The sequence below is a fragment of the Durio zibethinus genome, chromosome 28 (assembly GCF_047325235.1).
Source record: "Durio zibethinus cultivar Kanyao isolate XHJ-2024 chromosome 28, ASM4732523v1, whole genome shotgun sequence".
Lineage (NCBI taxonomy): Eukaryota > Viridiplantae > Streptophyta > Magnoliopsida > Malvales > Malvaceae > Durio > Durio zibethinus.
In genome coordinates this window covers 9,543,216-9,678,717 of record NC_143189.1, presented here as the reverse complement: position 1 = coordinate 9,678,717, position 135,502 = coordinate 9,543,216, and the positions used below count along the sequence as shown (strand labels likewise).

The window sequence follows — 135,502 nt, the reverse complement described above, 5'->3', positions numbered from 1 at the left end:
AAAAGAATAAATTTCACATTTACCGATAATGACACCCAATTTATCTTTGTTTTCTTATCAAATGTATATATTACCCTAAATTGAAAAGAAAAAATTAATTAATACAAAAATAAAAGTAATTATGAATAAACATAAGATAGTAAATAACTTGTAATACCTCTTTATAAAATTTTTAATATCGGGGTTAGGCATCGTCGTTGATTGAGTGGAATTAAATAAGTATAGGTTAAAAGAATTGGTATCAATAACAATAAGTCGCCAATGATGACTGTAAAATAATAAAAATGATATATTCAAATTAGGCATCATCTCAGATTCGGGTAAGATTGGAATAATTATTTGTATGAATATAACTAACGTAGTATTATTTGGGAGCAAATAATAATCAACTCGTTTTTTCATGCATTCAATCACATGAGGAGCATAAAAAATGACTGTGCTACTCTACTCACTAATAAAATTCGAGTCAATGAATCTAAATCTATGGGTCATTTGTCTCACATTGACCTCTCTATATAGGAAGCTACACGTTAATAATCAACAATACTAGTTAGTAATACACTGTAATATAGATTAATACTTATTAACTTTGCATATTTATATTTATAAGCTAACCTCATATAAGCAATAATATCAGCAACTGATATTTTATCCATGTTACAAAATTTTTGAACCCCATCCTCAACAATGTAAAAAAATAATGGTTGATCAAATAACCGATCTTCAGACTCAACATTAATACAGTTTTCTCCAAATAAATGATCAAGTGAATAATTAGATAGCTCATTAATGACAGCTTGAGCAAGAGTCATACTTTGAGTCTCAACATCCTGCTACAATAGATAATGAAATATAAGTATTAAAATCAAATCAATAAATATAATAAACAAATAATTACTAAGTGAATAAACAAAATAATACTTCATGCTAGTAATGGAGGTTGGGTTTTCTGCCTGACTTGCAACGGAAGCTTGTCCTAGGTGGATGATGCTATTCGACTAGCTTACAGGCATGCTAGGTTGTATTGCTACCAATATTGCCTCCAAAGCTGTGAGTTGCTGCTGTTGCTCATTTAGACGTTGCTCTTGGTCATCAAGTCTTTGTTGTTGTTGCTCAATGATTGCTTCATATTGTGCATTCATCATTTGAGAGGTTTTAGGTTGATTACTGAAAAATTTTGATGGCAACACAAATTTACCAACCCCACAAACTTGACCATATCTTTTTTTGCTCATAATGCTAAAGACAAGGGATCTTTGCTATAGTGGGTTACCAATTTATCGAATTTAAATTTAGTAGCATAATCATCTTGAAAGACAATAATAAAATAAGTCGTAACAACAAATCTATACAAGTATAGAGTCATGAATACAAGCACAAAGCCAATCATACGTGATATAATGAGTAGTTATACATACAATCCTTTTAGCCATTTCTTGTGTTGCTTCATTTGCAAATGATCCATCCTTTCGCAGATGTGCTTTTTTTCACACATCCAATCTAGAAACTTCAGTGCCAGAGTTAGTTGATTCCTAATAAATTACTATAATATAAGAATTAGAATCTACTAAATGAATGTTCATAAATATTCATTTATGAGTATAAAATAAGTGTGTCAATACTTACAAACTCATACTTGACAGTTGCATAACCCTTTCTCGATGTCCGATGGTGATATACTTGTTTGGCCCAAATGTTTTTTTTTTATTTTCTAGAAAAAAAAATTACATCAATCACATATGTAGACACCCATTTTTGTTCGGGCCTAATTGGGCCCATTTTGGTTAAGCCCAATTAGGCCCATTATAGCCCATTCTGGTCCAATTAGATTTTTTTTTAATTGTTATTATTATTATTATTGTTATTTTCATTTTTATTTTTTTGTTTTGTTTTCTGCTCAATCTGTACATGAATGAAGATTAGGATCAAAATATTTTTGGGTCAACACAGAATCAAATTAATATTGCTTAAATTTTACACTTAAAATCTCATATGGACAGAATGCAATCCCAAAAATCAAGCCTGGGATTGATTCTGTCCGTTTCCTAAATTTATCCTAGGTTGCCTACAAATTAGACCTATTCTACAGAGCAAGAACCCAGAAGATAGACAAAAAAACAGAGAGAAAATCATTTTAAAAAGTTTGGAAAAATTTCGGGCAGAAAGGGTTCTAGAATTTGGTCTTAGGATTTTCGAGTTAATTTGTGATTTTGGGAGTGAATTCAGGTTTCTGGGGTGAGTTCAGGGTTGTAGAAGGTTTGTGGAAGGTTTAGAATCATTTGGGAATCTTTCTAGATTTTTTTAAAATTTTTTTGAAGTTTTTTGAATTTTTTTAGGTTTGGTTGAATTTTCTGGCGAAGTATAAATTTTTCGTTGAAGTTTCCGGTGATCGATTGAATTTTTCGATCACATTCTGGCCAACTTCCTAAAAACCGATGATTTTTCAATTTTCAGTTAAATTTTTTGGTAACTTTTCCAGAAATCGATGGGTTTTTCGGTCCCAATTGAAGTTTCCAATAGAGATTTCTAGAGAGAAAACAGAGCTTCTGACCTAGAGAGAGAGAGAGCAGAAGGAATTTATGAAGCAAATGCGTTAGAATTGGCTTATATAACTATCTGGAACGACACGATTTTGGTAAGCTAGGATCCGTATGTCGACCCAAAGACCCATGAGTTGACTTGCATCCTTACCCAACCCAATCGCAGGTTTTTCTTTTTTATTTTTATTTTATTTTTTGATTTGATTTGATTTTATTTTATTTCTAACCCATTTTCTTTATTTTATTATTAAAAAAAACAAATGAACCAAAAAATAAAAAAAAAATTATTTCTGCCACTGATATCTTTTTTGAAAAAATATATTTAAAAAAATCGAAAAAAAAAGGAAAATTTTTTCTTGAAAATAATGTTTTCAAAATAATAAATACATGAATAAAATTTTTGAAAGGGTTTACTATTCTAATAAAATTCATAAATTATCTGGTAAATTATAAAAATGAGCAAGGCTTGGATAATTCAAAATCAAACTGGTACCATCCCTTGGATGGGTGCTTTGGGGGTGTTACAACCTTCCCCATCCGCATCCGAGTTCTGAACCTAACCTTTGTTTTGCAGATCAGCTTTAATCAAATGACCAATCACACCTAATCAAAAAAGATTGGTGGCGACTTCTTTTCATTCCAAGCCTGGCGGTAGGTCCACGGATCTATATATTATGACAGCTTGACAACTTCATTAGGGACATATTATAGAGTCAAGCCAGTAAAAGATTTTTTATTATCAGGTCTTGTCTAAGAAATTTGAAATTACCTCTTTTCATTGCTTATATCTATTTTATTATTGTTTATTTGTTTGCCTTATTATTCATTATTTATATTTGCCTAAATATCTGCTTATTATATCTGTCATTCATTTGCATGTACATAATATAAGCCCCCCCACCCAAGCTCTACCTTTAGGAGGGAGTGAATTACCTATGCCCTTATGAGATTTCATGTCTCCGCAAAGGCCTGCAAAACACTCCCACTCAGATTGAACCATTTTCACTTGAAGTCTATGATAGGTGAGGATTGGGGTGCCTTATTATTCTGTAATGGACCATGATGTAGGAAATAATTTAGGAATCTTTTAAAAATTACCCAAACCACATATAGTTGACTCTAGAAGCCCAACCATAGATAAAGCCTTATTTCCCACCCTTTATAGATAATCCAAAGTTCTAGGTCATGTTGTTAATTTAACTGTTATGTTTTCCCTATATTGAAATGACTAACTAATATCTTTCTTTTCTTTTATTTCTTTTTGCACACATTCATGAACATGTTCACAGATAGTATAGTATTCTTGCCCCAAAACTATTTCAATAAAAGTCCTCATGGATTCCACAGAATGTTAGGTTTGCACCCCATTTATGTTGTTCAAATGTGATTCTCCCATATAGGTGAAGATTGAATAAAAAAAAAAAAAACAGCTAGAAGAAGGAGATTATTTACCACCTGGTCATGTCCCTACATTATCAGGAAAAGCCCACCTACTCCTCAAGCATAACAACTTGAAAAGCCTATCAGACACATGAAATGGTATGACCCCTTCAAGGCATGAGGTTTTTTGTGATAAGTTTGGACATATAACATATTTCTTGTTAGTAGAGGTTGACTACTCACTTATCAGGGTGATGATACAGTTTTAGGATCCCTCCTACTAGTGTTTCATCTTTAATGAGGTTGATCTAGTACCAACAATTGAGGAGTACTCAACTTTGATGGGTATGCATCTATTGTACCCAAACAGAATATACATAAAGAAACACAAATCAGGGAGTCACAAGAAGCTAAATCAAATGCTAAAGGTGGAAAATGAGACTATAGATTCATACATTCGAGAGAAAGGTGATCACAAAGGTATTCTATAGAGAGTCCTCCGAGATTTCATTATTAAGCATCTAGATGATAACCATGGAATGAATACATTTGCTCTAGCCATATATGGGTTAGTCATTTTCCCCAAAGTCTTAGGATACATTGAGATAGAAGTGGTGGATCTATTTAAGCAAATTGACAGAAGTTGTAACCCTTCACTAGTTATCTTGGTAGAAACTATCAGATCTTTGAGTTTTTATAGGCAGATAGACAAAGCACGTTTCATAGGTTGCATACCCTTATTATATGTATGGATAAAGAGCTATTTTGAATGCAAGAAAAGTGTTTTTACCAAACTTTATCTCTATAATTGGAGTTTGATTAGAGAGTTCTGTCAAAGTACTTGGCTAAAGGCAAGAACTCAAAAGGAATGGAAATGTTTACTACAAAGACTCACAGTTGGTCAAGTAAGATGGTTAGCTCCATGGATGGGTAGAGAACCTATGCTATACTAATGTGAAGATGAGACAGGGGTCCCACAGACTCACAGTTGGTCAAGTAAGATGGTTAGCTCCATGGATGGGCAGAGAACCTATGCTATACCAATGTGGAAATGAGACAGGGGTCTCACTTCTAGGCCTATAAGGGTTAACAAGTTATGCCCCATTAATGGTAAAGAGGCAACATAGAGCTGAACAGTTAATTCCTATAACCTGCAAGCTTGGCCAGTTTGACTGCTCATATGGGAAACCCGAAACCTTTCAAAAGATTGATAACATAATTAAAGCCTGGAAGAAGCCCAAAAGAGCAAGCCCAGGGCCATTCACTGATTGAGTTACTCAAGGGTTTTTGGTTTGAAAAAATAAGAGAGGTCAAGAGATTGCATTTAGGCCTCAAGATCATCACTTACCAATAGGTCAAGAGTCTGATAAATAGGTTTCAAAATTAGAGCATGAGATGGAAAAGGAGAACTGAGACGAGAGGTCTTAAAGCAGCAGGAAGAAAATGACCAATGGCAAAACAAAGTAAAAAAACTAGAGGTCTAAGCTCACAAAATTTCTAAAGAATACAGCAAGGCCTAAAAAGTTATTAGAGAACGGGACGATGCCCTAAAAGAGCTAAAAGAGTTACAATAGGAACATAAAAGGTTGCACATATAGGTACAAGCCAAAGAAATAAACAATACTAAGTTGGCTTGTGAAAATGAAGAGTTGAAAGAAAAGTGAGACTATATAGAAAGTGCTTTCATAGAGGTTGAGTAAGAAAACCAATGGCTTTCAGATCACATTTTGACCTTGACATCAAAGTTGAGTGAACAAAAAAATCGTGTCAAGTTCCTTACAAAAAGGCAAAGAAAATTATCCCATCAGGTGTGGTGCAACAAAAGAGAAATGTTAGAAAGACAAAGATACATAAAACACCTCACTGCTCAGATAGGCAATGCCATGATCCAAGTAGGCAAGATGGCGAAAAAGGTTAAGACCCTAAGAGCTTTGATCACACCAGTAGAATAGTATGGACAAAAATTATTGAACTTCATTGAGGAAGCTAAAGACCAGTATGAGCAAGTTAGATGTTTCTATAGAGGAACAATATTAGGTTTGATGTAAAATAGACTTTTATGAAATAAATGAAAGTTTCTTTTTATTGGATCTTCTTCAAGGGGTAAATATTTTCCTTTTACTTTCTATTTTCTTTCATTTGCATCACATTCATTCATGCATTCATTATCATAACATTATCATTGAATCTTTAATTATGGTACTAAGGTGCAAGAATAGCTTTTCATCAATACAATACTTGGGCTCGAGCTAAAAAGATGGAACAGGATAATACAAGTCACTTTGAAAGGATAAAAAAAACCAAAAAGCATTAGAAGAAAAGCTGAACCAAATTCTAGAGGCCCTAAAAAAGATAAATAAAGGGAAATCAGTGGAAGAAGATACTTCACAGTAAGCTACTAATTCGACATATCCTTCAGGCTTTGGCCCACTATAAAATCAAACCGTATCATTCTTCTAACCTTAACAGGTAGTTCTTCCGAAGTACAACTACCCAAGAATGACCTATGCACCAGGTCATAAGAATGTCCAAAACTATGATAATCTTATCTTTACTGAAAAAATAGCTGAGCCCATTCAACTCTCTACTACAGATGAGGTAAAGGAGAAGGAAAACCACAAGCAGCTATGCCCTTAAAAAATTCTAAAACTGATTAGGCTATGAATAGGCTTAAAGAAAGACTAAAGACTGTAGAGGGAATAGATTTTTATGGATCCATGGATGCAATGGGACTTTACCTAGTACCAGATGTAGTGATACCACCAAAATTTAAAGATCAGAGTTTGAGAAGTATGACAGTACCAAGTGTCTTATCATGCATATCACTATGTACTATCGTAAAATGACTGTACATGCCAATAATGAAAAACTATTTATACATGTGTTTTAAGACCATTTGACTGGATCTATGATAAGATGGTACGTCTAATTAGATGAGACTCATATCAAGACATGAAAAGATCTAACCAAATTTTTTATTAACCAGTACTGACATATTATTAATAAGGCTCCCGATTGTCTCTTCCTACAAGCAATGAAAAAGAAAGCATCTGAATCTTTTAAGCAATATGCTCAAAGGTGACGGGATATGACTGTCCAAGTATACCCCTTAATAGAAAAAGAAACCACTGTGCTATTTGTGAGCACTTTAAAGTCACCTTACTATGAGAAGAGGATCAAAAATACGACTAAAAATTTTACAAACATGGTGATTTCGAGAGAGATCATCAAAAATACCATCAAGAATGGTAAAATTAAAAGAGGTGAATCTTTCAAAAGAGCACTTAAGAAGAAAGAAAGTGAGACTCAAGCTGTGACTCTTGAAAGATAGCAATTCAGAAGCTACACTTAGCTTACTTACCCTATATAGCATCACACAATGAATCCTACTTCTGCATTTCCTCACCAATTAACTACTTAACTTTCTTATCCATCTTTTCCAAGATCTCTTACTCATCCCGTAACACCATAAGTAATACCAGAACCAGAGAAAGACCAACCTTTGACCCCTTACCTATAAGTTATACGAAGCTGTATCAAGAGCTCTATAAAAACCATTTGGTAACCCCTATCCTTACGAAATAGCTTGAACCTCCTTACCCTAAATGGTATGATTCCAATGCTTATTACGACTACCATTTTAGAGTAACGAACATTCTACTAAAAATTACATTCTTTTCAAACATAGGGTATAAAGTTTGATTAAGGAAGGACTAATTAGCTTTGATACCAGTGGAAGCTCTACACCTAATGTCAATATGAATCTTTTGCCTAATCATACAATTAATGCTTTAGACATGGGTGAAAAACATGTGGAAATAAGGGTAGAAGAGCTTAAGATGACACTTTACTAGCTAAATAAAGCCTTATGTAAAGTCGAAAAGATACTACCAGTGGCTCCATGCACTCATGTGGAAAAACATAACCCAAGTCAAACATGTAAATATCATGACAGAGCACTAGGTCATTCAATTAATGTCTGCAAACAATTTCATGGTGAAGTTCAGAGATTGATGGACTCCTACCAAATAGAGTTGTATGAAAAGTTAAGAGCTTTAAAAAACGTCAAAGTGGCTATGATAGATAAATAGGTGCCAAAATCCATCATTATATGCTACAAGGAGTAGCCACAATCGGTTGAGAATAAGTTTGTTCCCAAACCAATAGTCCACAAAGTTCCACACCCATTTTCTTATAAAGATAACAAAGCAGTTCCCTGAAATTATGAATGTGGGGTAACAATTCAAGGGCAACAAAAAGATATGCTAAAAGTTGAAACTGCACATATAACAGGAGTAAGGGACATAACTAGAAGTGAGAGATGTCACACTCAGGAGACTTTGAATAAATAAAAAAAATAAACTGAACCAGAGATCTCAAAAAATGATACATCAAAATCTGTACCTAAAAAAAGGGCTTGTGAGTTTTTAAAACTAGTTAAACATAGTGAGTACTTTGTGGTAGAAAAATTGAATAAATACCAACTAGAATTTCTTTATTATCACCTCTCTTAAACTCTGAATCGCATCATAATACCTTGTAAAAGGTACTAAATCAAGCTTATAATGGCTCATAATGTCTCCGTGAGTATATAAATCATCTGACAGGTAATCTAGTAGTACCACACCATATTTCTTTTAGTGATGATAAGATTCCACCAGAAGGTAGAAGAAGCACCAAGGCATTGCGTATCACTATTAAATGCAAAGGCTATATAGTAACCAAGGTTCTTATTGATAATAAATCAATCATTAATGTAATACCTATGTCCACTTTGACGAAATTACCTTTTGATATGTCTCATATCCAAGATAGTCAAATAGTAGTCTAAGCATTTGATGGGCTAGACAAGAAATATTGAGAGATGTTAAGCTACCCATACAGATTGGTCTATGTGTTTTCAATATAAAATTTTAAGTTATAGATATCTCTCCATCATGCAACTACTTATTAGGAAAACCATGGATCCATAAGGTAAGCGTTATTCCTTTTTCATTACACCAAAACATCAAATTCAATGTAGAAGGGCAATTGATGATTATGGTCAGAAAGAAAGATTTGTTGGTAACCCAACCTATAAATGCCTCATATGTAAAAGTAGCAGAAGAATCATTGGAGTACTCATACAGATCTTTAAACCTATTAATGCAATGGGTGAAGGGCTTAAATTCAATCGGATTATGATTAATCAGATGGTTAACAAGGGTTAGAGTATTGGGTTCGATTTAGGTAAGAAACTTTAAGGGTTGAGAGAATTCCCAAAGCTTGAGGACAATAACGGTAGAACAGGATTAGGTTATAAGATGAAAAAAATACTAAGCCTTAGCAAAAAGATAAAGAATGAGTCGACGATTGTTCTTCACTTAAATAAGACTTTCACTTTTTGAGGATACATACTCCTAAAAGCTGAAGAAGACATAAAAAAGGAACCAAAATGGAAGGAAGCTTTTGCCAAGTTATCCATTCACATGGTGGATGATGAAAGCCAAAATGAGGAAGCCATGGTTTACCCTTGCCCGTCGGGATATGAATTACAAAATTGAAGGGTCATCCAAATGCCTGCTGTTTTTTATTTTCTTTCAATGTAATCACATCTCCTAATCACTTATGCCCAAAAGCATTACGATGAAATCTTATGTTTAGGCCTTTTATTTGTCATTATTTCAATAAAAGTAGGAGCATACATTTTGTTCATTTCTTTTATTCCATTCATTCCACCATCAAAATTTTTTACCAATATTTCTTATTCTATTAACTTTCAGGTCCCCAAATGAATGCGAAGATAATCATAACAATAATATGGGGTTTAACTTTGAAAATTTAATTAATACCGATGAACTCAATACTGAAGAAAATTTTGAAGAATATACTTTATTTTTGGATTTAATGAGGCTAATTGAATAGGAAGATAAATCCATTGAGCTTTATCAAGAAATGGTCGAATTGGTCAATTTGGGTGATCCCAAAAATAAGAAAGAAGTTAAAGTTGGTACTTCACTTTTAGTTGTTAATTGACAACGGTTAGAGGATTTGCTCTGGGAATTTATGAATGTCTTCGCTTGGTTCTACCAAGATATGACTAGACTCAACACTGAAATAGTAGAGCATAAGTTACCACTGAAGCCAGAATATAAACTGGTGCAGCAAAAGCTAAGAAGAATGAAACTGAAAATGCTATTGAAAATCAAAAAGAAAGTTAAAAAGTAATTTGATGTAGGTTTCTTGCAAGTGGCCAAATATCCTGAATGGGTGGCTAATATAATACCTATCCCCAAAAAAGATGGCAAGGTGCGGATGTGTGTAGACTATAGAGATCTGAACAAAGCTAGCCCTAAGGATAATTTTTCTCTGCCTCACATTGATAACTTAGTGGATAATATAACTCGACACTCGGTATTCTCTTTCATGGATGGATTCTCTAGCTATAATCAGATAAAAATGGCCTCAGATGACATAGAAAAAACTATTTTTATCATCATATGGGGAACCTTTTGTGACAAAGTTATACCTTTTGGATTAAAAAATGCTAGGGCAATTTATCAAAGGGCTATGGTGACACTATTCCAGGATATGATGCATAAAGAGATTGAAGTGTATGTGGATGACATAATTACCAAGTCTTAAAAAGAAGAAGATCATGTAGTCAACCTCAAAAAGTTATTTAAAAGGTTGAGAAAGTTCTAACTCAAGCTGAATCCAACTAAATGTACATTCAAAGCCAGGTCAAAAAGGTTGCTAGGATTTATAATCAGTGAAAGAGGGATAGAAGTAGATCCAGACAAAATCTGGGCTATTCAGAATTTATCTTTACCAAGTATATAAAAAGTGGTTCACGATTTCTTGGATAGATTGAATTATATTTCATGGTTCATTTCTCAGCTCACTCTCAAATGTGACCCCATTTTTAAACTTTTTCAGAAGAATAATCCCAGGGAGTAGAATGAACAATGCCAAGAAACCTTTAATAAAATTAAATAGTACTTATTGAACCCTCCAATAGTAGCACCATATGTCATAAAAAAAACCATTGATTCTATACTTAATAGTATATGAAGGCACGATGAGATGTGTACTGGGCCAATAAGATGAATCCAGTAAAAAAGAAAAAGCTATTTATTATCTGAGCAAAAAATTCACAGAGTATGAGTCCAAGTATTCATCACTAGAGAAAATGTGCTGTACTTTGGCTTGGATAGCTAAACGGCTTAGGCAGTACATGTTATACCATACAACTTTGCTCATAGCTAAACTGGATCCTATTAAATATATCTTTAAGAAGCCTTCATTATCAAGAAGAATAGCAAGATGGCAAGTGATGCTTTCCAAATATGACATAGCATATGTGAGTCAAAAAGCAATCAAAGGAAGTATCATTGCTGAATTCTTGGTAGATAGAGTCATTGATGATTATGAGCCCATAAAGCTTGACTTCTCAAATGAGGAATTAATGGCCATCTCAAAACTAGAAGAAGATGACAATGAAGAAGAAAACATGGTAGATGTATTTCAATGGGGCTGCTAATCCTATAGGGCATGAGATTGGAGCAATTTTGATATCATCAACAAAGCACTACTATCATGTTATAGCAAGATTGAATTTCAATTACACCAATAATGTCGCTGAATATGAAACTTGTGTCATAGGGCTGCACGTGGCTTTAGATAGAAAAATTGAAATACTAAAGGTGTTTGAGGATTTAGCTCTAGTCATTTATCAATTAAAAGGTGAATAGGAGACAAGAAATTCTAAACTCATCCATTATCATAAATACATTTTAAAGCTGAGCAAACAGTTTAAAATAATTTAGTTTGGACATTTGCCTTAGGAAGAAAACCAAATTGCATATGCCTTAGCTACCTTGGCCGTAATGGTACAGATTGGTGACACTGCAGAGATTCAACCTATCAAATTGGATATCAAAGACATAACAGTACATTGTGCCAACTAGAAGGAAGAAGAAGAAGATGGCAATCCCTGGTATCATGATATTATGCGATATCTAAAGAACCAACAGTACCCAGACCTAGCCATAAAAAATGATAAAAGAATCTTGAGAAAATTGACCATGAGATTTTTTTTAGATAGGAAAGTTTTGTACAAAGGAGGAAAGGACCAAGTGTTAGTTGTGTAAATGCATCTAAAGCTAAAAGAATTGTTGAAGAGATGCACAGTGGTGTATGTGGAGCATATGCAAATGGACACATGATGGCAAGATAGGTTATGCAAGCTGGATATTACTGATTGACAATGAAAAAAATTGCATCGATTATGCTCAAAAATTCTATAAATGCCAGATTTATACTGACAAGATTCATGCTCCACCCAATGTTTTACATGTCATAGCACTACCTTAGCCATTTTCTATGTGGGGCATGGATGTCATTGGCCTTATCACACCAAAGGCTTTAAATGGGAATAGATTTATTTTTGTGATGATTAACTACTTGACCAAATGGGTCGAGGCTACCTCTTTCATAACGGTGATTAGATCAATGGTCTGTAAATTTATCAAAAGAGAAATAATTTATAGATATAAGCTTTCAGAAATAATCATATCTGACAATGCAAAGAATTTAAATAATAAGATGATGCAAGAAGTATGTGCTCAATTCAAGATCAAGCACATAATTCAACCCTATATCGCCCAAAAATGAATAGGGCAGTGCAAGTTGTAAACAAGAACACCAAACGAATTTTAGAGAAGATGACTAAAATGTATAGAGATTGGCAAAAAAAATTACCTTTTGCTCTACATGCGTATCAAATTTTTGTACACACCTTTACTAGGGCAACTCCCTTTTTTTTAGTTTACGGGATGAAAGCTGTACTGCCACTAAAAATAGAAATCCCATCTCTAAGGGTCCTAAGAGAAGTGGGATTAAAAGAAGCTGAATAGATTTAGAAGCGCTATGAGCAATTGAACTTTATTGATAAGAAGAGATTGACTACGCTGTGCCATAACCAATTGTACCATAAAAGAATGATGATAGCTCATGACAAAAAAGTCAATCCCGTAGTTTTGAAAAGAAAAGTTGGTGTTGGAAAGAATTCTTTCAAGTCAGCATGATGATAAAAAGAAATGGACTCCGAATTGAGAGGGGCCTTATATGGTAAAAAGAGCTTTTCAGATGAAGCTTTGATCCTATCAGAAATGGATGGAGATGAAATTCCTGGTCCTGTCAATTCTGACACAGTAAAGAAGTACTTCGCTTGATTTAAAAAAAAAAACAAAATAAAATAAAAGATAAAGTAAAAAAAAAAAAGAGAAAGATCAAATTGAAAACTCGAAATGGCAGTTTGAATAAATAAAAAAAACAAAAAAAAGGAAAAGTTCAAGTTAAAAACTCGAAAGGATGACTTAAAACTAAAAAAAGAATCGAAACTCTGAAAGGCAACTAAAATTGGCATATCAATGACAGTAAATTTTGAAGAGCTTTGAAGTGTTGGGACATCAAGTTCTAATTGAGCTTTTGAAAGAGATCCGAGATTTGTTGTCATGGTTATCTAATCATTTATCTTGGGGCACTGCTACCCCAAAATAGCTATTCTTGTGTATTCTTTTCTTTCACACCATCATTTGTAATTGATTATCCAAATAAATGAAAGTCATATTATCATTCTCTAAATCTTGTAGATTACTCTTCTTCTTTATGTCTTGCTATGAATGGAAAAAATACATAACTTGCATCTTCATGCTTTAAAATTAGGATAATGATTAATAATTGAACAAAATCTTAAAAAGTGTGTCATTTTGAAGGATTGAAAGAGATAGAGGCAAAAGATAAACCATAAAAAAAAAAAAGAAGAAATTGATTTCCATGGCTCTCTTTAGGATAAACAAATAGGCAAATGTAAAAGTTCCTTTACCAAGAAAATACCTTCAGGATGATGAAAAATGGTTTTGTTACATGCTTCTAGGTTGATGAAAGATGGTTTCTTTGTCAAAAATACACCTTCAGATTGATGAAAAATAACTTTTTTGCCAAATGTGAAAGGGAATTTCTTTGCTAAAGTACACAGTGAAGGTGAACGTGCAGGATAATATCCGATGGTTTCTCTGTTAAAACATGTATAGAAACAAGGATACAAAAGCCTTAGTACCATAATCAATGATTTATTTGCATCTTAGATAAGGCATACATTTGCATTATATCACTCATTTGATCTTGGCTCAGTCAAAGTCGTTCCTTATGATTCGTGGTTTTGTCTTGATTATTTACTCTCAACCTTGACTCGGTCCTGCTTGCTTTATTTTGATTTATGGTTTCATCTCGGTCACTTGATCTTGACTCAATCTAGATCATTCTTATGATTCGTGGTTTCATCTCGATCATTTATTCTCGATCTTGACTCGATCTTGGTTGTTTTATTTTTACTTATGGTTTTATCCCGATCACTTATCTTGGCTCAATCCAGATCATTTCTTATGATTCGTGATTCCATTCTGATCATTCATTTTCAACCTCGACTCGGTTGGTCATTTTATTTGACTCGTGATTTATTCTTGGTCATCCGACCTTAGCTCAGTTCAGGTCATTTTTCAAACCCGTGATCAGAGTGGGTGTCTAGGTCTTTGCAACATCCTTGTCTAGCAAAGATGTGCAAAGAAGGGCAGCTATAAACACTCATTTTTGTCTGGATCCAATTGGGCCCATTTTGGTCAAGCCCAACTAGGCCCATTATAGCCCATTCTCATCCAATTAGATTTTTTTTATCGTTATTATTATTATTATTATTATTATTGCAGTTCTTGTTGTTATTTTTTTTATTATTTTTTTTGCTCAATCTAGACGTGAATGAAGATCAAGATCACAATATTTTTAGGTCAACGCAGAATCAAATTAATACTGCTAAAACTTTTCACCTAAAATCCCGTATGGACATAATGCAATCCTAAGAATCAAGTCTATGATTGATTCTATCCTTTTCTCGAATTGATCCTAGGTTGCCTATAAATTGGACCTATTCTGTAGAGCAAGAACACAAAAGACAGATAGAAAAATAGAGAGAAAATCATTGAAAGAAGTTTGGGAAATTTTTAAGTAAAAAGGGTTCTAGAATTTGGTTTTAGGATTTTGAGGTTAATTTGTGATTCTGGGAGTGAATTCGGGTTTCTAGGGCGAGTTCAAGGTTGTAGAAGGTTTGAGGAAGGTTTAGAATCATCTGGGAATCTTTTTAAATTTTTTTGGATTTTTTTTCAAATTTTTTTGAATTTTTTTAGGTTTGGTTGAATTTTTCGACGAAGTATGAATTTTTCGATGAAGTTTCCAGCGATCGGTTGAGTTTTTTTATCACATTTCGGCTAACTTCTTTGAAACCGGTGGTTTTCCAAATTTTGGTTGAAATTGTTGGTAATCTTTTTATAAATCGATGGGTTTTTCAATCCCGATTGAAGTTTCTGTCGGAGATTTCTAGAGAAAATGTAGAGCTTATCGGCCTAGAGAGAGAGAGCAAAAGGAATTCTGAAGCAAAAGTGTTAGAATTGGCTTATATAGCTGTTTAGAATGACACCATTTTGGTAAGCCAGGATCCGCGAGTCGACCCGAAGACCCACGCGCTGACCCACATCTTGACCCAACCCGATCGCAAGTTTTCCTTTTTCCATTTTTATTTTATTTTTCAATTTGATTTGATTTTATTTTATTTCTAACCCGTTTTCTTTATTTTATTATTTAAAAAAACAAATGAACCAAAAAACAAAAAAAAATTATTTCTGTCATTAATATCTTTTTTGAAAAAATATATTTTAAAAAAATAAAAAAAAAGAAAATTTTTTCTTGAAAATAATGTTTTCAAAATAATAAATAAATGAACAAAATTTTTGAAAGGGTTTACTGTTCTAATAAAATTCAAAAATTGTCTAGTAAATTATAAAATTGAGCAAGGCTTGGATAATTCGAAATCAAATTGGTACCATCCCTAAGATAGGTGCTTTGGGGGTGCTACAACCTTCCCCATACACAACCAACTTTCGAACCTAACCCTATTTTACATATCAGCTTCAATCAGGTGGCCAATTATACCTATTCAAAAAAGATTGGTGGTGACTCCTTTTCACTCCAAGTCTAGCAGTAGGTCCACGGATCTATACATTATGATAACATATTAAGATATTGAATATATTACATAAAATCTTATAAATAATATTTTGTAATAGGTATGCATATCGAGAAATCTTTTGATAGTCGATCTCAAACAAAAATCATCCAATCGTTATAACTTATAACATCTGCATATGGCGTAGGTGAAACAGCCAATACATCACCTTGATCAGCTAGCGGTAAAATATATTGGGTTGTTAATATGCTTTTAAAGTCTCTGAAATATATTAGGTTGTCAATATGCTTTTAAAGTCTCTGAATGCTTTCTCAGTCAATTGCAACACAAGTTTTTTACACTCAATTAGAACATCAAACCGTTCCTAAAAAATTATACACAATTAGTATGAACACATTGAATTTCAATTAAATGATCATTTAACAAATTTTATGAAATAGTTAAATAAACATTTCACAACCGATTCCCATATACAATCTTTTAGATCATCATAAACTCATCACCAATTATGGTACATAATTGAAATGCTACTACGAATGATCGCTCTAATATGAGTAGCCAACTTGGCAACTCCATCAGACACATGCTACCCACTGTGATTGAAGTTGACATGAACTTTTGTGTTAGTCACTTGAATTTGTTTATTTCATCCCCTTTCTTTTCATTTTTGACCTACAGATGTGTCTTCTTCATATTTAGTAGCAGAAAAGGTATGCTGTTCAGATTTCATAATACATGCAATTTTGATCATAATTATATGAAATACATCAAATTGTCTCTCTAAATTTCACATAGCATATAATAAAATACAACCAATATCATACTACAGAAACACTATTTAGCAATGTGTTCAAAAACACCATTCAGCAATCCATTCAGAAACATTATTTAGTAAACTATTGAAAAATACCTTTTAGCAAACCATTTAGAAACACTATTCAGCAAACTAATATCATATAATACCATTAGCAAACCACAATATTTAAACCAAAGTACACAGAAAGACCATACATATAATGAAAGGTGCTTGGATGACTAAGGTTATGGTGGAATGAATAGAAATATATATGCAGATGTAAATCGTAAGAAATGGAAAAAAAATACCTATATCGAAAAATATAAATAATACAAAAAAATATAAAATAAAGACATATCGGTAAAGAGAGAAGTGTGTGGCATTAAGTTGTTGAAGGTTGACGACAATGAGAGATATAAAGAAACCAAAAGGCAAACTAAAAGGGTTTAGGGGCATTGGTTTGGTTATAATGCAACTTTTAATCGTTCTCTATAATATTAGTTTAGGATTCTTAGGTTCAAGACAGAGGAATGAATATAAAAAATATTAGTGAAGGCATTTTTCTGCCAAAAATGCCTTCAATAATCTCGTCTAATTTTTTAGAGAGAATTATTTAAGGCATTTTTTGTAAAAAAAAATGCCTTCAATAAACCGTAATTTTTTTTAATTGGGATTAGTCAAGGCATTTTTGCCTAGAAATGCCTTAAATTATTACAAAAAATTGAAGGCATTTTATGTCAAAAATGCTTTCAATAGTCCCGTCCAATTTTTTAGAAAGGATTATTCAAGTAGAAAACACCTTCAACAAACCACAATTTTTTTTTTTTAGGATTACTGAAGGCATTTTCGCCTAAAAATGCCTTCAATGTTCCATTATAGAAAATTGAAGGCATTTTTTTATAAAATGCTACTAATCATTTTTTATGTTCATTCCTCTATCTTGACTAAAAAAGACTTGAATAATCACCTCTAGTAATCTTTTGATAAAAATGAAAGGGATTATTAAACGCGTTTTTTGTAAAAAAATATCTTTAATAATTTTTTTAAAAAAAAATTTAAGGGGATTATTAAAAGTGTTTTTAGTCAAAAATGCCTTCAATAATCTCCTCATCAAAATTTAACGAAATTATTGAAGACATTTTTGGTAAAAAAATTCCTTGAATAATCCCCTGATAACAATAGAGGTGATTATTGAATGCATTTTTTACCAAAAAAAAATACCTTCAATTATTCCTTTTAAAAAATTTATGGGGATTATTGAAGGTATTTTTAGTCAAAAATACCTTCAATAATCTCTTCGTCAATATTTAAGGGAATTATTAAAGGTATTTTTGTAAAAAAAATACCTTGAATAATCCTTTGATAAAAATAGAAGGGATTATTGAAGGCGTTTTTTGCAAAAAAATACCTTTAATAATTTTTTTAAAAAAATTAAAGGAGATTATTGAAGACGTTTTGGTCAAAAACGTCTTGAATAATACCCTAAAAGAAATTGGAATCAAACCCCCTCTAAATAATTTTGTAATTTTTAATAATGCTAAATGTAATTTTTTAAAACTCCCTCCAACTCATAACATTAAAATTTAGTGGCAATTGTTTTGTTGAAAACGACTTTATTTGTTAGATTTATGGGCATTTGTCTTATAAATTCCACTAAAATTGTCCCTAAACTTAGCGTATCGAATCTCCAACTTCAAGTTTCAACTTCATTAATATATCTACTATTTCTCTTTTCAGACCAACTACAATTTACTTTCCCTTTCTTTCAGCTTTTACTATTCGAGCTTTGTCTTTTGGAACCCTATTTCTATTATTCCTTTATTATTTACTTTAGCTTTTACTTCAGTCTATTATTCTTTAAGCTTTTGCAATTTTCGTTATTATTTTTGGTTTAAAATTTTTCTTCAAAATTCATCTTCCTCAAATACCTATTTGGAACCCATTATCCCATTCCCTTTCCCTTTCTTTTTTTCTTTTATGGGTTTTCTCTGAATCAGATTTACTTTATTTCAACCCTAAATAAAAATACTCTAGTCTAATTCTGGGTTAGCAGTAGAGTTATAAATGCTTTATATTAGGTAGCTAAGAAAATACTTTACAAGGAGTTAAAATTTTATAAATAAGATGGTGACCTTTCCCATCTGTTACAAATTGTCAGGGATAAGCTGAATAAATTTATCGAGGTAACTTCTTATGGTGCTTCATACCTGTGTTTGAACAAACTGAGAAATTGTTCAAGTTTTATAGAGAGATCATTCGACTGATATTGTCATAATGTGCATAACTACTTTGTTATTCTGGTCTCTTATAAGTACTGATCTTGTTATTATTTTTTGTTTAATACATAGTATAATTAAGTATTTTATATGTTTGTTTTCATATAATTTATTTATATACTTTTGGTTTGATAATGTAGCAAGTATTAAATGGATAAGAGTTGGATGCAAAGTCAAGATTAAGTCAAGAGTACCGTGATGGAGTGAAAATTTTTCTTAATTTTACATTTAAGAATACAAGTGAAGATAATATGCTATTATGCTCATGTTTAAAATGTGCTAATATCGATTGGCAAATACTTAAAGTTATTTTGAAACATTTAATTTGTACTGAATTTGTCTCGAAATATGTTAATTAGCATTTTTATTGAGAGTCTACCATCAAGGTCTTCAACTAAAGTCCTTTTAACTTCAAGGGCTCCCCAACACCAACATGATCTTATTAGACCAAATGACATTGAAAGCATGTTACGAGATGCTTTTAACATTTAGAACCAATATTTCCATAATTCGTCTCCCCAAAATGATGGATTTAATGAGTCAAATGTTGAAATGAATGAATTTGGTGAACATGGAATAGGTGTAGGTGACTAATAACGTAGTGAAAAGCATCCAAGTTTTATAGGTTGCTTGAAAATATGAATGAAGAACTTTATAAGAGATCTAAGCATTTAAGGTTATCTTTTTATATACGTCTTTTTCATTTGAAATGCTTATGTGGATGGACAGGAAACTCTTTGACTTTATTAATGGAGTTTATAAAAGAAATGTTTCTTTTTACAAAAATCCCTGAATCTTGTAAGGATTCAAAAAAGATGATCAAGGATTTGGGTCTTAGATATGAAAAAAATTCATAGTTGTCTCAATGATTGCATGTTGTATTGGGGTGATAGAAAAAATCAAGAATCTTGTCATTTGTGTGGTATTTCTTCTTGGGTGGACAAAAATCTTGATGAAATGTTGAATGAGGATGATGATGAGGCCTATGTAAAAAAGAAGCCTGTAAAAGTTTTACACTATTTTTCATTAATACCAAGACTTCAACAACTAAAGACTTTATGTCTTTCAAAACTGTAGATTCTATGAGGTGGCATCATGACAAACAAATAAATGATGGATCATTAAGGCATCCTACAAATTCTTTGGCATGAAAATCATTTTATTCTAGGTTTCTAGACTTTACTTTCGATCCTCAAAATATTATGCTTGGACTAGCATCTGATGGATTCAACCCATTTAAAATGATGAGTACTTTTTATAGTACCTGGCTAGTTGTATTCATTTCATACAATTTACCACCATGAATTACCATGAAGCAACAGTTATTTATCTTGCCTATGATAATTCTCAGAGAAAAAGGTCTAGATAATGATATAGACATCTACTTATAATCTTTTATTAAAAAATTAAAGCAATTATGAAAAGGAGTTAAGACCTATGATGCATTAAAAAAAGAAAACTTCAATATACATGCCGTTTTATTATGGATTTTCAATGATTTTTTTGCTTATATGAATTTATCTGGTTAGAGCCCAAAAGATTTATGCTTGTCCATGTTGAGCTACATAGACATGTTTGAAGTAGTTATATAATGGTAAAAAGTTTAGCTATATGGCACATCGTCGATGGTTAGATGATAATCATTTATTTAGATTCTAAAAATATCTCTTTGATGAAACTGAAGAGTTAAGGAGATCACCTTTACAAATTAGTGGGTCTAATATCTTGTCAAAGTTAAAAGATATTAATTTCACTTATGAAAAAATGACTCAATTAAGGAAAAGAGTAAGGGAGATCTTTGAAGGTGTCTGGCCTCCTATTACTCAAGTTGATGATATTGATACTTAAGTTGGTGATCTTGATGTTCAAAGTGATGAGGAGGAAAATGAAGACGATGACCCTAATGAGTCTGAGTTATTAAAAAAAATAAATATCTTTTTTGAATTACTTTATTGAGAATATAATTTATTACGTCATAACCTTGATTTGATGCATATAGAGAAGAATATTTGCGAAAATTTTATTGAGACAATTCTCAATGTGAATAAAAGATCAAATGATGACTTAAAAAGTCAACTTGACTTAGTTGATATGGGGATTCATCTTGACCTTCATCTAAAATTACTTTCTAATGGGAAATATCGATTACCTCCTTCTTGTTTTGGGATCTCTAATGCTGAAAAAGATGTGTTTTGCTAGGTTTTGAAAAATGTAAAAGTTTCAGATGACTATGTGTCAAATATATCAAGATGTGTGAATCTAAATGAGCAATAACTTTCTTCATTGAAGTCATATGATTATCACATTTTGATGCAAGACTTACTTTCCCTTGCTTTATGTTCATCAATGTCAAAGCAAGTCACTTCAGTAGTAATTGAATTGAGTAACATATTTAAAGCTCTATGTGAGAAAGTTCTAAATATGGAAAAACTTGACAAACTTAAAGATCGAGCTGTGATTACTTTATGCCATTTAGAGAAGATTTTCCCTCAAAACTTCTTCACTATTATGATGCATTTGGTTATCCACATTCCATATGAAGTAAAAGATGGTAGATCGATGAATGTATCCTATCAAAAGGTATTATTTGTTAATAGCTTGATTAGGTTGTTAGTGTTGATCATATCACTCTAGTTAAAAAAGTATATGACAAATGTTTTATGCCTTAGGTTTTTGGGGAGATTAAAGTCTTATTGTCGCAACAAACACTATCCAAAATGTTCTATTACTAAAAGATATTTAGCAAAAGAGTGTATGACTATTTGTTTTCATTATTTGAAAGATGTTAAAATGAGATTTAATAGACCATCAATAAATATTGGTATGCAGCATACTAACTTTGCCTATAGCTATCTTTTTGAAAGTTTTGGACAACCAATAGGCAAACCTGAAATGGTGGAGTTAGATAATAAATCTTAGGCACAAGCACATTGATATGTTTTTTTCATCATAACTTAATTAAATTGTTTCGCACCATAAGTTTTCTTATAAGAATATAATTCATTTCATTAAGCATAATTTATTGTATTTATCTTATTGTTAATACTTTATCATGATACTTTGTAGTGAGTATAAAAATAATTTGAGAGCTTGTGCACATTAATGACGATCAAACCCTCGAGAGCTTGATAAGTTATTCACAAAAAACTTTCATGAATGGTTAAAAGCAACTGTAAGTAATGCATACTTCCCATTATGAGAAATCTATATAGAATGCTTAAGGTATAAATAAAATTAATAACATATATATATATATATATATTTATTCCACCTTTATAGGTTTGGAGTGAAAGGCTTGTTAGTGAAGAGGTATAAGCATCTTTCACAAGGTCCAAATAGGATTGTGAAACAATACAAAGGTTTCATTATCAATGGATTTAGATTTCACACTAAATCCCATTAAAGATTTAAAAGTACACAAAATTCAGGAGTTGTTACTTCATCAACTACTAGCTATGCTAGTGCTAGGGATACAAACCCTTTAGAGGAAAATATTGACTACTATGGCATGATTAATGACATCATTGAGTTGGATTATTATGGCAAGTGAAAATTTGTCTTATTTCGATGTGATTAGGCTAATGTGAATGGTGTAAAGGGTATTAAGAAATATCAATTTGGATTTACAATTGTGAATTTTTCTCGATTAATTCACATCGAACAACAATTCATCGATGAACCTTATGTTTTTTTTTCTCAAGTCAAATAAGTTTTTCATTCCAAAGACCCCAAAGAATTGGGTTAGTTTGTTGTTCTTCAAAACACACCTAGAAACTTATTTGATATGGAGTCAGATACCAGAGATAGTGTTGAACATGGAACTGAATATTATCATTTTGCTGAACAAAACTTAGATGAATATATCTCCAGTAACTTTACTCAATGGGTCTACAAATATGTTAATGAAGACATTTATGAACCATGATGGATCATCCATATTTTGTAATTTGAGTGTTTAAAACATAATGTAATAAATACTTATGTGTAATTTATTATCGCATTTACTTTTGTATATTTATTGTATTGTAAATCATACATTATCTTTTAATTTAATTAAATTGATATGTTCTTTATATATCGTCAACTATGATTTTTTAACTTCTCAATGTCTTTATATATATTATTTACATATGTTTTTTTATATATTTGCTTTTATGATGCAATTAAGCTACAATATGGAGGAGTAGATTGAAAAGAATACATATCAGAGATATTAGTTTAGAATCGTTTACGGCACCTATTGATCTTGTCTATGGACTAAATCCTTTTAGAGGGGAATGTACATACTATCGGTCTAACTCAATCACTTCTAACCCTTCAACTGATATTGGATCTGGCAATATAAGAGGTTCAAGTTTAGATAGTATCTCGTCAATTAATTTTATTTTTAATTTGAATGCAGGTATCATAAACTCCATATTTATATTTTGATTATAATGATTAAAGTATTGGTAATTTACAAATTGATTTTTTATTTTTTGCAGTTGATAACAATGGTTAACGGAGGACCAAAGGCCAGACAACTTTGAAGGAATTGTTTGCACTACCTCCGAATGAGCGAATTGTAGTGTCTACAAACTCTGATAGGCAACAAATTAGTAAAGAGTCTTAACTGTTAGCTAGATTTCTAGGCATGATTGCTCGTAATGGAATGAAATTGCCTATTCATTATGAAACATGACATAAGTTCCAGCAGAAGTTAAGGTCGATGCTTTAAACTTCATTGAGGTATTAGTATAATTAATTATATATAAAAAAAATTAATTATTTTAAATTTGGTTTCTTAATAAAAACTTTTCTTTTTGCATTATTACAGTCAAGATTTGTACTTGAAATACCAACTTCATTTGTGCTTAAGTCATTGGGAAAGAAATGGAAAGACTATAAGCATAATTTGAAGAAAAATTATTTCGATCGAAATACTACTGTAGAGGCTACAATGACAAATCTATCCCGTAATGTGATTAGGTGGCAATATGAACAATTAGTTAGATTTTGATTCTAAGAAAAGAGAGGTACTAATTTATAACTTTTAATATTAGTTTTAATAATAAAAGTGTTTTATGATTGAAGTTGGTAATATTTGTATTTCTACCATATACACAATTATTTTTTATGATAGGAAATAGAATAGATTGGGATTGGTAGCAAAAGCAATAAAAATATAGCCACACAAGTGGATCAAAAAGTTTTGCAAGAAAGTAAAAAGAAATAGTAAGTTTATGATATTAAACTTATCCGAATGAATGAACTTGGTTTCCATTGTTGATATATGTGTCGTAATTTGCAATTTATGTCTGTTTACAACTTTTTGTGCCGTTAAAAGGTAAAAATACAAATTAACAATTATTGTTATATTTTAATAGTTTTGATAGTTTCAATACATGATATTTAACTTATTCAAATTATTGAACTTAGTTTCCATGGTTGATATGTATGAAAAAGTTATTGTTTATGTCTGTTTAGGACTTTTTGTGCCATTAATAGGTAAAAATACAAATTTGTTGTTATTGTTCTATTTTAACAGTTTCATAGCTTCAATACATGATATTAAACTTGTTAGAATAACTGAACTTGGTATCTATAGTTGAATGTGTGAAAAAGCAAACGTTTACATTTGTTTAAGACTTTTTATGCTGTTAAAAGGAAAAATGCAAATTTGATATTATTGTTCTCTTTTAACAGTTTGGATAGCTTCAATACATGATATTAAATTTATCCAAATGATTGAACTTGGTTTCTACAGTTGGTATGTGAGGAAAAAGTTATCGTTTATGTCTAACAGTTTGCATAGCTTCAATACATGATATTAAACTTGTCAGAATAATTGAACTTGGTATCTATAGTTGAATGTGTGAAAAAGCAAACGTTTACATTTGTTTAAGACTTTTTATGCTGTTAAAAGGAAAAATGCAAATTTGATATTATTGTTCTCTTTTAACAGTTTGGATAGCTTCAATACATGATATTAAATTTATCCAAATGATTGAACTTGGTTTCTACAGTTGGTATGTGAGGAAAAAGTTATTGTTTATGTCTATTTAGGACTATTTTTGTCATTTAAAGGCAAAAATACAAATTTGTTGTTATTATTCTATTTTAATAGTTTGGATGGCTTCAATACATGATATTAAACTTTTTCAAATGATTGAACTTGCTTTCTACATTTTATATATGTGAAAAAGTTGCTATTTACCTCTGTTTAGGATTTTTCGTGCTGTTAAAAGGTAAAAATATAATTTTGCTATTATTATTCTATTTTAACAATTTGGATAACTTCAAAACATGATATTAAACTTTTTCAAATGATTAAACTTGGTTTTCATAGTTGATATATGTGAAAAAGTTGTTGTTTACCTCTATTTAGGGCTTTTTTTACCATTAAAAGGCAAAAATACAAAGTTGTTGTTATTATTCTGTTTTAACAATTTGGATGGCTTTAATACATGATATTAAACTTGTCCAAATAATTGAATTTGGTTTCCATGATTGATATGTGTGAAAGGCCAAAATGTTTTTTATTATTTACGTTTGTTTAAGACTTTTGTGTTGTTAAAAGATAAAATATAATTTACAGTTATATTTCTATTTTAACAATTTAGATAGATTAAATATATGATATTAAACTTATTCAAACTTTTAAACTTGATTGACAGGCTTGATATGCATGAATAAGTTATGATTGATATGTATTTAACAATAACATATGTTTTTATATAAGAGATTGAAATGGGTGAAAAAATTGAACATGTGAAACTTTTTCGATTAACCCACACAAAAAAAGATGGATTTTGCCTAAATGTCTAAACACAAGAAATTGTGGTAATTTGTTACATTTGTTTTATATATAAAGTAAATATTTACTATTTTAAATGTATTATGAATTAATCATTAAACTTGATAGTTTTATTTGATTAATTTACATGAGAAAGCAAAAGAAAAAATGGCTATTGAGATTGAAGTAGCATCTAATAGTTCTGTCAACATGCAAGAATTGGAAAATTGGATTTTCACAAAAGTTGTTGGAAAAGAAAAACATGAATGGGTCACCATCTAGTTCCTATGGACGTAGCTCTCACCAATTTACATTCTCAATAAGTCAGTCTTCGCGAGACATTTTCATATTGAGAAAGGAGTTACAAATTATGCAACAACATTTTCAGCAAATGAAAGCAGAAAGAGAACATGAGCATGCTAAAATTAAATAAGAACGTACTAGAATGGATCAAGAGCATGCAAAATTTCAGTAATTGTATGATTGATTCAATGCTCTTATGAATCTTGTGCAACAACAATTTCCAAGAAGTAATCTAAGTAATCCACTAACTCATATATTATATTTAGTAACTATTTATATTTTTTAATATAAAATAGCTTATTCTTAAGTGTTAAAACTTGTATGATATTATTCAATAGGTTCTTGAGCATACTAGTAACCAAGATGAAAAAATCCTTTTATCAAATGATAGTATTTCAAATCTATACAGTCATCAATTTCATACATTTTAAATTTTTTGGTGAATGTACTAAAATAATTTGAATGTTATTATACTAATTATTAAAGTTTGTGTTACATATTTGAACAAATTATGTATTTATTAAATTCAGTTTTTGAATTTAAGTTCGTTTTTATTTCTTTTAATATTTGTATTTAATGATAATAATAAATATTAAAAGAAATTTTAAAAAAAGTAAATTTTTTAATTTCGCGATGTTTGTGTTCAAAAAGGACGTTAAATTCTAAATTTAGCCACGTTTGTAGCATAAAAGCCACTAAATTTAGTGGCATTTTTGTAGAAAAATGTCGCTAAATTAGGGACATTTTTCTAATACAAATGCTGTTAATTTAGCAGCGATTGTCCTAACAAATGCTGCTAAATAGAGTGATATTTTATGGTACAAATAACACTAAATTAGAGGTATTTTTCTGATACAAATGCCACTAAATTAATGACATTTTTTTTTACACAAACGCCACTAAACTAGCAGCATTTCTTATAGAATGTCACTATTTTTTTTTACGTATGTATAGCTGATGCTCTTAATAGCATTTTTGGCAAACACCGTAAATCTTTTAGTGGCATTTATAAACGCAGCTAAACATTAAAAAAAAACATCACTAAAGACCTAAACCCCTACAATGAATGTATAGTTCAAACATATAAAAATGGTTACCTAGCTACAGGAATTAAAAGTGGATATCAGTAGTATAGAAGGATGATGACTATAAATTTTATAGATTTTTTTAGGCCATATTTGTTTCAAATTTTGAAAATTTTTATGAAATTTGTGTCTTAATATATTAAAATTTTGATTCTCAAATTTATATGAAGAAATTAGTAAACATAGATGTAAATGGTAAAATCAATGCAAATGTGGTAAAAATGAAGCTATGCATAAACCATACACTCATGCAAAGTTGGTAGATAACATTTGACCAAGGCACAAGAAGTCCATACACAAGCCCATTCTACTATGCATGCAAGAAGCCTTAATCCATGCAAAAGGTGACAACTTTGGTAGCCCATGTAGCCGAACCAACAAGCCTAATAATACAAGATGACATGTTCAGCCAAAAGAGGAAAATTAGTACGTGAGGACTCTTTCAATTTTCAAAAGTTTTAAACCAAATGAAACAAATTAAGAGATCATGCATTTCAAATTTAAACTAGCCCATTCCCCCATAATCTTCACTTGAATTTTGATTGACTTGGCTAGGACACCTAACTATAGGCAGCATAAATCAACTAATCAAAAGAGGATATTCATATCATCCAAGAAGCATCCATTCAGCTATACAAGATCCATATCATCCAAGAAGCATCCATTCAGCTAAGCCTCGTTCAAATCCAAGAAGATTGCATTTTTTAATTTAAAAGAGTTTGAGCCATAATGGAAGTTTCCAAATTAATCCCCCTTAGACCGACCTTTATACTATAAATTGGCTATGTTATTCACTTGTAAATCATCTCTTGATCCTTTTTTTTGTTGTTGAAATTGAAGCCTTTCATGGCTGATCTAGGTATTTTGGCTAGTTATTTAAAAAAAACTTATTAGAAAAGTGGAAAAAAGAAGAGAAAAGGAATTGTTTGGTATTTTGGGGATTTTTCCAGCATCAATGACTGGCAATTGATGACGAAAGACGACAATCAACAAGGCAATGATGGTGGTTGGTCTATCAGATTCTAGGTTCACGTTTGAAAAAGGAAGGCTATTTTTTTTTTTAGAGAGTTGAAATTTTTTTAGAAATAGAATAGGAAATGATTTTTAAAAAAAGTTTTGCTTTTGTAAAATAAGAGAGCTAACCTGCGCATGGACCTAAATCTGACTTGAAATCTTTGTGCCCAGCTTGCACCCAACTTCTATTAATCTTTCCTGAACAAGTTCAATCAAATTGTCAGCAGAATCACTCTAAACAAACCACTCCAAACCACCAGCTAACTGGATTGAACCACTAGTGAACCATTCTGAATAGCCAATGAACCACTCTGAACCATCAATGAACTGCTTTGAACTATTGACTAACATTGACCAACCTTTTTTGGGTAAATTTTTTTTTATATTTTTGTTAAGTTATTTATTTGTTTATCTATGCATATTTAAAATTTAAATTATAAAATTTTAAAATAAATATATATGTTTAAAAAATGTTAAAAAAATTTTTTAAATGAAATCCTTTGATGATAGAATATTAAGGAAATTCGAGTAATAATTTTTTAAAAATCTTTAGATGATAATATTTTTTAAAATGTTACATACGTATTGAAGTATTTAGGAAGATATTCAATACAAAAAAGTTTTCATTTAATTATTTTTTTAATTAAAAAATAAAAGAAAATAGTTCTTTTATGAATAAAGTTACATATAACAATGCATGAGTATTATTTGTATTAATTAATTTAAAAAAAAACAAATAGGTGTTTCTGAAGATGATATTCTAAGAAAATTTAAGTAGTGATTCCTTAAAAATCTCTAAGTAAAAAAAGTTCCTTTAATAATAATAACATACTAAAACTTTTTAAGAATTTTTTAATAATAATGTTCTAATTTATTTTTCCCAAATAAAATGACATTGATGCTTCTTTAGAAAAAGAAAAAAAGAAAAAAAAATTTGTGAAAAATGTGGATGAAATAAAATTATCACAATAAAAGGTAGTTAAGGAAATTATTTTTAAATATCAAAATTAAAACATTTTTATTAAAATTAAAGGATGACACATGATTAATTCGTATAAACACCTAAATTTATTCGAACATGTTCTAGTCAATCTTGATGCATTAAAAGTCAAAACCTAAGTCTTAACCAAGTTTTTTGAATTTTTCAAATATTTCAAGATTTTTGAATAAATTAATTTTTAGGATGATGTAAAAAAAATAGCAAAAATTTAATAAAAAAGTCAATGGTTGATCTAAAGTTATCTTAGCCAAATTTATTCTAAATTAGTCTATTTTGATCGAAATTGATCAAATTTGGGACATTTTGGTAGAATCAAACCAAGGCATTGAGTTCCTAAAAACTTTAAAACCAATTTGGAGTTTTGAGCAAAAATAGCTGAAATGACCAAAATATCTCTAATGAGGCATTAAGGCAAAGTTGGCCAAGATCGATCAAGATTACTTGAAATCAGATAAGTTTTATCAAAGCATAATGTTTAGAAAAAAAAAAAGCTTCAAAAAATAGAATTTTGAATAAAAATAACCAAAATACCTCTTAATCAAATTTGGTCAAAACTGATCAAATCTAGGTCAACCATTAGAATTTATGATTAACTACTATTATAGAAATTCAATAAGAATAAATTTATGATTTGGACTCTTAAAAGTCTTTATTGCACCTCAAAATGGATGAAATTACAAAAATGCATTTTGGGAGCTAACCCTAAATTTTATGTCTTGTAATCCAATTCCTAAACCTATATATTATGACAATTGATACTTTTTTTTAAAATAAGTGTTATGAAAGTATTAACTCTTATAGGTGTTATGAAAGTACTAACTCTTATTTACACATAGCTATACTATTAAATTCAAACTGTTTTCACAAATCAAATATTATTTTTTAATAAATTTTAATTAATTTTAAAATTTTATAAAAATATAAATTTTTTTAAATGACTAATTATACTTAATAAAAAATTTTGATAACGACTTATGCCTTAAAAACTTGTCACACGATCCTAAAATTATTATGACACTATTTATAATATATATTATCTTATTATATTTATAATCTTATACATCAAATACATTTTTAATTTCAAAATTTCTTTATCACCAACATCGGTTGAAAGTTACTCGATCTCTCTCTTAATAGGTTGAACGGAAAGTTCCCCATCTGGTTGCTTGAAAAAAAAAAATTCTAACTATTCTTATGGTACTTTTTTTCTGCCTCTATGTTGTACGAGGAATATTACTATGTTTGTGGTTATTATGTTTGTGGTTAGATGACTAAAAAAACCATTTTGGCATGCAGTTTCTGAAGATATAGGAAAGATATTACTAAATTTAAATATATTGGACAAAGTTCAAGAACTCTATGCAGTTTAAAAAAAAAAATGAGTATGGTATCTACTGGTAGAATGCAATTTTTGTAGATAATGTATTTGTTTTTTAGGCTCTGTTGATACAATTTTGTGAAGCAAATGAGTTATAGATAACAATTACTCCAGTGGAAGCCAAACGTATGTAAAATTAGACGTGCTTGAGACTCCCAACTACTATGAGGAAGTTCCAATCTGAATTCTCATACATGATCGCACATTTTTTAAAAATTATATTTATAATTAAATATTATATTTGATTAAATAATTAATTATTATATTAATAAATTACAATTATTAATTAATTAATTAATTAATTATAATATATTTAAATAATTAAATAATTTAAAATGGGTTTAGTATATAATATATAATATAATAAAATTATATTATATTATATTATAAATAAAATTATATTATATAATATTATTCTATTTTATATTTTTTTAATTAAAATAGAATAACTCAGATCAAAATTATTTTTTAAAAATTATTAATTTAAATTATTAATATAATTTTTAAAAATACAATAAAATATTTAAATTTAATCTCATAAAATAAAAATAATTTTTATTTTTTAAAAATTAAATTATCTTATATAAAAAATAATTGATTTTTTATAATATTTTTTTAAATATAAAATAAATATAATATAAAATAATTATCATTTTATTTTATTTATCATTTTATATAATAAACATTACCTTAAAAGTTTAATTATAGCACAACCCACACGCAATCGCACATTTAAGTCAAGGTCCATATCAAATCTCCAAGTCAAGTCAAGTCAAGTCATCTTCATCCTATCAACCGACAATCAAGTTCCAGATTGAACAAGTCTTCCATCAATTTTACAGTTTTTACTTTCCAACTTTAATAAGGTTTTAGGTAATTGGTTTTAATAGGAAATTTGATGAATTAATTATCTGTAAAATGTTTAGGATATTAAGGTAAAATTTGCCACTATTATGACTCAATATTAATTGTGGTATTATATTTTAATTTTATTATATTTTATTATTAAATTTTTAATCTAATTAATTTTTGGACAAACAATTAATTGAATATTGAAATTTTTCACAAAATATTTTTGGATATAAATGAAAAATTTTTGTAATTATATTTTTATTTTTAATTAATTTTAGATAAAATATAACAAAATTAAAATATTTTATGAAATAATCTATTAATACAATTTTATCAATTTCGTTACTTAATAGAAAACTCGATAAAATTAAAAATATAATAAAAAAACTCAACTTTCTAAGTCAATCACTTTGAAATTATCTTGAAAATGAAAAGCATCCGTTCCCTTGAAAATGGGGCGAATTGGTAATCACGCAAAAGACTGGTTATACAAGATCCCCCAATGATTAAGCAGGTCGGTTTGAATTTATTGCATGTGTTGACTGCAAAAGTCCTATTCGCTAGTCTCGTTTATGGCAGTTCCTGATTTGATGAGTGGCATGAGATTATATTCCAACCAAGTTTAGACTTGGGATTAACGTCATTTATGTTTATTCAAGCTCGGTTCCATCTCATAATTTAGACCTTAAATTTTATCTAAGTTTATCTAATTTGTAAATCTATACCTTTTGTCGTACTTTTTCTAAAAAAATAAAAAAAATAAAAACATAATATTTTTTTATTTAATCTTTAGTACTTTTGCTTCTTTCTTTTATTAAGTTTTAAAATATTAATAACTTAAAATAGTTTTTAACGTTTACATTACAACATTATATACCTTACTTATCCTTTATATGTATAAATTGCATAATATGTATAACTATAAAAATAATATTTATTACATAATTAAAAAATAAGTTGAACCATATTAGTGCCTTGAATATCAGATTCAAGGCTCGATTCATTTTTTAAAATCAGATCTTATTTTTATTATAAATTTGTTTTTTTTTAGCTTAATATTTTTGTCAAAATCCTTTCAAATATAGTAAGCTTTGATTTTGGATGAATAATTTAACTCTTGAATAATTGTTATATCATTATATTTGCTTTTATTTGATTTTTATGGAATTAGTAAAATAGACTTTAATTTTTTTTATATTGACATTTTAAAACATTTTATAAATTTGAAACATTTTATAAATTTGATGTATTATGATTTTTAGTATAAAAAAGAAATGAAAATATGAAAAATAATTTTGAACTATAAAAATAAAAGAATTAAGTGTGAAAAAAGGACTAATTTTTAAAATATCCACAAAAAAATGAAAAAAAAAGGAGTTGAACGACAAATTAAACTTGTTTAAGGATCAAATTACCGTCTAAATCTAAAAATCTATTTAAATTTTGAGAAGATTAGATAAAAAATTAAAACATGTTAAAATAGTTCGGATATAATTTTTAAACTCGTTTAAATTTCAAATTAAACCTTAGATAAAAATTTTAAAATCCGAGTTTAGCCTGAACCAACCCTATTTCACATATATATATATATATAAATTTTTTATTTGTATATATGTGAATTACATATAAATTAATTCACATATATAAAAATTAAAATAAAAATTGTATATATTTTTTGTTAAACTTAATTTTTATTTTTAATTTATATATATATATATGTGAATTGAATATTATATCATTAAACTTAATTTAATCATTTTTTAAAATTTTTTATTATATAAATTAAATTTAATAGATAAGTTTAAAATTTATTTTTTAATTAAGATTAAATTTAAAAGAATTTTGAGATTATAAAGTTTGAATAAGATCAAATTTAAATAAATATATAAATTATTAATATTAGATATGAATTCATTCTAAATTCAATTTGATCCGATCACGAACACTTTAAAATGTCAATGTACTTACGATTAACAATTAGGACTAAGTCAAAAAGTCTCGTGCAAATATTTTCCAGTTGCATACAATTGAATCATGTATTGAAAAATATGTCCGTGTAGGATCAATCTCTTGTAACAAATTTCAAAATATCAATTTTTAGGTCCCATTTGCATCCCGGTATGCTGCAATTGGCTAACCTTTTTGTCCAATCACACCATGCCAACATGTTCAGCAAGTGTGGTACAACGGAGTAGTTGTTTGACAATTGCAGTACTTCCATGGCAGTGTTCCGGCCTCATAGTTAACTAAACTTAAGGATATAGTAATCTGTATTATCATATAATGACAATATATAAAAATAAAATAATTTAAAATTTTAATAAAATTATATATAAATTTAATAAATATATATTTATAATTTTATATCGATATAAATTATTATTTATAATTTTTATATAAAATATAATATAAATACATAAATTATTAATATTTTATACGATATACATATATGAATTATTATTAATTTTAGAATAAGAGAGGACATTGCACAGGACTATGATCATATATTCCTTTTTTTAAGTTTTTAGGGCATTCTTCAACATAATTTTTTTTTATTATTTTAAAATTTTTCCTTAAAAATTTAAATTTAAATTAGTTTATTTTATTATATATTTTATATTTCATATATTTCATATTATTTTTAATTATTATAAATATTATTTATTTAAATTTTAAATAAATTTTAGCTTTTTATTTATTTATTTTACTGCACTTTATCTTATTCCGCGGTTCTTTTTATCAAATACATATTTTATTATTAGTTTTAATCTTATCAATCTAACATCTAAAATTGTTCTTAAATTCATCTCGGTCAGTCTCATTGCGAAATCAAACAGAGCCCTAGTAAAAGAGGCTCAGCCACTATTATTCCTGTTTGTTGAGCAACTCCATAATTTCGTGTGATTCGTTGATTACACGATGATGCCTAATCATAATTAATTTGTTTGTAGTATATGAAGAGACTTTGATTCTTTTTATCTATTAATTGGTTTTGGATTGAACTTTCACTTTTTAACATGGAATTTGAGCGTTTATAGACAAATTTTGAAGTCTTGCCCCCCCAATTGGGAGAATAGGAAACTTGAAGTCTTTATATAAAAAAAAGAAGTTAACTCACACATGCGGAAACTTAATCTTATAATCTCCTTTTTGCCATTAAAATAAAGTCTTACTAGCTTTCATCTTTTTTTTTTCCTCCACCTAAACGTTTAAATACAACGTTTGCTAAAACAAAATTACTTTTAAAAACAATACTATTACTTAAAGGTGTACGTGAAAAAAAACAAAAAATAAAAAATTTTGCAAAAGAAGTAACAAGAAATAAGTGTGTTATATATAAATATATTAAGAATCTACTTATATTAATGTAATTTTTATAATAATTTTTTTAAAATTTTGAATCAGAATTATTAAATTTAAAAATATTTTTTGATTTAAATGTTTTATAAATTTAATTTTAATTTAAAAAAAATATATAAAAATTACATTAATATAAGTAGATCTATATAAAGAGAGAGAGAGACACACACACGTACACGCGCGCATGAGGGACTTAGCCATTTTTCTTTGCTTGTTTTGACCTCACCTGGCCAAGGTAGACTTCCAGGGACGGTCTGTAAGCCAATCCAGAGGGGCCAAATATCCCTCCTGAATATCACCATATATATATATATATATATATATATATGTATGTATCATAAAAGCAAGTATGAGCTATAAACTCTCAGTAGATTTCCCAATGAAATACAAAATGAGTCCCAAGATGAAGTTGGTCCTACTGGGTTTGATCATTCTGTTACAATTCCAAGGCCTGAAAAGTTGTTTGGAAGAGGAGAGGATGGGTCTGTTGCAATTCAAGTCATTCATTGAATCCGATGGGTATGATGCTGATAATCTTTTCCCTTCATGGGTTAATGACCCAAAGAGCGATTGCTGTGGTTGGGAGAGAGTCACCTGCAACTCTACTACCGCTCGTGTCATCCAACTTTCCCTCAACAATACAGGGCCATATTATTTTGGGCATTTAAACCTTGCTTTATTTCAGCCTTTTGCAGAGCTCACAACTCTCGATTTGTCCTCCAATGCCATAGTTGGTTGGATAGGGAACCAAGGTACTTACGTATTTATTTATATCTTAGAATCTTATCTTCCTCATAACTTTTCCCGTAAAATATTGTTAGAATCTTATCTGCCTCATAATTTTTCCCGTAAAATATTGTGGGAAATATTAGCTATAAATTTTTAAACTCCCTTTTTTTTTGTCTAATATTTGATCAATTTATTATTTTATTATCATGATTTACAATCTATAAACTATAAATTTCTAAATTCTCTTTGTTGTTATCTTTTTCTTTTGGTATAATAGTTGATGAACCCATTATTGTATTATCATAATTTGCAGTGACATAAATAATACATTTTACAATTGTCACAATAATGAATCTTTTGCATAAAAAAAAACTTATGAAATTATTAAATAAATCATTGATCCAAAAAAATTACTGTAAATATCACCTCAGTGTTATTATATATTAGTTAATATCTTTTAAAAGTTATCTACACTCATACTTTATGTCTATTTAATTTTTAGGGTTGGATGAAAGGATAGTTATTGAACCTATTTATGGTCAAGTCAGATCAAACATAATTAATCATTCAAAAGTTTTACTCACGATCTGATTTTATTTTTTAAGTTCAAAAGATTTAAATTTTTTAAAAATAAATATTTGATATTAAAAAATATAAAAATATGTTAATATTATTATATTTAAATATACAATCCATTAATTATTTATTTCTTAAATCTCATGTTAACTTGTGCCTATAAGGTTCTTTTTTCCTCTCCCATTTATCAGCAAGTTTTTTTTTTTTTTGAAAGAAAAGCTAATGTGTCTTACTGTTTAACAATTTACTACTTCCAGAAAATAAATATTCATGATTACCTGTATTTAGTACCGTCATGTAATTTGTCGACAATTCAACTGCACCCTCTCTCTCTCTCTCTCTCTCTCTCTCTCTCTGTGTGTGTGTGTGTGTGTTGATTAACATGAATTTTCTTTTCTCTTGATATTTTACAATATTGAATTACTGGTAGGGTCAGAAAGCTCCTTACGACTTAAACAGTTGGAGATTTTGGATCTTTCTGGGAACAATCTCAACAAGAGCAGCCTAAAACAATTGAGTTCACTTAAATCCCTTAAGAGTCTGAATCTCAGTGCCAATAACATGGGAGGATTTTCATATAACTGGCGAGGACAATTTTATCCTATTCTTGCAGACCAACGAGAAACGATTCCCGTCCAAGGCATGCTTACTTACTTTTTCATGCTTATTTTCCTTTTTTTTTTTTAAATTTAAAAGTAAGTTTGATGTTTTCTAAAACCTAACATTAATGAAAAAATTGTTAAATTTTTTTATTGATAGTTAATTTAAAATCAATTAACAATAATTAAAATACTATTTATTATATTTATGTACTCAAAACACTTTTAAAAAACGTTTGATTTAGAGAATTTAAGATTTTATTTTGAAATATTATTGTTGGGTATTTAAATTTTTACATTTGGTTGGAAGTATTAAATTTTTGAAAATAATTTTTAATTTTCAATTGTATCTAAAGTTTTGGAATCAAAAATTTATTTTTTTTATGTGATTTATATAAGATTTCGAGCAAAATATCCCATATTTAACCTAAATAAATTTTTTTATTTAATCGCATTAAAAATCAACGTATGGTAATAAATTTAATTTTTTTACAAATGTTGTATTGAAAACAAATATTATGCATTTATTGGAAGTTTTAACGCAATATTTAATTTTTTTAATTGAGTATTATTTTTTTATTTTTTCATTCTAATACTATATTTGTAGGCTTTAAAATACAATAATTGTGATTATTTATTGTTTTTTTTCATAAATGTAATATTTGACAATTCATTTATTTTTTTTAACTCAAATACTGTGTTTGTATGATTTAAAATGCAGTAATTATGATTATTTATTGTATTTTTTGAATAAAAACACAATATTTGATTATTTATTTTTTTTCTCATCTCGATTTACTTGTCTTTGAATAGTAAGTAAAGATGACTATTTGTTTGATCATTAAGTGAATATGACTATTCAAAGATATTTACTTGTCTTTGAATATTAAGTGAAGATGACTATTTTCTACTCAAAGACATTTACGCAATATTTTACTGTTTTCTATTAAAAGATGATTATTTGTTTGACTATTACGTTTGTTTGACTATTTACACAGTATTTGGTTTTTCCTCATCTCCACTTATTATTTGCGTTTGTATTTGTTTTTTTCTGTTCAAAGATGACTATTCACTTGTTTACTATAGAAACGCAGAATTTGGGTTTTTTTTTTCCCCAATAAAAATAAATATTTTGAAGCAGTAATGAAGTAATTTTAGATTATTTACTGTTTTTCTTAAAAGATAAATGCAATAATTGATTATTATAATATTTTAAAAATATTTACAAAACTTAATTATTATGTTTTTTAAAAATACATACAATAATTGATTATTATAATTTATTTAAAATAATCAAAGTTTTTTAAAAAATTAAATATAATAATAATTTATTATAAATTTTTAAAAATAATTAATTACTGTAATTTTAAAAGTTAAACACAATAATTATTCATTATAATATTTTAAAAACAAATGTATAATCAATTACTGTTGCGCTTGAAGCAATAATCACAACAACACAGAAGCAATAGACAACAATCAATAATCAAATACGCAGGAAAAATAAAGCACACCAAGATTTACGTGGAAAACCCTCCAGTGTAGAGGGAAAAACCACGGGCCACCAGAAAAATCTTCACTATCAAATAATAGTTATACAAAGTTCTTCTCTAGCTAAAACTAGAGCTAATCAACAACTAGAGAAACAATTAGAGAAATCTCACCAAATAAGTGACTCAACAAATACACCCTGGATTTGTTCCTAGAGAGCTTCAAACCCGATCTTCACGGTTCAGAATGTATAACTCTGAATCATAAACCTCCTGATAAGGTTCCAACTCAATCGGACCACGGATCGACTTCCGTTTAACCAACTCTCCCTTCTCTTTTTTCTCTCTCTGCTTTTCCTGGCTTTTCTTCTTTCTCTGCTTGGTTGTCGACACACACCTTAAACAACCCCAACTCTTTTTTATTAAGTAGCTAGGGCTCTGTGTAAAATAAAAGATCAAGGCCCATGGCCTTTACTTGGTCCAAAACCACTTACATGGGACTGGACCCCATTTTCCTAACAATCTCCCCCTCCAGTCCCATTAGAAGGAGATTCATCACCATAGCAATTTCATTTGGAACTTACCTTAGCCAGGGAACTCATTCCGGCCAAGTTACTGCAAAGCTCAAGCTTTTCCCTGAGAAGTATCTTAGTCAACATATCTGCCACATTTTTATCAGTATGGACTTTCTTCAATAGCATCTGCTATTCTTCAATCACTGAACGTAACCAATGATATCTAACATCAATGTGCTTTGTTCTAGCATGGTACATGATATTTTTACTCAAATCTAAAGCACTCTGGCTATCACAAAATACCACATACTCTTTCTGATTCAACCTTAATTAAAAAAAAAACGTTTCATCCAAAGCATTTCTTTACATGCTTCAGTTGCTGCAATATACTCAGCTTTTATAGTTGACAAAGCAACACACTTCTGTAACTTAGACTGCCAAGATACAGCTCCTCCTGCAAAAGTGAACAAATACCCTGAAGTAGATTTCCTACCATCAAGATCGCCTGCCATGTCAGCGTCAGTAAACCCTTCTAGAATTGGTTGTGAAACTCCATAATTCAAACACATTTTTGAGGTACCCCTCAAATATCTAAAAATCCATTTTACTGCTTCTCAGTGAACCTTCCCTGGATTAGAAAGAAATCTGCTCACTACACCAACTGCATGAGCAATGTCAGGCCTTGTACAAACCATAAGATACATTAAAGAACCGACTGCAGAAGAATAAGGAATACTAGACATAGCTAGTTGCTCTTCCTTAGACACTGGACAAGATTTCTTACTTAGATGAAAATGGTTGGCAAGTGAACTGCTAACTGATTTAGCATGTTGCATGTTGAATCTACCAAGCACTCGTTCAACATACTTTTCCTGTGACAACCACAGCTTTCCAGCTCTCCTATCTCGGATAATATCCATACCAAGAATCTGTTTTGCTGGACCTAAATCCTTCATATCAAAGGACTTAGACAATTGTTCTTTCAACCTGCAAACCATACTAGCATCTTGTCCTACAATCAACATATCATCAACATATAATAATAGGATAATGAAGTTACCATTAGGGAATTGTTTAATATACACATAAGAATCCGCTGCTGTTCACTCACCATAAAAGAATCAAACTTCTTGTACCACTGTCGCAGAGCTTGTTTCAAGCCATACAAGCTTTTCTTCAATTTGCAAACTAAGTACTCTTTCCCTTTCACTTCAAAACCCTCAGGCTGATTCATATAAATGTCCTCCTGCAAATCACCATGCAAAAATGCAGTTTTAACATCAAGTTGCTCAAGCTCAAGATTCAAACTAGCTGCCAATCCCAGTACCACTCGAATAGAACTCATTTTTACAACTGGAGTAAAAATCTCATCAAAATCGATGCCTGGTTTCTGAGAAAAACCTTTTACTACCAATCGAGCTTTGTACCTCACTAGTTTGTCACCATCCTTTTTCAACTTGAACACCCATTTATTCTTTAATGGCCTCTTCCCTGTTGGAAGTTTAACAAGATCATAAGTACCATTCTTTCGCAATGACTCCATCTTTTCTTTCATTGCTTTTAACCAGTGCTCTCTATCCGGAGTAGCCTGCACATCTTGAAAGCTTTCTGGCTCCCCTTCACTGGTAACTAAAATAAAATCTGAACTTGGATACCTGGTAGATGGCCTGCGCTCTCTAGTAAATCTCCTGAGCTGAGACTCTACATCACTTGATGCTGAAGGTAGCTCCCCCTGCTCAACACTCTCAAGTAGAGAGGATTGCTCCCCCTGCTCAAAACTAATAGCATCTGGCTCATCACCAACTATGGCTGGCTCATTCATATCCCCAAGTTCTGTTTCTGGCTCATTTTCACCATCTGTGGCTCTTTCTTGTGAAATCCCTATCGGTGTTGAAACATCACATTCAACAGTAACTCGTGTAGTCTTCTCATTTTTCTCAAGGTCTGCTATGGTTTCTTTTTCATGAAAGACCACATCTCTGCTTCTGACTGTCTTTCTCTTTACTGGATCCCATACCCTGTAGCCAAATTCCTCATCACCATATCCTACAAACACACACTGTGTAGCTTTACTATCAAGCTTTGACCTCTGCTCTTTTGGTACATGCATGAATGCTTTACACCCAAAAACTTTCAAGTGAGAGTATGAAGCATCTTTCCCTGTCCACACTCTTTCTGGAATGTCAAAGCCCAAAGGAACTGATGGTGACCTGTTAAGTAAATAACAAGCTGTGTTGACTGCTTCACCCCAGAATGGCTTTGGTAATTTTGTCATCCTCAACATACATCTGACTTTTTTCACAATGGTGCGATTCATTCTTTCAGCTATACCATTATGCTGCGGTGTTCCAGGTTTTGTCATCTCATGCCTGATCCCATGCTTTGAGCAATACTCTTCAAAGCCTTTAGATGTGTATTCCCCACCATTATCAGTTCGAATACACTTCAAGGGTAACCCTGTCATCCTTTCAACCATAGCATGAAATTTTTGAAAATACTGCAGTACCTGACTTTTGTATTTCAACATATACACCCAAGTCTTACGTGAAGCATCATCAATAAAAGTAACAAAATATCTGCTACCACCTAATGACTCAACCTCAATGGGACCACATACGTCAGAATAAATTAATTCCAATCTATTTTCTTTTCTCTGAGAACTTTTACGAAAAGAAACTCTATGATGCTTACCAAACAAACAATAATCACATGAATCGAGAGACATACCTTTGGTCAAGGGAATGAGAGAGTGCCTTGCCAAAACCTGTAACCCTTTTTCACTCATGTGTGCCAGCCTCCTGTCCCACAAGTTTGCTGAAGCATCATTTTCAACGGTATTTACCTGGTTACCATTCAATTGCATCCATGTCTTATACATTGTGCAGCATAGTTTTCCCCTTGCAACTACCATAGATCCTTTGAGAAGCTTTCACTGTCCATTCTTTTGTCGGCTTTCATATCCCTCCTTATCAAGGACATTAATAGCAAGCAAGTTCATTCTCATATCTGGAATGTGTCTGACATCTCTCAAAGTCAACATGCAGCCTGTACTAGTTTGTACAACAATATCACCAATCCCAACAATCTGCGATACACTTTTGTTTCCCATCTTGGTACAACCAAAGTCTCCTGCTTTGTAAGTTGTAAACAACTCTCTCTTAGGAACATAATGATATGCCGCTCCTGTGTCAACTATCCACTCAATGCCGGGATCACTAACATGATTACAATCACCATGTGTACAAATCAAAGTAACTGAATCACTATCTGAATTCACTGCTGCAACATTGCCATCATCTGAACTCTTACCTTTCTCATCTTTTCGCTCTTGCTTTAAGATTCTACAATTTCGTTTTATATGACCCGCCTTACCACAATGGAAACACTTCACTTTACCTCTAGACTTGGATCTATGTTTAGACTTACCACGGCCTTTTGAGTCCTGACCTCTGTCGATGTTTCTACCCCTGTTCTCTGTGATCAGAGCTTGATTCCCAGGGTCTACATCTTTTCGCCTCGCTTCTTCATTAAGCATACTGTCCTTTACCATCTCCAACGTCACCTTATAATCAGGAGCTGAATTAAGAACAGTCACAACTAGAGTATTCCAGCTGTCTGGCAATGAACCCAAAAGAAATAATGCCTTTATTTCATCATCCATCTTAAGTTCCATAGTAGTCATCCGATTAAATATATCTTGAAAATCACTCAAGTGCTCTGTAACAGATCGTCCATCCCTGTACTGTAAAGTTGCAATCTTCTTAACAAGCATAACTTTATTCATACCTGTTTTTTTCTCATACAATGCTGCCAATTTTTCCCAAACAATGTGAGCATCTGACTCCTGCGCTACATGATGAAACACGCTGATATCAACCCATTTTTTGATTGTAGCCAGCGTCTTTCTACCTAGCTTCTTCCAGCTTTCATCTTTCATATCTGCTGGTTTAGCCGAATCACCCAATACTGGCTCATACAAATCTTTGCAATATAGATGATCCTCCATCATAGGCTTCCAAATTGAATAATTTAATGCTGTCAATTTTATCATAAAACCTGTATCACCCTCCATGATCTCAAACAGAATTTACTTCTATCCTGGGTTGCTTCTGTATCGATGTCTCAAAATAACTCTCGCTCTGATACCACTTGTTACGCCTGAAGCAATAATCACAACAATACAGAAGCAATCGACAACAATCAATAATCAAATGCGCAGGAAAAATAAAGCACACCAAGATTTACGTGGAAAACCCTCCAGTGTAGAGGGAAAAACCACGGGCCACCAGAAAAATCTTCACTATCAAATAATAGTTATACAAAGTTCTTCTCTAGCTAAAACTAGAGCTAATCAACAACTAGAGAAACAATTGGAGAAATCTCACCAAATAAGTGACTCAACAAATACACCCTGGATTTTTTCCTAGAGAGCTTCAAACCCGATCTTCACCATTAGAATGTATAACTCTGAATCATAAACCTCCTGACAAGGTTCCAACTCAATCGGACCACGGATCGACTTCCGTTTAACCAACTCTCCCTTCTCTTTTTTCTCTCTCTGCTTTTCCTGGCTTTTCTTCTTTCTCTGCTTGGTTGTCGACACACACCTTAAACAACCCCACCTCTTTTTTATTAAGTAGCTAGGGCTCTGTGTAAAATAAAAGATCAAGGCCCATGACCTTTACTTGGTCTAAAACCACTTACATGAGACTGGACCCCATTTTCCTAACAATTACTACATGAAATTAATTTAATAATTGATGATTAATTCTTTATTTTTATAATTTATCAGTTGAATATTACATTTTTATGATTTGAAACACATTAATTATCATTATTTTTATTTGATAAATTATTGTATTTGCTATGTAATGAAAGACATTACAATAAAAATATATGATTAAGTAATATTAAATCTTCTCTAATCAAATACAAAAATTTAAAATAAGATACCATTAAAAGATACTTTTTTTTTCGAAATCATATTTTCTCTCAAAATTTACGAACTAAATGCTTACTTAATTTAACTGATGTGAATCACCTTTTGAATAAAACACATAAAATTATTTGATACAATTATCTAAAAATATGATATTCTCATTTTAATGCAGAATTATCCGCTTTCGAAAACCTGGAGACGCTGGATTTAAGTTCAAATGGGCTCGTTGGCAGCACACTGACGGCACAAAGTAAGTGTTTGCAACGTACTCCCTCTGGTAACGACCCTTCCTTTTTTTGATTGGGGTTGGAACATTGGAAAAAAACAATTACTAATTTTTACTTCTTAACATCATTTTTTTTCTTAATTCACAAAAAAAAAATCCATTTTTTCTTAAAAAATTTTTTTTATTTTAAACAAGTTAGAAGAAAATATGGAATGAAAATTTACAATGTTGTCCATCTTTTTAAATTACAATCTTTATTACTTACTTGAGCTGCTATACTGACTTTGGACCTGTCAGTGTGCAGGCCAAGCCCACTCTGGCCCATTAAATATTACTCTTTTATTAATAATAATAATATGATTGTATTTTAATTTTAATTTTAAAATATTATTTAAAAATATTAAAATGTATAAAATATTTTGATTAGTTTAAAGATTAAATAAAATTGACGGACTTGGGCTAAACTTCGAAGAACAAGTCATGGATTACTCTACTTGCAAAGGGTGAAGATAAATAAATATATATATATATATAAATTTATTCCTAATTTTTACAAAGAGGTTAAAGCTTGTAAATGTAGAAGACTAAACTTCAATTTTATCATATTCATCTTTTAATAGAGAGGGGTGAATTATTTGAATTAAATTTCAAGTTCATTCATACCAACCAATAAATTGAAACAATAATATTTTTTCTTTCTACAAATTTTTATATTCTTCCTAACAAGCATACTTGAGGGAGTAAAAAAAAAAAAAAAAGTTTTCAATCCTTTCACCTTTCTAATTTTTTTAAATATTTTTTCATCTTTCTATTTTTCTTCTTTCTTCCCAAATAAAATTTAAGGGGTCATTTTTTTTTAGGTTTTAGAATATTACCAGATTTTCAAGGCATTTTATAGTGTAATCAAATACATAAAGGTAATAAATTATTCTGTTAATTGATTTAATCAGCATTTATTAGAAATATTTGATTATTGTGTTTGGTTTGCGATACTATCCATGTTAAGTCCATGATATTTTGAAAATTTTATTAAAGCAACCTTGATAATAATTTATCCTATATTGAACATCTTTTTCTCCAAGATAAACTATTACTAAAATAAATTAAATTTACATTTTGTATGATTTTGACATAATAAAAATGTTAACATTGTTTAAAATAAACATAAAAGGGAGATAACTTTTTACATAATATATACTACTTTTAAATAATTTAGTTTGTAATCTCAAATACTCACATGTCTTAGAAGCAATACGTTTATTGCATTTTACGATAATTTAGATTTCAACAAAGTAAAATCACGACCAATATTATTGAGCTTATAATGTCAAACAGAGAAATATTTTCAGATTAAAGTTAGATTTTTTAAAATATTATCATATATAGATGTGTCTTGTGGATTAGAATGAGGAGTACTCCTGACAAAAATGTGGTTTTATTATGCTTAATTAGATTCTAAAAGTCTGTGTAAGCTTAATAAGCTGAAGTACCTAGACCTGAGCCAGAATTCCATGAACAAGGATAGTATGAGGTTTTTGGGATTACTCTCATCCCTGAAGCACCTTGACCTATCATTCAACGAATTGGAAGGCCCCCTTTCAGATGCAGGTATGTGGATATACCCTTTCTTTCATTTTGTTATATTGATCTCAGTTATGAATAAAATTTTAGTTTTTATAAATAAAACTAAATTTAAGTCCTTGCGATATATAAGCGATGATATCAATTTATAATAATTTTTTTGAATATATAATAAAGTTAAAAATTATAAAAATAAATAAAAAGTTGTGAAACTTTAAAAATATATATAATTACATCAGATATAAATCATTATAATCTAAAAAACAGACCAAAAGTAAAAAATTCATAGACATCGAAAATGATATTATAGTGAATTTCGAAGAAAATCTTCTAATTTAATAATTTTTATACGAATGGAAAGACATCTCAATTAATATCAATGATATTGTAAATAAATTTATTAACTATAATGAACTCAAATTTTAATATAAAAATTAAAGAATTGACTATGACTTATTTTATGAATACTTTAAGGAAGAAAATATTAATGTGTAATTAACTTGTTTGAGAAAAATGAAAAAATTTTAAATTTTGGTCTAATAATGGTATTAAATTATATGAACTTATCAAACTTGGAGTTTTGCTAAACAAATATAGTCATGGATGGAATTTGCCATTTGAGCAAATAAATAGAATATTTTTTCTAAATTTAAAACCAAAATTACGGCAATTAAATAGTCCAACATGAACATTTTAATTTCTTTTGTCAAATTATATTCATATTTAATTTTTGTAATTTTAAATTGAATTGTTAATTAAAAACTGAACACACAGCCTCATTAAAAGAAATAGGTCATCTACATATATCAACATTTTCCATGAAAGGTTGTGTTTTATATATTTATATATTAGTTTCTATCTTTCAATTGGCTACCTAAATAATGTTAACAATATATTGTATTACATAGTATTGTTGAGTAAGAATATGAATTAATTACCATGTTTAAAAAAGGAAGAACAAAATATTTAATTATTATAAACTCATTGAAATCCATTTTAATTTCTATCTTCATATTTCTCTTTTTTCAAATCTTTTTTACTTTATTTTAAAATGTAAATTGATGAAATTAAAGATTTCATGTAATTGTAATTAATTGAATATGATACAATCAATAAACAAATTATGTATATTTTAAATACTATCTATGCAAAAAGTATTCATCAGGTAAATATGAAAACAAACTTTTTTACATTAGAGTTACTTTAATTATGGACAAAATTATAGGACTGAATTGAAAAAATAAATCAAAACTTAATGTCAACAACAAATAAAAAATACTTTTAAAAATAAAAAATTAAATGAGATTAATTTTTTATTTTTAATAAGAAACCTAATTATTTAAACAAATCTAAATGTCAAGAAGATCTATTTATTATTTTTTAAAAAAATTATTAATTACTTGATAAAAGGCAAATTACTAAATTTTTAAGACAGAAAAAAAAAAAAACACATATTGCTATACTGAAATAAAGAAAGGCAGGGAGTTGAGGGGAAGAGAAAATAAAATAACAAAGAACCAAAATATCAAAAGCCTATAAAGAAACATGAAGGAAGACAAATTCAATAAATAGTTTTTTAAGCATGCTAGTTATTCTTTCTAGCTGCAAACTAAAGATAACTTTATACGATTGAACACTAAATCACAATCTTAAAACAAAAAGATTAATTACGACCTCAATTGTATAATAACATGTAAAAATATATGTAAGTGTATTGACTAAAATAACTGTAAAAATTCTTTTAAAAAAATCATCATAAAGAAATATCATGAAGAGATATGAAAAAATGAAAAAAAAAGAAGACATAAACAATAAATTTTGAACCAAATAAGATTGCAATGGTGTAAACCATATAAAACATCACTGTTCATTTTTTGTCAATGAGAATTCTATCTTTACAAAAGTAATAAAACATAAATTCAATATATATATATATATATAATGTTAGAGAATCTACAAACTATATTAAAAATCCTTGAGGCATGAACCATCTATTTATAATAGTGAAATGAGAGACATAATGGTTAAGGTTTTAAATATAGATATTTAATGCATTTGACCATAAAAAAGGAAAATTATATATATTTACAATATGATTTTCCAATAATTTTTGGATAACAATTAATTCAAATTTATATGCCCATAATTATTATAATTATCACGGTTATTCTTTCCTATTTGAATTGGATTCATTTTTCACATTATGATTCTAAATGGCTCCAAAGTGATATTATTCTTCATATTAATCCCACATAAATATAAAAGATAATTCATCTAAAAATATAAATGAAAATAAATATAACTTATTATATGAAATAAAATATTTTAAATTTAAATAAACTCAAATCAAAATAATTAAATGTTTGATTTATGAAGTTTATTTAAGACTGTAAATATGTTAGAAGAATAGATTATCCATATTTGATTTTTTTTTTTTTTAACCAAAGGCTTCGACCTTCATATATTTTTATAAGATTTTTTTTACAACAAGAGCAATGTCTACACCACATCATAATACTAATTGATCATCAACCGGCATCTCTTTAGCCAACATCATCAACTCCCGACTATGTCTATGTTTGGACAATTCTTTCAATAGTCGGAATATGACTCGAGTATGTTTCTCCATACCCTTTTCACCGATGTCATTCACATCATTGGCTGCCTTGCCCATAAAACTATTTCTAAAACCTTATGGGATTTTTTCCGTCCCTTTAATCCAACCCGCCACCATTGGCTCGTACTACTGCAGCATCAGCCCTACTAGCAAACCAACCTAGAACTAGAGCACAACCACAAAACACTGTTACCCCCGTGACATCCCAAGTCCCTTTAGGTTTGCCAGAACATCAAGCAACCCCTAAGGTTTCACCCTCAGTCACATATGGTAGTATTGCAATACCTTTACATGGTACCGGTATTAACCAATTCCTGCCAATGCCACTTCCACATATGCCACAATCGATGCGCTACCTCACAATGTTCTCGCATTCTTTTGGCTATTCTCCCATGCCCCCAACCATGGCCCAATAAAAAGAACTACTCTAGCAAGTCTAATTTTTCACCTTACAAATGGCGAACCAACAGTTTGATATTCAACACATTCTGGTAACTGTAATACCCACCACCAACAAGATCAATAAGCTCAGAGCTTAGCCTTATCTACAAGAGACCAACAAGCCCAAGCTACCCGCCATCCTAAAATAGCCTGCGATGACCATCTAGTACAACAAGAAGCACAAAATTTTGAAGTGAAACTAGGTTAAAGCGGGACAGCAATAACCGACAAGCATTTGAAGAACTTAAGTGGTACCTCTGCTCCATACCGTTGTTAGCAAGCTAGTCCCAAAGGAACCATTGTAACTTGGTGACCTCAAATGAAACAGTGGCCACAATCAGAATAGCAAAACCGTCAGATACCTGTTTACCAAGCTAGTAGGGCACTGCAAAATGGAGAGGTAAATTATGAAGGGAATTATGCATCATTATACAAGTTAAAGCAATGAAATTTTTAAAATTTTAATTCTCTAAAACTAAGACCAATCAACAAAATTTTATAAACATACAATTTCACAAGCATGCATGAGTTTTGGCTTAGGTGGTTACCTTGGATGTCGAAATTCCTTTGATTGAATTTAGTGACCTTTTAAATAGTTTCTTAAGCCAAGAAGCTGCTCAAATGTTCAACCTTTAATAGTGATTCACATGAACTCTTGTGAAAAAACTTTTTCTAAGGTTTGGTAAAACTTAAAGCCACACTCTAACTAATAATTGTTTGCAAGACCTCTTATATTTTCTTGAGTGAAACTTTTTTCTCTTAGGTTGCTACTTTTTGTTTTTGTTACAAGAGGGGGTTGCTTGATGTTCCTTTTATAAGGGATGCATTTGTCACATTAGGTTTAATACATGGAATGCAAATTTTCACAATTAACCATATGCTAGCCAGTGTATCAAACAAAAGAAACTCTTTCTCTTGTTTTTATTTCTTTTATTTTTGGTTATACCAAAATCAAATTAAGCCTAACATAATTTGTCTTATTTTTAATCTTTCACAATTGTCCTATTGTGTGTGACCCACTGGGTTTTTTAGCATGTTAGTAAAAACACAAGCAATGTAAGCCTTAGTATTTAACTATGGATGAAACAAACTTTTTACCTTCATCACTAATTCTCCAATTAGCTAATCTTATATTTATAAATCATAATCAATGCTAGCTTCATTGCCATGACTCCCAATTGCTAAAAAAAAGTCAATATAGCTTGACAACCTATCCATGAATGATTTTAGTATATAATTAATATCCTTTCATCATATAGTATCTCAGTTTGAAAACTGAGTATAGTTTAGTGTCTACTCATTTTTATTCAACCATGTTAAGTTTTGTCCTTGACATTGACTCAAATAAGTTTTAGAATAATTCTAAACTCTTATTTCACTTTGGCCAAAGATTTCATAAATTAATTTCTATCTTCATATTTCTCTTTTTTCAAATCTTTTTTACTTTATTTTAAAATGTAAATTGATGAAATTAAAGATTTCATGTAATTGTAATTAATTGAATATGATACAATCAATAAACAAATTATGTATATTTTAAATACTATCTATGCAAAAAGTATTCATCAGATAAATATAAAAACAAACTTTTTTACATTAGAGTTACTTTAATTATGGACAAAATTATAGGACTGAATTGAAAAAATAAATCAAAACTTAATGTCAACAACAAATAAAAAATACTTTTAAAAATAAAAAATTAAATGAGATTAATTTTTTATTTTTAATAAGAAACCTAATTATTTAAACAAATCTAAATGTCAAGAAGATCTATTTATTATTTTTTAAAAAAATTATTAATTACTTGATAAAAGGCAAATTACTAAATTTTTAAGACAGAAAAAAAAAAAAACACATATTGCTATACTGAAATAAAGAAAGGCAGGGAGTTGAGGGGAAGAGAAAATAAAATAACAAAGAACCAAAATATCAAAAGCCTATAAAGTAACATGAAGGAAGACAAATTCAATAAATAGTTTTTTAAGCATGCTAGTTATTCTTTCTAGCTGCAAACTAAAGATAACTTTATACGATTGAACACTAAATCACAATCTTAAAACAAAAAGATTAATTACGACCTCAATTGTATAATAACATGTAAAAATATATGTAAGTGTATTGACTAAAATAACTGTAAAAATTCTTTTAAAAAAATCATCATAAAGAAATATCATGAAGAGATATGAAAAAATGAAAAAAAAAAAAGACATAAACAATAAATTTTGAACCAAATAAGATTGCAATGGTGTAAACCATATAAAACATCACTGTTCATTTTTTATCAATGAGAATTCTATCTTTACAAAAGTAATAAAACATAAATTCAAAATATATATATATATATATATATATAATGTTAGAGAATCTACAAACTATATTAAAAATCCTTGAGGCATGAACCATCTATTTATAATAGTGAAATGAGAGACATAATGGTTAAGGTTTTAAATATAGATATTTAATGCATTTGACCATAAAAAAGGAAAATTATATATATTTACAATATGATTTTCCAATAATTTTTGGATAACAATTAATTCAAATTTATATGCCCATAATTATTATAATTATCACGGTTATTCTTTCCTATTTGAATTGGATTCATTTTTCACATTATGATTCTAAATGGCTCCAAAGTGATATTATTCTTCATATTAATTCCACATAAATATAAAAGATAATTCATCTAAAAATATAAATGAAAATAAATATAACTTATTATATGAAATAAAATATTTTAAATTTAAATAAACTCAAATCAAAATAATTAAATGTTTGATTGATGAAGTTTATTTAAGACTGTAAATATGTTAGAAGAATAGATTATCCATATTTGATTTTTTTTTTTAACCAAAGGCTTCGACCTTCATATATTTATATAAGATTTTTTTTACAACAAGAGCAATGTCTACACCACATGATAATACTAATTGATCATCAACCGGCATCTCTTTAGCCAACATTATCAACTCCCGACTATGTCTATGTTTGGACAATTCTTTCAGTAGTCGGAATATGACTCGAGGATGTTTCTCCATACCCTTTTTCACCGATGTCATTCACATCATGGCTGCCTTGCCCATAAAACTATTTCTAAAACCTTATGGGATTTTTTCCGTCCCTTTAATCCAACCCGCCACCATTGGTTCGTACTACTGCAGCATCAGCCCTACTAGCAAACCAACCTAGAACTAGAGCACAACCACAAAACAATGTTACCCCCGTGACATCCCAAGTCCCTTTAGATTTGCCAGAACATCAAGCAACCCCTAAGGTTTCATCCTCAGTCACATATGGTAGTATTGCAATACCTTTACATGGTACTGATATTAACCAATTCCTGCCAATGCCACTTCCACATATGCCACAATCGATGCGCTACCTCACAATGTTCTCGCATTCTTTTGGCTATTCTCCCATGCCCCCAACCATGGCCCAATAAAAAGAACTACTCTAGTAAGTCTAATTTTTCACCTTACAAATGGCGAACCAACAGTTTGATATTCAACACATTCTAGTAACTGTAATACCCACCACCAACAAGATCAATAAGCTCAGAGCTTAGCCTTATCTGCAAGAGACCAACAAGCCCAAGCTACCCGCCATCCTAAAATAGCCTGCGATGACCATCTAGTACAACAAGAAGCACAAAATTTTGAAGTGAAACTAGGTTAAAGCGGGACAGCAATAACCGACAAGCATTTGAAGAACTTAAGTGGTACCTCTGCTCCATACCGTTGTTAGCAAGCTAGTCCCAAAGGAACCATTGTAACTTGGTGACCTCAAAAGAAACAGTGGCCACAATCAGAATAGCAAAACCGTCAGATACCTGTTTACCAAGCTAGTAGGGCACTGCAAAATGGAGAGGTAAATTATGAAGGGAATTATGCATCATTATACAAGTTAAAGCAATGAAATTTTTAAAATTTTAATTCTCTAAAACTAAGACCAATCAACAAAATTTTATAAACATACAATTTCACAAGCATGCATGAGTTTTGGCTTAGGTGGTTACCTTGGATGTCGAAATTCCTTTGATTGAATTTAGTGACCTTTTAAATAGTTTCTTAAGCCAAGAAGCTGCTCAAATGTTCAACCTTTAATAGTGATTCACATGAACTCTTGTGAAAAATTTTTTTCTAAGGTTTGGTAAAACTTAAAGCCACACTCTAACTAATAATTGTTTGCAAGACCTCTTATATTTTCTTGAGTGAAACTTTTTTCTCTTGGGTTGCTACTTTTTGTTTTTGTTACAAGAGGGGGTTGCTTGATGTTCCTTTTATAAGGGATGCATTTGTCACATTAGGTTTAATACATGGAATGCAAATTTTCACAATTAACCATATGCTAGCCAGTGTATCAAACAAAAGAAACTCTTTCTCTTGTTTTTATTTCTTTTATTTTTGGTTATACCAAAATCAAATTAAGCCTAACATAATTTGTCTTATTTTTAATCTTTCACAATTGTCCTATTGTGTGTGACCCACTGGGTTTTTTAGCATGTTAGTAAAAACACAAGCAATGTAAGCCTTAGTATTTAACTATGGATGAAACAAACTTTTTACCTTCATCACTAATTCTCCAATTAGCTAATCTTATATTTATAAATCATAATCAATGCTAGCTTCATTGCCATGACTCTCAATTGCTAAAAAGAAGTCAATATAGCTTGACAACCTATCCATGAATGATTTTAGTATATAATTAATATTCTTTCATCATATAGTATCTCAGTTTGAAAACTGAGTATAGTTTAGTGTCTACTCATTTTTATTCAACCATGTTAAGTTTTGTCCTTGACATTGATTCAAATAAGTTTTAGAATAATTCTAAACTCTTATTTCACTTTGGCCAAAGATTTCTCAAGTTAATTCAATTAAAGACAAATCGAGATTAAAGACAAATCGAGATACTTTTTTGATCACATAATGATGAATCCTATCTTGATTACTTCATGTATTTTTATATGCCTGATGTTATACCCAACAATATTCAACTAGAGCATTCTTGGTTAGAACCATAAGTAAAGTCAAAGCATAACATTTATAATATAAGATCATAAATAATTACAAGTTAAATGATCATTTATACAACCATCACATGAAAATATAGCTATAGACGTTTTGTAAACTATCATATGGCATTCTCATATAAGATCATAGCTCCATTGTTATCATAATAAATTGTTATCCAATCAACAATGCTATACAACACTTAGTTCAATTACAAACTTTTTAATCCAAACAGCCTATTTTGTAGCCTCAAATGTATAGATGTTTTTGACTTTGGTTGCAACAATTATACTCCATTTGGAACTTTTTCAACTCATTACCCCATAATTCGGAGTAAAAACATAGTCACTTTAAGACTTGTTATCATCTTTGTTGAAAAAAAAGCATTCATCAAAATAGCCTTCAACAAGGACTTTGGCTCCACTATAAATCAGAAACATATCCTTTGTTTTTCTCAAATACTTAAAGATTGTTTTCACAGCCTTCCATTGACATTCACTTTGATTTGCTTGATATCTTCTTGTTATTCTTAAATCATACGAGATATCAAGCCTTGTGCATAGCATTGCATACATATTGGATATAATTGCCAAAGCATATAGAACCTTATTCATGCAATCTTTCTCAATTTGTGTCTTAGGAAACATGTCTTTGGAAAGATTTATACCATGTGACACTAGTAAGAATTCCTTTTTGGATTCTTTCATGCTAAACCATTTTAGCACTTTATCTATATATCCGAATTATGAAAGACTAAGCAACCTCTTTGATCTATCTCTATAGGTCCTTATGCCCAACACATATGTTGTTTTTTCCAAATCCTTTATATAGAACTTCTTTAGTAACCAAATCTTGCTATATTATAGCATGGGTATATCATTTCCTATAAGCAATATGTCATCCACCGATAGCAATATGTCATTTCCTATAAGTAATATGTCATCCACATATAGCACTATGAAAATAATTGTACTCCCACTTATCTTCTTGTATACACAAGATTCATCTACATTTTTTATGAATCTAAATTATATAATTGCTTCATCAAAATATATATTCCAACTCTTTGATGCTTATTTAAGTCCATAGATAGACTTTTGAAACTTACACAGCATGTCAGCATTTTTTTTTTGGATTCAAAACCTTTGTGTTGTGTCACGTACACATCATTTTGCAAATTCTCATTAAGGAATATCATTTTGACATCTGTTTATCATATCTCATAGTCATGATATGCGACAATAGCAAGCGAAATCCTAATGGATTTTAACATGGCTATTGGTGAAAAAGTTTCATCAAAATCAACTCTTTGCTTTTTATTATAACATTTTGCAACTAGCCTGACATTGTATGTTTATAATTGTCATTCATGTCAATTTTCTTCTTGAAAACCTAATTGTACTTTATTGGTTTTATCTCTTCAGGTGGTTCCACCAAAGTCCATACTTGGTTTGCATATATGGATTCTATTTTGAATTTTATGACCTCATGCCATTTCTCAAAATCAATGTCCAATAGTGCTTCTTTATAGGTAGTAGGATCATTATTTATGATCAACTCATCCTTGTCCATGAGAAACCCATATCTCTCAAGAGCTTGGTGAATCTTACTTGACCTATAAAGCTCTTGCATATTTTGAGCTTTTGGCTACGCATCTGATGCCTTAGCCATTAGCTCAAGTTTCATCCTTATGTCAATTTGTGTTTCTTGAACTTTTTCAAGTTCTACTTTACTCCCACTATTATTTCAAGGATAAACTCTTTTTCCAAGAAGACAAAATGTCTATAAACAAATACCTTTTATTCCTCGAAGTTGTAGAAATAATATCTAATAGTTTCCTTTGGATATCCCATAAATTTACACTTAATCAATTTACCTCAAAGCTCGTCAACTTATGCATGCTTCACATAAGCATCACATCCCCAAATCTTTATGTGTGACCAGTTAGGTCTTTAACATTTTCACATCTCATATGACATATTGTCAATGGATTTAGATGAAATTATATTTATAAGATAAGTGACGGTTTCAAGTGCATAACTCAAAAGGATATAGGAATATTTGAATTACTCATCATGGATCGAACATGTCCAACAAGGTTTTATTTCTCCTCTCGAAAACTCCATTGTGTTGTGTGTTCCAGGTGAAGTTCATTGTAAGAGAATCATATTCTTTTTTAGATAACTTAGAAAATAATGGCTTAAGTATTCACCACCTCTATCAGATCTAAGTGTCATGATACTTTTACAAGTTTTCTTTTCAACTTTCATTCTAAATTTTTTGAACTTTTCAAAGGATTTAGACTTGTTTTTGATTAAATACACATAAACATATCTTGTATGATCATTAGTGAATGTAATGATATAGAAGAATCCTCTTCTAGCATTTGTGTTCATTGGGCCACGTACATCTAAATATATTAGTCCAAGAACCACACTGACTTTTTCTTTTTTTCAGTAAAAGGTGATTTGATCATCTTTTCAAGCAAACATAATTCACAAGTTTTATATGATTAATATTCAAAAGAATTAAAGTATCATTATTTATATAACTTTTTGACTCTTGTTTTATTGATGTGACCGAGCCCACAATGCCACAAGTAAGATTGATTTGATTTATCTAGTTTAGCTTTTTTTTACATTGATTTGGTTTATATTGAGAACATCATTGTTTAATTTAAGAACATTGTAGACACCCAATTGGGTCCGGGCCCAGATCAATTGGGCCTGGCCCAAACGGGTAAGGCCCAATTCAATCCTGTATTTTTTTTTTTCTTCTTTTGTATTTTATGTATTTTATTATTATTATTATTATGTATATATTTTTTTATTTTTTTATTAGATTAGATTTATATGTATATAGTTATATATTTATTATTATTATTATTTTTTTTTTTGTAATATATACTTGGGTTTATCTTATTTTATTATTATTATTATTATTATTATTATTATTTTTAATTATCTGTTCTGATTTTTCCTGATTATCAGATATTTTTTTTTTTTTAAATATCTTTTGATTTATCTGATTATTATCTAGTATTTTTTTATTTTTTATTTTGGAGGGCTAAGATTGAAGCTGAAGAATCCTACCGGGAATGGGAATTCAATCAAGAGAGTCCAATTGGATTCAAAGACTGAATTCCCGTCCAAGGAGGAATTGGGATTGATCAGAAACTCCTGATCAATCCCTATATAAAGCACCTCCTGGAACAGTTCAAGAACACACAGAAAATAGTAAGCAAAGCTACTGATTTGAGAGAAAAGGAGGCGTATAGGAAGCTAGGAAAAGTTTAGGAGTGGTCTGGGAGTGAGAAAAAATTTCTAGAAATTTTTGGCGAAAAAATTTTCTGGAAATTTCTGGAAAATTTCCAGATTCCGGCAAAAATTCCGACGAAGTTTGAATTTTCCGGCGATAGTTCCGGCCAAACTTGAAGTTTCCGGCACCAGCCCAGTTTCCGGCGAAGAATCCCAGAAACCGGCGCTCTTTCGGCAACTTCCGGCGAACTTCCGGCGAAATTTTCCAGATTCCGGCGAGAATTTCCAGAATCCGGCGAAATCCCACCGGTGTTCTTCAGTCTTTAGAGAGAAGGCAGAGGAAAGAAGGAAGAAGAGAGAGAGAGAGGAGGGGCGGTCTACCGAAAAACAGAGGGTAGTGCCTTTTATACCCTCCCAAAACGACGTCGTTTTGGCTTTAAGTTAATCAGAGGATCCGCGCGTTTTGTCGAAAACCCGACCCGACCCGGGCGTCGACCCGCTTTCTGACCCGCGCGTGCAGCCCCTCCGAGCCGAGCCAAGCCACCAAGCCGCTTCCCCCGAGCCGTTTTCTCTTCCTTGAGCCGAGCCGAGCCGAGCCGCGATCCGAGCCGCTCCAGGTTTTTTTTTTTTTTTTTTTTTTTCTTTGAATTTTTTTTTCTTTGTTTATTTGTTTATTTTATTTTTTATTTATTAGATTAGGTTTATGTAATATTCTTTTTATTTATTTTCTTTAAATAAAAATAAAAATTTTCAAAAAAAAATATTTTTAGGGAAAAGTTGAAAGTATCAATTTTCCTTAAAAATAAATTCCAAAAAAACATTTTTGGGGAAAAGTTGAAAGTATCAATTTTCCTTAAAAACAAAATTTTCAAAAAAAAAATATTTTTAGGGAAAAGTTGAAAGTATCAATTTTCCTTGAAAATCAAAATTTCCAAAAAATATTTTTGGGGAAAAGTTGAAAGTATCAATTTTCCTTAAAAATAAATTTCAAAAAAGGGTTTTTGAGGAAAAGTTGAAAGTATCAATTTTCCTTGAAAATCCAAATTTCCAAAAAATATTTTTAGGGAAAAGTTGAAAGTATCCATTTTCCTTGGAAATAAATTTTCAAAAAAAAATATTTTTGGGGAAAAGTTGAAAGTATCAATTTTCCTTAGAAATAAATTTTCAAAAAAAAGGTTTTTGAGGAAAAGTTGAAAGTATCAATTTTCCTTGAAAATCGAAATTTCCAAAAAATATTTTTAGGGAAAAGTTGAAAGTATCAATTTTCCCTACAAAAAAAAATCATTCTTTCCTTCCTTTCTATCTTAATTTTGATTTTGTTTTTTTCTTTAAATAATCCGACGACGGAGCCTCTGTAAGTAAAACAGTAGTTTTCTTGCATACTCCTGAGGTGAGGGAATTTTTTCAATTTTCTGCTAAAAGTATTAGAGTCAATTGAGAATAATTTCCAATAACTAATTACTTGGTAAAATTTTAAAGCTTTTGGATAACACAAATTCAAGCTGGTACCATCTTTTGATGGGCGTTGTGAGGGTGCTATAACCTTCCTCACACGTAACCGAACTCTCGAACCCTGTTCTGGTTAGTAGACCTGAATCTATTCTTTTAGGGACCCTTAAACTTAGGTGTTCCCTGAAAGGACAGATTCCTTAGGTGGCCAATCGCACCTAGATAAAAAAGATTGGTGGCGACTCCCTTAAGTCAATGTCTAGCGATAGATCCCCGGATCTAGACGTTACGACAGCTTGGCGACTCCACTGGGGACTTTGAGAGTCAGGCTAGCAAATAATTTGTGTTATCCAAAAGCCTAATAAAATTGAACCATTTTTGTATATATGTGTTATTATTCATTCCTGTTTATTTACCTTGTTAATTATGTCATTCATGTGCATGTGCATAACATGAGCTCTATACCCGAGCTCCGTCCCTCTAGGAGCGAGTAAAGTACCTATTGCTTTCGTGAGGTCTAATGCCTCCGCAGTGGCTAGCGAAATACTCCCACTCAAATTGAACCTTTTCCGCTTGTAGCCTGTAATGGGTGAGGATTAGGGTGCCTTACTAGTCTGTGATGGACAAGGATGTAAGGAACAATTTGAGGACCTTTAGACTTTAACCCTAAAACCACATATAGTGAACCTTAAGAGTGCCTAACCCATAGATAGAGCCATCACTCTTCCCTATTAGAATTGACCAAAAGCTAAGATCCATCATTTTACTTTTGTGTGATGTTTAAATTTATTTTGTTATTTATTCTTTTTCTGGGTATACTAACCTTTTTTTTTTCTTTTGCATTGGTTCATGTGCATATCATAAAGTTGCATAAAGAACATTTGCCTGAAAAATGATCTTCAACAAATTTTTTTATGGATACCAATGAACGGCTAGTTTGTTCTTCATCAGTATTAGCACCCTGTGGGACACTTAACGAAGTAAGGGCCCTATCAGAAAAGACCCAACTAAAGATGGGAGATTGCTTGCCAATTGGGTATGAGTCTACTTTGTCTCAAGAAACATCTATCCTCCTCAAACAGAATAATTTAGAAGATTTGGTTGATATCTGGAAGAAGATGAGTCCGTCAAGACAAGAGCAATTTTGTCAGAAACATGGGCATATAGCACACCTTTTAGCAGTGGCTGTTGATGATCAACTAATTAGAGCTGCAACACAATTCTGGGATCCTGCATACAGGTGTTTCATCTTTAATGAAGCTGATATGACTCCCACCATAGAAGAATATTCGGTCTTGTTGGGTTTGCATCTCAAGACTCCTGATAAGATATATGTCAAAAAGCATAAGTCAGGATTTCGTAAAAGTCTGGCTCAACTCATGGGGATAGACAAGGAAGTTGTGGATTCTCATACAAAGAAGAAACAAGAACAGGTTTGCTTACCTTGGAAGTTCTTTCATGAGTTTCTGATGCAACACATCAATGAAGAACGAGGGTTAGACATATTTGCCTTGGCTATATACGGACTGGTAATCTTTCCAAAGGTTTTGGGACATATTGAGATAGCAGTGGTTGATTTCTTTGAGAGTGTGATCAATGGCTGTAATCCTTCAACGGTAATATTAGTAGAGACTATCAGATCTTTGAGTTATTGTTGTCGGAATGGAGGGCGCTTCATAGGATGCATACAGTTATTGTACGTATGGATGAAAAGCCATTTTGAACAAGGAAATGGGGCTTTCTCGAAGATTTATATCCGTAATCGCTTTTCGATCAAAGAGTTCTGTGAAAGTGGGTGGTCAAAGCAGAAGTCTAAACAAGAATGGATAACTTTCTTGCAAAAGTTGGAAGGTGCCAGAGTGAGATGGTTAGTCCCATGGATGAATCGAGAGCCTATGTTATACCAATGTGGAGATAGTACAGTGGTTCCACTTCTGGGTTTATGGGGAGTGACGAATTATGCACCGCTCTTAGTGAGGAGACAATTAGGGGGAGAACAGTTTATTCCTATGACTTATGGGCTTCATCAGTTAGATTTCTCTTATAGTGAGCCTAAAGCATTTCAGAGGATGAATGGGATGATCAAAGCATGGAAAAATCCCCAAAGAGTGAGTCCTGGACCATTCACTGAAAAAGTCACTCCAGGTTACTTGGTTTGGAGAACAAAGAGAAGACAGGAAATGGTATTCACTTATGAAGTCTCTCAACCACCGACAGAAGAAAAGCTTGAAGAGATACCATCAGAGTTAGAGCTGGCAACAAAAGAGTTTGAATTTGAAAAGATCAAGTTAAAGAAAGAGATTCAAGAACTTCAAGAAGAAAAAGCCCAGTGGAAAGGTAGAGCTGAAAATTATGAAGTTAAAGTTCATAAATTGCTAGAGAACGTGATGCAGCTACTGAAGATCTAGCAAGGTTACACCAGGAGCATAAGAGGCTATGTGTGAGAGAAAGGGCCAAAGGGATAACCATTGTCGAGCTGACTGAGGAAAACACAAGACTGAAGCAAGAGTATGCCGAATTAGAAGAAGAAAGTACTGAAGCACAGACAGAAATTAACATGCTAAACAGTTATTTGAGCGGGCTAAGTCAAAGGTTGGATGAACAAGGAGACCATATTGCTGCATTGGTTAGAGAACATAGAGAATTATCATACCAAGTCTGGTGTGGTAAAAGAGAGAACCTAGGGAGGCAGAAATACATTGAGCACTTAACAGCCCAAATTCATAAAGGGGTGCGTAAGGCAAGAGAGATGGTGGAAGAGGCAGAGGCATTAAGACAAGTGGTGGCCCCAGTAGGAGAACATGGACAGCGTCTCTTGAACTTCATAGAAGAGGCCAAGGCCCAGTATGAACAGATCAAACAATTTTATGGCTATAATGCTAGGATGATAAACTCAATGTAGACCAAAGTTTTTTGGAATAAATGAAATTTTTTAGTTGAATACCGTTTTGAGGCAAATGTTCTTTGCATACATGCATTTCTCATTCATTACATTCTCATTCATTGCATTCTCATTCATTACACTTACAAAATAACCATGTGATGATCATGCCAATTTACTGATTCTAAGATATGGTACTCAAGGTTCCAGGATAGCTCCGTCTAGCGAAAATCCTACTCATCGATTCAACACCAGATTCAGAGTAAGGCAAATGGAGCAGGAAAATTCTCAAAGATTTGAAAAGATAGAGAAAGCCCAGGAGAAGATTGAGGGCGAGCTAAGCAAGATTCTGGAGGCTCTTAATAACATGAATAAAGGAAAAGGAGTTGAAGAAAGTACAAGCCAGCAAGAAGTGGCTGACCCATTGTACCCTCCAGGTTTTGGCCCACCTCAAGCTCAGTCTGCTCAAGAGGTCCCACCACAACACTTCGCATATCCAACATATCCTGGAATGCCATCGACTTTCAACCCCGGGCAGTATAATAGCTATATAAATCCTGTCTTCACTGAAAAAGCAGTAGAACCAATTCCTGATCTAGATGATTTAAAAGAGAAGGAGAAGGAAAAGATGAGAGTAGAGGCTGAAGAAAGTTCCAAGATTAGCATGCTAGAGCAAAGGCTAAGGGCTGTGGAAGGATTTAGCTTCTATGGGTCAGTAGATGCCGCTGGGCTCTGCTTAGTTCCTGATGTGGTTATCCCCCATAAGTTCAAGGTACCAAAATTTGAAAAATATGATGGTACAAAGTGCCCCAAAACCCACATCACCATGTATTGCAGGAAGATGGCAGCTCATACACAGGATGAGAAACTCTTGATGCATGTTTTCCAAGACAGTCTTACTGGCTCTGCGGCCAGATGGTATGTTCAGCTGGACAGGACTCGCATTCGCTCGTGGAGCGATATGGCACATGACTTTATCAGTCAATACCGACATATCATCGATTTGGCCCCAGATCGTTTGTCTTTGCAGAATCTGGAGAAAAAGGCAAACGAATCTTTTAAAGAGTATGCCCAGAGGTGGAGAGATATTACTTCTCAGGTACAACCTCCTCTGACCGAGAAAGAAACTACAGTGCTATTTGTTAGCACTTTAAAACCTCCCTATTATGAAAAGATGATAGGGAATGCAACAAAGAATTTTGCCGATATGGTAATTTCGGGAGAAATCATTGAGAGTGCCATCAAGAATGGCAAGCTAGAAGGGAATGAAGCATCTAGCAAAAGAATCCCAAAGAAAAAAGAAACTGAAGCTCAGGCTGTGAGCTTTGATAGACAGCAACTTAGGGGTTATTCGCCCTACCCCCCACCAGAATATCTGCCCTATCACCCTACTGTAAATAACACTTCTTTTCACCCATACCAACCACCATACCCCCAAACCTATCAAACCTCTCATAGACCCCAAAACACCATGTACAGTTCTAACATTCAACCTATCCCAAAACCACAAATTCGCCCAACTAACCCTGCTGGTGGCTCGCGGAAGCAACGAACCACTCGCGATAGACCTATTTTTGACCCTATTCCCATGACCTATACGGAATTATACAAGGAGCTCTACAACAATCATTTGATTGCTCCAAGTAAATTGGAACCCCTCAAGCCACCTTACCCTAAGTGGTATGATCCCACTGCCCACTGTGACTACCATTATGGGATTGCTGGTCACTCCACCAAAAATTGCACTACCCTGAAATATAAAGTGCAACGATTGATTAAGGATGGGATGATCTGCTTTGATACTGGAGGGATGACTGCACCAAATGTTAGTGGCAATCCTTTGCCAAATCATAATGTGAATGCTATAGGTGAAGAGCATGAGCGCCATGTGAAGAAAGAAGTGGTAGATATTAAGACACCTCTCGATCAATTGTTTGATGTCTTACGAAAGGCAGACATGATGCAACTGGTAAGTCCACACAGCTATCATGGAGCATATATAGCTGGTACTAGTTGTAAGTATCATAGTGGGGCAAGAGGCCACTCCATTGAGACCTGTAAACAATTTCACCGAGAGGTGCAAAAACTCCTGAATTCACATCAGATAGAGGTCTACGAAGAAAAAGAAAGCTTGAAGAATGCTGAGGTGTGCATGAATGATAGGCCTGAAAAGCTGTTTCCCAAACCAGTGACAATTCGGTGTGGAAACAAACCAAAATCAGTCATAGACAAGCTCCTCCCTAGGCCGGTAACTTTTAAAGTCCCGACTCCTTTCCCATACAAAGATGATAAAGCTGTACCCTGGAGATATGGATGTGACGCTGTAGTGCAGGGGCAAAAAGAAGAGGTCTCCAAAGCCGATGCTTCTAACATTACTGGTGTAGGAGGCATTACTCGAAGTGGGAGATGTTACACCCCAGAAATGCTAGAGAAGGCTAGAAGAGAGAAGGCTAAAGAAGGAGAAAGACGAAATAATCCAGAGATAGAGCCTGAAGAAGATCAGCCAAAGCCAGTATCAGAAAGGGAGGTTTGTGAATTCCTGAAGCTGGTAAAACATAGTGAATATTCAGTTGTGGAACAGTTGAATAAAATGCCAGCTCGAATCTCATTGTTATCACTGTTGCTGAATTCAGAGCCACATCGAAATGCCTTGCTGAAAGTGTTGAATCAGGCATACGTGGCACATAACGTGTCTGTCGAATATGTGAATCACTTGGCTGGAAACTTAGTCATGCCAAATCACATTTCATTCAGTGATGATGAGATTTCTTTGGAGGGAAAGAGAAATGCTAAGGCCTTGCATATCACAGTAAAGTGCCAGAGCCATATCATAGCTAAAGTCCTTATCGATAATGGTTCTGCCATCAATGTCATGCCTATGTCAACTTTGGCAAGGCTACCCATCGATTATTCTCATATGCGAGATAGTCAGATGATTGTGAGAGCCTTTGATGGAACCAGAAAAGAAGTCCTAGGGGATATTGAGATGCCCTTACAAATTGGGCCGTGCACCTTCAATATAAAATTTCAAGTAATGGATATCTCTCCATCCTACAGCTGTCTGTTAGGAAGGCCATGGATTCACATGGCAGGAGCTGTACCCTCTACTTTGCATCAGAAGATCAAATTCAATGTGAAAGGTCAATTAGTAGTGGTAGTTGGGGAGGAAGACATGCTAGTGACCCAACCATTGAACACTCCATATGTAGAGGCTGCCGAAGAAGCATTAGAATGCTCCTATCGATCTTTTGAATTGGTCAATACTGTAGGTGAAGGATTTCAAAGTCAGCCTTTTTCAAAGATAGTGGTGAGCCAAGTCGTCAACAAAGGCTGGTGTCCAGGACTAGGGCTAGGCAAAAATTTACAAGGAATCAAAGAACCTCCAACAATAGCAGACAATAGCGACAGGGTAGGCCTAGGCTATGAGATGGAAGAGTGGGAAGTCAAAAGAAGGCCATCAAGAAAAATAGCTAGACTGATGTTTATCCCACACTTGTATGAAACCTTCAGACCTGAAGGATTCATGTACCCAGTTGCAAAGGAAAGTGTGGAAGACGATTTTGCCCAGTTAGCCATTAATGTTGTTGAAGATGAAATGGGAGCTAATCAAGAGGAGTGGGTTCGCCTTTGTCCACAAGACTATGAGCTGAACAATTGGAGTGCCATTGAAATGCCTCTGACTTTTGATTTTGATTCAATGTAATAGTAACATCTCAATAGCTTTTGCCCAAGGCTATGGGGTGATCTTTTTTGTTTGGGCCATTCATCATTTATTATTTTTAATAAAAATTAGGAAGTATGCATTTTCATTCATTTCTTCTTGTGTCTTCATTTTTTTCATCTCTCCAAGCACATCTTGCCAACATATCCCCATTTCATTCAATTGCAGGTCTTTAAATGAACATGAAGATAATCATGATAACAATCAAGAGGTTAGCTTTGAGAATTCAATCAATACTGATGAACTTGATAATGAAGAGAATTTTGAAGAATATGTTATGCCTCCGGACCTAATGAGGATGGTTGAACAAGAGAATAAGCCAATTGAGCCTCATCAGGAGGTAGTGGACTTAGTGAATCTAGGAGATGAAGAGAATAAGAAAGAGGTCAGAATAGGTACTTCACTTACATCTGAAGATAGGCAACGGTTGGCAGATCTACTTCGTGAATTTGTAGATATATTCGCTTGGTCTTACCAGGATATGCCAGGACTGAGCACAGAGATAGTGGAGCACAGATTGCCCCTAAAGCCAGAATGTAAGCCAGTTCAGCAAAAACTGAGACGGATGAAGCCCGAAATGCTGCTAAAGATTAAAGAGGAGGTGAAGAAACAATTTGATGCAGGTTTTCTACAAGTGGCCAAGTATCCAGAATGGGTAGCCAATATAGTCCCAGTTTCTAAGAAAGATGGAAAAGTACGAATGTGTGTGGACTATCGGGACTTGAATAAGGCTAGCCCAAAGGATAACTTTCCTTTGCCTCATATTGACACACTGGTAGATAACACAGCTAAGCATTCAATTTTCTCCTTTATGGATGGTTTCTCAGGGTATAATCAGATAAAGATGGCTGCAGATGATATGGAAAAGACTACTTTTGTGACCATGTGGGGAACTTTCTGCTACAAAGTCATGCCTTTTGGGTTAAAGAATGCTGGGGCAACATATCAAAGGGCCATGGTAACACTCTTCCATGATATGATGCACAAAGAAATCGAAGTGTATGTAGATGATATGATTGCAAAGTCTTGTGGGGATGAAGATCATGTCACCAGCCTCAGAAAGTTATTTGAGAGGTTGAGAAAATTTCAGTTAAAATTAAACCCAGCCAAGTGCACCTTTGGGGTAAGGTCAGGGAAGTTGCTAGGTTTCGTGGTCAGTGAAAGAGGAATTGAAGTTGATCCCGATAAGATACAGGCCATCCAGAATTTATCGCCTCCCAGCACACCAAGAGAAGTTCGAGGTTTTTTGGGGAGATTGAACTACATTTCTCGGTTTATCTCTCAGCTTACTTACAAATGTGATCCCATATTTAAGCTTCTCCGTAAGAATAATCCTGGGAAATGGAGCGAAGAATGTCAGGAGGCGTTTGATAAAATTAAGCAATATTTATCGAACCCTCCAGTGTTGGTGCCACCTGTTCCAGGGAAACCTTTAATCTTATACTTAACTGTATGTGAAAGTTCAATGGGATGTGTGCTGGGGCAGCAAGACGAAGCTAGCCGAAAGGAGAGAGCTATTTACTACCTGAGTAAAAAGTTCACAGAATATGAATCCAAGTATTCTTCACTGGAGAAAATGTGTTGTGCATTAGCGTGGACTGCCAAAAGACTCAGACAGTATATGCTTTATCACACTACGTGGCTCATAGCAAAACTGGATCCCATTAAGTATATCTTCGAGAAGCCTTCTTTGTCTGGAAGAATTGCTAGATGGCAAGTAATGCTCTCGGAATATGATATTATATATATGAGCCAAAAAGCAATAAAAGGGAGTGCTATAGCAGAATTTCTTGCAGATCGTGCTACTGAAGAGTATGAGCCGATGAAGCTAGAATTTCCTGATGAAGACTTAATGACTATTTCTCAACTGGAGGAAGGGGGGCATGTAGAAAAATGTTGGAGAATGTACTTTGATGGAGCTGCTAATGCCTTGGGACATGGAATTGGGGCAATTCTGATTTCTCCAGAAGAACGATATTATCCTGTAACAGCGAGGTTAAATTTCAATTGCACAAATAACATCGCTGAGTATGAGGCATGTGTTATGGGTTTGCAAGCTGCTATAGAAAGAAGAGTAAAAGTACTGAAAGTGTTCGGAGACTCAGCTCTAGTTATATACCAGTTGAAACGAGAATGGGAGACGAGAGATTCAAAACTCGTTCCGTATCATAAGTATATTCTAGAGTTGACGAAACAATTTGAAGATGTCCAGTTCGATCACTTACCTCGAGAAGAAAATGTGATTGCTTTTGCATTGGCTACTCTGGCTGCAATGATTCGAATTAATGATGACACCGACATTCAGCCCATCAAGTTAGATGTTAAGGATATACCAGCGTATTGTTCTAATGTAGAGGGGGAAGAAGATGGAAAACCCTGGTATTATGACATCTTACAATATGTCAAGGATCAGCAGTATCCAGTTCATGCAACAGAAAATGATAAAAGGGTCATCCGAAGATTGGCTATGAGCTTTTTCCTGGATGGGGATATCCTTTACAAAAGAAGCAAGGATCAAGTACTATTGAGGTGTGTAAATGAGACTGAAGCGAAAAAAATCATTGAAGAGGTGCATGATGGAATATGTGGGGCACATACTAGTGGACATATGATGGCAAGACAGATTATGAGAGCGGGATATTACTGGTTGACGATGGAGAATGATTGCATTGATTATGCTCGTAAATGCCATAAATGCCAGATATATGCTGATAAGATTCATGCTCCGCCGTCTGCTTTACATGTTATGGCACCACCATGGCCATTTTCAATGTGGGGCATGGATGTCATTGGTCCAATCACCCCAAAGGCTTCTAACAGGCACAGATTCATTTTTGTGATGATAGATTACTTCACAAAATGGGTAGAAGCAGCTTCATATGCAAACGTGACACACTCCGTGGTTTGCAAGTTCATAAAAAAGGAGATTATCTGTAGATATGGACTTCCGGAGAAAATCATTTCAGATAATGCCAAGAATCTAAATAGCAAGATGATGCAAGAAATATGTGCTCAATATAAGATCAAGCATCATAACTCGGCACCATACCGTCCAAAAATGAATGGGGCAGTTGAGGCAGCCAATAAGAACATAAAGAGGATTTTGGAAAAAATGACCGAGACTTACAAAGATTGGCATGAGAAGTTACCATTCGCATTGCATGCATACCGAACGTCAGTTCGCACCTCTACTGGGGCAACCCCATTTTCTTTGGTTTATGGGATGGAAGCTGTACTACCAGTGGAAGTAGAGATCCCCTCTTTGAGAGTTTTAAAAGAAGTTGAGTTAGAAGAAGCCGAATGGATTCGTGAACGTTATGAGCAGTTAAATTTCATAGAAGAGAAGAGATTGACTGCACTGTGCCATGGTCAGTTATACCAAAGAAGAATGATGAGGGCTTATGATAAGAAGACTCGGCCTCGTTGCTTTCGAGAAGGAGAGTTGGTTTTGAAAAGAATTCTTCCAATCCAGCACGATAGTAGAGGAAAATGGACTCCGAATTGGGAAGGGCCGTATGTGGTGAAACGGGCTTTTTCGGGTGGAGCATTGATACTGACTGAGATGGATGGAAACGATTTACCCCATCCTGTAAATTCTGATGCTGTGAAGAAATACTATGCTTGAAAAAAATACAAAAAAAAATTAAAAAAATAAAAAAAATGAAAAAATGGAAAAAATGAAAAATGATGAAAAATGAAAAAAAATGGAAAAAATGGAAAAAAAGAAAAAGTGAATGAAAAAGGAGGACTCAAGGCGAAAACCCAAAAAGGGCGGTTTGAGTCATAGGGGGTTGTCTAAGTTGAAAACCTGAAAAGGCAGCTTAGATAAGGAGGATACGGCATCGAATTTAAAAGTCTGCTGATATAGGGGCTAGCAAGTTCGGAAGAGTTCCAAGTTGTTAAATACATCAGAGGGTTGAGTTTTCAGAAAAGACTTTGAGATGTGTTATCATGATTATCTGATTGTTCATTTTGGGCTTTGTCCCCATACCTATCCTTGTAATTCTTTCTTGACCAAAGTTTGCCAACATTTTGCTAATAAGAGACATTCTATTCCATTCTTTGTGTCTTTTTTCTTATGACTGTTTCTCAACATTCAGATTCTTTTCTTCTTAATACCCCACCATTGAAGAAATGTGCAAATGCATTCTTACTTTTTGAATTTGAAATAATGATTGATGAATGAATAACCACAGGAAAGATTTTTACATTACATTGAATGAGTCAAGAGTGAGAAAGGCAGAATCGACATGTTCAGTTCCTAATTAGGAAATTGAATCTAGGAAGAGATTTCTTACAAGAAGAATGTGAGTGGAAGAGACAATTGAGAGCTACACTGGTTCGATCTTAGAAGAGCAGTGCAATTGGATCCTTGAGGAATCAAAGGGCTTGACACCCAAGAAAAAAAAGAGCTTGAGAAACTTGAGTATCATACATTGAACAGGAATTAATTGGCCAACATTTGCATGGCATGCATTGAAATTCATATGCATTGCACAGCATACACTACTTTCAGGAGAATATAGTGTACAAATTCAAGAAGCAAGGGTGTTCCAACATCCCACATGAAAAAGACAGATATGAAAAGACTTTGCAAGTTTGAGAAGAAACTTGTCAGGTAAGTTCCTAATCCTTGAAATAGGATGTCTTTTGGTATCAGGGTTGATTTATAAGACCTTTGGGCATAATCTCCTGAAATCCCTTCAAACACAACTTTCAACTCCTTCGGACATGATTGACTAGGAGTATTTACTTTTCCAAAGTTCCGTTGCCTCTGTTTAGAGGAGCAATTTATTTTTCAAAGTCGTGGTACCTCTGTTTAGAGGAGCAATTTATTTTTCCAAAGTCGTGTTGCCTCTGTTTAGAGGAGCAATTTACTTTTCAAAAGTCGTGGTGCCTCTGTTTAGAGGAGCAATTTACTTTTCAAAAGTCGTGGTGCCTCTGTTGAGAGGAGCAATTTACTTTTTCAAAGTTCGTTGCCTCTGTTTAGAGGAGCAATTTATTTTTCAAAGTTCCGTTGCCTCTGTTTAGAGGAGCAATTTACTTTTCAAAAGTCGTGGTGCCTCTGTTTAGAGGAGCAATTTATTTTTCCAAAGTCGTGGTGCCTCTGTTTAGAGGAGCAATTTACTTTTTCAAAGTCGTGGTGCCTCTGTTTAGAGGAGCAATTTACTTTTCCAAAGTCGTGGTACCTCTGTTTAGAGGAGCAATTTACTTTTCAAAGTTCGTTGCATCTGTTTAGAGGAGCAATTTACTTTCCAAAGTCGTGGTACCTCTGTTTAGAGGAGCAATTTACTTTCCAAAAGTCGTGGTGCCTCTGTTTAGAGGAGCTTCGGCAAAAAAAAAAAAAAAAACAAAACAAAAAAAACAAAAAAAAAACAAAAAAACAAAAAAACAAAAAAAAACAAAAACAAAAAAACAAAAAAAACAAAAATTTAAAAAAAAAAAAATCAAAAAATAAAAATGTTGAGTTGAATTTTGATTGGGTGTCTACGTCTTTGCACAATTTCTGTTTCACAGAAAATGTGCAAAGAGGGGCAGCTGTAGACACCCAATTGGGTCCGGGCCCAGATCAATTGGGCCTGGCCCAAACGGGTAAGGCCCAATTCAATCCTGTATTTTTTTTTTCTTTTTCTTCTTTTGTATTTTATGTATTTTATTATTATTATTATTATGTATATATTTATTTATTTTTTTATTAGATTAGATTTATATGTATATAGTTATATATTTATTATTATTATTATTTTTTTTTTGTAATATATACTTGGGTTTATCTTATTTTATTATTATTATTATTATTATTATTATTATTTTTAATTATCTGTTCTGATTTTTCCTGATTATCAGATTTTTTTTTTTTTTAAATATCTTTTGATTTATCTGATTATTATCTAGTATTTTTTTATTTTTGATTTTGGAGGGCTAAGATTGAAGCTGAAGAATCCTACCGAGAATGGGAATTCAATCAAGAGAGTCCAATTGGATTCAAAGACTGAATTCCCGTCCAAGGAGGAATTGGGATTGATCAGAAACTCCTGATCAATCCCTATATAAAGCACCTCCTGGAACAGTTCAAGAACACACAGAAAACAGTAAGCAAAGCTACTGATTTGAGAGAAAAGGAGGCGTATAGGAAGCTAGGAAAAGTTTAGGAGTGGTCTGGGAGTGAGAAAAAATTTCTAGAAATTTTTGGCGAAAAAATTTTCTGGAAATTTCTGGGAAATTTCCAGATTCCGGCAAAAATTCCGACGAAGTTTGAATTTTCCGGCGATAGTTCCTGCCAAACTTGAAGTTTCCGGCACCAGCCCAGTTTCCGGCGAAGAATCCCAGAAACCGGCGCTCTTTCGGCAACTTCCGGCGAAATTCCGGCGAAATTTTCCAGATTCCGGCGAGAATTTCCAGAATCCGGCGAAATCCCACCGGTGTTCTTCAGTCTTTAGAGAGAAGGCAGAGGAAAGAAGGAAGAAGAGAGAGAGAGAGGAGGGGCGGTCTGCCGAAAAACAGAGGGTAGTGCCTTTTATACCCTCCCAAAACGACGTCGTTTTGGCTTTAAGTTAATCAGAGGATCCGCGCGTTTTACCGAAAACCCGACCCGACCCGGGCGTCGACCCGCTTTCTGACCCGCGCGTGCAGCCCCTCCGAGCCGAGCCGAGCCGAGCCAAGCCACCAAGCCGCTTCCCCCGAGCCGTTTTCTCTTCCTTGAGCCGAGCCGAGCCGAGCCGCGATCCGAGCCGCTCCAGGTTTTTTTTTTTTTTTTTTTTTCTTTTTTTTTCTTTGAATTTTTTTTTCTTTGTTTATTTGTTTATTTTATTTTTTATTTATTAGATTAGGTTTATGTAATATTCTTTTTATTTATTTTCTTTAAATAAAAATAAAAATTTTCAAAAAAAAATATTTTTAGGGAAAAGTTGAAAGTATCAATTTTCCTTAAAAATAAATTCCAAAAAAACATTTTTGGGGAAAAGTTGAAAGTATCAATTTTCCTTAAAAACAAAATTTTCAAAAAAAAAATATTTTTAGGGAAAAGTTGAAAGTATCAATTTTCCTTGAAAATCAAAATTTCCAAAAAATATTTTTGGGGAAAAGTTGAAAGTATCAATTTTCCTTAAAAATAAATTTCAAAAAAGGGTTTTTGAGGAAAAGTTGAAAGTATCAATTTTCCTTGAAAATCCAAATTTCCAAAAAATATTTTTAGGGAAAAGTTGAAAGTATCAATTTTCCTTGAAAATAAATTTTCAAAAAAAAATATTTTTGGGGAAAAGTTGAAAGTATCAATTTTCCTTAGAAATAAATTTTCAAAAAAAAAGTTTTTGAGGAAAAGTTGAAAGTATCAATTTTCCTTGAAAATCGAAATTTCCAAAAAATATTTTTAGGCAAAAGTTGAAAGTATCAATTTTCCCTACAAAAAAAAATCATTCTTTCCTTCCTTTCTATCTTAATTTTGATTTTGTTTTTTTCTTTAAATAATCCGACGACGGAGCCTCTGTAAGTGAAACAGTAGTTTTCTTGCATACTCCTGAGGTGAGGGAATTTTTTCAATTTTCTGCTAAAAGTATTAGAGTCAATTGAGAATAATTTCCAATAACTAATTACTTGGTAAAATTTTAAAGCTTTTGGATAACACAAATTCAAGCTGGTACCATCTTTTGATGGGCGTTGTGAGGGTGCTATAACCTTCCTCACACGTAACCGAACTCCCGAACCCTGTTCTGGTTAGTAGACCTGAATCTATTCTTTTAGGGACCCTTAAACTTAGGTGTTCCCTGAAAGGACAGATTCCTTAGGTGGCCAATCGCACCTAGATAAAAAAGATTGGTGGTGACTCCCTTAAGTCAATGTCTAGCGATAGATCCCCGGATCTAGACGTTACGACAAACATATAAGCCATTATCATACATTCTCATGCCATAAAATACATCATTTAAATAAAAATAATAATTACCTTTAATATTAAATAAGTATCCATCATTCAAACTTACATAAGAAACTGAAATGATATTTCGAGTTATGACAGGAACATAATAACAATCATTTAGTTCTAAAACTAAACCAAAAGCTAAAGATAAATAATAAATCCTCATGGCATAAGTAACAACACTTGCATCATTTCCAACACATAAGGACATATTTCCCTTATTTAGGCATCTACTTTTCTTTAGTCCCTGCATGTCATTACATAAGATAGAACCACATCCGATTTCCAATACCTAAGAATATGTGACAAAAAAAGATAGATTGATCTCAATCATAAATATACTTAAAGTAAAAGTTTCTTTAGACTTTTTCTCCTCTAAGCTTGTCAAATACACGTTGCAATTCCTCTTTCAATGACCTTATTTACAATAATGGTGACACAAACCCTCATTCTTCTTAATGTTTTCAACAAGCTTGATAGTCTTGCTTGCATTCCCTTTATTATCAATTTTTTTACTTTTTTCCTTCTTGGTTGACTTCTTCTTGGCCTTAGATAGAAAAACTAAAAGAGCCTCAGGATTTTTATTCTTAATCAATTTTTTGGCAATGTCTAGCATATTCATCAATTATGGTAATGTTGCTTTCATCTGATGCATATTAAAGTTCATTACAAATTGTGAAAAACTGTTGAAAAAAGATGACAAGATCAAGTTAACATTTAACTCATGATCCATCACAAATCCTAATTGTCCAAGTTTTTCAATTCAAGTAAACAACTTGAGACAATCACTTTCATCGAAGTGCTTTCAAACATATCTATTTGGAACATGTCCTTAAAGGTTTCAAAACTCTCAGTCTGCTCTTATTTGTCAAACAATTCTTTAAGGTGCAGAATGATTGTCGGAGTATCCATATTCTCATGTTACCTTTGCAATTTAGGGATCATGCTAGCTACCACGATACATACAGCTTGATCAGCATGGTTTGTATTGATTTCATAAACTTGCCATACTACATCATCAGTACTAACATTTAGTTCTGATGAAACTAGTTCATCAAGAACATAAAGCATTTTCTCTTACTTATGACAAGTTTCAAATTGCGATACCAATTATTGAAGTTAGGCTCTATGAGCTTGTTAGCATCATGTATTCTATGAAACGATAAGTTATTACTCATTTTTGTAACCTATAAAATATGAACAAGTATTAATCATATTGTTCAATACCTATATAGATAAGGTCCAAATCTATATATTGGTTACTCCCACTATTTTAATCAAATCAATAGCCTTCACTATCAATTCGAAAAAATCATAATGGCTAGAATCCTAATTAGTTTACCATAACCTTGAGGTTTATCTCAACAAGCCATGATAAGTAAATTAAGTAGATAACTTACTTATCAATTGCATCCATGATAAGTAAATTAGGTAGATAACTTGCTTATCAATCGCATCCTTATGTGATTCCTAAATCAATTGGGTGATAACTCCTTATCTAATCATATCTTATGTGATTTGTCCAATCATTGCCTCTATCATTATATGGTTAAGTTTTTCACTTTCGGATAATACAATGATAGTTAAGTAAGTCTCATTAACCACAATACAACCTTATTTTGAATAATGAGTACCTTGAGTTTTGTCTCAACAAGCGCCATTAAAAGAAAATTCAGTTGTTTATGTTAATGAAAGGCATCAACACTAAATATTTTTCATAAAGGATTTTTTATTCATCATAGGTCTCATCAAGCATGCATAAGAATTTATCATATATTCAATAGATGTAATCTTATCATGCATCTCACAATTATACATGGCATTTATCACATATAAATTTTAGCATGTATAATAATAAATTAATATAGCATATATGGTATTTATCTCATAACTAACATGTATACTACAACAATCATCATGTTTGGTTCAAATTCATGATCTTACACATCTATTCTTTGAATCAATATCAATATCATATATTCATCAATTCAACTCAATGTGATGCATGGCATAGACATGTTTAGCTAGCATGGTCGAATATGTCTAACTATTATTTTAGGAATATATAATTTGTAATCATCATTTCTTAAATAATTAAAGAATTATAATTTTACTTGAATTTTAATATAACATGGCCAACATCACTCTAAACCATTTAAGAATGCCAATCAATTAAAATCAAGCCAAATTACATGCATTAGGAATTTTCTAATCCAACTAGGTGTTGTAGTAAAATAGTTTTTTGTTAATTAGAAGTTCTAAAAAATTTAGAAAATTCAATTTAATTTGGATTTTATATGAAATCATATTTCTCAAGCCCAAACTATTTAGGAATCCAAGCTTAATAAGAAATAGCACCAATCTAGGGCTTGGCTGAAAAGCCATCCAAGAAGGAAAAAAAAGTTGCAGCTAGGATAGTTTTTATGGAAACTAGGTAGTTTCGATCATCTTTTGCTATGTTGCCCCAACTAGCCACCATCTAAGAGTTCTAAACTCTTTCCTATGCTTTCTTATACTTTTGGTCATGATTCTTGAATCACAAGTAACAATTACTTTGACTTTTATAAAAATAATCCACTAAACTTGATTATCAAGAAAGCAAATCTTGAAATCTTGGTGAACAAGTTTCGTAAGATTTTCAATATTGATTACCATGTAGATTTTCATTAAAATCTTATTGAGCAAGTTTCTAAAATGTCTTAACTTTTAAAAATACTAGCTGCATCAAGAAAACTAATTACCACAATCATATTAGGATTACCATACATCATATACATATTATACATGCACAGCTATCGCTAGCAGATTTTTGGGTTAAACTTGTCATCAACTTTTAATAAAAAAATTCTGAAATTTTTATACAATGATCATCAACATGTTTATTTTCATGTGTTAAAATTCCATAGCCTGATAGTATCCCTAGTGTGAAAAACAAATTTCGTAATATCACTATAGTAGAATTTTCTTAATATGGATAAATTGCAAACAAAAAAAAATTCATCGAGCATGTAAACATTATCTATAAATCATAAAATTCAAATCCAATCATCCTAAGACATTTGCTTTGATATTCTAAAAGAATGCAAACAAAACAATACAAAAAAATTAATTTTTCAACCTCTACATCATAACAATAGATTGCAATCAAAACAATTTTGATATCATGAATAACCAAACAAACTTCTAATTTGTATAATCTATATTGACAAGGATCTAGTACTACTTAAAGGGGATTATGCATCATTATACAAAGTTAAAACAGTAGAATTTTTAAAATTTTAATTCTTTAAAGCCAAGAGCAATTAACAAGATTATACAAACATATAACTTCACAAGCATGCATGAGTTTCAACTTAGGTGGTTACCTTGGATGCCGAAATTTCTTTGGTTAAATTTAGTAACCTTCCAAATAGTTTCCCAAGCCAAAAAGCTATTCAAGTGTTCAACCTCTAATGGTGATCCACATGAACTTTTGTGAAAGAATCTTCTCTAAGTATTGATAGAACTCAAAGCCACACTTTAGCTAGTAAGTGTTTACAAAATCTCTTATATTTTCTTCAATGAAACTTTTTTTCTCTTAGGTTGTTACTATTTGTTTCTTTTACAAGATGGGGCAACTTGATGTTCCTTTTATAGGGGATGCATTTGGCTGCATTAGATTTAATACATGGAATGCAAATTTGCATAATTAACCCTATGCTAGCCAAATGTACCAAAAAAGGGAAGCTTTTTCTATTGTTTTTATTTCCTCTATTTTTTGTCATACCAAAATCAAGTTAAGTCTAACTTAACTTGTCCCAATTTTAATCTTTCACAATTGTCTTATTGTGTGTGACCCACTAGGTTCTTTAGTATATTGGTAATAAATACAAACATTGTAAGCCTTATCATTCGGCTGTGGATGAAACAAACTTTTTATCTTCATCATTAATTCTTCAATTAACCAATCTTATATTTATAGATCATGATTAATGTTTGCTTTATTGTCATGACCTCCAATTGTTAAAAAAAATCAATATGACTTGAGAACCTATCCGTGAATGATCTTAGTGTATAATTAATATTTTTTTATCACATAGTATCTCGATTTGAATATTGAGTATAGTTTAGTATCTATTTAATCTTGTTCAACTATGTTAAGTATTGTCCTTGACATTAAGTCACAAATAAGTTTTAGAACAATTTTAAATTGTTATTTCATTTTGATCAAAGATTTCTCAAGTTAATTCAATCAAGACTAGTTGAGATGCTCTCTTTATCACACAAAGTGATGAATCTTATCTTGATTACTTCATACATCTTTATATGCCTCATGTTATACCCAATAATACTCGACTAGAGTATTCTTGATTAGAACCATAAGTAAAGTAAAGTCAAAGTATAATATTCATCATATAAGATTATAAGTAATCAAAGTATAACATTCATCATATAAAATCATAAATAATTAAAGTATAACATTCATCATATAAGATCATAAGTAATCTTAATTCAAAGGATCACTTGTACAACAATCACATAATAATGTAACTATAGACACTATGTAAACTACCATATAGCATTCTGATATTAGGTTATGTTTAGTGAACTTATTCTTATAATAAGTACCCACATGTTAGCTCAAGTTTATTCAAACTTTAACATATGAGATCAATTGCTTGCTTCATAAGTAAAGGCATAATTATGTGCTAGTCTCGGTAACTTATGTCAATGTCCTCTTATTGATAAAGTATCGACTAGGAACAATTTTGGAACATATAGCTTTTATGTAAAGCTTTATTTATATTATGAGAAATTTATCATATAAGCATCAATATTGAAATATATGTACATAAGCTTAATAATATATAAATAAGACCTTTATAAGATATCAAATATCAAAACACTACAAATATGACAATGTATTAGCGAAAATATGATTCGGCTTGAAAAGCAAATACTAACAAATTATACTCGCTTGGAAACAATTGCTTTTACTTTAGTGGTAGCTATAAAAAGGCTTTTAAAGTATTTTCAAGGGCATAATATCATAGTCCTCATAGACCAACCTCTCAAAAAGGCACTCTAAAAAATAGGCATATCAAAGAGAATGATGAGATAAAGTGTTGAACTTAGTGAGTTTAGAATTTAGTATAAATCGAAAAAGCTATAAGGTTCAACCCTTTGTAGATTTTATTATCTCGTGCTCTTTTAAAAAGATATAATAGTCTCAGTTCAATACTCCAAAATGACACAACCCACTTTAAAGACAACAAAAGACTTACATGAAAATTTAGTAGTCCAAGTGATTCAACATCAAAGCCTAGTACTTAGTAATTGTATATGGATGGCTTTTAAATAATGGATGGATTTGGTGAAAGAATTTTGAAACATTTCCAAAATAGTAAGTCACATGAATTGTATGTGAAAGATTATGAAGAGTTGTGTCTGGACAGTAGTGGATGCAAATGTAAATTTTGGAAAATAAGAAAATATGAAGGAAAATTTTTCTTTGGACACTTAAAATTTTTTCCTAAACATGTCTTTTTAATTCTCTAATCGCTTCATTCACTACACTACTTAATACCTAGTCAGAGCCCATAGTTAGCCAACACCTAATAGACACCCATTTTTAATAAGTGAACACAACAAGGAAAAAATCTTAGATCCACCACTTTGTTTGGATAATTTTGTCTGTTCAAACAAAAATATATTTGAACAATTATGTCTACACAACCAGACATCTATTTAGACAGTTACATTTGCACAAAGAGATATCTATTTGTTTAGAAATATAACTTCTCTAGTCTTTGGAAGATATAAAAAAATAACTTACATTGAAGAAAGTTCGTACATGGAACAAAAACTAGAAAAACTCACACAAGTTTTCTATAATAAAATCAAATAATTTTCTTATTTAGTCAATAAATGCTTAGTGGATTGATTTCATCAGTGCAAAACATAATCAATCACTGAGCTTAATTGCATCATTGAGGTTTATACATCAATAACCCTTTTGCATATTTAGAGATGTCAATCTTACCCATACCCAATGGTGGACTTTTTATTCGAATGGAGATGAATATGAGTATTATATTATGGGTATAGGGATAATGATGGGTATGATTTTAAATTTTTATTAAATATAAGGATGAGAATGGGTAATATAGTACCCGCCTCATACCCGTACCTTATATATTTATATATATTTTTAGTAAATAGATTTTTTATTAAATAATATAAATTATTATTTTAAATTAATTAAAATTAATATTTTTTATTGAAAAATATATATCAATATATATATAAAATTACCTAAATATACAAGATAAAAAAAAAGTTAAAAATTTAGTTTTTATTTTTTAAAAAAGTTAAGGGTATGTGGATTACCTATACTAATTAAATACCTGCAAGGATAGAGATGGGGATAAATTTAAAATATTCATTAGGTATGGGTACAAGGATAGGTATAATATAAAAATCTAAAGATAGGGATAGGCAATGTTCTACCCTATCCATACCCTACCCATTGACATCCTTATACACACCAATTAATCAAGTGGTGTGGTCAAATAAAATTTTAATAAAAATGGTATAGATACATGCCTTGAAGCCTTTTCTTATACTTTCATATGCCTACATCAAGAATTCTCAATATTTAGCACCAATAGGAATCTTGCTAATTGATCAAAGTAAAAATGAGTGGCAATATGATTTGTTATTTAGATTTAATACTTCAAATAATGCTACTGAGTATGAAGCACTAATAGTCAGTTTGGAACTAGCCATAGCACTTAGAGCAAAAAAACTGCAAGTTTTTAGACTTTCAGTTGGTTGTCAAATAGGTCAATTACAAGTATGAGGTCAAAGAGCTAACCTTGATGAAATACCATAAACTGATCAATTCTCTTCCGACTTCTTTTGAATCCATTTTTGTCACACAAGTCCTTGTAATTACCAATAAGATAGTAGATTGCTTATTTAAGTCAACTGCCTTCATTATTTCTTAAAGCATTGTTATCAAGAACGTTAGCCTTAGATTTCTTGGCTAACATTCTTCTTTCCTTGTGTTTCTTACTTATACAAAAAGCAACACTAAAGAGAAAAAAAAAATGAGACATAACAACTTACCAACATTTAATGAGGTAACAAAACTAAATGAGAAAAAAACTTTTGAAGAAAGGTATTAAAACTAGTACAAAAAAAAAAAAAAATGAATAAGAATATGAGTTTGAAAACTTAAAAATAGTAAAACAAAATGAAGGTGAAGAAGAAAGTAATATATATATATATATAAAAAGAAGATTGAAAAGACACAAGTCCAAAAATCATCTCCAATCAAGCTTGATATCCAAGAAATTCAAAAAAAAAAAATAATGAAATCTTTGGTAATAGGTACAAGCCATCCTTGTTATGCCATGTGCCTTGATAAAGAAGGTAGTACTGTGCAACACAGCTTTATAATTAATGCCTAGCCATATGGCCCAATCACAATATCTATCATAACATGAATTGACAACTTGCAACGCATATTGTTTAAGCATGTAAGTGAAGGGACACATCCATTGAATATGTGCAAGAAAAAAAAAAGAAAAAAATTCAAAAATCAATGTCATTGGTGTGTGTCTCAACATCATGGGATCACAATATAAAACATCATAGTTTCATACACATATGTATCAAGTAACGCAGTAAAATAAACAAAACATAAAAGTCAAGACAACCACAAAATCATACTTAAGTTTATGCATGTAATTCAATACTTTTAAATCACATATCTATTTATAATCATACTTTAACTCAAGATATCATAATTAAGCATTAATACAACCCTTGGTAGTGATTGAAAATCGAAAACATATCAAGACTTAAGCCATCTAAGCATTTGGCCTCTAGTGGTGATCCATATAGCAATTTTTGCCAAAACCTTTACAATGAGGGATTCCAAACCCATTGTTACCAGGAGTTTCACTAGAAACCATTCCTATATTGGCCATTAGCCTCAAGGTATCAACGAGGAGAAAAAACAAAACACTTTTCTTAGTGATATAGTGAAGTTAGCACAATCTCTAAGGAAGTTGGGTTTTTGTCGAATTTACTATAGCTACAAGGGACTTGTATTTTGCAACTTTCAATTACTAGAGACCTTTATCAAGGGTTTTAAGATGTGCAGCTAGGGCTATGAAGAGATGAGTTTATAGTTCTCTTCAATTTTCATTTTTTCAATTAAAAATGTAACGTTTACACCATTTTCAATTTAGTCCTTGAAAATTGTAAGTTTAACTCCTCTTGATTTTAATTTCTATCAATTAAGTTCAATTTAATTGATTAATTCAACCTTAATTTTGTAATGTTATTTCATAGGTCTGCCCATTAGGTTTCTAATATGTTGGCAATAAGCATAAATCAAATGATTATAAATGACCAACGTATATGAGTGGCATCTAGAAATGTATCATGACCACTCAAATATTGGAGAGTCAAGATAATCTCAACTTACCCTTTCAATGTTCAGTTTATCAGTATAACGTTGATCCTTTCACTGTATATCCTGAAAAGGCATGAGCAAGGTACAATATCTACTCATAAACATCTTTCATATTATTTCTTACAGTTATTAGTCAACATGTATGAATTTAGCAAGAAACTGTTTATTCTAATTTCATCAACATGCTTCGGCTAAAAACCTTATAAGTCAACTAGAGCCAAGAACAAACGAAATGTCCCCTCATATCATTTTGGGTGATGGATCCTCTCTTGATCATTCATCTACCTTTGTATGCTTCAGATAGTATCCAAAAGTTTTTTTTTTTAGGCACCATGCATCTTGACCTATAATGATGAAATCAAAGTATGACGATTCACATACAAGATGACATGGTGTCTCAAGTCAAAGAACTAGTTATACAACTAACACATGGAAACATATCTATAAACACTTGAGTGAGACACCAAATGGAGTTCTCATAATAGATCATATTCAGCAAACTTATTCTGTAACAAGTATCCAAATGTTATCTCCAAGTATCTACATCTTTAACCTATGAGACTTATTACTTGCTTTATAACTAAGAAGGCTTAAGGCTTAACATGTACCAATATCTTGTTGATGCCTCAATAATACATTGACAAACAACAATTTTAGGTACATGATTTTAAGGCATAAGGGTCTCATAATTGTAACTCCTAACAATTTTTTGGCAAGACCATTGTGTTCCATTGGATTTATCCAATTAGTACTTCAATAACCCTATATCCTCATGCTAAAGATGAAGGAAAATCTTTTAATCACTAAAATGTAGTGATTTGGTGCAACTTAATTGTACACCCATTGGTCAACCGATTGGCTGTAAGACACATACACTAACAAATGTTAACCACACCGTTAACATAGTACACTTCTAAACGTCTTTCTACACAGCACAAACTAGGCTCGCCTAAAGGTAACCTAAATGGGCGACCATATAGCAATTGTGTGAAATTGGCTACCTATTTTTTTATGCTAATAGATACTTTTAAAAACTTGGAGACGATCACTTTAAAACCATCCTTATCCTTGAGAGAATTTTTATATTATAACAGTCAAGGTCTAAGTTCTAAAATAAGACTAATCCCATGAGATCCATCAATAACAGTCACGTTATTGAATACAGCTCTATCTTCTACCTTTACTTCTCTTCATCTCTAATAAGTAATAGATCGGAGCGTCAAAGCATTCTTCAGAATCCAATCTTCAACGCTTCTTTTGACTCTTTTTTACTCTTTGGCATGTCTTTATCACCATAGCCGGACAATCTTTTCACATCCACATTTACATATCCAAAAAGTCACCAACAGAGTAGAACAAAAAAATAAAAATAAAAAATGTCTCGGTTATATTTCTTTTATTGTTCCATTTTTTCTTTAACCTTTTTTTTTTCTTCATTTCTAATACAAATCAAAACAAATCAGGAGATTTTTCTTAACATTTAATGCGCTCTTAGCTTTTTCATATGCATTTTCTTTACGTTGGTGCAGAACTAGCGAGTCTAAAAAACTTGGAGGTGCTTAATTTGTATTGGAATTACCTCAATGGAACTTTGCCAATCCAAGGTATTTCTTTGACTTAATTCCAAGATACTCCTAGCTTACAGGGCAACCTAATATATTAATTACATTGTTATCAGCCCGATACAATTTTATTTTTCATGTATCTTTTGGCAGAGTTGATGAGGTTTAGTAGTCTGGAGATATTAGATTTGAGCTACAATCATTTTGAAGGGTCCATCACTCCAAATATAGGGAAGCTATCCAATCTCAAGGCATTCTCCGTTGCTCGGAATTTGCTTGCCGGTTATTTGCCATTAGGTAAGACTTCAGAGGTTTCATCGGTTTGTTGCTTTTTTGAAATTTCTTTCAAACGGTATTACAAAAAGATAATAAAAAAAAGTTGAGTATACTATTTTCTCAAATATTTTTAAAAAATTTTTCTATTTTAATTACTTAATTTTCCATTCTTTATTATCCAATCATTAAACACACTTTGATCTATATTTTAACATTTCATGCCATCATTTTTGTATTATATGATAATAGTTCGATATTCTTTTTGTGCTACATCATTATTGACGTGACACAATGCACGAATTTACTGCTAAACATAAAATGATTACGTGAAATGTTAAAATGTAAACTTTTTAGCCTTTAGCAATTTGATGACCAATAATGCACGAATTTACTGCTAAACATAAAATGATTACGTGAAATGTTAAAATGTAAACTTTTTAGCCTTTAGCAATTTGATGACCAATAATGCATAAATTACGTATGGTAATCAAAACCTTACAAATAAAAAAAAAATGCATAAAAATCATGAATATATGGTAGAATTTACTCCAAAATAAGAATATATGAAGATGCATATGTATTTTTGTTTTCAACAGGTATATGCCAATTGAAGAGACTTCAAGAGTTAGATCTTAGCCAAAATTATTTTGGAGGGATCATTCCTCCTTGTCTGACCAATTTAACGTCTATTGGGCTGTTAGATCTCTCAAACAACAATTTTAGTGGAACCTTTTCAGTGTCTTTGATACAGAACCTGACATCTTCTCGATATTTTGATTTTAGTTTTAACGATTTTGAGGGTTCATTATCGTTAAGCTTGTTTCAAAATCACTCCAAGCTTGAAGTGCTCCAAATCATAAGTAACAATGGTAAATTGGAGATTGATTCTGAGAGTCCTCCAGGGTGGTTTCCTTCGTTTCAACTAAAGGTTTTGGCACTATCTAACTGCAGTCTGAACAAGCTGACCAACCGTATTCCTAGTTTTCTCAGTTACCAGTTTGACTTGCAGATAGTTGATCTTTCTCACAACAAGTTGCGTGAAACTTTTCCTGGTTGGTTGTTGGAAAACAATACCAACCTAGCAATTCTGGAACTGAGTAACAACTTTTTCATCGGGGAATTTCAATTACCTTCATACTCTATGATCAACACTGTAATGATGGATGTATCAGGCAATCAAATTCATGGGATTCCGGAGAATATTGGGAAAATCCTTTTACAGTTGGAGTATCTGGATTTATCAAGAAATACTTTTGAACAAGATATTCCATCTTCCATTGGTGACATGAGAAATTTGCAGGTGCTGGATTTGTCTTATAATAATTTCTCTGGAGAAATACCGAAGGAACTGATCGCTGGTTGCTCTGATTTGCACATTTTAATATTATCTGGTAACAAACTTCATGGACAGATTTTTCCTGCGCTCTACAACTTAAGTCAATTAGGAGTGCTGCAGTTAAAGGATAATTACTTCTGTGGAAATCTGTCGAATGTAAAAGCAGACGGAGTTGGCAAACTGTACTTATTGGACATTGGTTATAATTTCCTGACAGGGAATATTGGAAGCTGGATAGGCAATGAGACATACCTCGATATACTTGTAATGCGGAACAATTATTTGGAGGGTCAGTTCCAATGTGAAGGGCTTTCGCGATCTGTGTATTATTTAGACCTTTCTCATAACCTTCTTTCGGGTACTTTGCCTTTTTGCTATCGTCTACAGCATTTACACTTACAAGGAAACAAATTCAGTGGATTAATATCAGAAACATTTCTAAATACGTCACATCTTTCGGTATTGAACCTCAGAGATAACAACCTGTCAGGAATCATTCCTGATATGATTGGTTCGCTTAATGGCTTGAGAGTTCTTCTGTTAAGTGGAAATCTTCTGACCGGTTTGATTCCAAAGCAATTTTGTCAATTGAAACAATTAAGCATGTTGGATCTCTCCAACAACTCCTTTTCTGGGTCGATTCCCCCCTGCTTCCAGGATATCAGCTTTGGAAAGATCGGGCCTCACCAATTAGACATTGCACAAGAAAAAGTTTCTAATGAATGGGATTACATTACATATTTCAGATATGGAACTCTAAAAAAGGAATATAAACTTCATAGCAGTGCTGATCAATCTTTCACACATGTGGAAGTTGACTTTTTAACGAAACACAGGTCTGGTACCTACAAAGGGGACATTCTAAATTTAATGTCGGGACTAGATTTGTCTTGTAATAATCTGTCAGGTGGGATCCCGCATGAGTTTGGGAATCTATCCTGGATTCACGCACTGAACTTATCCCACAATCAGTTGACAGGACCAATCCCGAAATCTTTCTCAAATCTCAGCCAAATTGAAAGTTTAGATCTTTCCCATAATAGTTTGAGTGGAGAAATCCCTTCAACACTGATCAATCTCCATTTCCTGGAAGTATTCAGTGTGGCATACAACAACTTATCAGGCAAAATACCAGATATGAAAGCTCAATTTGGGACATTTGATAGAAGCAGTTACGAAGGGAATCCATATCTTTGTGGACAGCTATTAAGCCAGAACTGCAGCACTAAGTCACCTCATCCTCCAAAAATATTTGTGGATGGAAGTGAGGAGAAGTGGTATGTTATTGATCCTGTGGTGTTTTCCGCAACTTTTAGCACAGCATACTTCATTTTCTTCCTTAGTTCCATAATACTTCTCTATGTCAATCCTTACTGGCGAAGAAGGTGGTTTGATTTCTTTGAAGATCATATATATTATGCTGGGTATGATTTCATTTCCAGTTTTCTCCACAACTCATGTGCTAAATTGTGTCCTTAGCTATCAGCCGAGTATAATTTATTAGTACCTGTCAACTGTCACCATGTAACAATTAAGACTAACTTAAGACTAACTTAACACTTAACACTTATCCTTATATATATAAATATATATATATATATATTTTGGTACTATTGCCTTATCTTTATACTATACTATGAGAATAAATAATGAGTTCCAAATCCATAAAATTGTTCTATTACAGTTTTTCTGTCTTTCTTAATTCCACCCCCCCCCCCCTTTTAATTCTCTCTTTCCTGATCTTCTGCACGGTACAATAACTCAATAAGAGACTCACTTAATTCTCAACTTTCATATGTTTTTGTTATGTTTACATTATTTTGTCTTTTTTCTTTGCTTAAAAATCTTTATAGTACGTAATAGACTTTCAGGATTTGAATCTTAATTTTTAAAAGGGTTAAATATAAAGATGGCTCATGTGCTTTATACTTTTTGTCAATATAATACCTAAAGAGATAAAATTTGTAATCGAGTATCTGAACCTTTAATCCACCGTATATTTTAATACTTCGAACTAATGTGATTTGTTAACTTACTGGTGTGGCATCAATATTTCATAAAGTCATGACATGTGTCGAAAGCATCTAATCATCATGATATCATTACTAATATCACCACGGGGGTTTAGGTTTTAGTGATTTTTTTTTTTAATGTTTAACGGCATTTATAAACGTCACTAAAAGATTTATAGTGTTTGCGAAAAACGTCAATCAAAATACCAGCTATATACGCATCACAAAAAGTAGCATTGTTTAGAAAAAAATGTCATAATATTAGTAGTGTTTAATCTAAAAATGTCGTCATATTAGCGATGTTTTTATCTTTGAGATGCCGCTAATTTAGTGACATTTTATGAGGACAACGTCACTGCTTTAGTGGCGTTTGTGACTGAAAATGTCATTATTTTAAAGGCGTTTGTATATGAAAACGCCTTTATATTAGCGACGTTTGTATCTTTGAGACATCGCTAATTTAATGACATTTTTATGAGAAAAACGTTGTTGCTTTGGTGACGTTTGTATCAAAAAAATACCTTCAATATTAGAGGCATTTGCTGGTAAGAGTGCCACTATTTTTAGTGGCGTTTTATGATACAAATCCCACTAAATTATTCATTTAGTGACATTCTTGAATGCAAACGCCGCTAAATTAAAAAATGTATTTTTTTAAATTTTTGTTAATAATTTTTATTTTCATAAAAGAGCTTAAATTCAAAAACTGAAATTAATATAAACTTAATTCACATTTAAATATGTATTTAATTAACACAAAATTTAATAATTATTATAATAACATTCAAATATTTTTAATACATTAACAAAATAAAAAATAAAATGAATGAAATGAATGACTACATAGATTTTGCTGGCTATCAATTGATGAAGAAATTTTTTCACCTTGGTCACTAGCATGCTCAAGAATCTACTAAATAATATCATATAATTTTTAACACTTCATTGTAAGCTTTTTTATATTTAAAAATTTAAATATTTAGTAAATACAATACCTAAGTTGGTAGAACACCGAGATCAATTTTTGAAAATTATTGTTGCACAAAATTCATAAGATGATCGAATTAATCATGCAACTACTGAAATTTTGCATACTTTTGGTCCATTCTAGCATGTTCTTCCTTAATTTTGGCATGCTCATATTCTCTTTCTGCTTTCATTTGCTGAAAATATTGTTGCATAGTTTGCAACTCCTCTTTTCATATTAAAATGTCTCGCGAATACTGACTTGCTAATAATGTAAATTGTTGAGAGCTATATCCATAGTAGGTAGATGGTGTTGGATCCAATCCAAGGCCTCGGACCCATCCATACCTTTCTTTTCTAGTAACTTTTATGAATATCTGATTTTTCATTTCTTACATGTTGAGAGAACTATCAAATGCTACTTCAATCTCAGTAGCCATTTTCTTTTTCGCTTTCTCCTGTGAATTTATTATATATAACTATCAAGTTTAATGATTAATTGATAATATGTTAAAAAGAGTAAATATTTACTTTCTGTTAAAATAGATGTTACAAATTACCATAATTTTTTATGTTTCGACATTCATACCAGATCCATCTTTTTTTATGTGTGTTATGCGAAAAAGTTTCACACATCCAATTTTATCGCCCATCGTATTCTCCTATACAAAAACATATGTTATTTGATAAGATACATATCAACCGCAAGTTCTTCATGCATATCAAGCTTGTCAATCAAGTATTAAAATTTCAAATAATTTTAATATCATGCATTTATATTTTGGCCCCGTAACAATACAATAGTCTTAAACATACGCAAACAATAAAAGCATTTTGGGCTTTCACACATATCGATCATGGAAATCAAATTCAATTATTTGGGCAAATTTAATATCATGGATTGAAGCCATCCAAATGTTTAATTTGTATATTTGCCTTTTATATGCAAAAATAGTCCTAAATAGACATAAACGACAACTTTTTCTCTCATATCGATCGTAGAAACCAAGTTGAATCAATCGAACGAGTTTAATATCAAGTATTGAAGCTATCCAAACTGTTAAAATACAACAATAACAACAATTTTGTATTTTTACCTAAATATACGTAAACCATAACTTTTTCATACATATCTTCAGTGTCAACTAAGTTTAAAACTTTCGATAAGTTTAATATCATGTATTAAAACTATCAAAACTATTAAAACAAAACAATAACTATTAATTTGCATATTTACCTTTTAATGGCATAAAAAGTTAATTCATCAGAATAAGTTTAAAACCATAAACTTACTATTTCTTTTTGCTTTCTTGCAAAACTTTTTGAACCACTTGTGTGGCTATATTTCTGTTGCTTTCTGCTATCAATCCCAATCTATTCTCTTTCCTATCATAAAAAATAATTGCATATATGATAGAAATACAAATATTACCAACTTAAAACATAAAACATTTTTGTCATTTCATTCTACTATACAAAGTTATAAATTAGTACCTCTCTTTTTCTTGAAAACTAAGTTCTAACTAATTGTTTATATTGTCACCTAATCACATTACATGATAGATTTTCCATCATTGCCTCTACAGTAGTACTTTGATTGAAATACTTATTCTTCAAACTATGCTTATAATCTTTCCATTTTTTCCCAATGACTTAAGCACAAATGAAATTGGTATTTCAAGTACAAATCTTAACTATAATAATACAATAAGAAAAGTTTGAATAAGTAAACAAAATGTAAAATAATAAATTTTTTATATGTAATTAATTATACTAATACCTCAATAAAGTTTAAAGCATCCGCCCTAGCTTTTTCTAGAATTTTATGCCATGTTTTATAATAAATAGGCAATATCATTTTATTACGGGCAAGCATGCCTAGAAATCTAGCCAACAGTTGAGCCTCTTCATCAATTGGTTGCCTATCAGAGTTTTTAGACACTACAATACGCTCGTTAAGAGGTAGTGCAAACAATTCCTTCAAAGTTGTCTGACCTTTTGTCCTCCATTGACCATTGTTATCAACTGCAACAAATAAAAAATAAATTTGTAAAATCGTAATACTTTTATCATTATACTCGAATTCTACAATTAGGGTATATGATATTTGCATTCAAATTTAAAGCATAATTAATTGATGGGATACTATCTAAACCTGGACCTCCAGTATTGCAAGATCCAATATTAGTTTAATAGTTAGAAGTGACGGAGTTAGATCCGATAGTATGTTCATTTCCCTCCAAAGGATTCAGTCCATAGCCAATATCAACACGTGCCGCAGATAATTCTAAACTAATATCTCTGATATGTATTGCTTTCAACCTACTCTTTTGCATTATAGCTTACCTAGATCATAAAAGCAAATATAGAAAAGATATTAGTTTAGAACATATATAAAGACATTGAGAATTTATGAAATCAAAACCTATGATATATAAAGAACATATCAATTTAATTAAATCAAAAAATAATGTATGATTTAGAATACACTAATTATACAATAATGAATGTGACATTAATTACATACAATCATTTACTACATTATGTCTTAAACACTCGAATTACAAATTATAGATGCATCATTTCGTGGTTCATAAATGTCTTTAGTAACATCTTCGTCGACCCACTGATCATAGGTACTGGAGATATTTTCATCCAAGTTTTGTTCAGCAAAAGGATAACATTCAGTTTCATGTTCAACATCATCTCTGGTATCTAACCCTATATCAAATAAGTCTCTAGGTGAGTTTCGGAGAACAACAAACCAACCCAATTCTTTGGGATCTTCAGAGTAAAAAACTTATTTGACTTGAGATAAAAAAACATAAGATTCATCGATGAGTTGTTGTCCAGTGTGAATTAATCAAGAAAAATTCACAAGTGTAAATCTATACTGATTTTTTTAATACTCCTTGCAATATTCACATCAGCCTAATCACACCGAAATAAGATAACTTTTTACTTACCATAATAATCCAACTCAATGATATCATTAATCATGCCATAATAGTTAACATTTTCCTCTAAATGGTTTGTGTTCCTAGCACTAGCATAACTAGTAGTTGATGAAGTCATAACAACTCCTGAATTTTGTGTATTTATAAATCTCTCATACGATTTAGTGTGAAATCTAAATCTATTGATGATGAAACCTTTGTATCATTTCATAATTCGATTTAGACCATGTGAAAGACACTTCATCTCTTCACTAACAAGCCTTCTACTCCAAACATATAAAAGTGGAATAAATATATATATGTTATTAATGTTAGTTATACCATAAACATTCTATGTAGATTTCTTATAATGGGAAGTATGGCATTACTTACAATTGCTCCTAACCATTCATGAAAGTTTTTGATGAGCAACTTAGTAAGCTCTCGAGGGTTTGATTATTGATAATGTGCAGGATCTTTCAAATTATTTTTACACTCACTACAAAGCATCATGATAAAGTATTAACAATAAAAAAAAAGACAATAAATTATGCTTAATGTAATGAATAATTTCCTCGCTAAAAAACTTACATGCAAAATGATTCAATTAAGTCATGATGAAAAAGAACATATCGATGTGCTTGTGCCCAAAATTTATCATCTAACTCTACCATTTCAGTTTTGCCTATTGATTGTCCAAAACTTTGAAAAAGATAACTGTAGACAAAGTCAGTATGCTACATATCAACATTTCTCAATGGTCTATTAAATCTTGTTTCAACATCTTCCAAATAATGATAACAAAATATCATACACTCTTCTGCTAAATATCCTTTAGCAATAGAATCTTTCAAATAGCATTTGTTGCGATAATAAGACTTTAACCTCCCTAAAAACCTATAGCTTAAAACATTAGTCATATGTTCTTTTAAGTAGAGTGGCTTGATCATCAATAAAAATGCTATCAATCTATTAACAAATAATACATTTCGATAGGATACATCCATCGATCATAAACCAGCTCACTGACTTTTGTTTCATATGGAAGAAGGATAACCAAATGGATCATAATAGTGAAGAAGTTTGGAGGGAAAATCTTCTCTAAATGGCATAAAATAATTGCAGCTCGATTTTGAAGTTTGTCAAGCTCTTCCATATTCATATATTTCTCACATAGAGATTTAAATATTTTACTCAATTCAATTACCACAAAAGTAACTTGCTTCGACATTGATGAACGTAAAGCAATTGGAAGTAAGTTTTGCATCAAAATGTGATAATCATGTGACTTCAATGAAGAAAGTTTTTGTTTTTTCATATTCACACATCTCGATATATTTTATGCATAGCCATCTAAAACTTTAACATTTTTTAAAACCTTGCAAAACACATCTTTTTCAACTTTAGAAATCTTAAAGCAAGCAGCAAGCAATCGATATTTGCCATTAGAAAGCAACTTTGGATAAAGGTCTGGGCGAATCCCCATATCAACTAGGTCAAGCTAACTCTTTAAATCATCATTGGATCATCTATTCATATTGAGAATTGTCTTGATAAAATTTTCGCAAACATTTTTCTCTATGTGTATTAAATCAAGGTTATGGCGTAATAAATTATATTTTCAATAAGGTAACTCAAAAAAGATACTTTTTTTTTACAGCTTAGACTCATTGGGGTCATCTTTTTTATTGTCTTCTTCATCACTTTGAATATCAAGATTACCAACTTCAGTATTAGTATCACCAATTTGCATAATATGAGGTCAGACACCTTCAAAGATGTACCTCACTTTTTTCTTTGATGGAGTCATTTTTTCATAAGTGAAATTAATATCTTTTAACTTTGATAAAATATTAGACTTTAATAGGTAAAGGTGATCTCCTCAACTCTTCAGTTCCATCAAAGAGATGTTTTTGGAATTTAAATTGATGATTATCATCTAACTATCGATGATGTCCTATATAACAAAACTTCTTACCATTAGGTAACCACTTCGAACATGTCTGTATAATACAACATGGACAAGCATAATGACCTTTTGTACTCTAATCAGATAAATTCACATAAGCAAGAAAGTCATTGATAGTCCATAATAAAATAGTACATATATTGAAATTTTATTTTTTTTGATACATCATAGGTCTCAACTCTTTCCTATAATTGCTTTAACTTTTTAATAAGAAGTTATAAATAGATGTCTATATCATTATCCGAACCTTTTTCTCCGAGAATTATCATAGACAGTATAAATGACTATTACTTCATAGTAATTCATGGTGGTAAATTGTAAAGAATCAATACAACTGGCCAAGTATTATAAGAAGTACTCATTATTTTGAATGGGTTGAATCTATCAAATGCTAGTCCAAGCATAACATTTTGAGGATCAGATACAAAGTCTAAAAACCTAAAATGAAATGATTTTCATGCCAAAGAATCTACATGATGCCTCAATGATCCATTATCCGTCCACTTCTCATGATGCCACCTTATTGAATTTGTAGTTTTGGAAGACATGAAGAGTCGTTGAAGTTTTGGTATTAATAAAAAATAGCGTAAAACCTTAACATACTTTTTTGACACATACCTCATCACCATCCTTATTCAACCTTTCATCGGGGTTTTTGTCCACCCAATGAGAAATACCACATAAATGACAAGATTTTTAATTTTTTCTATCAACCCAATACAACATGCAATCATTGGGACAACTATGAATTTTTTCATATCCGAGACCTAAATCATTGATCATCTTTTTTTATTCCTTACAAGATTCAGGGATTTTTACAAAAGAAAACATTTCATTCATAAACTCCAATAATAAAATTAGAGAGTTTTTCATTCATCCACATAAGCATTTTAAGTGAAAAAGATGAACACAGAAAGATAACCTTAAATACTTTGATCCCTCATAAAGTTCTTCATTCATATCCTTAAGCAACCTATAAAATATTGATGCTTCTTTTCTGGGTTATTGGTCACGCACACCAATCTTAGGTTCACCAAATTCATTCATTTCAACATTAGACTGATTAAATCCTTCATTTTAGGGAGAAAAATTATGAAAATATTGGTTATAAATGTTAAAAGCATCTCACAACATGCCTTCAATGTCATCTGCTATAAAAAGATCATATTGGTGTTGAAGAGCCCTTAAAGTTGAAGGAACTCTAATGAAAGACATTGATGGTACAGACTCTCTATGAAAATATCAATTAACATATCGTGAAAGAAATCTAATACAAATTAAATATTCAAAAACAACTTGATGTATTTGCCACTCGATATTAGCACACTTTACACATGGGCATAATATCATATTATCTTCACTTGTATTCTTAAATGAAAAAATTAAAAAAATTTTTCACTCCATCTTTGTACTCGTGACTTAATCTTGACTTTTACATTCAACTCTTATCCATTTAGTGCTTGCTACATTATCAAACCGAATGTATATAAATAATTTATATGAAAACAAACATGTACAATACTTAAGTTTACTATGTTTTAAATAAAAGATAATAATAAGACCAATACTTACAGAAAATGAGAACTCCTTGTTATGAAGTAATTTATCAGCTACCAGATATTATGAATGTAAAACTCTGTTGCTAACATAGACAGTACCCAAGAGTATTTATAATTGGAGTTGAAATAAGGTGGGTTTTGGAGAAAATTGTTTAAACCAAAAAGAAAATCACAAATTGCAAAAGCTGAAAGAATAGTCGAATGAAGTAAAAGCTAAAGTAAATAAGTAATGAATAGTCAAAATAGGGTTTTAAAAGACAATGTTCGAATACTAAAAGCTGAAGGAAAGGAAAAGTAAATTGTACTTGGTTTGAAAAGAGAAATAGTAAAATAATGAAGATGAAGCTTGAAGTTGGTGATTGGATGCACTAAGTTTGAAAAAAATTTTATTACAACGAATTATGGAAGATGTTTACTAAGAAAAATGCCTACAATAATTTTCTCGTAAATATTTTTTGAATATATTATAGGCACCTTCAACAGAGTCATAGTAGAATTGTTTGAGATTATTAAAGGGGTTTACACCATAAAAACACCTTCACTAATTTCATCTAATTTTTTGGTATATTTATTAAAGGTATTTTTAGCATAATACATCTTCAATGATTTTCTCATTTTTATCTGTGAATATCAATGAATATGATTTTTTACTAAAAATACTTTCAATAATTTTTTTTTAAAAATTGTTTGAGATTATAAATGCGTCTTCTGTTGAAAATGCCTTTAATATTACACAACTTAAATTTTAAGGGATTATTAAAGGCTTTTATTCTAGAAAAATACCTTCACTAATTCGTTTTATTTTTTAAAGCAATTTATTGAAGGCATCTTCTAGTGAAAATGCCTTTAATATTTCACTGTTCGAATTTTAAAACTATTAGTGAAGGCATTTATTATAGAAAAACGCCTTTACTAAATGCTTTTATTGTATTTTATGTACAAACGCATTCAAAATTATTGGTATTATTAATGGCGTCTTTCAATGAAAAATGCATTCAATATTCCAAAACTTAAAATGTTTTACGGTTAGTGAAGGCATTTATTCTAGAAAAACACCTTCACTGATTACATTTAATTTATGTGCATAATTATTAAAGGTATTTTTTTATAACAACCGCCTTCAATAATTTCCTTCTAAAAATTTTAGGATTATTAAAGACGTCTTCTACTAAAAAATGCATTGAATATACTAGTACTCAAAACGGTTAGTGAAGGTGTTTATTTCAAAAAAATACTTTTAATAATTTCTTTAAATTTTGTACATAATTATTGAAGGTATTTTTTGAAAACAAACGCCTTCATATATTTTTCTTTAAAAACTTTTAAGATTATTAAAGGTATCTTTTACTGAAAAACGTATTCAATATACCAGTACTTAAATTTTAAAATGGTTAGAGAAGGTATTTATTCCAGAAAAATACCTTTAATAATTTCTTTTAAGTTTAGTACATAATTACTGAAGGTGTTTTTTTATAATAAATGCCTTTAATAATTTCCCTTTAAAAAATTTTGGATTATTAAACGTGTCTTCTACTAAGAAACGCCTTCAATAATTCCTTTTAAATTTGTACATAAATATTGAAGGTATTTTTTGATAACAAACGCCTTCAATAATTTTCTTTTAAAAATTGTTAGGATTATTAAAGATGTCTTCTAGTAAAAAATGCCTTCAATATACCGCTACACAAATTTTAAGACAATTATTGAAAACGTATATTCCAGAGAAATACCTTTAATAATTTTTTTTTAAATTTTGTAGATAATTAGTGAAGGCATTTTTTTATAAAAACTACCTTCATATATTTTCTTTTAAAAAATTTTAGAATATTAAAGGCATCTTCTACTGCTAAACGCCTTCAATATACGAGTACTCAAATTTAAAGAAGGTTAGTGAAGGCATTTATTCTAGGAAAATACCTTCACTAATTTGTTTTAATATTTGTATATAATTATTGAAGGTGATTTTTTAGAACAACCACCTTCAATAATTTTCTTTAAAAAAATTTTGGGATTATTAAAAGCGTCTTTTAATATAAAATACCTTCAATAATTTGTTATAATTTTTTAAAGTTATTTATTGAAGGCATTTTCTACATAATGGGCCTTCAACAATTCCTTCCATTCTTATCACAGGGATATTAGTAAAGGTGATTTTTTACTTAAAACGCCTTTAATAATTTTGTTTGAAAATTATTTTTTGGATTACTAAAGGTGTCTTTTTGTAAAAAATACCTTCAATAATCTTTAATAAAATTTTAAGGGGATTATTGAAGGTGTTTTTTCCAGAAAAATACCTTTAATAATAATTTTTATATTCATTTCCCTGTCTTGAACATCGAAATCACAAACTGTTAATACACAGACCGATTAAAAGCTGCATTAATCAACCAAACTAAACCCATAAATACATTTTTATCAGACCATTGGTTTTTTTATCCCTATTGTCGCGACCGACCTTCAACAAATCAATGGTGTACACCTCTCTTTTTTTCAATGTATCTTTTTTTTTTACTTTACTGTATTATTTATAATATTCGATATAGATTTTATTTTTTTCGGTTCCTTAATATTTACATATGCATTTATATATTTTTATTAATTTCACCATAAGCATAGTCATCCAAGCACATTTCATTGCATGTATGTTGTTTCTTTGTAGTACGCCTTAAATATTATGGTTTGCTGAACCTTATTGTCTGATATTGTTTTGCTTAATGGTATTGTATGATATTGAGGGACTGAATCTTATGCTGAATGGTATGTTGAATGGTTTGCTGAATGATATGCTGAATAGTTTGCTGAAGGGTGTATTTAAGCACATTGGTGATTGGTTTGCTGATTGGTGTTTCTGTACGTAGTATGATATTGGTTGTATTTAATTACATACAATGTTAAATTTAGACGGTCATTTTGTGTAATTCGTATAATTATGATCAAGATTGTAGGTATTATGGATTCTGAACAACATTATTCTCTTTCTAATGAACATGCATAAGACACACTTATAGGCCAAAAAAGAAAGGGAAGGGGCCCAAATAAACAAATTAAAGTGAGTGATATAAAAATTCACGTTGACTTCAATCAAAGTAGCCAGTCTGTATCTGAAGAAGTTGCCAAGTTGGCTACTCATGTTGGAGCCATCGCCCATTGTAGGATTTCAATTACGTAAACCAACTAGCGATGAGTTTCTGATGATCTAAATGATGATATATGGTAGTCGATTGTGGTACATTTATTCAACTATTTCATAAAATTTGTTAAATGATAATTTAATTAAAATTCAATATATTCATACTAATTGTGTTAACTTATTTAAGAACGGTTCGACGTCCCAATTGACTACAAAAAAATTTTGTTACAATTTGCTAAGAAAGCATTCAGAGACTTTAAAAGTAGATTGACAACCCAATATATTTCATCGCTAGCTGGTGAAGGTGATGTATTGGTTGTTTCACCTGTGTCATATACAAATGTAATAAGTGTTGAAGATTGGATAAATTTTGTTCAATATCGACTTTCAAAATATTTTTCAGTACGCAAACTCATTACCAAAAAATTGTTTATAAGTCTTTATGCAATATATATTTTGATCTTCATATGTGATTGATGAAATTTCTTTATTATATAGAAAATCAAAGAAAACCAATGGAACATTCAGGCCAAACAACAATATCACCATCGAACAACAAGAAAAAGATATACAAATGTAAAGTATGAGCTTATATGTATTCACACACTTGTTTTATACTCATTAATGAATATTTATGAACATTTATTTCATACATTTTGATTATTATATTACGATAATTTAATAGGAATCAGCTAGCTTTGGCACCAAAGTTTTTAGATAGGATATCTGAAAATAAGGACATCTACATAAAGATGGATCCTTTGCAAATGAAACAATCACAAAAATGGCAAAAAATATTGTATGTATAACTGTATTTTTAATATCATGTATGATTGGCATTGTGGTTGTATGCATGACTGTATACTAGCTTGTATAGATTTGTTATTATAGGTCATCTTATTATTATCTTTCAGGATAATTATGTTGCCAAAGTCAAATTTAGTGAAGTGACAACCTAGTATGGTGAAGATCCATTGTCTTTAGCATTAGGCGCTAAAAAAAGGCCTAGTCGGGTTCATGGGGTTGGTAAATTTGTCTTGCCATTAAAGTTTTTTAGTAATCAACCCAAAACCTCACAAATGAGAAATGCACAATATGAAGCAATTATTGAATAACAACAGCAATGAATTGATGATCAAAAGTAACACCTCAACGAGCAACAACAAAGACTCACTGCTTTGGAGGCCATGTTAGCAGTAATGCAGCATAGCTTGCCAGTAGGCCAATCTGATAGCACCGTCCTCGTAAGACAAGCTTCCGTTGTAAGTGAGGCAGCGAACCTATCTTTCGCTACCACCCACGAAGTATGATTTTGTTTATAAGTTTAATATTAATTTGTTTATTATATTTATTAATTTGGTTTTAATACTTATATTTCATTATATATTGTAGCAAGATGTTAGGAATCAGAGTATGACCTTTGCTCAAGCTACCATAGATGAGTTATCTAATTATTTGCTGGAGCATTTATCCAGAGAAAACTTCATAAACATTGAGTCTGAAGAAAGGTTATTTGATAAACCATTATTTTTTTTCATTGGTGTGGAGGAGATTAAAGAATTTTGTGAACAGGATGAATTATCTGGTGTTGATGTTATTGTTTAAATGAGGTTAGCATATAAATGCAAAAATGCACATTCAATATGTATTAATCTATATTACAGTGTAATGCTAACTAGCATTGTTGATTGTTATTGTGCAGCTTCCTATTTAGAGAGCTCAAGAGAAGATAGTTGACCAACAGTTTTAGATTCGTTGACCCTAACTTCATTAGTGAGCAAAGTGGCACAATCGCTTATCGTGCTAATCATGTGATTGATTACATGAAAAGATCGACTAATTATTATTTGCTCCCGTATAATGCACAATAAGTTATATTCCAACCTTAATTTTTTCAACCTTACCCAAATCTGATATGATATGTAATCTGAGTATATCATTGTTATTATTTTGCAGTCGTCATTGGGTGCTTTTTGTGATTGACACCAAATCCTTAATGCCATACTTACTTAATTCAGTTAATCCAACAGCGATGTCTAACCCCGATATTCAAACTTTTATAAAGAGGTATTACACTTTATTATATTATATATCTTTTGTTTCTTCATAAGTAATTTTATTTATGTATTAAGTAATTTTTTTCTTTTCAATTTAAGGTAATATCTGCATTCGATAAGAAGATAAAAAAACTGAAATATGTGTCATTACTGGTAAATGTGAAATTTATTCTTTTATGTTGAGTTTGTGTAGATAAATGTTTTCTAAACCCACTCAATTTAATTTTCAGGTACCTCGTCAAACCTGTAATATTGAATGTGGATATTATGTCCTTCGTTTTATGTGGGAGATAGTTTTATATGATTTTATGACCACACCATTCAAGGTTAGTATAAATTTCATAAACTCGTTATATCTTCAAAAAAATAAAAAGATAAATTAAGTTCTCATTTATTAACATTTACTTCTAATTTTTTTTTAGTGAAAGGGTAAAGAAAGCTTCATGGTAGAAAATTTGGATGAAGTCCATAAAGAATGGTGTGAGTATGTATTATCATTTACCAATGTTGATAAACCTTGAGGTTAGACATTATTGGTTGAATGCAAATATATAAGAAACAAATTGTTGTAATGTTTTTAACATGCCATGTTGAATGAAAAATTTAAGTTTGTAGATTGGGGTATTGGTTTAATATTATTAGTATACTTAATATGAATACACTATTTGTCCTTAATATATTATTGAGTATGATAATTTCAAAAAAGTATATTAATATAACAACGTTATCAATTTTAAATTCGGATGTATGATCAATTTATTGAAACACAACAATATTCATTGTGTAAATTTCAAAATGTAATTCGTAGTATCATAATATAAATCAAATGTTTTATGGTCATAAATATACAACTAACTTCAAATATTATCTAAGCATAAACCTATAATTGACTTGACATATATAATATGAAAATTGTATTTTTAATGGGATTAACGAAGATGTTTTTAGCAAGAAAATGCCTTCAATCATCACTAACAAAATGTTATTGAAGGCGTTTTTAACCAAAATAGCCTTCAATAATCCCACTAAAAAAATTATTGTTTGGACTATTAAAGGCGTTTTGGGTAAAAAAAACGCCTTCAAGAATTCGTACTAACTTTTTTGTATGGATTATTGAAGATATTTTAAAAAAAATCACCTTCAATAATACCAACTAAAAATTAATTGAATGGATTATTGAAGGTGTTTTTGGCCAAAAACGCTTTCAATAAATTGCCTTTAATAATCCATACTAAAAATTTATTAATTGGATTATTAAAGGCTAGTTTGGCCAAAAACGCCTACTATAATCGGTTTTATATTTTACCTATATATTACTAAGGGCATTTTCTTTACCAAAAATACTTTCAATATTCTCTCCAAAATTTTTTGGAGAAATTGGTAAAAGCATTTTTGTCTAGAAAATGTCTAGAATAATCAATTATAAATAATATTTTCAAAAACCCAAAAAAAGCTAAAGGGAGGGATAAAACTTTCCATACTTTATGATTAACATCCGCACGATCTGAAATTTTTTATATGATATTTATTGAAGGCGTTTTTTACCAAAAAAGCCTTCAATAAGCTAGTGAAATTTTTTATTGGAATTAATAAAGGTATTTTTGTTGAAAACACCTTCAATAATCGTATATATTTTTTTATAAAGGGATTATTAAAGGTGCTTTCGACCAAAAACGCCTTCAATAATCCATTTCATATTTTGGTATAGATTATTAAGGGTATTTTTCTGTTAGAAATGCCTTGAATAATCCCTAACAAAATGTTAGTGATTGCGTTTTTCAAAAAAATTACCTTTAATAATTCGACCATTCAAATTTATCGTGTAGAATATTAAAGGCGTTTTGAGCCAAAAACGCTTTCAAGAATCCGTTTCAACTTTTGTGTATGGATTATTGAATGTGTTTTTAATAAAAATCACCTTTAATAATCCATACTAAAAATTTATTGATTGGATTATTAAAGACAAGTTTGACCAAAAATACTTTCAATGATCAGCTCTATATTATTCTTATGTATTACTAAGGGCATTTTCTCTGTCAAAAACGCCTTCAATATTCTCTCCAAAATTTTGTGAAAAAATCGATGAAGACATTTTTGTCAAAAAAATACCTAGAATAATCAATTATAAATAATCTTTGCAAATACCCAAAAAAAGGCTAAAAGGAGGGTCAAATCTACCACATTATGGTTAACATTTGTATGTATAAAATTTTTTATATGATATTTACTGAAGATGATTTTGACCAAAAACACCTTCAATAAAACTATACAATTTTTTGCTAGAATTAGTAAAGGCGTTTCTTGTAAAAAAATGCTTTCAATAATTATATACATTTTTTTATGAGGTGATTATTGAAGGCATTGCCTGTCAAAAATGCCTTCAGTAATTTGCTATCAATTTTTTTAACAAGATTATTCAAGGCATTTTAGTTGATAAATGCCCGCTAATATCAAGTCTTAGATGGCATTTATAAGTAATAACGTCGCTATTTGAATATTTAGTTGTATTTTGATAATAAACGCCTTAAGTTTTATAAAAACACGAAAGCTAGCGACGTTTGTAAGTGAAACGCGATCATAAAACTATCACTAATCTTCTATTTTCTTATAGTGCATGTCAGTATTAAAAAAATTTCAAAACTTTTAAAAATTAAAAAAATAAAAAAATCTATGAATTTTAAAAAAAGGTTAAATACATATTTGGCTCCTGAATATTGTAATTTTGATCACATTGATACCTAAAAAGTTTTTCTATCACATTAGTATCTGAATTTTTAAATTATTATCACATTAGTATCTTTGACTAATGCTATTAGTCAATTTTGCTGATGTAGCATAAATATCCAATATGATGTTGATACGTGTCAAAAGTTCAATCAACACCACATCATCATTACCACGTTATGCCTACATTATCTTTAAAAGAAAATTTCATAAAAAATTTAAAAGTTTTCTAAAAGATTTTTTAAAAATTTTTTAATTGATATCCTTAATGCATCAGCAAAATTAAAAATTCAAAAGAGTTAAAAAAATTTTTGAAAAATTAAAACAATAAAAAACTCTTGAAAACAAAAAATTCTAAAAATTTTAAAAAATTTGAAAAAGTTTTTAAAAATTTCCCAAAATTTTCAAAAACATAAAAAATTTTAAAATTCCAAAAATAAACTGAAAACAAATATGAAAAATTTTAAAAAAACAAAAGCAAATTCTGAAAAAAAAAAAAAACTAAATATTGAAAAATAGTAAGAATTTCAAAATAAAAATCCCAAAAGTTATATAAAAATAAAAAAATAAATTGAAATTTCTTAAAAAAAATATATGTAAGATTTTTAAAAAAACAAAAAAATCCTAAAATTTTCCAAAAATATAAAAAATTTCATAAAAACTAAAAATTTTATAAAAATTGAAAAATCGAAAAAAATATGAATAGTTAAAATATTGAAAAATTAAAAAAAAACATATTTTGAAAAGAAATCTAAAATATCGAAAAATTAGAAATGTAAAACTTTAAAAAATATATGGAAAAAATCTCCTAAAACTTCAAAAAAAGCAAAAAAATTTTTAAATTCCAAAAGATTTTGAAAAAAGTATAAAAATTCAAAAAATAAAATTAAAAATTACGAAAAGCTGAAATTTTCAAAAAAAGAAAAAAAATCATACAGGGCAAACTTTACTTTTATTTTTATATATTGATTTTTTTATTTTTTGCTTTTAATTTTTTTTCAATTTTAGATTTTTTATTTTTTGGGAATTTTTAAAAATATTTCAATATTTTTTTATTTTTTTTATTTTTTAAAAATATTTTAGATTTTTTAAAATTTTGTTGGGATGAAATTAATTTTTAGTTTTTTAGGATTTTTTAAATATTTCATATTAGTTTTTATTTTTTTCATATTTTTAAATTTTTATTGGATTTTTAAATATTTTCATTTCTTTAATTTTTAATTTTTAATTTTTAATTTTTAATATTTTTTAGTCTTGTTGGTATTTTCTTAAAATTTTACTATTTTTAAATTTTTTAGGTTTTTAGAATTTGTTTTTGAATCTTTTGGATTTTTTAATTTGTCATATTTTTCCTTTTTTAAATTTTTTGGAATTGTTTTTAAAAATTTTTTATTTTTGGGATTTTTTAATTTTCAGATCTTTGAATAATTTTAGGATATTTTAAAATTTTTTTCTGATTTATTTTGAATTTATCATTTTTCATAAAATTGTTTTTGAATTTTTATTTTTTAGATTTTTTCAAAATTTTTAAAATTTTTTTTAAAATTTTTTTCTGATATTATCGTGAAATAACTGGACGTGTTTGACACATATTATAATTTTATTAGATATTATTATTATATCAGTAATTTGATTAAAGTAATTAGTTTGAAATATTAAAATATATGATGGAATAAAAATTCATGTATTTAATTATAATTTTTTTTTTAGATATCAAATTGTTAAAAGACTCTATAGTACAAAGACTATTTTATATTTAACCTTTTCTTATAAGACCTCACCCTACTATCGGCAGAAACATGATCTCAGGCCTATTTATTCGACATGCCAGTTTTTTTCTTTTGCCTTTTCGTCGATGGTAGGCATTGAAGGCTAGGCCCTAAAAGAATTTTTTGTTGTTTTTTATAGAGTAGGGCTACATATAATAAAAGTATTGTTGTCATTCGCTCAACATGTCCATAGCTTATTTTAAGGATTTAAGTTAAAAATGTTAAAATTTTAATGGGTTATAAAAATTTAGTTTTACTAGCATACATAGTTTCTAAACTTAATTTTTATTTTGGTTCTTAAATTTTAAAAAGTTTTACATAGATTCCTTATTGCCAAAGTTGTCATAATTTGATTTTTTTGTTTATAGAACTATCTATATGGACGGTAAATGCCAATAAGTGCCACATGATGATATCAACCGGCATCTCACATGCTACAAAAGTAATCAAAATAAAATTTTCTCAAAATTTAAATATCAAAAATAAAACTATCTTGAAATTTTATATATTTCATAAATATTTTATAAAATATTAATTTTAAAATTATAGTTTTATATTTTTGTTGTAATATAATTTATTAGTTATTTTTTAATAGGAAATAGATTTCAAAAATTAAAATTATGTTAAAATTTTTAAATTTCTTTTTTAAAAATTCAATATCATTTTAAGAATAAAAAAATTTGTATTAAAAATATTCTTAAAAATTTACTTTTTAAAATATTAAACATCTTTTATTTTTCTTTTTTCATATATATTTTATAAAATATGTTTTATAAACAAGAAAAAAGGAAAAAGAAATAAAAATTTCATTTTCATACATTTCAAAAATATTTTATAAAATATTATAATTTAAAATATTTTTATTATGATATGATTTATCAATAAAATAATATTTTTAAAAGAAAATAGAGTTTTAAAAAATTAAAATTAAGTAAAATTTTCAAAATAAATTTTTAAAAGTTCATATCATTTTAAAAAATCGAGTAAGAATTTTTTCATCAGTTTGAAAAAATTAAACAAAAACTCTATATTATTTTTAAAGATTATGTAAGAATTTCCATATCATTTTAGAAATAGACTTCTTAATCTATTCAAAAATTTATTTTCTATCCAAATAATATAATTTGAATTTATTTTTTGTTAGAAACTTTATATTCATATAAAATAAAAATATAATTTAAAATATTTCTATTTTTTATAAAAAAAATTTGAAAAGTGAAAAATAAAAAATATATAATATTTAAAAAATAAAATTTTCAGATAGAAAAAAAAATGTTTTGTTATGATTTATGAGTACAATAATATTTTAATAGAAAAATATTTTTTGCTTTTAAAATGATATTAAATTTTTAAAAAAATTAAAAATTTTAACTTAATTTTAATTTTTGAAAATCTATTTTATATTAAAAACAAGCAGTCTAACTAATAAATTATATTACAACAAAAAATATAAAATATAATTTTAAATTTTAATATTTTATGAAATATAAAAAATATTTGACATAATTTCATCATTGGTCCCTAAACTTTGAAAAAATTTTATATTAATCCCTCTTCTACCACGTGTGATACAACTGACGTTATTACGTGATACTAACTAGCATTTATCATCAATTTAGATGATTTCATAGATGAAAATGTTAAAATAAGATAACTTTCAATAAGTAAATATCTAATTAAAACTTTTTAAAGATTAAGGACCAAAATAGCATTTGAGTCAAACTTTAGGGACTATAGATGTATTAACGCAAAATTTTATGTAGAGTTAAGTATTCATTTGCCCATATCCATACATATTCTATCGATTTTGTATCTAAATAAATAAAATCATCAGCTTAATACTTTAACTTTTATTCTACCATTTACTTTGATACCTTGAACTAACTTCATTAAACACCTTACTGATGTTGCATGAATATCCAATAAGATACTGATATATATTAAAAAGTTCGTCAAAGCCACAACACCAATTGCCATGTCAACACTCAAAGAAAATTTCAAAACAAAATTTTAAAATTTCTTTAAATTTTTAAAAAGTTTTGGAAATATTTTAAAAATTAAAAAAAATAACTATCTTAAAGTGTTTTTAAAATTAAAAATATCACAAAAGTTTAATAAAAATTTAAAAAATTCAAAAACATTTTATGAAATTCAAAAAATAAAAATTTTAGTAAGAATAAAATTTTCTTAAAATTCATAAAAATAAAAAAATAAAAAAAATTTTGAAAATTTCACAATAATCTTAAATTTTTAAAATTTGTAAAAGCCTGAAAAATTAAAAATTGTCAAAAATCTATAACATTCTTTAAAAATTTTAAAAATTAAAAATTTTCTAAAAAATAAAAATCTTAAGTTTTTTTTAATTTTTATATTTTTTTGAATTTTTTGGATTTTTATTAAAATTTTTAATTTTTATATTTCCCTAATTTTTTATAACTTTATTAAAATGTTTATATTTATTGAAAATTTTTAAGTTTTCTAAAATTTTTAAAATTGGTTAGAAATTTCTTAAATTTTTAGATTTTTTAAAAATTTTTTATTTTTTTAATTTTCAGTCTTTTAAGTTTTGTGAATCTTTTTTTAATTTTAAGAAATTTGTATTTTTACTCAACTTTTTTATATTTTTGAATTTTTCAAAAAATTTTTGAATTTTTATTAATGTTTGTTAGATTTTTTGAATTTTTTAAAAATTCATAATTTTTTTATTTTTTATAATTTTTTTTAAAATGTTTCATTTTTTAATTTTAAAAATTTTTTTAAAATTAAAAAAAATTTTAACTTTTTTAAAATTTTTTAAAAAATTTTCTCTTAATGTTGATGTGACAATTGATAATTTTTAAAAATATATTATGTCATAAGTCTACGAAATATATGTATATTTTCAATGTGTGCGCTTATAGCTATCATAATGATTATATCCTAAAACTTATTCAATAGACAATTCAAAAGTACATAGGGTTACCATCATTTTTTTATTTTTTTTATTTGTAATTGGCCCTTAAGAAATTTATCATTTAATAAAATCGTAAAGTTAATTAAGATATATTAATAAGATTTGTTTTTTGTTACGAAAAATAAAATTTGGATTCATAAGTATGATTATATGTATGAAAAATATTTGCATTTTCATAGCATATTTTTTAAAACGATATCTATTAATTACATGTCATCTTTTATATCTAGATAAAAATATCTTAATTTTAATTCTTAAAAATAATCTCCTTAATTCCTTTTAATATCCCAAATTCTCTTTCTAGAAAAATGGATCTTTTTATTATGAATAAAGTTAGTACCTTTGTTATTGAAAATTTTTTCTGAATTCCTTAACATTTAGATGTAATTAAGAAAAAAAAATTTCAATTGAGAATTTTCACAATAACCATTCAAATTAAAGATAATATTTCTTTGTAAAGAATTCTTATCGAAATTTCCACTAACGTCTAAGAAAATTCCCAAAACACCATTTTTACTTATAAATATTATCTTTTTTAAAAAATTAAATGATCCCATATTTATTAATAATTCATAAAACATTTTAACAACAGTTCCATCATCCACAAAAGAATTTACTTTATTTTTATCATTATCAAAATATATTTCTATTCATTAACATATATTAAAAGCAAATAAACAAATGTTAAAATAGCCTTTTCTTAATAAAAAAATTATACCTCACTTGGGCTTTGAATTTTAGCTAAAAATAAGGCCCAATTAAATGGTTCAAGCAAGATCGGGTTTAGTTGGATTCTGGGTCAGGTCCATCAGATTCGGTCAATTTGCTCATTTCCTTCTTCTTTTCTTTTTCCTTTTTTTTCCCCCTTCCTATCCTCCAAAACTCATGTTTTGCCTTCATCATAAAATCCAATTTTTTTTTCACTTCATCATAAAATCCAATTCTTTTGTGTAGATTTATTTTAATACAAATCTTAATGTCTGTTGTTTGTTTGCCTATTATTTGGATATATACTAGTGTGAATGAATTTGATCGGCAAAGAGGCAAGACCCAAATCTTTCACCATTTCATTTGTAATCCCATATCAAATAAGTTTTCTCCATTTCAGGACTTCGAAATATAAGGTTTCATTTCACCTTATATAATCAAATCAAAATTAATTTTCTATTTAAGGTTTTGCTAAGTAAAAATATGATAAAGGATAAAAATAACAAACTTATTAATCTAATAATTTAATTATAAAATAAAAAATTAATTATGAATTTTATGTCTTAGACACAATATTTGGATAGCTAAAATTAATTATATGGTTGTTGACGAATGTAGCCTAAACACTATTGTATTATAGATAAATTATCTTTCCATACACACACATGCAGATACATATACATATAAATATGTATGTATATATATTTATTTATTTAATAAAAATTTACTTATAGAATCCTTATATATACATATAATATGTGAAAGAATAAAAATCAATATTTTTAGTTTTATTATTTACTTTCATTTTTTATTCATTATAATATGAAGAATAACGAATATTTATTTTCTCATATGCAATGAAAACAATATTTTTTTATATACAATAAAAACAAGAATAAAAACATAAGTCTATATTAGTTAAATATCTGTTCTTATTTTTTATTTTTATTAATTCACACTTTATATGTTATCTATATAAACTCTAAAAGTTGTTTATTTGTTTTTCTTCAAAACTAATATATATATATTATAATAAAATTGCTTATCACCAAAAGTATAAATGTTCAATTACTAGATAAACAATAAAAATTTTTTTTCATGATCATTAATTCAATAGAGACAAATATCATAAAAAAGTTTTTAGTAGGGCCAAAGCTTGAAATTTTTAAAATTTATGAGATTTTTCTATAATAAATTTAAAGAATTTTGATACTTGAACCCCTACAATTACATGTATAAATCTGTCCCATGTATGTAAAGTTTCAAATCAATCAAATACTTCTATCATTTCAATTATGAATAGTATTTTTTAATGAATATTAACGGTTGAAATTTTATTATTATCAAACAAATACTTAAACATTTTCAATAATTTTGAAATTTGATATGCATAAATAGTTTCAATAATTTTAAAATTTGACATGCACGATCTACATGAATATATCATAAAATTTAATGATTAGAATAACAAAATATAAATCCTATAAAAAGATATAAAAGTGTATAAAATCAATTCTTTACGGCTTTAAGTAAAAAAAAAAAACTAAATTAATTTTACATTTATGTAAATAGATCTTCTATATTATATATATATATATATATATATATTATAAGTATATAAGTGGTGTTAATTAATTTACCTTTATGAAGTTCTAGTTTTCTAATTTTTTCAGTATCTTTAATATTATTTCCATTGAATTTTCAATTCCTTATACTACCTGGGTTAAATATTAAAAAAATTCCCATGCTTTTTCAAAACATTCAAATAAATCATTATCCTTTTATTGTATTTAATTGAATCCTTAAAATATTATTTTTATTTAATTAAAATTTTATTTTGCATGACAACCACTAAAATCCCTTAAATAAATAGGGGTTTAATTAAACAAAAATAACATTAAAGGTTCAATAAGAAAAAAAAATTTTGTGCTTTAAAGGTTTAATTAGAAAAATAATGCTTAGTTTAATTGAGCACAATAATAGGATATGGATTTATCTCAAAATTTTAAAAATATACGAACTTTTTTAGTATTTTAGCCTATTATCTTTAAGGCACATGAAATCTGCTAAAGCAAGGAAAACCATAATAGACTACAGTTTATGGTGTTGAGATATTACCAGCTATTTTTTAGCTCGCTTTTTTTTTTTTTTTTTTTGCCATTTTTATTTTCATACTGAAACATGTTTAATTCAACTTGACTTATGTAATGTAAGCAATTTGGTAAGATTCACAAATACTCATTAATCCTATAAAATTCGCAGTTCTAACACTTCTGTCAATGGACCAGGTAACAATGGGAAAATGTCAACTAAACATGGCAGCGTCTAACATATATTTAGCTCAGATGATATGCACAACAGCAGTCACGTGGTGTGACGGAAAAGTGCTGAATTCTTAATTTCTAGCGATAAGAGATTAAACTTGACAGCCTCAAATATTAAAAAAGACGTGCACTAAAAAATCATTGAAGCTAAGCAATGGCTAGGAATGTAAGCATTTTATCACCAATTATTCAATTCGATAAAACCATGGATTTGTCTGTCATTCACAATAACCTACGAGGACTAGAAATTGTTCGGAAACAGAACAACCATCATTTAAGGAAGAGCAAAAAGAAAGAAGAGGAACCCATAACAAAGAACTGACTGTGCATTAAATAGAAAGGTCGGCCAAGTCAAAAGTTCTTGAAACAGCTTTGCACCAAGAACCCACCTTCTTCTTCCTTAGTTCCTCGCTCAGTATGGGATGGAATATAGTGGAAGTTTTAATCTTCTGTCCAGAAGCAAAAATCTCATCTTCTTTCCACACTCCTATGGCTAATCCAGCAGCATATGCGGCTCCAAGAGCTGTTGTTTCTATGTCTGCTGGCCTCACCACAGAGCTCCCCAGCAAGTCCGCCTAAACATCCCAATAAAAAGAAATTATATGATCACATGACAAAGTATGAATAGTTTAGACAGGGTCTCAACATGGAATAGTAGTCATTCGACGGAAAAATAAAAGAGAAAAAGAAATCACTAAGAAGAAGTCTCTTGCATTTTCATTCCATGTTGGAGTGCCAACTTTTATATGTTGCATGGCAGCAGAGATTTTAAGAAAAAGTTCTTCAGTGGAGAGAAATTTCTATTTTCAATGCAAATTCAGACAACATGGAGACTGCATTGCATATCTAGTACAAAACAGACCAATATTTTTTTGATCAACTATTTCTGCTTGAAAAAATAACTCAAACTATCTTCCAAAGAAATTATTTTTGCATAAAACCAGCTGTTCAAATGAAGAAACAAGAAAGTCACAATTCCATGAATTTCTAATTAAATTAAAAGGTAGGGTACAGAGAAAGAATTGACAGAATCTGATTTTACCAAGCATCTGTTGCATCAACAAACAAAAATAGGTTAAAGTTCATATGGTGAGATATTAAGCCAAAAGAAAATCAAGCCATCAAGAACATGCCTCATGCATTCAGCCAACTGCTTACCAAGTCTATATGAAATTCACACAAAAAAATGGAAAAAAAAAAACTTTTTTGAAATCCATGGACTTTGGATCTATACTATTAATCTACAATGAAGGATCTTGCTGTACTAATCTTACTCTTACAAAAATATGCTACAGTATATTTATAGCAGAAAAAAGTTAGGGCTCTTGATTATTATAGTCCTATAATAATCATATTAAACCTTCATAGTTTTTTGTTTCATACAATATTTTCCACCTTCTATCTCCTGTCAGAACGCAAAGGTGACAAGAGAAAAAGAAAACCTAAAGAATTCATCCAGAGATAAATAGAACAAAAAAAAAAAAAAAAACCGAAAGGTGTGTATGGTCAATGGCAAAATCATGGACCATAAAAATACCGATTGACAATAAACCAGAGAAATTGCTAATGATGAAGAAATAATATGAACGTATCTATAGCACAGTAAAAAGGATGACTGAAGTCTCCGGAGGAAAAGAACAGAGTGGAGGAGGAGGAATTCCCAAAAGGAACAACAAAAACTAAATAGACAAGAACTGAGCAATGATTACTGTAGCATTTTTAACCAAAAAAAAAAAAGTAGAAAATAAATACTGGAATGCTTAAATTCATTGAAAGCAAGAAGCAATATAATTGCAAGGGATAAAAGAGAAAACAGCAGGTATAGCATAGAACCCTAACCTGAATTTGCATCAAGAGGTTGTTGACAGTGGCACCACCATCCACTCTAAGCAAGAACTCTTCCGTTTCATTCCTAACCTCACCTTTCTCGCCTGCATCTTTGTGCATTGAATCCAATACGTCTTTCACTTGAAAACACATGCTTTCAAGCACCGCGCGAGCGATATGAGCCTTGCTTGTAAACCTTGTAATTCCAATGCAAACCCCACGAGCATCATCTCGCCACCATGGAGCAAACAATCCATTAAAAGCAGGGACAAAGTAAACCCCACCTGTGGAATCAACCTGTAATGCCAAACGTTCAATCTCGCTTGCACTGGAAATTATCCCAAGGCTGTCTCTTAGCCACTGAACTGCAGCTCCAGCAATAGCAATAGAGCCCTCTAAAGCATAATTAGTCGGTGCTTTTGGACCAAGCTTGAATGCAACTGTGCTTAGGAGCCCGTGATTTGACTTAACTATCTCATTACCTGTGTTGAGAAGGATAAAGGCACCGGTTCCATAAGTGCTTTTGGCCTCACCCTTTCGGCAAGCTTGCCCAACCATTGCAGCATGTTGATCACCAAGACATCCTGCAATGGGAATACCAGGAATAGGCCATCCTTCGGTAATTTTACCAATGACCTCAGAGTTACTTATAATTTTGGGCAGAATTTCAGCTGGTATTCCTAGAGTTTCTAATGTGGTTTTATCCCAATCAAGAGTTTTGAGATTCATGAGCATTGTCCGTGATGCATTAGAGACATCAGTGACATGTAATCCACCATTTATGCCTCCGGTTAAATTCCAGATTAACCATGTGTCTATAGTTCCAAACAACGCATCTCCCTTTTTAATAGCAGCTTTAACAGCATCCACGTTCTCCATCAACCATAGCAGCTTCACTGCACTAAAATAAGTGCTTATGGGCAAACCACATGATTCCACGAAATGTGTTCTGCCTCCTTGCAATTCTTTCTCCAATTTCCTAGTAGAAAGCCACCTCAAACATCAAAATATGGAATTCAAACTATCATAAAAGAACAGCAATTTCTGAAAAAAACACTGAACTTCAGAACCTGTCTATTGACAGAATAGCTATAGGTGTCATTCCGATAACATAATTCATAATTACAAAAAACCAAGGAATATACATCAACCCAATTCCAAGTATAAAATATATTTCTAGTTCAAGATTGAAACTTATCAAGAATCAAAGAGTTTTAACACCCAATTCAAAAACAAACAACCAAACAAAAAACTAGGCCCATTAAAAATAAGGTAAAATACAGATCAAAATAAGACCATTTTGTTTAATTATAAAAAAATTTAACCAAAAAAAAAGCAAACAACTAACAAATAAGAATAGCAAAGGAAATGGACAAAAAGGATTACCTGCAAACAGAGCTGGTACGAGCATCCATCCAAACGATGGCATTATAGAGAGGACAACCAGTAGATTTGCTCCAAAGAAGAGTTGTCTCTCTTTGATTGGTCAACCCAATTGCTTTCAATCCTCTGTCCACATTGTAACCATCAGCTGTAGCCTTGTCTACTGCCTTTGAAATGCACAATCTCACACTCTCCAATATCTCCATTGGATCATGCTCCACCCACCTAACACCACCAAATTTCAAAACAATTTTACATAAAAAAAATCAATAAAAACACCAAAGTTTCAATCTTTATGAAATATCCATCATACCTAAGTTTTATATAAGTGAAAAAACACCATCCTTATTCAAAATCAAAGAATTTATTTTATTTTATTTATAAATATTGAATATCCATCCTAAAAAAAATACTTCTGTCTTTTTTTTCAGGATTCCAACGTGAAACCTTCATTTGGAAAGTCTCAAATTTTAACCCTTGGCTGTCCTTTGGGACAAAAATAAAAATAAATACATACATACAATACATACGTACATATATATATACATACTTATATATATATATATATAAAGGATAGCTAGTTTCGAAGAATTACCCCGCTTCAGGGTAGAACTGAGTGAACTCGACCTGGTGGGATCCGACTGGTTGAGCAGATTTGTCATAGATGATGAACCGGGTGCTGGTGGTGCCTTGGTCGACGGAGCCGATGAAAACTTCTTCCTTTGACATATTTTCTATGTTATTCTTTGGATGCCGGGGGGTGGGGGGGGGGGGGGGTTCTTCTTGGTCGGTGGTGAACTTTGCTGGAGAGATTAAACAGAGTGAAGAGAAAGAGGGGATGGTTTTTATAGAGGTATGCTGGTTGGTTTGTTTCTAAGGAAAATTTTCCTTTTTTCTTGGGAGAATGGACAAAGTCTAGCCAAACATTTTTAAAATATGGAAATTACCTCAAAGAAGAAATGTGATTTTGCATAATTTCGTCATGATTGTGACAATTATGATATTAATTTAATATTTTCTTTCGCTGTTTTTTTATTTTTTATTTTTTTCATTACAAGGGCGTCTCAAAGTCTAAAGATATAATAAAATCCCCCACATTCATTGTGATCAAATCAAATAAGTTTTTTTTGGGAAAAATCTAACATCATTCTACAAATAGGGAAGTAACAAAAGTAGCGTCCGTCAAGCCCAAAATCATTGCCGACAAATCTGTGTTTTGGCTTTTCCTTATTTGATAGAAATAATTACTAAGGCTATATTCTGTGTTTGAGAGAAGTGAAAGAAAGAAAAGAAAAAAAAAGAAGTGAAATAAGAAATTTTTTTTATTTAGTTTATCATTTATATTTTAATAAAATAAAAAAATTGAACGTCTTTCCTTTTTTTTCTTAAACTTTAATTTTAAATATTTCTAGGTAAACGGGAAAGAAACGAAAAGATTAAAAATAATTTTAAATATATATTTTTATGAATTAATTATTTATAATTTTTTTAATTGAAATTAATTTTATTAATTTATAAAATTATTTAAAATAGTTAATAGTAAAATTATTTACATGATAGAAAAGTATTTTATTTTAAAATAGTATAATTAAAATAATTATAATATAATATTTTCTTTCCTATTCTTTTTATAATTTAACCAAATAAAAGTTGTGATCAATTCATTCATTCCCTCTCCTTTACTCATTTTAGTTATTCCAAGAATGGATTATCATTTCTTATCCTTTAAAAAAATTTTTTTCCTTTCCTTTCATTTATAAACTTCAATTCAAACATTGATTAAATTTTTATAAAAAAAATATTTTAATTATAAAAGCATTAGATAATATTTCAGTAGAATGTGTAAATAATTTAAAAAAATAAAATTAATTAAATTTTTTGTATTTGATATTGTGGTAAACTAAATTTGATGATTGAAACATAAATACTAATATTCCACCGTTGATGGAAATTCAATTCAAAAAACTTATATTATATAGCATGTGTCTGATATTAGAGTGCAAAAATAAACTTTACTTTAATGTGTATTGTTTGAAGTTTTTATTTGTTTTAAATTGTTATTAATGAGTGGATTTTTTTATAAATTTTTATTTTTTAATAAATATTGAATATTCAAAGAGTATGTATAGCAATTAATCAATTAAAATTTAGTACTAAAGTTCACAAAATTTTTTTGTAGAAGATGGACTATTATTAAATTTTTTTATTATGATTATCTAATTGTATGAATGTAATAAAAATTATAAATAAAATGTTTTTTAGTATTTATTTTAATTTTTTAAAGAGTTATGAAAAAAATTTTACATATCCATTATGTATCAATAAAAAAAACATGTATAAAATTTTATTCAAAAACAGAAAATATTCCATCCAACTCATATTTGTGCTGTATTTTTTTTTTTTTTTAACATTTATGCTGTCGATTCTAGTTTTCTTTTTATTTATTTATTTATTTATTTATGGAAATAATGGGTAGAGAAAATTAAATGAAAAAAATGGGCGGAAAGTTCCAAGTATAAATTTGTCAACGTTTTGGAGTTGATGGTTGGCTAGACGACTTGGCGTATGACCGGAAGACACGTATCGTGTTTGATTGAGATCGTTTATACGTTGACTTCGATAAAAGTTGCACGCTCCCCGCCCCCCCCCCCCCCCTTGTAGCATCACGGATCACGTGCTGCTGCCTGGATAAAGCTGCGATTATGAACTTCATTGTCTCGTGTATCAGAGAGTTAAAAAGTAATTCCACTCGTTCCATTAGATTTTGGGAATTCATTAGATTTGGGAATTAAAAGTAACATTTTCAGCTTTTTTTTTTATTAATTTAGTTGAAATGCGGTTGAAATTCATGTCGAATTAGGATATAAGATTTATAGTAAAATTAGGTTAGCTTCTATATTTTCAAAAAGGCTTTAAATTTTTCAAAAATTCATTTTTGAAAAAATTCGAGAACTCTCAAAATTTTATTTAAGGGAAACATATGATATTCTCATAAATAGATCTTTGAAAGACCTTAAGTCTTCTTGAAAATGTATTTCTAACAATCCTTAAAGTCTTTTCGAAAATATGTGTTCGATAAGGTAAAATTCCTCTTAGAAACTCATTTTTGAAAAGACTTAAGGCCTCCCAAAACTAATTTTCGAGAAGATTTGAGGTCTCTTGAAAATCAATCAAGAAGACTTGAGGCTCTTGGTAAATGATTTTTGATAAGATCTTAAAATTCTCGATAATTGATTTTTAAGAATCTCAAAGATTCATTTTTTTAATTGTATAAATTTATTCAATTTTATCATGAATTAATATATTTTGTAAATTTATCTTTAAGTTGACAATTTTAATAAATTATGTTTATAACTCATACCAGAGATAGAGACTGGAGTTGATGTTGGTCCAAGTTAGAGGGATCCAATTGCCTTCGAGAGAAGACAGAGAGTTGGGGGGATGATGAGCTTGAGATTCGTATGGTTGATGAGATTCCTCAGGTTGACCCTTCGACTTCCACCACAGATGAGTTGGTGGAGTCATTCCTAAGGGTCTAATTGATACCTCCATTATCTCGAGTTTCACTTCTCATGTTGCATTCCAAATTTGAAACGGCTAGGTAATCACTCAAATTATATAATACGAATCATGTTAGTTTATGTATTTAGAGTTTAGTGGCTGGTTGTTATTGTTAATGATATTACGTATGATGTTGATATTGGGGATGTTGTATTAATATTTTTATTGTTGTTGTTGTTATTGTTACAAGAGCGAGGTCCGTTGAAGTTGATTAACCATGGGCCAAAGTTACGACAATGGCATTTAGACCTTGCATGGAGTAGAATCCGAGCCTATGTAGTCTAGTTAGGGTTGTCCTCATTTATTGATTGCAACTATCATACCATTAGCGCAACATTAATCTTCGCTTTTGTCAAGAGATGGTAGTCGGAGACGAACACATTTCATATGCCATTAGGTGAGATGACTATCACGTTAAACAATGTGTTCACCCTTCTTTACATACCAATAAGAGGGACTTTGGTTACAGTGCCTCATATGTTGATAATGTACAAGGGCAACAATTATTATCAAGGCTGTTAAGAGTTTCTTATGATGATGCTAGATGGAAGATTGAATCGGGTAAACGATATACCATTCGACTATCTTGGTTGCGGGAACCTTAAGGCATGCCATTGATGCATCAGATGATGAGACAATTGCATGTACATCCCGTGCTTTTCTACTATATTTGGTAGGGAGTACATTATTTTGTGACAAGATCATAGTGTATTGACCTTTACTAGAGGACTTCACTGCCACTGAAAGGTATGCTTTAGGGATGGCTGACTTCACTTACTTGTATAAGTAGCTTACAATTATGAGCGGGGCATATGTGCATCAGATCATCGGATATCTGACACTTATCCAAGTATGTTTTTATATCTAAAACATGTTATTTTGATTTTGACATATTTTTTATTGGTTATATCTATGATTATCTAACTAATATTACTTATATATTTTATATAGATGTGGATTTATGAGCATTTTCCATCCTTGGGCCCAGTCATCGATTTGACATACTCAGATGATTTATCTTATGCTCGATGATGGAATGTTCATACTTATGCTGATACATTACTCGCTTTACGTAAGAGTTTGGATAGGTTAATAGTATTGGACGTGTGCTAAGCCTCATGCATTGATACATGAGAGGCATATTCATTGGATGAGATTGCCTTTTTCATTAGATGTATCAAGTACAGGCCAATTGTAAAGCCGTATCACCCAAAGAGGGTTTTATGCCAGTTTGACGTTGTATAGACTACTCTACGAAGATTGTTGACCCCGTCTTATGCTTGATTAGGAGCATCGTTTAACTAATATGATCTTATATATAACTTTTTGGACCAGGATTGGGAATGATGGGATATGTACATTGCATCGATTGAGCATCGAGGCCAGATATGTCATATGCTTAGAGAGTGTTCATCAGACTACGATGCTTGGTACATAGCTATTTCATACCCTTAAATTCAAAATCCAGAGCATCAATCAAGATTCTAGTCTCAACTAGTTCATGTTACACATACTAGTAATTTAGTAAGTTATAAATTTTATCATTAAAGGTTTTTTATTAATTGGTTAATTTAAATTATATAATATTAATACTAATAATGTTATTAATATTTTAGTAGCGGAACTCAACGGCTTTATCTTTTATTGATCATATCTTGGCAAGTGGATTTGGTTAGAGTAATGACTATTAGAGAGATGGCTTTATCCGAATATGAACCATATTAGATGGGTTTGACTATACTGTTGCAGGTAGTAGTAGTCAGTTTATTTTAGCATCGATTTTTACACCATCAATTTATGCATTCAGATCACCTAGACCATTGAGGCTACTCGTGCCCACTCCATCCAATTGTCCCATAGGCGCTAACATTGACATTGTCACCTCCAAAGACAATAGTAGAGCCTATTCCTAGCCCACTCATGCATGGTCCATCAGTACCTCCTATCCCACTTGCATCCATGCCATCCTTGTCACCGATAGTATTGGTCATATCATTATTCTTGCTAGGTTTTTCCTTGCTGAGACGATAGCAAATCTCACTCCTCATATATCACATGTATATTATCGAGGCAAAAGGCCCAGAGAGACGGATTAATGTTTAGATTCAAAACTACTGATTTATGTTCATACTGATTTGATTTTAACATATTGATTTTATTTTTACATACTGATTTTATATGTTTATGTTTAGTTTATATTTATAGCATATTAATTAACTTATTATCTATTCAATATCAATTGAATAACATGTTCAAAACCTTAAATCCCAAAATTTAATAATCATCCATTGGATAACATCTTTATAACATAATATAAAGCATAAACAAATACAAACAACAAACATTCATACAAAATGTTTATGATCATTACAAAAAATAATCATTTAACGTCTATTATTTCTAGAGTGGCCATATCAAAATTTGCACTAAATAATAATTTAAAATTCTCAACGTGAGGTACCTATAGAATCTCTCACCTTTAAGCACGATTATATCAATCCTTACGCTAGTTGTATACAATATGAGATATTGGTGCGAATGGCTTTAGAAACATCTACATAATATAAGAACGTTATTTATATAATGTCATTAAAACCTGCATAAAATAAAAATAATAAATATAAACAATAATTAATAACATTAATTAATAGTACTTGTATAAAATGACAATCATTAATAAATCCAATCTTAATTAATATGTGTTCCAATGATGTAGGTGGGATAGTTCTAATAAAAAGATATGTTAGGCATTGTCTCATACTAATGTGGACTAGCACTATGTTATATCATAAAGTAATCAACCCATATCAAGTATGGTCATCCACTTATCATATGATGCAGAAGTACTGAAACACAATAAAGTTTGTAACAAACCCCCAACACATTCCATGGATTCATACAAAGTTAGGTAATCACTTTGCTACTGATTAAAATTTTCAATTAAATCTTGTCACATCTATACCTAATCATCTAATCCCAATCTAGCGAACTTATACAAAAACCACAATGTCTATCTATCTTAACATCAACGATGCTCTGTATATACATATGTAACTCTAATGGCAAACTATCCAAATATCATATTTTCTGTTTATCATGGGGCTAATGAATAAGAATTTTAATGATCTGTTATGTTAGTTTCTTTGAGTTTGTCGTGCTTGGTAGTGATATACTATCCTAAGCTGATAATACAATATTTTAGTATGACGAATCACGTCATGTAGAGGTATATACTTTTAACGCTTTACGACCTTTTGGCTTAGCCATATTTGATGGTGGCATCAAGATAGTTGTGGACAAATCACCAAGTTCTTGTAGCTTTCTTTCATGGCTAACTTACCAAACTCATCACATTCATTGAGTTGTTTGATGATTTGATCAACCTTGGATTGGATGGTTAACTTCATAAATATTAAATTATCTTTTTTTTTCATTAAATCTAACTTCTTCTAATGAGGATGCATAGATGATAAAGAAATTGAACTTCTTATTCATATATGTTCTACAATTTCATGAGCATAAGGTAATCTATGCATGCTTCTGATCACACAACCATAAGCATGTGCATCAATCCTATCATGATTAGCTTGCTTGACCTCCATCAATATTATATTAAATGCGCTCCTAGATACCAAATCTCGTAACTTTTTAAATAATGAAGGCTTGAAATTATGCTCCACAATAGTAATATTTCACTCAAATGAAACCTTAATCTTTATATGTTGGAACTCAACAAATACGTTAACTATCTTTCATGATGATTTGAAATCCCTTTGTGATGATCCAAGGTGCCTCTTTAATTTTTAATGTGCACTCTCAACCTTAAAAGAAATAATAAATGTATAATTAATGATTTGTTATGAAATACTAAAAATCATAAATAATATTACAAATATAAATTATACCTATTTGTTGTAACATTACCAAAGTGTATTATTTTATCCGTTCAAGCCGTAATAAATCTATCTTTATACTTTGCAAACTGGTGCTCTTTCACATACTTTAATGCACCTAAAAAAGTTTGTTGATCAAGTTCTAATGAGCTCAAATGCCTTTCATACTCATCATAGGTAGATGAATACATTAGCACACTTCACCCAAACATGAATGCCTCATATTTTTTTTTTCGCTCAAAAAATTTCTTACAATTCACATGTACATTTCCATTGATATACAATCAACAAAAAATATTGGTCGTGCTCGAAAACACTACCTCTATGGCATTCATTAACGCCAATTCTCTATCAATAACAATAACAATAGGAAATTTACCAGCAAGCATCAAATCTTTTAATTTATCCAATGCCCAAATATAATTCTTAAACACTCTACCTCTATGTACATAAATACAACAAAATATGTCATCTCAATGGAAGTCACACCAATAATTTCAAGTAGTGGCATACGGTACCTGTTCATTTGATAAGTGCAATCCATAATTAAGACTAATGAGAATGCTTGCAATAACTCTACACTAGTAGGATGAGCCTAGAACAAGTCTTTCACATAATCGCTTGATTCATCATACCCATGTCACTCTAGGTATTTACAATTTGTCAAATTCTTCATCAATTGTTGCATTCATGATCTACCAGTTTTTTCAATATATATGTGTTTTTTATGTTCATTGTATATTATCTTTATAGTGCTAACATTCTTCTCATCATGTTATTTTATAATGCGCAGTATGTTTTTGGGTCTAACCATACTATGTGACATATCAGTAACTAATCTTTTTTCTTTTTCAGTTAACCAACCCATATATGAATGTCCTTTTTAATTGTTGTGCTAGTAGATGATTATGAATTTCACATACCACTTTCTTGCCCCATTCATCATTCATTGCCAATTTAGTCCCTAACTTAAATGGGCAACCACACTTTTTCTTTTCCATTCTCTTACATTTCATTTCTACATTGCTTTTATTTTTAAATTGTCTGTATTTTTCACTTTGTTCATATAACAATTTTGTTCTAGGTTTCTTTAAGCCTCATACTTTAGAGTATTTAATCATTATCATGAATTCTTCATTTTTCCCTACACATCTAGCCTATGAAATCAAAACATTTCTACTAAAAAATACCTGCAAAACATTTTCAACTTATTACATATATTTTATGCTTCTATGGCTTCTAATAATTCTAAATCTCAAAAACATAATCTTACATCTTTTGTAATAAATGAATTGGGTGCAATCATATCTAATATCTAAAGTGTATAGTGATTGATCCCATTCTATTAGCGCATTTTCCAAATTAATCTATATATCACACAATATCTTAAAAGAATATTATTAAAAGAAATATAAAAATTTTTCAAAATTATTTTGTATTCTTGAAGATTGATTTTCGAAAATTATATTGTATTCTTAGAAATAAATTTTCAAGAATTATTATGTATTATTTGAAATAGATTTTTGAGAATACAAAATAATTCTTGAAAATGAAATTTCAAGAATACAACATAATTCTCGAAAATGAATCTCCAACAATTACATTGTATTCTCAAAAATTTATTTCCAAGAATTATATTGCATTATCATAAACATATTTTTGATAATTACATTGTATTTCTGAAAGTCCATTTTCAAGACTTACTTTGTATTCTTGAAAATTCATTTCTGAAAACACATTGTAATTTTTGAAGATGTTTTCAAGGATACAAAATAATTTTCAAAAAATACAAAATTACATAATCGACTCCTTAACTGGTCAAGCTCTTCTCCCCCATTGTTGTTTATCATTTCTAAATCCATTCTTACATAGTTTTTAAGATTTAACTAAGGTTTCAAAATTTGGGTTTTAGTTTTAAAGATTTATGATTTAGTGTATGAGAAAGAGGAATTAAAGAGGAAAAGGGAAGAAAAAGAAAAAGAACGAATATGTGTATAAGAAATTGAGGGTAAGTTTGTCTTTTCTTAAAGCCTAAAATTAGTATTTGATATATGAGTTTTTTTTGAAGAAAAATTATATGGTGTATAAAGAGTTTTTTTGTTGTATTTAGAACACCCCTTATATTTTTCCTTCAAATAAGAAATTAAAATGAGAAAATAAATTGAAAAAATCAAACATCAATTAAAAATTATTATATTTGGTTTGGTTTAGAATTTTTTTATTTTATTTGAATTGAATTCAAATATAAATATATATAATAAATTTGAATCAAATTTTAAATTAAAAAGTAAAAAAATCTAAAAAAAAAAAAAAAACGAATCAAATTGAAGTATAAAATTTTCTTAACTTATATCTATTAAATTTTTATAAAATAAAAATAATTATTTTATTTCTAAATTTATTTAAATATATTAAAAATGATATTAAAATAATATTAAAAATAATAAAAATAAAAATAATAAATTAATAAATTAAACTGAATCAATAAAATTTGGTTCGAATTGGATTGATTTCCAAAAAATATCAATTCATATTTGAATCAAAATTTAAAAATTTATGTTATTATCTATTATTAAAAAAAAAACATAATCCAATCATATTCAAACCGTTGTCATCCTTGCTAGAAATGAACATGTAGTAATTGGATAGGTTGCATTAGTCAAGGTAAAATAAATTTAAATATTTTTTATCCTAATTAAATTCTAGTACTTTAATTTTTATAGTTTTTCAAAATTTTGACTTTAAAAATTTTTATATTTATTATAAACAAAATATATAAAAATATATATTAAAAGTTTTGAATGAAATAGTTTTCAAATCTATATTTTATAAAATTTAATTTATTAAAATAATTTAAAATAAAAAAATACTTTTGAACTTTACTATTTTATTTAGATAAATTTTTATACTTTTATTGCACTTAAATAAACTTTTAATCTTTGATTTGTACCAAAATAAATCTTTAACTTTTAATTTGTATTCAAATAAATTTTTAAAATTTTATTTTTATCTAAATATGTTTTTAACACACATCATTCTTTCATTTGAAATAAATGTTTATTTAAATACAAATTAAAGGAAAATAATTTATTTGGATACAATAAAAATAAAGGATTTATTTAAAAAAATAAGAATAGTTTAGGAAATTTTTTAGTATTGTAACTATTAAAATATTTAAAATAGCAATAGTCAAAGTTAAAAAAATTGACAAAAAAAAATTTAATTGTGACAAGTTAATCAATTGTGGGACGTTAATTGACATAGAGAAATAAGTATTTTTTTCTTTTTTTAAACGGGGTTCTCGAGTTCTAGATTTAATTATTCAAGTTCAAATTATTGATTTTTACAATTAAAACAATTTAAGCTCAAATTATTTTACATTAATTTTTTTATTTTTTGACCAATGATTAATTTTTTGGATTTGAATTATTTCAATTTGAAGTTATTTTCGATTTGGGTCGAATGAGTTTGGATTATTTATTTTTTTAATCAAATTAAGTTCAAGTGGTTTACCAAAATTTACAAATTCAAATATGTTATACTAATTCTATAAGCTTATGCAACATGAATAGCATATCTATTTTATTTTTTAAATTAAAATAAGAATTATACTAATTCTATAAGCCTATGCAACATGAATAGCATATCTATTTTATTTTTAAATTAAAATAAGAATTAATTTATTAATTTTTAAAGAATCATATTTTAAATCTTAGAACACTTTCTTTTTTACCTAAACCAACAAGATATATATTTGGAGTTTACCATTTATATATTGTTATAAATAGATTATAGATTACAAATATATAATTTGGACATAAAAAAAATTGTAAATTTATCTATTGCGCTAAGCCTTAAAAGTAATTTAAAAAGAGCTTTTTGTTTCACATTTTCAAAAAAGTGCACAAATTTACAAAATCAATTTTGTGTTTTTTTACTTCTAAAATTTTGCAATTATATTAAGCATCAGCTTCTCTTATGCTAATTGAAATGTCAGATGCTTGCCTTTAGTAAAATTTACAATCATAATCACATAACTTTAATATAATTAAGAAAAAAAATCAATATCCCAAAAAAAAAATCTTCTTCGAGTTCTGTTTCTATGGGAGTATGTGAGTTTTGTTTGAGATCCATTTTTTCACTTTTTTATTTTTCCAATTTTTATCTTTTTAATTTTCTATCTACTTTATTAAGCAAAGCTTAAAAATATTTTAGATGTGATTGCTTAATCTTGGAGTTTCTCCATTATACTTGGGAACGAGCTTTCTTAGAGTTGGGAGGAGGCTTCGTGCCTTTTAACTCTAAAAGATGTATACAAAAAGAAAATATCAACCCCACTCAATTATTGGCCCCATTGCTTCCTCTATATGTTTTGATATTTATGGCACATTAGTTTACTCCATTACTTTTAAATTCCAAAGAAAGCGACCATATCATCATTTTTTTTTTTGGTCATATTTATGTCTTTATAGTTTATCCACACCTATATTTAACAATTAAATTAAATAAAAGATTGAAAGGTGCCAACCGATTCAGGCATTTTAAGTTGGCGAACAAACAAGAACAAACATCTGAGGATATCTTAAATTATAGAATGAATTACTTTTCAAAGAATTATTAAGAATACAAAAATTCATAGATAATTAACGGTTCATTTGAATTAGTGATGAGATTGGTTTTAATAAAATTGAAAATAATAGTAATGGTAAGATTAATTATTGTAGTAATAAGATTAAAATCTTTGATGAAGATATATATATTTGGATGTAATTGCAATGGTGGTGGTAAGTGAATTGTAATAAAAAGAAAAATGATGGTTAAAAATATTGGATTAAAATTTGTATATGATAAAATTTTTAGTATATTTTTACATTTATGAGTTAATAATTAATTAGAATTTACTTCAATTAATAATTAATTAGAATTTACTTCAATTATTGTTAATATAAAAAAAATTTAATTTTATTCAATAAAAAATTTGATGCAGATTATTTTACATTGAAATAATAATTGAAATTTTAAATAATTAAATTATAAAAATACTTCAAAATATTTAATATTTGAAATATTGTACTTATTATAATTACAAAATGATATTTAGATAATTAATTTTAAACATAAATACAAAACATATAAAAAAACAAATTTAAATTTAAAAGCAAAAATAAATTGTTAGAATACTTTAGAATATATATATATATATATATATATATATATATAAACAAAAAAAAAAAAGAACATGGGCATTATAATTAAAAAATTTCGACTAAAGCCTGCGGTTCTGCACTACACCCTGGAAGGTCGGATCAGCTGGTGAAATTAATCTTAATGATCACCCACTAGAGACATGATGAAATTAATCATAATGAAGGATGTTATCCGAACGAAATCACAACACGATTTGAGAGAAAAATACACTTTGTAATTGCATCGCCCCGATGTTGCTGTCTATTCCAAATGCAAGCTAAACCAAATCCAGGCTAAAAATTATGGGTTGTTTTGGAATCTTGAGTTTGTAGAGTAGAAGAAGTTTTATATATGTAGGAGGGATTAATTTATATAGTGTAAAATTTTTTTAGTTTTACATATTTTTTAATTATTGATTTTAATAGATGTAATGAATGAGATTAAATTATTTTTTTATTTGTTTCTCTTATCCATTAGATCTATTAAAATTAAGAATTAAAAAAAATATATAAAACTAAAAAAGTTTTATGCTATGTAGATACTTCATACACACACATAAATATAAAAGGATCCACTTATATTATTGTAACTCTTTTTTTTTTTGAATTCTTAGATCAAAATTAATAAATTAAAAATATTATCTTAATTCAAATAAATCATAAATTTATTTTTGATCTACGTGTATATATAAATATGAGGAGTGATCAATTTAAATAGTGTAAAACTAAAAAAATTTTATATTTTTCAACTATTGATTTTTAATAAATTTAAAGGATGAGGTTAAATTATTTTTTTATTTTTACTTATCTCTCTCATTTCTTAGATCTTTTAAAATCAAATATTAAAAAAATATAAATTTTTTTTAAGTTTTACATTGTATAAATTGATCTTTTATATATAAATAAATATATATGAGGATGGATTCACTTATACTAGTATAACTTTTATAATTTTTTTGAACCTTTGGATCAAAATTATTAAATTTAAAAATATTATTTTAATTCAAATAAGTCATAAATTTAATTTTGATCCAAAAGTCTAAAAAATATAAAAATTACATTAGTGTAAGGGACTTCCTACTTTCTTTCTATATATATGAGAGAAATTATCACATTTATTAATAATGGGGTTTTTAAATTTTACACTAAGGATTAATAAAATGATACGTATCCTTTAGGTATAGTAAAAATATATATAATTAAAAAAATATTATTATTTCTTAATTTTATTTATAAAATTAAAAAATTGCATTTACTGTATATTAAAACTTATATATATATATATATATATAAGCGAGGAGGAATTCATTTATATTAATATAAGTGTTATATACTTTTTTGATCTTTGCATTAAAATTAAATTCATAATATTTATATTATTCATTTTGATCTAAGAATTAAAAAAAAATTGTATTTCTTACACTAATATAAATGAATTCTTTCTCTCTCCATATATACTCATATATGTATATATAATTTACATGAACAAATGAAAATTACTAGTGATGTTTTTATAGCACTTGTTTATTTTTGGCTCCATGTGTTATTAACTTCCTGAACAGTGATGATTACTGGGGAATTTCAACCAAAGATCCCCTTGGCTTTTTAAACTCGTTATCAGCAATGGATACTTCTGCTTTCCTCCATCTCTCATATATTAGTTTATTAATTATTATTCTTTTAATCACTAAGAAACATGTAATTGAAGTTATTTCTAGCATACCAATTTTTTTTTTAAAAATTACTCCTTTCACTTTTCTTTTTTATCCTCTTTAACTTTTCTTCTAAGGCCTGGCCCAAAAATTCTTCCAGATTTTGGAGGTTGGCCCAAAATTATTCTGGTCAAAGTTTCAAATTTTGGGTCCAAAATGAAGCTGGGATCCATGAATTATATCCTTGGGTTTTGAACCCAAGTATTTAAGTCCCCTGTATTGTCATTAACTGGAAATCATATTTATTTTCAACTTTTTACCAAAAGAGGATAATCATATTTATTTTCTTATTTAACATTTATGTAATTAACAATTTTTTTATTTTAATATTATTTTATATTAGCAGAAGTAAAATTCAATTTTATTAATTATTAAAATATAAAAATTTATTTGATACATTATTGGTTAAAGTTTTTAATTTCACAAATTATTGACACGTATTTTACTTATTTTTTATTAATTATTTTATATTTAATATATATTTTAAATGATATGTTTATCTACTAATTCTATTTATAAAGTTAAAATTTTTAATTTTTTTAAAAATAAATGTAATACTAACATTTATTATTATTATTAAAATAAAAAAAAGAAAAAAAAATGAAAAATGAGTATTATTCGATAGGAAGGAGGCTTGCACGCCATTCAACACACGCGACGTCACGACTACTGTATAACACACCATTTTGCTGAGCTATTCCATTCTGTTCTTAACTTGAGTGAACATGATGCCTGCCTGTCACCCAATATTTGTTGTTTGAATATATTGTTTCTCTTCTTTTAATGAAATTAAAGTCATATCAAACATATATACGATACAATTTCGTTTCAAGCGAATTTTACTTGCTAAAGGTAAAGATTCGAAACTCGAAAAAAAATTTTATTAAAAAATAAGATAATTATTAATATTCTATTTCTCGAAAAGGTAATATTATTTTCGTCACCATTTTCTTACCAAAACAAAAAAAATCATTTCAAATATAAATTTGAGGTAAATTTTTATATTAGGACAAGCTGAGAGGATAAATTTGAGATAAACTTAAATAAATAACTTCCATTAAGTGTTTTTTTTTTTAATTTATGTTATTATTACTATAGATATTTAATTATAGATTTTATTAAGAGTTTAATCTCAACATTCATTTACATAATAATTCATATTAGCATTTTAAATATTTAGAATGGATTGATTAGTGCTTATAAATATACAACAATAATTTATTGTTACTTATTAAATTTTGTAAGTAAAAATTTTTAATTCAAAGTTAGATTTTCATTGTTGGTGTCTAAAAGGAATTTTAAACCTATTACACTTGTGTTTCTTATCAAATTTTTAGGTAGCGTCTTAGTAAGAGAATCTGTTAAGTTGTTAGCAGATTTAATATATATTGTGATAATTATTTTTTTTTTATCAATTCTCTTATATAGTCATATATTAGACTCATTTGTTTATATTTTTCATTATAAATTTTATTATAAGCTTTAGATATAGTAGCTTTACTATCACTGTACAAAAAAATGGCTATCGTTGATTGTGGCCATAACTTAATAACCTTTAATAAATTTCTTAGCCATTATGTTTTCATGCTTGTTGCAGTTAAAGTTATAAATTTAGATTCTATAACTAAATATGAAATGCAAGTTTATTTTTTGGATGCCCAACTAATTGCACCACCTCCAAGAATAAACATTCAACTTGAAGTGAATTTATTGTTACTTATACTAGTAATCCAACTTGCATCCAAATATTCTTCCAAAACTGCTAGATATTCTAAATAAAATAAATCAAAATCTTTAATTCTTTTAAGATAACCAAGAATTCTTCTTATGGCTTTCTAATAATTTATACTAGGCTTATTTGTATATCTTAATAACTTGCAAACAACAAAAGCTATATTTGGCTTAGTACAATGCATAGCATACATAATACTTTCAATAACACTAGTATTTCAAGTTATGTAATTACATGACCTTGATTTTCTGTTAACTTTATACTTGTATCATATGGAGCATTGGCTTCTTTTTATATCAAAAAACTTAAACTTTTAAGCAGTTTTATTAATATAATGACTTTGATTAAGTATGAAACTCTTGTTATATCTTTTAACTTTAATTCCTAAAATGGTATCAATGTTATTTAAAATTTTCATTTTAAAATTAAAAATTAAATACCTTTTGGTTTCATTTATGTCAATCATATTAGTACTAAAATCTAGCATGTTATTAATGTAGATACATATTATAACTCTATATTTTTTAGTAAAATTTGAGTAAATGCACTTATTCGCTCAATTATGTTTGAAACCATTGGTCACTATGGTTGAATAAAACTTTTCATGGCATTGTTTATAAGCTTGCTTGAGCTTATAAAGTGACTTAATTAATTTGTAGGTTTTATTTTCATTACTTGGAAGAATAAAACTTTTTGGTTGTTCTATGTATACTTCTTCCTTTAAGTCACTATTTAAAAATGCTATCTTAACATCCATTTGATGCACATGTAATTTATAAATGGAAACCAAAGCTATAAGAACTCTAATGAATGTTATTCTAGCTATTGGAGCATAAGTATCAAAATAATCAATGCCTTTTTTTGTTTGAAATCTTTTGCAACTAATCTCGCTTTAAAAGTTTGTATAGAACCATCTTATTATATTTCCTTTTAAACATCGTTACATCCTATAGGTTTAGCACCTAGAGAGAAATCTACCAAGACTCATGTATTATTCAACATAATTGAGTCCATTTCATCATTAACAGCCTCTTTCCAAAAAAATAAAATCTATTAAAGTCATAGCTTCATTAAATATTTTAGGGGCTTTTTCTACATTTAGTAGAATTAGTGTTTTATTAAGCACTTTGGTTCTATTTGCTTATATTAAAAAGATAATCAAATCTCGAGAAACAAATTCAAAATGTAAAAAATTCTTTTTTCTAGTTCTTTGGCTCTTTCTAAGTTTAATAGAATCATTACTTTTTTTATTTTATTTTCAATCATAGGAATCATTTCAATTTGTTTCTTCATATCAATTTCAATATCACATATAAACTTATTTTCAAAAAATTCTACATGAATAGATTCAACAATAACATTAGTATTTAAATCAAGAAGTCTAATGCCTTTGAATTTGATGCATAAACAACAAAAATGCTTTTAATTTCTCTAGGTCCAAGTTTTGATTTATGAGCGTTAGGTACTTTATAAAAGGCAATGCACCTACACACTTTAAAATAATCCAAATTTAGTTTTCTGTCATAATTTCGAAGTTTATATGGTATCTTTGAAAACTTTTTTGAAAGAATTCCATTATGTATATGGCATGTTGTTAGAAGTTCTTTTCCCAAAAGATTTAGAAGCAATTTAGTATTTAACAATATACTATTTACCATATCAATTAAAGTTATATTTTATTCGGCTAAATCATTTTGTTGGGGTGCATAAAAGGGCCTTTTTTTTTTTATGGATAATTCCATTATCTTCATAAAAAAGAGAAAACAAATTTGAAAAATATTCCCCACCACTATTAATTCGAAGAATTTTGATTTTTTTTCTCCTTTTGATTTTCAACAACATATTTATATTCTTTAAATTTATCAAAAGCTTCATCTTTTGTTCTCTTTAGATAAACAAAAGTATAACGAGAACTATCATCTATAAATGTTATAATACTTTTTTCCTCCCCTTGTTAATAAACCATTTAACTTACAAATATTACAATGTACAAATTCTAACAATTTTTTATTTCTTTCAACTTCCTTAATCATTTTTGCTTTAACGCAAATTTCACATTTAATGTCATAGTTTTTCTGGTATATTATATAACCATGCTTAGACATATGATTTATACATTGATAATTTAAATGTCATAATCTAGCATGCTAAAAAGAAGAAGAATGCTCAACAATATAAGTAGAAACATTATAAATTTCATTAATACTTAGTTTAAACATACCATTATTGGAATATCCTTTCTCAATGAATACATCATTTTTGGAAACTATAACTTTATCAGACTCTATTACAATTTTAAAACCTTTCTTACATAACATATTTGCAAATACAAGGTTCTTTCTAATATTAAAAACATGTAAAACACTAAGTAAAGTTTATTTCTATCTTAAGGTGAATTTCAATTTAGCTGTTCCTTTTCCATTCACTTTGGTAGGAACACTATTTCCCATAAGAATATTTTCAGGTCCCTTGCATTCTTCATAAGTTGAACTACTCTTTATTATTGCAAACATGAATTGTTGCATCAAAATCTAACCACCAATCAGATGACTTATTTGCAGTAGCCATATGAACTTCGGTGATCATTCTAATTTGCATGTCGATCACCATTGCAACTGTAGACATTAAATTTTATTCAAACTAGTTTATCACTTTAAACCGGGCTTGATTTGCAATTGGGATTTGACTACAATTTTTTGAGTTTGTTACTCGGTCCCTTTTTTATGCTCAAAGATGAGGCTCAATATGGGCCCCATGGTGAAGCCTGTTGCAGTGATTTGAATGAGTGCCGATAAATGACCTGATAAAAGGTTCATCCTTAAAGCCTATTAAGGGCCCATTGTTAGGCACTAAGAAAAAAAGAATTAAAAAAGTAATAATAATAAATAATAAATAATTAAAAAGCTTGGCAAAATTTTTTTTTTCAAAAATAAAATAAAAAAATATAAAATATAAAAAAAGCCAAATAAATAAAAAATAATAAAGTCCAAATAAAATAAAAGGCTCATTTATGTGAAATAAGACAGAAAAGCTTTGCATGTATGCAGAAAAAAAAAAAAAAAACCAACAAAAAAAAGAAACTGGCTGACAGCAAAAGGGAAAAATGCATGGTTTCATGGCTTGGTACGTGGGGGCATTTTGGAGAAGGGGGAAGCACCGAACCAAAAAAGAAAAAACTGAATAAATTAGTGGGGCATTCAGCAGAGGAAAAGAAAATTGCATGACCTTGGCAATGTGGGGGCTGGGCAAGAAAAAAACAGAAGCTGCCGGCTGGAAGGAGAACAAGCAGAAAGGGTGAAGCAAAGAAAAGCAAAAAAATTACAAAAACGGAAAGATAAGAAACTGAGCAAAAAAAAAATAGAACAACTTGCAGTGAACCAAAAAAAACTGGAAAAGAAATAGCAAAAAAAAAAAAAAAAGAACGTGAAAATGGTGACACGTGAAAAAAGATTGAAGGGAGAAGGGAGAAGGGCAGCATGAGGATGTGAGGCGAAAAGCTGACGAAAATCTGCATCAGTGAAGGTACTGTGATAGCAGAAACCAAAAGGAAGGAAGGCCCGTGAACCAAAATGAAACAAAATAAAAAATGAAAGTAAGAGAAGGCATGTGAGAAGAAACTAGACTGGCAGTACCCAAAAAATTGAAAGCTGAAGCGGTGAATGCCAGAAGAAGTAGGACCGAAGACCAGAAAATAAAAGAGATAACAGGTGGAAGAAAAAGAAACTGCAAAAAAAATTGGAATGGACCCATTACAAGGAGGGTAATAAGAGAAAGGAGGTGATGTAAAGCACCATAGGGCTTCTGGAAAAAGCTGAAAAACCAAAAAACACAAAGAAAAAAGCCAGGCGAAGGTGGCAGCAGGTGGAAAAGAAAGAAGAGAAAACAAAAAAGAAGGAATGGAACAGAAAGAAAGGTGAGCAAAGAAGAAGTAAATAGCGACAGGCTTGCATCCGGAAATGAAATTTTAGCAGCAGAAGCAGAAGATGAAACTATAAAAAACATGCACCAGAAAAAGAGAAGGCAGCAATCGGAAAAAGAAAAAAATCCAACGAAGAAAAACTGGACATGCAAAGAGGAGGCAAGCAATAGCAAGAAATGCAGAAAGATAAAATAAAAACTGACAGGCAAAAAAAGAAGCAAAAAATGTCAACGGTAAAAGAAGAAAGACAGCTGTGGATGAAAAAGGAAAGCCAGCAGAAAGGAAGAGTAGAAGAGAAGCAGGAACAAAAAAAGAAGACTAGAACGACCGTAGAAGAGGTTTTATTTCCTCTCGCTGAAACCTCTTTGTTTGTTTGTTTATTTTTTTTTCTCTCTTCTTTCTTTCCCTTGTTGCATGCTTTTGTTTTCCTCTTCCGTGTGATTCCATACTCTTAACATATTGCACTTTCATACTAAAAAAAGTCAACACATTTTCTATTCATTGTTGTCATTTTTTGATTCAACATTTTTTACTTCACTGCTTTTATTCATTTGTCTTGCATGTTGTCATTTTCCGGTTCAACATGTTTTGCTTCACTGCTTTTATTTATTGGTCTCTCATTTCCTTTGCATGAAAAATTCAAAGTTAAATGATTTCTCCTTCATGTTGATGATCGGTTCTTGCATGTTGTTTGCCAATTCATCAGCTGAAACATTTCATTTATATATTCGCCCAGTTTGTAGGAAATGGAGCAGTTTAATACTATTCTGTTTACATTAGTTGTTTTACATTTGTTTTTGAGTAGGGTTGTTATAATAGGGTTGATTAGTAAGCTTAATAATTAACATACATAATAATAAAAAATAAAAAATAATAATAATCATAAGTAATACATATGTAAAAAATATATATAAATAAAAATATAACAATAATAATTTTTTTTTTAAAAAAAACTTGCCTAGATGTTGGAGGAGTGAAAAAAATCATGTTTTTTTTTTTTTTTAAATAATTTCATCCAAATATTGGATAATTATTAAATAATAAAAATAATAAATAAATAATAATAAATTTCAATGGAAAGGAAAATATATAAAAAAACATAAAAATTAATTTTTAGAAATAATAAAAATGAGTTTGTTCCAAATAGATATAAAAATTATTTTCTAGAAATTATGTTTTCAATAAATCTAAAGAAAATTAATTTTTTTGAGAAATTTACAAAATACGAGTTTGCTCCAAAAATCTACTTAGATGTTGGAGATTTTTATAAAGGTTCACAAATTTGTGAAACCTGAAACTTTAAATTTGAAACTCTAAATTAAAACCCTAAGGGCAAAACCCTAAATAAAACCATAGGATAGAAATCCTAAATGAAACCTTAAAATCAAAACCTCAAGTGTAACTTGAAACCTTAAATCTTAGGTAGAATCTGAATCCCTAGTTCTTCGTTGAAACCACAAACTCATTTTAAATTTTAAGAATTTGTATGAAAGCCTTTTTATGAAATAATTTATTCTCAAATACTATCTAAATGATGGGATATTTAAAAAATTTTATTTCATCAAAGAATTTTCATATGTTTTTGTAACTTAAAATAAAAATTTTAACAGTAAGATAAAAAATATGAAATGGGATTTAAAAAAAAATAAATAGTTACACTTAAATTCTGCTTAGAGAATGGAGAGTCTAGCCGATCTCTTTATATTTGAAAACCTAATAAATTCACATTTTATCATCATTTATATATATATATATCTCATTTTTAGATTAATATGTACATTTATAATGCATATATATATTTATTCTAATTATTGATGATTAATATTAATTATATCATTTTCCATTTATTTACTGCATAAAAAGTTCTTAAAAAACTAGTTTTAAACAAATATTAAAATAGCATTATGTGAAATTCAATTGTTGGTACTCTATCTAGATATTAGAGAGTTATCAATGCTTATCATTTAAAAATAATGTTATTTTATTATTTTTAAAGGAATGTTATGATTAATATTAGATGAAAAGACTATAATTGAATTATACTTTTATGTCAAAGAATTTGAAGATGTTTCTTTAATTTAAAGATTTTTATAATATTCTTAAATAAAGTTTTTTTTAAACTAATTTTATTTCTTAAAAATGAAAGGAATTATAATTAAATTTCATATAAAAAAAACCTTTGTCCAAAGTTATAAATAACACATAATTAATTGATACCAATTTTATGGGTGTTGTGAGGGTTTTAATCATTCCCCACGTGTAATTGACACTTGAACCCAATTCTATTTTCATAGACTAAAATTATCTTTTTAATAAACTTTAAACCCATTTTATTGGTTTATTATAAAGATAAAATTTTTGGGTGGCCAATCACACCTTTAAAAAAATAGGTGACAATTCTTTGTATTTTTACGATTTTAAATTTTATGTTTAGCGATCAAGTCTTCAAACTGATACGTTATGACAACTTTGTGAATCCACTGGGGAGATTTTGAGAGTCTGGCTAAAAATTCTAAACATGCGCTATTGAAAGTTTTGAATTTAATTGACAATTCTTTGTATTTTCACGATTTAAAATTTTACGTCTAGTGATCAAGTCTTCAAACTGATACATTATGACAGCTTGGTAATCTATTGGGGAGATTTTGAGAGTCTGGCTAAAAATTCTAAACATGCGCTATTGAAAGTTTTAGATTTAATTTGTTTTAGTTGATATTTAATTTAATTCTCTTTGTTTTAATTTTTCTATATATATATATATATGAAATAAATAAAT

The 135,502-nt window shown here is 29.6% G+C and overlaps 2 protein-coding genes across 2 annotated transcripts; one reads left to right on the top strand and one right to left on the bottom strand.

Moving 5' to 3' along the window:
- The first annotated feature begins 35,208 nt into the window (after positions 1 to 35,208).
- Positions 35,209 to 85,885, top strand: LOC111280612 (receptor-like protein 14). Its single transcript, XM_022868048.2, has 7 exons — positions 35,209 to 35,569; positions 36,553 to 36,762; positions 43,838 to 43,915; positions 45,344 to 45,499; positions 82,762 to 82,836; positions 82,948 to 83,091; positions 83,667 to 85,885. Exons 1-7 carry the CDS (start codon positions 35,209 to 35,211, stop codon positions 85,883 to 85,885), a joined length of 3,243 nt encoding a protein of 1,080 aa, XP_022723783.2.
- A 23,784-nt stretch (positions 85,886 to 109,669) lies between these two features.
- On the bottom strand, positions 109,670 to 113,626 carry LOC111280513 (glycerol kinase). Its single transcript, XM_022867986.2, has 4 exons — positions 113,319 to 113,626; positions 112,727 to 112,948; positions 111,353 to 112,319; positions 109,670 to 110,088 (listed from the first exon to the last, which is right to left on the bottom strand). The coding sequence occupies exons 1-4, from the start codon at positions 113,450 to 113,452 to the stop codon at positions 109,843 to 109,845; spliced, it is 1,569 nt and encodes a 522-aa protein (XP_022723721.1). The 5' UTR covers positions 113,453 to 113,626; the 3' UTR covers positions 109,670 to 109,842.
- Between the last annotated feature and the right edge of the window lie 21,876 nt (positions 113,627 to 135,502).

What these genes read in the sequence shown, in the direction of transcription:
- LOC111280612 (XM_022868048.2), top strand. Translation starts at nt 35,209, where the DNA reads ATGAGTCCCAAGATGAAGTTGGTCCTACTGGGTTTGATCATTCTGTTA. An exon ending in AGGCCCCCTTTCAGATGCAG is followed by an intron (nt 45,500 to 82,761) that starts GTATGTGGATAT and finishes ACGTTGGTGCAG; the next exon opens with AACTAGCGAGTCTAAAAAAC. An exon ending in TGGAACTTTGCCAATCCAAG is followed by an intron (nt 82,837 to 82,947) that starts GTATTTCTTTGA and finishes ATCTTTTGGCAG; the next exon opens with AGTTGATGAGGTTTAGTAGT.
- LOC111280513 (XM_022867986.2), bottom strand. Translation starts at nt 113,452, where the DNA reads ATGTCAAAGGAAGAAGTTTTCATCGGCTCCGTCGACCAAGGCACCACC. An exon ending in CGTACCAGCTCTGTTTGCAG is followed by an intron (nt 112,320 to 112,726) that starts GTAATCCTTTTT and finishes GCTTTCTACTAG; the next exon opens with GAAATTGGAGAAAGAATTGC. An exon ending in ACCTCTTGATGCAAATTCAG is followed by an intron (nt 110,089 to 111,352) that starts GTTAGGGTTCTA and finishes TGGGATGTTTAG; the next exon opens with GCGGACTTGCTGGGGAGCTC.